The sequence below is a fragment of the Rhineura floridana genome, chromosome 2 (assembly GCF_030035675.1).
Source record: "Rhineura floridana isolate rRhiFlo1 chromosome 2, rRhiFlo1.hap2, whole genome shotgun sequence".
Taxonomy (NCBI): domain Eukaryota; kingdom Metazoa; phylum Chordata; class Lepidosauria; order Squamata; family Rhineuridae; genus Rhineura; species Rhineura floridana.
The window spans coordinates 17,430,223-17,574,401 of NC_084481.1; the positions used below are offsets into that span (position 1 = coordinate 17,430,223).

Genomic DNA, 144,179 nt, shown 5'->3' on the forward strand with positions numbered 1-144,179 from the left:
ATACCGAAACTGTTTAAAAAGGTGTGTGTGTCACGTGTCTTACCATCATTGCTTCTACACAGATTGTATCTAAATTATTCTGTCAGCACAAAGAATGATAAGCTAGCAACTTTTCTCTAGTAACTGCAGGGTATGGAGGCCAAACCTTGAAAAGACTTGTAACCTGCTGCTGCTCACCGAAATCAGTTTTAAAATTGGCCCCAACAATGAACTGTGGTATCCTATACTTTAATTAGTCCATCGTACATGGGGAACCTGAGGCCCTCAGATGTTGCTGCAAGGATGGCCAAGTTCCCATCAGTTGCAGCAAGGATGGCCAATGGTCAGGGATGATGGGAGCTGTAGTTCAGAAAACATCTGATCAAAGGCTCTCCACACTAGGGATGGGGAGAGAAATTTGATTCAATTCTCATTTAAAGCCCAAACTATCAAATCTGCACTTTCTGAAAAAATATGGGAACTGAAACACAGCCATCCTTTGAAATTCAAACATCCAAATTTTATGATGCAGTTCTCCAACCAAGCAATGTTTCCAAAAAATGCATATGTTAAGGGAAATGTGTATAGAAATGAATGTGTCAGTGAAAATTACATACAAAAATGCATTATGTTCGGGGAAATTGCTTGCAAATGTGTACATTAGTCAACACTGCAGGGGAAATGTGTTTATTAGGAGAACTTAGCACTAAAATGCTGAAGAATTTTCATGAAGATTTTTTTAAAAAACCAATTTGCAAGTTGCTGCAGAAATGTGGGACAGAATTTAAGACTGATAAAAGGAGAAACAGAGAGAATTGAAATTGACAGATCTTTCCACCCCTAACATATACCTGCTATACACTAATGGCAAATGTAGTTTTCCCAGTGTGGCACCATCTGAAAACAAGAGAGAGGTAACTCACAGTATGGGGAAGCCCAAGGCTTGTGGAAGTACAAAAAATCTTTAGAAAAGAACCGCAAAGTGGGAGGAGGGAGGCAAAAACAGCAATGCTCAGTGGCCACAGAATGGGAGGGGCAGGCAAGAGAACAGAATGAAATATCCTGGAAGAGGCCAAGCCTAGCTGTCTGGATCCTTGAACTCTAGGCTGCAATGTTTTGCTGGAGGTCCCACTTGTCTTCTCTGATGTCAAAAGCAAGGCCCCTATATTAGTGTAATGTCCTTTCTGAAAACATTGGTGGAGATTCAGTAGCAAGGCTTCAAGCAGCATTTGGGAGATTTTGACTCCCAATGTGAATTAGGATGCCCTGCCAAATTTGGGCCAGGATTTGATACTCATTTTATCACACGGAGATGTGCTGGAGGAAACCTTTAGTGACATAGCGACTTGCCTAAAACCTTGCCCATGTTAAAATAATTATGTTAATGAATGGGCTTCTGCTGACACCTGTAAGATGTAGAGCAGGGTGGAGAACTTGATATCCTGCCGATGTTGTTGGATTCTACCTCCCATGCAGCTCCAGCCAGCATGACCAATGGTTAGGGATAATGGGAGCTGTAGTCCAACACCACATGTCGAGCCTTATAAAAGGGCTGAAAGTGGCTTAGTGGGGAGGACCACAAATATTTTGTCTTTTCTAGTAGTTTGTCTTTGAACTTTTCTTAATAAAACAGCTACAAGAGATGCTGGCGTGATGTCTTCTGGCTTAGTTATCTTACACCTTCTCTCTTCTTCATTATGATCCAGGGCAGAACCCAAGAAAATATGTGAACTAATAGCAAAAGAAATTAGTTGCTGAACCCTACAAAGCACATGGAAACCATGCATGGACCACTGTCCTTCGTAATGGAGATGGTATCTGGTAAAACAAAATAATCCATATTTAATGCAGAAAATATACTACGTTTAGCCACATGCCAGATTTTTTTGTGTGGGAGCTTTTGAAGGGACGAATCCCCCTTTTCATACTTAGAATGGGAGAAAAAAGAAGTCCCAAATAGTCCCATCAGGATGACCATTATGAAGGCAAGCACAAACAAGGCCTGTTATTACACGTAACATGATAGATTAGCCCAACTATTTACTGATAGCTGGTACAGGCACAAGGAGGCTTCAGAATGGGGGGGGGCTCATTCACAGGCTACTGTGTGATCCAGACTTTAGTTCTGGAATCGGGTATCTTGCACAATGCTAGATCAAGGTCAATGCTACAGTAACAGTAATGGGGGAGTTGATTCCATTGCTCCTGTGAAACAACATATACAGTGTGAAAATAAAACTTCCAATATGATAATACTGTTATACAAATCTATCTTAGGGCCACACTTGGAATACCATATACAGTTCCGAAAGGACATGGTAGAGCTCAAAAAAGTAAGGAAGGGTACCCAAAATTATTAAGGGATTGAAGAATCTCCCCTGTGAGGCAAGGTTACAACATTTGGGGCTTTTTTTAGTTTCAAAAAAAGAAAAAGGTGAGTAAGGGGGGGAACATGATAGAGGTGTGTAAGATCATGTGTGGTGTGAAGAAAGTGGATGGCGAGATGTTTTTCATCCCTCATAATACTACAACTTGGGGGCCAATAGCAGTCAGGGGGAAGGCACAGGTAGGGCTTCCCCATGCTGATCATTGCTGCTGGTTACCAAGAGGGGGAGAGGGAGGCGACAGGGAGTTCGGTGCAGGTGCAGCAGCGGAACCAGTCTGACACTCCCAATACTGCACTCACACCAGACTTCCTGCCGCCTCACCCCATCTCAGTAGCCAGCAGCGATGCTCTGCGCAAGGAAGCCACGTGAGCAATGCCCCCCTCCCCATGCTGCCCCACCGGCTCCAATGAAGCTGAACGTTGGACGATTCAGGACAGACACAAAAAAGTACACAGCTCATAGTTAAACAATGGAATATGCCCCCACAAGATGTATTGATGGCCACTAACTTGGATGGCTTTGAAAGAGGATTAAGCACACTAATGGAGGATAAGGCTATCAGTGGCTAGCCACGATGTTTTGCCACCAGTTTCAGAGGCAGTATGATGAAACACCAGGTGCTAGGAACCACAGGCAGGGAGAGTGCTGTTGCGCTCAGGTCCTGTTTCCCACACACATCTGGTTGGCCACTGTGAGAACAGGATGCTGGACTAGATGGGCCATTGGCCTGACCCAGCAGGGCTCTTCTTATGTTCTTAACAGTCTGTACACAGAGACATAGTCTCATGTTTTACGCACAGAGGATTCCTTTGCATTGAACTGATCTTTCCGGGAACTGAGATTTATGGCTAAAACGTGCCACGTAGAAACACATCAGCTACACACCAGCAGATGACACAGTGCTGGCATCCAGTTTACTGTCAGCATAGTACTGATATCTTTCATAGAAAAATTACAACTCCGGAAGCTCAGGAAACCATTATCTTCGTACATCACATTAACATTATGACTTCATCATAATCTTTCATCTTGTTAAGCATCTGGTCTTTCCAGCACAGGTATAGAAGGGGGGGGGGGAACGGTTTGCACAAAGCTGAATTTTGTGGGCCTCCAAGACCAAAGCTGTGCTCTAAACATCCACAGGTTCTGTGGCATCTTAAAGACTAATAGTGCAAGCCCATGCATGTCTGCTCAGAAGAAAGCCTCATTGTCTTCAATGGGGTTTATTCCATGTAAGTGTGCATAGGATTGCAGCCTAACAAGTCTTTAAGTGCCGTTGGACTCTTGTTGATGGTTGTTTGAGCAGATTAAGTGCTCTTCTTTCTGGAATTCTGAAATACAAAGAAATCCATTTGTTGCTTGCAGTGCCCAGTCAGCCAGTTGCATAGCCCCATATTATTATTATTTTTTAATTAAAGTCCCGGATCAGCAATTCCCAAACTGTTTTCCCTGCGGATCACTTGAAAATTGTGGAAAGTCTTGATGGACCACTTCACTATTTCTCTGCCCGTTGTAGCAGTAGTAATGTGCTGTGCTAGGAGCTATATGATTTTGAATTATATTTAATTGTATTTTATTCCTTCTTTAATTTCTTATGTTGTATGTGCTTGTATTACAATTTGAATTCCATAGAATCCAAATTGCAATGCAAAAAATACCATGTAAAAATCGCTATGAATATTTAATATGGACCTGCTGCAAAATACCTGAATGAAGCTTGCAAGCCTCTGGTGGATCATGGACCACAGTCTGGGAACCCCTGAACTAGACAGTGCCAATCAGGAAAGTTTGTAGTGCTCTGTACACCACAGTGACTCCTTATCATCTATATTTTGTGTTCAGTCATTCTGAGCTTTGGTGCACTGTTGCCTGTGTATCCATTTGATTTATTGCGCCTGTAGTCTAAGACTAAAGATTTGATGGAGGAAGATGTTAACGGGGCAAACTGTGTTGGCTCCAGAGGTAAATCGATAGAATCAGAACTGAAATTTATTTCTGTATGATTTCATGGCTGGGCTGTTGAGTATTACTGGATTTTGACCTCCAGACCCAAAAGCAATTACGGCCACATTAAAGCATGGGGAGAATGCCACATTCATTCCCAGAGTGAAGCCATCAAGACAGGGCCAATTTGGTGAGGTAATACAGCAAATATTTGCTCAGTGTCTCTGAATTTGGAAACAATTTGCTGAAGCTGGTCAGTGACAGAAATAAGAACACAGAATATCATTCAGAGTGTTGTGTTTTGTTTTTTACAGACATCAGTTCAACAGCTGTTTTGCCATAAATTGTCACAAACTATTCTCCAAGATTCTGCTATGAAATGATGTTTAGTGGCAGGATCAGTAAGAATAGTTTGTGATTGTGCACACACAGACATTGTTGCATTTAAAGCAGATCTCTCCCAATTTTAAAGTACACACAATGACTCACCATTAGGATTAGTGATGTTGCTGTTCTAAGGACTTTTCTTTAAGGACTTTACCTTGCAAAATAGGGGATGTGTACTTTGACTACACTAAATTTTATGTATTTAGTAAGATGTGAAAGTTGACTATGAAAACATGCCAGATTTAAGCTGCGCAGTCTTACAGCCATTTACTGAGAGTAAGGCCTACTGAACTCAGTGGCATTTACTTCTGAGCAGACAAGCATAGGATTGCACTGTTAAGCACAGTTGGAATCAATGAGAGAAAAATCAAGACTACTGGCAACATCACAATAAGCATAACTATACAAAAAAAAGGCTTGGTTTGAACAGACTTGGTATCAGCATTTTCTCAGCCACAATGGCAGTCAAATGTCTTGTTAAGCTCACGGGCAGGGTATGATGAAGAATGTTATTTCCTGTTTGTTTGCCGAGTCTGCTATTCCAAGGTATACTGCCTCTGAAAAGAGGGGTGCTATTTTTTGCTATCTCAGCTAAGCTTTATTCAGTTAAAAAAAAGAAACAAGAGGGTTTGCATTTCCTCCCAGTAGTAGACGCTCGGATCCTTCCATTGACTGTCAGTTATGCCAATCTGATTGATGCGATTGGCTTAAGTGTTTGAGGCTGTGAGTGGGTACTATTGGGAGCTAATCAGCTTTATGCTTTCTACAATATGCCAGTGGATAAGTTTTCAAGAAATACCTTTTTTTCCCCTTCTGTACCACACCACTTCACATGATGGCACCAGTGTATTTCATAGTATGCTTTTATCTTCTGCTTTGCTTACATATTTGTGACTGGGGTTGTATGCTTGAGGCTATACATTTTAGGGATGTAAGGAGGCAGCAGTTTGCATCTTGTTCTGTGCTGATTACAATCAGCGCTGTTTCCATTCTGCTACAGTACAGCTTCCACTAAAAGCTACATCAGTGGTTCCCAACCTTTATTACAGGACCCCCTTTGTAAGCTCAAAAAATTTCATGACTCCTCCCCATGCTCCAAATCACATCTCCAAATATCCATTCCTATAAAAAGCTCCCCACAGACAGGGAGGTGTTGCTTTCTTTTCCTCATCCAATCAAATTGGTATCTCCCTCCCCCCCAGTCTGAAGATGTACATTCCTGTCTCCCAACACCAGTGGGTTACAGTGTTGGACTAAGATCCAGGTTCAAATTCCCACCCAGCCATGAAGCCCATTGGGTGACCTTGGATCAGACACAGTCTCTCAGCTTGACCTATCTCACAGGGTTGGTGTAAGGATATAATGGAAAGGGGGGGACTATGTGCACCACGTTGAGCAACTTGGAGGAAAGGTGGGATATAAATGCAATAATAATTAAATAAATACATTTCAGCTGTAGTATGTGGACCCCAGCCTCAGTCAGCCTGCTGAGATGATGATAGTAATAATAATAATAATAATAATAATAATAATAATAATAATAATAATAATAATAATAATAATAATAATAATAATAATAAAAAGAATCATCAATGTGGTAGTGGTGGGGATGCTAGACTGTGAAGACAAAAGGGTGGTTAGATTGAGGAGGGAGGTTAGTGTTTTTAGGCCTTGGGATGACCATCAGAACTGATGACTTGGTTAGCATGCACTTGGGGAATGAGAGTGGAGCAGAAGACAGATCAGCACATGCACACACACAAACACACCTGGGAGGGGGGGAAGCCCTCAATTGCCGCAGCATCTAGGAGACAGAGATTGGGGGGGCAGAGTGTAGGTGGAAGAAAGGGGAGATGCTGGTGCACACACTTAGCCTCAGAGATGGGGGGCAAGCAAGTCTTGAGCTTCCTCACTGCTCCTTGGCTCCTTTTGGGCTGAAGTCAAGATCTGGACGGCCTTGCAAATAAGAATAATTTTTAAAAGGAGATGGCAGTGAATCAGGAGCCAAGAAAGGCTGCCAGGAAGCAAGGTGGAAAATAGCCTTTCCTTGCAGCCTTCCTCTTTTTGCATCACGAAAAGCCATCTCCTGAGTAACGGTGTCGTCAGCAGCAGCAGTGCGAGGAGATGGGAGTTGGTGATAGTAATCCCCCCTTCTTCCTGGTAGCTCCACCCTCAGCCTCCTTTGGCGTCTACCATGTGTTTTATAGGCAGATACCTGCCTTCTGCATGCCTGAAAGATGCTCTGGCACTTCAGCAAAAGTCCTCTCCTCTCATTGACAGCAAGGGGGAGGTGTCGTCTGCAGCGGCAGTGGGGAGCAGACAGTGTTCATGGAATAAAGACTTTTTTAAAAATAATAGTAAATAATGCATTTCTTTACTGTTTGTGGCCCCCTCTGGATTACTTTGTGGCCCCCCGGGGGTCGTGGCCCCAGGCTGGGAACCACTGACCTACACTATTTGTCTCACTATCCACTATGGCCAAAACCAATGTAATTAATTAAAAAGCAATGCAGAAAATAATCTATTTATGTAATGTTTGTGGACTAAAAAGAATGTTAGCAAGTACCACTCCTATTTGCTTGCATAATTTCCATTCCAAATTGTGGCAATTTCCACTTGCATTTTCATTCCTGATGGAATTCTCCAACATCCTTTACTATGGTCAGTAACAATGGGCAATGTGGCGTGGAGGATGAATGCTGTTGATCCAACTAGATATTTCAGCATTGTTCCATAACATTCCTACTCACAGAACTTTGAATGACTTGGGATCTGACAGGTTGTTGTGAGATTGATCAGTACGTATACAGTGGGAAGAATGGTGAGAGGTATTTCATTGTCATTCCAAGGGGATATTTTGTATGAAATTGTGGAGTTCCATTTTGTTCCTCTACCTATTCAATCTCAACCAGATTGTTTAGTGATTTGGGGAATCACTCAACTCTTATCTTTCTTTTTAAATCAATCATTCTGAGAAGGTTGAGAGATATTCTATACATCTGATACATCCAATGCTCAACACACATGAGAGACTGCCTTCACCTGTGATGATCTCTAAGATCATACCTACGTCAGTTAACAACCAGTCTTCCAGTTGCAAGGGTGCATGGGGAAGTGTTCTTAATGGTTTTCCTTTAACTGTGAAATATCCTTTCTCTAGGACTCGGCAAAACCCAAGTCTGAACATGGTTTAATTTGAATCAAGTTTATTTAAATAAGATAGAAACAGACAGAGAGAATATCAGTTTAATTTATGGACTGAGATAAAAATGCCCACTTTGAAATTAATATCTTTCCTAAACAAGCTTGCATAATTGCCATAACAATTAAAACAGATTGATCGGCAACTAAATTAAGCCTAAATATATCCCAGGAGCATAGCCCAGAATCGGTTGGCCATTCAGCCCTTATTCTTTTCGCATTGCAGAAGGATTTCTGCTTAGGAACAATATACCAACTTCTGTTTTGTTCTTTTCTATTGTGCAAGGATACAGAGCAAGATCACTTAGCTGAGGCTACAATACTGCAATCCTATGCAGAGTTTTTGGAAGTAAGTCCCATTTAATAAAGTGGGGCATTCCGCCCCCCACCTGGGTAATCATGCTTAGGATGTACAGAACTTGCTAGAACAATTTATTTATTTATTTTATTTTATTTGTATCCCGCCCTTCCTCCCAGCAGGAGCCCAGGGCAGCAAACAAAGCACTAAAACACTTTAAAACATCATAAAAACAGATCTTAAAATACATTAAAACAAAACAGCATTAAAAACATTTTAAAAAACAACCTTAAAAAGAGTTTAAAACATTATTAAAAAACATATTAAACAATTCTGACACAGATGCAGACTGGGATAGGTCTCAACTTAAAAGGCTTGTTGAAAGAGGAAAGTCTTCAAAAGGCGCCGAAAAGATAGCAGAGATGTCTGATATCTGATACTTACTGGGCAAATTAATGTTTCTCCACAAACTGGAAAATAACTGTCCATGTTCTGTTTGTAGAATCATAAATATTCGTAATGTGAGACCTGAAAAACATGCCGAGGTCAGGCAAGTGCAGACATAAAAGGGATACAAGATAATCCATATGATTATTTGGCTCATGCTGGTGGCATGCAGATGGCATCTCATGGATCCTAGTGCCTATGATTATTTGCTAATCTCTGGGTTCATAGGAAACCCACAGTAATAATTATAATAAATGACTTATAACACTTAAATTTACAAGTCAAATACTTTCCCCCATGATATTCAGGGGCCACAACATTATTTGTTGCTTTTGCTGCAACACTCCCACATGACTTTAAACCTTTAAAACAATGTATTTGACAGATGGTCAGGATTTTAAGAGGTCGTGTGTAGGCTTTAACATGTAAGCTTGTGTTAAATTTAGATTTCACTTTAAACCAGGTTATTTATTCATTTTTAAGATCACTTATTTATCGCAATCATGGAAGGGTTTTGTTCCAGCAGATTCCTTTGTTAGTAGAAAAAGGGAGACTATTTTTTAAGCTTTCCCTCCAAGTGCCCCCAAAATCACTCCAAGGAGCTGGAGGACCCTGAAGAACAAGGTGGAACAAGAACAAGGTGGAAGAGGTGGGCTTCAGGGAAAAGGACGAATAGATGAAATTGCCCTTCTTGCACTTCTGTTAGCAAGGCAGCCATTGAAACAGAACACCTTCCATAAATGAAAGGGCAACATTTGGTTCTACCCATTGTTTCAAAAGACACACAACAAAAATAAATGAAACAAGAGTACAATCTTAACTCCCTGGTCTTTGATGCTGGGGGGAAGTTAGGAATTAGAATATAGAGGAGGTAACCCTTCATCAGCCTCCACCACTCCGGAAGTCCCCACTGGACCTAACTGTGAGAAGCTAATGCTGGTGATTCTCCCACTGGCAGAACCCTGCTGAAAGCCTGGAAATGGGTTTTTCCAGAGTGGGGCACTGGTGGGTTTGGATCCATGGCTCCCCTGAGAGGCCCAGTCCTCAGGTCTCTCAGCTGCACCATCCTGGAACTGATGCAGCAGAAAATAAAAGCACCCTCCCACTTTTCAATCTGGCCAGCATGAGGCAGCAGGGCTTCAGATGCATCAGTCACTCTGCCAATCTGCTCCACTCCCTGGCCAGGGGCTATGATTGCTCTCTCCATTAATTTTTTAACAGTATCATTCTTATTAATGCAAAATGTTTTTATTTAAGTGGACTATTGAACTCTGTGCACAAGGTGAAATAGTTTTTAATGTTTTCAAATTATATTATTTCCCACGCCTAATCTCTGCCATGGGATAGGCTACAACTTGAACCAAATAATTAAGGCTGCAATCCTATGCACATTTACCTCAGGGTGAGTTCCACTGAATTCAGTGGGACTTACTTCTGCATAGATCTGTAGAGTGTTGCCCTGTAAAAGTCTTAGGCTGGAGATCATCTCCTTCTCTCTAGCCCCCGCAATCACTATAGTATGCCAAAGATGCCCTCTTGATAGCATTATCCATATATTAAATATGGCAAAAGAGGCACACGGAAAAGCATTCTTTACAGTTTCTTTCCAGCTCTGAATCTTCTTCTGAGCCAAAATCCAAGTCTGTATATTTTGGTCAGCAATATAAGGCAGAAGCTTAAAGATAAACTGTAGATGAAGATGACATCAGTGGCTGGCAGGATAGCTATTCTTTGAGCACTGAAAGGTCAAAACCCTGTTGGGTGTGTGGAATGAATTGCATGGTTCTTTGGATCCCTGCCCGATTTCCCATCCAGAGTTTGGCCACCACAGTGTTTACCATAAAATGACTACAGCAATCAACATAGCAGATCACCCAGGGCCAGCCCTACCATTAGGCAGAGGTAGGGATGGGGGAGAAATTTGATTCAGTTTGTATTTAAAGCCAAAACTATCAATTTTGCACTTTCCAGAACAATATGAGACCTGAAACACAAATATCCTTTGAAATTCGCACGTGTACACATTTTCCAATACAGTTCTCCCATCAAAGTTTACAAAAATGCATATATTATGCCATGTATACATATAGGGAAAGTGTGCATAAAATGAATATATAAGCGACCATAACAAATGCATTATACTGGGGTAACTGCTTGCAGAAATGTGTACATTAGTTTAAACGGCATAAAAAGGGGTTTATTAGGAGACCTTCACACTAAAATGCTGAAGATGTTTCATGAGAAACTAACAAATTCGTCTATCCCTGGCAGAGGGAAGAAGCTGCCTCAGGCAGTAGAAGCTGAAGGAAAGCAGAAAGCAGCAGCAATGTGTTGGAGGTAGGGATGGACAAATCAGTCACTTTTGGTTTCCCTTACTTACTCATGTTTCCAATCTGAAGTTCAGTTCACCACATTTCCACCTGGCCATTGTTTAAAGTCCTTACAAAAATTCATCAGCATTTTAGTTCAGTTCTCCTAATATACACGTTTGCATGTAATTTTGCCTAATGTATCCATTTTGCAACCAATGTTCCCTCATATATTTTTGTATGTTGCTTTTACTAATATATGCAGTGTTATGCACAATTTCCCCTAATATATCAATTTTTATAAACAACACAAAATTTAGAGAACTGTAAATTCCAAAGTATAGCTGCGTTTGGGTTCACGTATTGTTTCAGGAAGTGTGAGTTAGGTAGATTGATTTACATAAAAATGAGAACCAAACCAAATTTATCCCCCATCCCTTGTTGGAGGACACAGCTGTATGTGCCCTGTAGCCTGCCCTGTGCCCCCAAGCTAGCCTACTACCCTAAGGTATAGTGGAGGGTGCTGTTCGGTTGCCTGTGTTGAAGAAAGAATCAACTGTCCATCCAGTCAGTTTCTGTATATAGAAAGCCAGGATAACAATAAAAATAACATTTTTGTTTTTAAGTCAGGATAGCAAAATCCAGGATGTTAAGATTTATGGCTCTTACATCAAATGTGTTGAGAATGCCTGCTGTATGAGGAGGGGGCAATCTCAAGGGCATTATAAAATTTATTTATTTATTATTTAATTTGTATCCCGCCCTTCCTCCCAGGAGGAGCCCAGGGCAGCAAACAAAGCGCTAAAAACACTTTAAAAATCATAAAAACAGACCTTAAAATACATTAAAACAAAACAGCGTTAAAAACATTTTTTAAAAAAAAAACAACTTTAAAAAAGGGTTTAAAACATTATTAAAAAAACATAAGCAATTCTAACACAGACTCAGACTGACAGGTCTCAACCTAAAAGGCTTGTAGAAATGTGATGATAAAAGCAGTGACTGTACAGTGTTATATGCAAAAGAGTATTTGGGCAATTAGTTGAAACATTCATTAATCAATGTAGGCAACAACATTCATAAATCTTTATTATGAGAAAAAAGCAATTAAAATACTCATGTTTTTAGAAAAAGTACCTATCAAGCCACTAAACACCTGCCCAAGTAACTCCACAAGAAAAATAGACTCTTGCTTTGACAGTCTTCTCCAAAGAGAGGGTGCAAATACCAAGAAAACAATGTACTGCTTACACAATTCCCGTCTTAGTTGATCTAACTTACTAACATGAATTGCATAAAATGCAGTGCACAGCTGTCGCCAACAGATGGTGTACACTGGCTACACAATAAATGTGCTCATCAGCACTCGAATATTATAACAATAAAGACTTGCATAAAACAGACCATGTTATTTGGAGATATCAGGAAACTATAGCTATAATTTATTAATATGAATTGTTGCACTTATGTGTTTCACAGCTCAGGTTCCCTATATGGCATCAGGAATGTTGATGCAATATAACCGATGCAATAGAAGAGCTTTTCACCTACAAATCTTAGAGAATTGTAAAATAATAATGAATTAAAATATTTAGCTCCTCTTGGGTTGAGCTTTAGCCTTATTTTGACAGCAGCATGATGGGTTGATTGCTATGATTTGTATAAACAAGTTTAAGGGACTTGCCCAGATCACTGGAATTGTCAATGGCAAATACAGCCCCACCACCATCTCAAGGAATTTCAGAATTTACCTGCAGGTAAGGATGGGAGACTGTGATGTTCCTGATTTGTAATGTAAATATGGTAAGTGCTGGTATAATATAAGACATATGGTAAGTGGAGTGAGTGAGGAGGGGGAGTACATGGGCTGTAGAATGCTGGGTGATTGGCTGAGCGTTTGAATGGCTGGAAGTATAACTGAGAGGATGACAGTTGAATAGGGGTGGTGGTGTTTTGGTGGTGTGTTGGAGAGGTTGGTGTGGAGAGTATAAGGTGGCTGTTGAGAGAGTGAAATAGGAGTTCTGAGGCAATTATTAAGAAGTAAAGTACATAAGAGAACATATATGAAACCATACGCTTGTCAACAAAGTCTTAAGTAATCTTGTTATTTCTAATGCTTAATAAATATTTCTTGGTTTACAAAAAGCCTGATTCTTCTGCTGGGATACACAATCCGGGGGGGATGGCAGAGTAACCAAGGCTGAACAGTAATTGTATCGAATGGTGGCAGCAGCGGAGGAAAAGATATTGTATCCAGTACCACAGAGAAACCCAGAGCTGTAAGCTTCAGAGGCAAGAGGCTGCAGGGGGGGTTGGGAATTACCTATACCCATAGACACAAGGTATCGAGATAGCCAGGCAGAGACTAAGGCACAGTCTATAGGCTATAAGGGATACAGAGTGTTGGGTAGTGTGGCCTAGCAGGGGGATCTTTTGAGATCGGTGCTAGTGCGGTGAAAGGTAAAAATAAACCTGATGTTCCTGACTGGGGGTGGCCAGAGGTGGGCTGCACATCATAAGGTGGGCCTGACAGTGGTAAGACATCACTAGTGGTCACAGGCCGGGAAGGACATCACAGAGACAAATTCAGTTGAGTTTACATTTTAATGTGTATTTACCAATAAGCAAAGCAAAATGCAGCTGTCCTTTGAAATTCTCACTTCTCTGTATTTTGTGATGTAATTCTCCAACCAAAAATGTGTACAAAAATGATTATTGGTGAGTAAAGTGTACATAAACATATATACATTAATTAAAACATACCAAAAATACATTGTATGGGGAAGCTGCATGCAAAAAACTGTACATTAGGCAAAATTGCATACAAAATGTGTATATTATGAGAAATGCAACCCAAATGCTGATGAACATTTGTGTGGATTTGTGGAAATATTGTGAACTGAAAATGAGAAACTGAGAGAAACCAAAATTGATAAATTTGTTCATCCCTAGGTGCAAGGTCATTTGACGTCATCCCTGGTCGGTTTTCTATTGAACAGGATGCTGAGCTATTGTTCCTTGTTCTTCATTCAAAACACTGGGTGGCTTGGAACTGAGGACAGTTCCAGTCTATTGTACAATCTTCCCTTTTCTGTTCAATAGGCTTAGTTGTACAGTAACTTGTACAATAAGATGTTTCTTTTTCCTTTCTTCCATGGTTCCTCAATAACTGTTTGAAAACTATGGGATCTATGAGACAATTATCCCAGCATTAAAGATATGTGGCTTTTTGCTTCAAGGGAAAAAAATTGTTACGGATTGTCACTGAAATCCTAGAGAAACACAAATTGCAAGGCAAATGTGCTGTAAGAAATGCATACAGAAAAACTGGTAAATCCTCCAAAATCAGTGCCAACTACCAATAAGGAATCACTCCTAACTAAGGAAAAGTGAAGAGGAGCAGATCATTCAATGTCCTCACATATAGAATAAGACTGTCTGATTAGTGACAAATTTCAGTGTTGTCACCATGTGCTATTGCAGCCTTCCCCAACCTGGTGCCCTCCAGATTTTTTGCACTATAACTCCCATCAGGCTGAAATGGCTGGGGCTGATGGGAGTTGTAGTCCAAAACAACTAGAGGATGCCAGGTTACACTTCTCTATGCTGACAAATGTTTAGTTTATGATTGAACCGTGATCAGTCTGATACTTTCCTGAGAACAGGGGAAAATGCTACCACTCTTGAGTGCATGCCATAATTTTTCATTTGCAGTGTCTCCGTTCCTCAGTATTTTAATGCCCATTCTAATCCAGATAATTTAGTCTGCCTGCATTAGAACACAATGAAGGGATATGTACCTTCCAAAATTGTTTGGGAAATTGGAAGAAAATCTTCAGTCATTTTGATTCATTCTGTGCACAGTGACTTGCAATTATTGGAACAGCCGAGGATTCTGGGATGCAGCAAGTAATTTAAAATAATGATAGGTCTGGTTTAATCCCAGAGAGAAAGGCCATTAGGGAAGCACTGCGGTACAATCAATTTCTCTCCTCCTGCCCCAAAATATTGTTTTAATTGATGTTTACATTAATAACCTTACATTATATTTGTGCTGTCTGGGTGTGCAAATGCAGAAGTCCATTTCTTTCTTGAGGGGGGAGTCATGGGAATGAATTTATTTAATTTATTTAATTTAATTTATATACCGCCCTAAGCCCGAAGGCTCTCTGTGCGGTGTACAAAAAGATAAAAACAAGCACAGTGTATAAATACAATAAATACAATAAATACAATAAATCAAGAAACAAGACAAACAAACAAAAAGAACCAAACAACAAGAATAATGAATTGTATCTTGTAGCTGAAGAGTAGACTGAAACAAATACTTTCTTAATATTTGAAATTTGGCAAACATTTCCAATTTGCCACTCAAAAAGATCGAGTGCACCTTTTAACACTGAAAACTGTACTTTGAGTGACATTTCTCTTAAAACCGAGTTCTTTGGATCTGTTGACATTTCTTTATTGTTTTGGCCAGTATTATAAAAGATACTAGTCCCACTAGGACTAGGAAGCGCTTTTATTTCCAACTTGAGTGGAGAGAAAGTAAACCAGTGACAAGGGAACAAGATCAAGCTGCTCCAGCAGCGTTGTCAAAGATGCCCACATCTGGCTCAACCCCCCAAAAAGGAGTCAGAAAAGGAAGGGACGCCAGAGGAAGCAGAGGCAGCCACAGCAATGGCCTATGACCCCTTCCCATTCCCAAATGCTGGAAGATTACCACAGACAAAAGAAAGTATTTTACGCAGTTCATAGTTAAACTATGGAATACGTTCCCACAAGAGGCAGTGATTGGCCACCATCTTGGAAGGCTTTAAAGGAAGATTAGACAAATTCATTGGAGGATAGGGCTATCGATGGCTACTAGCCATGGTGGCTATGCTCTCCCTTCAGTCGAAGGCAATATGCCGCTGAATGCCAGGTGCTGAGAATCACAAGGGGGGGGAACACTGCTGTTGCACTCAGGTTCTACTGCATATGGCTTCCCATAGGTATCTGGCTGGCAACTGTGAGAACAGGATGCTGGACTAGATGGACCTTTGGCCTGATCCAGCAACCTTCTCTTTATGTTAATAACTTCAGGAGCAGCAATTCACCATCCCATCAAAGCCCTGAGAGGGGAAGAAGCCTCTGCAAAGAGGCCATTGGAGACAGTGACTTCCCATCCCACAAGACAAACCTGTGGGGAATTGATGTTTCTCAGGACAAGAGAGCAGGGGGAAAGGAGTAAGCCCCTCCCTGCATGCCACAGTCTCGATCCTGACCACTTCCCCCACCAAAAAAACCATCCCTCCTTGTGCCTACTATTTAAATAACTAAAACTATACAGATGCATTTAATGTATTATCTAGTCTGGGTTGCGATGCACAAGCTCTTACCTTTCCCTAGTGAGCTAGGATCTGGCTTTTAAGCATGTTGCATAGCCAGGCTTTATCATATTGTAGGGAATATGGATTTCTTTTAGGTTCACCGCCAGAGCTTAATCATTTTGGACTGTTTCCTCTTGTATCACCTAGTGGTGAGAAAGGGTTGACGGTGGTGTTGAGAGGAATTGCTTTTCTGATCTTCAGTAGGAAGTACCAGAATCTCAAGTGGATTTTTAGATCTGCCCAGTTACTTTGGCTCCAGCAGCTGTCAAAGGATTTAAACAGAACAAAGAGCTGTGCCTTTTAAAACAGTGTGTTGAAGATTGTTGTTTCAGGTGATCAGGTAGCAGCCGCTGAGGAATAATGCAGCTTCTTCGTTTCATTATTTTGTGTATGTGAATAATTCTGTGGTTGTGATTCACTGTTGAATACCCATAGTGCTGGCTGGCTGGCATAGTTTAGAACTGTATTGTGAATAGACACAGTATATTTTAACAGAGCAGATGTGCTGCTATGGTTACAAGACATCTGGGGTTTCTGTTCCAAAATATGCAGAGGACTGGCTAGTGGGACCTATTACAAAACATCTTTCGTTTTCCTTGTGGAAGTTACCCACTCCAGTACAATTTCTCTTCACATTCAACAGCAAATAATAATAATAATAAAATTTCTAAAAATCTTCATTATCTTATGCTATGATTTCAGAATCTACAGTCTGCTTGCAGGTGATGTCATATTATGGACGTAAAGGATCTGGGAATGACTGATATCGGAATGTAAGGTAAATTTTATCTATTGCGATGGGAAGATTAGGGCTGTGTACACACACCATATATTTAAAGCTCATGGTTTCCCCTAAACAATCCTGGGCATTGTAATTTACTCCTCAAAGAGCTACCCTTAACAAACTATAGCTCTCAGAAAACTTTGGGGGAAATCATGTGCTTTAAATGTATGGTGTGTATGCAACTTTGGTTAAACACTACAATGCACACATCCCTAGGATTAAAACAAGTCTTGGTTTCTTTTATATTCCTGTTATTTATAAAGTACTTTCAGGATCCAGAGGATGAAACTCAAATGGTTTAACACTGGGTCAGAAACCTTGCGGTCAACACAGTGTCAGGCTGCAGTCTTCAACATACTGGAAATAAATTCTGTTCAAATCAGTTGGACTTCCTTCTAAAATAAATCATTCCAATCTAGAGAGTACCTATTGCAGTTTCAAGAAGAAATGGCACGTGGACAACTGGGTTCTTCATTTACCTCTGGACTCCAACAGACAAGATCCCCCCCCCCAAGAACCCTGTCCAGACATTCACATCTACCTGTTCACAGAACTCCTGGACAGAGGAGCGGACATGTTTGCCCCACCCCCAACACCCTCATCCCCAATCAGAGCTTCAAGAGTTGAGCAAAAGGTCTGAAGGGGGGGATCTTTGCACACTTGGCTGAGCATCTGTGATCAGAAGCTTGCCAGCATGACCGAGGTTTCCATTTGCATGGAGAATTCTAAGCACATGCAGGTGAACATGAAAAGAGTATCCCTTCAGATCTTCCTGCTGAAGGTGCGAGGGTTGGCTGTGGAGCCAGCAGGGACAGCGATGCTGGGACAGGGCTGGTATGTGCAGCCCCACTCCTCCATCCAAGCATTCTGAGAATGGGTGAGGATGGGTATTTGAACAGGGCAAAGAAGCTGCGGAAATGGGAGTGTATACGACACACCAGCTTCATATAAAGATTGAATTTATTTATTTTTATTTTTTATTACTATATTTATATCCCACCTTTCCTCCAAGGAGCTCAAGGTTGCGAGCAAACATGGTTCTCTCCCTCCCAATTTTATCCTCACAACAACCCTGTGAGGTAGGTTAAGCTGAGAGACAGTGACTGACCAAGGTCACACAGTGAGCCTAATGGCCAAACAGGAACTTGAACCCTGGTCTCCCAGGTCCTCCCAGTCGAACACTCTAACCCCTACACCACACTGACTATCTTTCTATTTCCAGAATAGACATATGTAGAATTTTTAGAAAATGTAAGCTGCACCCATCATATGATGGGAGACACATACTGCATCTTTATTGTAAACAAGCATAAGAGGCATTGGCGTAAAAGGATCTGAATTGCAAGTTGGGTGGAGTTTTATTAAATACTTAACTGCGGAAGTTACAATATGTTAAGGAATGAATTGATGCTTGAGGGACTTGTTCCTTTCCCCCCACTACTCATAGGAAGAGAGTCTAGGTGCTGGGTCAAATACTATGACCAGCAGCTACAATGGGAGAACGGGGTGCAAATTTGGACTGCTATTATTGTATATGAGCTTAGTAAACAAAGAATTGGAGGGGGCTGTTAGATCTTATTCCAAAGTAATACAGGGCTTGTCTATACTGTTGGGATTGTTGGTTCTTGAAAAAGGGTTGGAGGATTGTTGTTGAATTCTGTTCTGCCATTTGTCTTGTCTGAAATCACAAACAAGTGTATCCTTGCTTACTGAAATCAATGCTGTCAAGGAAGGATTGTTGTTTTTAGCTTACAGCCTGTACAGGATTGCATCCTGTACTTTCCTGTTGGTTAGAGCTGCTTGCTGCAGCCTGCTAGATCTGCCTTCTTGCAGTGCTCTTGGCTTCTTTCATCTTGGTAGGGCAAGGAAAGGACACTGACCAACAGACTGCATCCTTGGATTGCCCGTGAGTAATGCTAAGGAACACAGACTTGCATTTGTACGTCAAGACTTGGGAAGACAGTTGGGAGCTTTTAAACTCATGGGATATCTTTAGTGCGGTGGTTCTTAACTTGGGGTGCACGCACCCCCAGGGGTGTGAGACACTTTTTCTAGGGGTGCGAGGCCCAACCAAAGATTTTGGAAAACTGTCATTTATCTTAGCTAAGTTAGGTTAATACACACATTAAAAAAAATATTTTAAAAATGAATGGTATTTTTTCAGGGGGTGCAAGAGCTTATTTTGGAAATCCAAGGGATGCTGGCAGTAGTGGCTTTTATGCTATTATCTTGTTTTTTAACATGAATAAATACTGATGTTTGGCTGCGTGCCAGATGTGTGTGTGTGTGCGTATGCTTGGAGAAGAAACCGCTACTCAGGCATCCAAATTGAGTCCCCAGGTTTAACTAGGTGGAGATAAGAGCCAGAATTGAAGAAAATAAAATAAATCCTGCACCCTTGTTTCTGACTCAAAGGTTATCTATAACCTAGGTGTTTAAAACTGAGGTACCATATGGATTTATGCAAATAGCTCACATTTAAAAAAACCCTCCTTACCATGCAGTTGAGCTAGTAAACTTTGAGAAGTTAAAAATGTAAAATCTGTGAAGAACTGTTATGATAAGACATCCTTATCCAAGAAGCATCCCTATTGTTATTAAGCATTGCTGAGCTATCATTGTTCAGCAATGCAGAGCCTTGTCATGAAATTGCAGGGGTGGCTAACATTTTTTTGGTCCTGAGGGCTGAAATGCTACCTTCCAGCTCCTCTAGGGAGTGCAAGCTAGAGGTGGACATGACCACAAAGTGGACATAGTCTCCCCATAGTTGGCATGCACACCAGGACACACACATTGGACACAAATCATCCCCTGCTCCCAGACTCATCAGCTGAAATGGATGGAGAGGTTGATTTATCAATCCCCAGCATCTTCAGGGAGGGCTGGGAGAGACTCCTGCCACATACTCTGGAGAGCTGCTGCCGGTCAGTGTAGACAATACTGAGCTAGATAGACCAGTGGTCTGATTCAGTAAAAGGCAGCTTCCTAGGTTCCAATATTAATATTTATATATTGCTTAATATAAATATTATTCATAAAATATTTATTATTATATCTCTGCCTACCCCAGTGCCACAGTTGGGATCAGCATTACACACACCCCTGCTCATCAGATGACTGATCTGATGAGCACTGGGAGGAGCCAATAATGATCCTCATCGTGGCGGTGAGGTAGGCAAAGAGATTGGAACCTCTCCGCCAAGCACCATGCTGAGGATGAAAATCTATCAATGCTCTGCATCCCTCCCCCCTAGTGGTGGTACCAAATTGGCTGGGGGAGGAGGGAGCTGCTGGGCCACTAGCCAAGGCTTGGTGGGCCGAAACAAGGTTTGCTGCCCCTGCTCTAAAATCTGCATTTTCTGCAGATGCATCCACAAAGAGGTCTTTTTAACTTTGTCTCATATGCAGAAATCAGGCAATGTTTTACAGTGGATAACTCCGTCCTCAAATGTTCTGATTAGAGGCTAGGAATGGGTGAATCTGTCAATTTTAGTTCCTCATTTTTCCGGACCAAAGTTCAGTCCTCCACATTTCCAGATCAGTTTGCATTTTCGTTTTAAGTCCACATGAAAATCCATCTGCATTTTAGTGCAAATGTCTCCTAATATATTTTTATGAATATATGCATGTGTATGCATGATTTACCCCAGTATATGCATTCTTGTACATATTACATGGCTTTTGTACACATTACTTGGCTGGTGAACTGCATTGCAAAATTCGGAGAAATGCAAATTTTGAAGCATGATGTGTTTCAGTTACGGATGGAAAGATCTCCCAGCTTCTATTCTCTCAGTTCCTCATTTTTCCCATCTTAAATTCAGTTCTCCACATTTCTGCAGAAATTAGTGATTTTTTTTAAATCCTCACAAAAATTCTGCAGCATTTTAGTGCAAATGTTTTTAATAAACAGTTTTTACTAATGTACACATTTTTGCAAGGTATTTGTCTTAATATAATGCATTTTTGTGTTATTTTTGCTCATATTTATTTTTATGCACACTTTCCCTTAACACAAAAATGTAAATGTACTGACTTCAAGTTGATTCCGACTTATGGCGACCCTATGAACAGGGTTTTCATGAGGCTCAGAGGCAGTGACTGGCCCAAGGTCACCCAGTGCACTTCATGGCTATGTGGGGATTCAAACCCTGGTCTCCCAGGTCGTAGTCCAACACCTTAACCACTACGCCACGCTGGCTCTCTCCCTCAACATAAGCATTCTCTAAACATTGGTTGATGAACTGCATTGCAAAATTCAAATAAGTGTGAATTTCAAAAGATGGCTGTTTCAGTTCTCATATTATTTCAGAAACTTCAAATTTGATAGGTTTGGCTTGAAATGCGAATTGAATTTTATTTATTTATTTATTTAATTTAATTTATATACCGCCCTAAGCCCGAAGGCTCTCTGGGCGGTGTACATAAAAGGTAAAAGCAAGCACAATATATAAATACAATAAATACAATAAATACAATAACTCAAAAAAACAAAAACATACAAACAATACGAGAACCAAACAACATCCAGAATACAACATAGTAATAAAATACTGTAAAAATACACTTTAAAATGCCTGGGAGTATAAAAAGGTTTTCACCTGGCGCCGAAAAGATAGCAGCGTCGGCGCCAGGCGCACCTCATCGCGGAGACCATTCCACAGTTCAGGAGCCACAACCGAAAAGGCCCTATTTCTAGTCACCATCCTCCGAGCTTCTTGATGGGATGGTACTTGGAGGAGGGCCTTAGATGTTGAGCGCAGTGTACGGGTAGTTTCATATTGGGAGAGGCGCTCCACCAGGTATTGCGGTCCCATGCCGTGTAAGGCTTTATAGGTCAAAACCAGCACTTTGAATTTAGCCCGGAAACAAATAGGAAGCCAGTGCAGACGGGCCAAAACAGGTGTTATATGAGCGGACCTTCTGGTCCGCGTCAACAATCTGGCCGCTGCATTCTGGACTAACTGTAGTTTCCGAACTATCTTCAAGGGCAGCCCAACGTAGAGCGCATTGCAGTAGTCCAATCTAGAAGTTACCAGAGCATGAACGACTGAGGCGAGGTCGTCACTGTCCAGATAGGGACGTAGCTGGGCTACCAATCGGAGATGGTAGAAAGCATTCCGTGCCACTGAGGCTACCTGAGCCTCAAGAGACAGGGAAGGGTCGAAAAGAACTCCCAAGCTACGAACCTGTTCTTTCAAGGGGAGTGTAACCCCATCCAGAATCAAATGTCTTGCCCATTCCTAGTTTCAGTTCACATTTTCTTTGGGAAAGTGTCAGTTAGGTTAGTTCACCTTTAAATGCAAGCTGAATTGAATTTATCCCCCATCCCTAGTGGAGACCCCTTATTTCATGAAGCCTTTAGCAGTACTCCCTAGTCCCCATGCCCTGTTGCAGCCAAGCCTACTTATGTGTGCAACAGCAAACATTGCATCTCCTTCTCCTGCTTATCCCTGCCTCCCTTTCTTCTGTTGCCTCCCCTACATCTGTCTCAAGATTGCAAGTCTCTTGAGGCAGGGGCCTGTCTTCTCATTCTTTGAAAAGCACCGTAGGCATGGAATGATGACAGTGGTGGTGAGAAATATGAATATATCCCTGATCAGCAACTAGTTTAACAGAAAGGACTCCTTAAGGAAAGTGTGGATCAAGTCTTCTGGCAGCCATCACAATCCCGCCGTATGCACCTCTTAGCTGTGGATTGGCAACTGGGGGGCCAACTGGTTCTCCAATTGACCTTCCTAGCACAAGCACACATGGCCCATAGGAGAGCCTCTATAAGATGTTCTCTCCCTCTCGCTTTGCCCACCTGATCTGACCAAACAGCATCCTTTCTTTCCTTCTCCCGTTTGCAGGGCTGTTCTCTGTGCCCTCCCCAGCTGCAGGCAGCACATCAGTTCAGTCCTAGCCTGCGATTTATGCTGAGCCAAAGCAACGAAAGGGCAGGCATGTTTTGGTTGCTAGGCAACTTTGGGGCAAACTCCGCATGACACCTCTGGATTTATCCAGACGACAGCAGGAGGAGAAATGAACACCAGACATTTGAGATGTTCCTGTGTTGCCACTTCTTGCGCCACATCCCCTATGTCCTGCTAGAATAGATGTGCCAGTGCCGCATGGGGAAATGCATTATTCATGTACATTTAAATTTGAACTCGGAAGGATTACAAGCGTGCAAAAAAATTGTAATCTCAGTCACATCTTCATGTAGATTTAAGACTCTTAGCTATTGGGCATTGTATTAATCATTAAGAGGACTGAATTAGGTTACACACACACACACACACACATACACAAGTAGTAGGAAATGCACACAGACAAAAAAAAACCTGCTTAAAAAAGATCAAATATTTCCACTTCTGCAGTGTGTTTATAACTGGAAAAAATGTGTTTGAGATTATTCAATAGATAGAAGTGTGATTTTGTTATTCACTGTAACCACAAGCCACAGCAGAATAAGCAGTATTATGTCAAACTCTTGTGTGTGTGTGTGTGTGTGTGTGTTTATTTTCCACACACACACAGAGTATATTAAGCAATAGCGCTAAGCAATTTGGAAACCACGTTTAGGGGGCAGTTCTCTCCTGATGATCCAATGGCTGAGAGGCTGTAAGACTTGGCAGATGCCCTCATGTACTGGCTGAACTCCAGCTGTGCTGCTGCCATGACAGATACCCCATCCAATGCCAGGAGAACCATTCTGCAAGTGAAAATGCATCAGCGGAATGCCCGAAATAGGACATGGGCAGCACAAAGGGAGGGGCACACTTACACCAAATCCCTACACCCCTCCAGTCCATGACCACACTCCCATCAATGGCAGAACTTTACAATAGCCCCAGACCTGGTGCAAGGAATTTCCCTCCCAATCACTTCAATGGGAGGGGAGATTTCAAAGTATGCCCACATCAACAATCTCCCTGCCCATTCCAGCATGGTAGAAGATAGGATATGTTATAATCCTGCACCCAATCACAGCACACTAAGCTACAGTATATAAACCCGACACCAGCCTTTCCCAACCAGTGTGCCTCCAGATGTTGTTGGTCCACAATTCCCATCTTTCCTGACCGTTGGCAATGCTGGCTGAGGCTGATGGGAGTTGTGGTCCAACAACATCTGGAGGCACACTGGTTGGGAAAGGCTGCCCTACACAGAGAGATCACTAGTGGTGCAGTGAGATAATTTTAGGCTCTGGATTTAATGGTTTTCTGGGGAGGGGATGCTTTTAAGCTTCTAATGTGTATTGTCTCACTTCAAATGCAAAAAATGCAAGGAACCCCACCGACAGATAAGCATACGTGGTGTATTTCAGAAGAAAAATCCCATTGCATTCAATAGAGCTTAGTCCAGAGTGTGTCCATGAAGATTACAGCAACAACAAAACCAACCTTCACAGATAAAATACTATGTGATGTGGGAGATGATATGGGAGCTGGGAAACTCGAGAGAAACACGCTTGAAGCCATGCAGGTGCATATTTCTCTCCTCACATCCTCCGTGCTTGACAACTGCTACATTCCAGATACCTTGATTAGACTTTGGTCATAGACACACCACACCCTTAAAGCACCATTAAAGCCCATGGCTTCCCACAAAGAATGCTGGAAACTGTCGTTTCTTAAGGGTGTGGGGAATACCTGGCATCTCCAGGTAGGGCTGGGAATGTTCCCTGTCTGAAATCCTGGAGAGCCGCTACAAATTAGCGTAGACAGTCCTGAGCTAGACAGACCAATGATCTGACTAGGTAGAAAGCAGCTTCCTCGCTTTGTGAGGGATCTCCTAACAACACTTAGCACCCTTTACAAACTACAGTTCCCAGGATTCTTTTGGGGGAAGCCATGGAAGTGGTATAAGAGTGCTGGAAATGGATGGGGTAGATGTGGGTACTGCTCTTATCACGGGAGGGCTGTGTGTGCTCTCTGGATGCCCCCTTCCCAAGGAGCTATGCAGCTGCTGTGTTGTGAGATCTCTCCTTCCTCCCATTAGCCTTGTAGGGGGCATAAAGGGATTTGGAGCCCTGCCTGTAGGGAAGCCTGGGGACTAGCAGTAGCAGAGTTGTTGCTGGATGTGCCATTGGGGCTGATGGAGTCGCAAGGTTCAGATAAGTGCACATTTTGAAGGATGACTGCGTTTTGGCTCTCAGATTGTTTTGGAAAGTGAGAAATGGAAAGATTTGGCTTTAAATGCGAACTGAATAGGATTTCTTCCCCATGCCTATGGTCCATCTAGCTCAGTACCATCCGCACTGACCGGCAGTGGCCCTCCAAGGTTTCCAACAGGGGACATTCCGACTCCTACCTGATGATGCTGAAACTGAGACCTTCTGCATGCAAAGCAGATGCTTTGCCACTGCACTGCAGCCCTTCCCCTAGGAATATTGTCGTTGGCTCTGTCTGTGGAGGGCTTTGATGGTGTTTCCAGGGACACTGAGGGTGTGCCTGTCCTTTTTCTACCATTTTGGTATTTTCTAAGTGTGTGTTCCCCCCCCCCCTCCCAGGCTGAGCACACCTTGGATATAGCTGCCAAGCTGCACCAGTGCCCTTCAGAAAAGATGTATAGCTCAGTACTATCACAAAACATGTATAGCTCTGTAACATGGGTAAAAATGAGCTAATTCTTCACAACTAACTTCTTTTGGTAACACATCGCATTCCAGTGTGTTATATTCATTTTGAGTCCAAGCACACGCAGATGGTCACATGTTGCCAATTTGCCTGGCAAAGAAATGTTCAGATGCTTCCAATGTCACATAAACCAGCTTTTTGGCAAACTGAAAATAAATATTCTAATGGTGTTAGACTGATTCATTTATTACACATCTACATTGTTAGTACAAAACATGAGCACTATGCTTGACAGATCTGCAATAACTAATAATTATAGTTAGAAGATTATATTTTTCTTCTGGCCATTTTTGCAGTCCAGCTTGCTTGCTTGCCTTCCTTCTTTTTAATGGGGGGGGGGGAGAATCAGAATATCCAACATTTGCTAATTTGATTTCACAAGCTCCAATTATACAGCCACGAGAGTGGCTGTATACTATAGTCAGCGGGGATTTTTCACATTCCGCAATGTTAAATGGAAAATATCCCCCCATGCCATTCTGAGGCTTCCCCATAAGCTCATTTCAAAACAAAACCTTACAAAACTTATAGTTCTGAACTCAGAAATGCTTGCTTAACAACCCTGTCAATTTTCATGGTGATACACAAAACAGTCAGAGAGAATCGAGAGTTCAAAGTCTAAAAAGAGAGAAAAAACCTCAGAGCCCTTTTGGACTTTTTTCTGTGAGCTCATAATCTGTTGAAATTAATTAAAAATCAGCCATGTTCACAGAGTACCTGTAATCCTAATACTGACCTTGCCCCATACTCTGACCTTCATCTACTGCAGTTTAAAAGTTAAAAAAATGTCTGGTTGATTTTTAATTAATTTAAGAAATTGTGGCTGGAAGCCTATTATAACACGGGGCATGCTCAGTAAGGACCAACTGTCAGTGTTCTAAAAGCCTCACAGCTGGTGGGATTGGCTAATCAGAGGGCCACACCCACACCAGACTTGATTTCACTTGAGACAGTCATGGCTTCCCTCAAAGAATCCTGGGAAGTGTAGTTTGTGAAGGGTGCTGAGAGGAGACTCCTATTCCCCTGAGAGAATGGTTTAACAGTCAGCCACTCTGATTAAAGGTCTGTGAGAGGAACAGGGCGTCTCCTAGCAACTCTCAGCACCCTTCACTAACTACACTTCCCAGGATTCTTTGAGAGAAGCCATGATTGGCTTTGAGCCATGGCTTTGAGAGAAGCCATGATAAATTCTTTTAAATTGTTTTTAAAAGATGTGTTTTTAAATTTGTATATTTGTTTTTAATGTTTTTAGTTATTGTAAACTGCCCAGAGAGCTTCGGCTATGGGGCGGTATATAAATACACTAAATTAATAGATAAATAAATAATGATTGTCCAAAGTGTAATAGAGGCCTGGTGTGGATGTGGCCAGGGACAGCTTTGTTTTAAATTTGGGTGGGAGGTAGGGTTGCCAGGTTCAGGGCCTGAGACTGATCCTGTATCTTTAGGAGAAGAGAAAGTCAGCCAAGTGCCGGTGTTCTTGCAACATTGTAATGGGAAAAACCACAAGGTAGAATTGTCCCTTCCCCCTGCCCAACTGTGAAAGATACAGAAGACGTCTTGGTTGGCAGGCCCAGCCTGGTCAGTTTTACCTATCCTAATCATGATTGCATAGGAGTATATCCGATTCAACTCAATAATCATACAAATGATCAGACCTGCCTTTTCCCTCCTTCCCCTTTCCTCTCCCCTCTCCCCTCCCCTCTTCCTTCTTCCGCCTTCCCTGCCCACTCCAGCCCTCCATCCCCCCCCAGTCAGTTTTACCTATCCTAAGCATGATTGCACGGGAGTAAATCCCACTGAACTCAATAAACATGCAAACGACCACATCTGTCCTTCTTCTCCCCTCCCCCTCCTGCCTGCTCCCATCCCAGTCCTCCCCTCTGCCTTTCCACCCCTCCCTCCTCCCCCTCCACCGTTCCCCATCCCCTGTGGTCAGTTTCACCTATCCTAAGCATGATTGCCTGGTGTATGTGTGTAAATCCCACTTAACTCAATAAGCATGCAAATGATCAATCCATTCTCAGCAAACTTGCACAGGATCCCATTTCTTACCTCCCGGATTAAAAAGCAGGGAAATTCACTAATAGGCAAAAAACCTTGCGGTTTAAGAATGTACCTATAGCCCACAGATATTTCTATCAAACTTTAAAAAGCAGGGAAATTGGGCAGCTATAGTGAATGCACCAGGGGAGCAGGAGACCTGAACTCCTCTCTCAGATATTGGACTGCCCTACAAAGTTGTCAAAATGCAAACACAATTTGGGTTGGTCTTTCACAGTCCAATCCACTTGCTGTGTAGCTTGGAAGAATTTGGTAACATGTGCCTCTGAGCATATGGTGAGTGGTGGCAACACCTGTAATCAGCCCAAAGAATAGAAAGAAGATATGTCCTGTGCTGATCTTGTTTTAGCCGGGAGGAAGCAACATTATTAAGACAGTTGATATAGTTCAGATGGTCACTTTAAATATGTCTGATTTACTTTGCAATTTTAGTGAAGTTTTCTATAGGAAATCATTTTCTTTTGCTTTTGTTTCTATGAATATGTGAAGTACAGCAACACTTTGCAAAATTTAGACTAAAAAAACTCCAAACGTAATTGTGGAATAATGGCACTGACTTCTGCAAAATAGTCTCCAGTGGACCTCAGAAGTGTCTCAATTTGCACAAGATAAAAAGTGGGAGGTGAAATATATTCTAGCAAAATTCTAGGTGTGCTCTATGTTTTTAATTGAACGTGAACACCTTGCCTTAAATAAAGTGGTTTAAACATAGCAGGCTGAAAACATGCATCCTCTTTTTTCCAACAGCTAGAGTCATTGTGGGCTGAAAAATTGAAGAAGAAAAAAACACTGGAAAAATGGGGAAAACATTTTTTCTGGGTGGTTTTTTCCAGGTCTTCACATCTCTAGATCTCACGGGATGTGAAAGAGCAGGAAAGATAAGGAGAAGACCCAGTATGTGTCTTTATGGAAGTCTAAGCTATATGCCCAGGGATCTCATCAAACCACACTAGAGCTAGGATGACCACAGCCTGCGATTTTCCCCTCCCAAAGTAGAAACTTCATATGTGGGTAAGTGTTCCAAACAGGGATCAAGTTTGTGAATATTATTGTGAGAATCACAAAACAAACAAACAGACAAAAACCCAAAGCGTGGCTTAGTTGTGCAAACATCGTGCAACTAAGCCAGCTGCAGAGATGGTAGGTGACATGACAGCGATTCAGAGTTCTAGTGCTGGTTTTTCAAATGAGGAATATATGATAGTGGATAATAGTATGCAGTGTGCTACAGTTATTCACATCTGCTTGCAAAATTCACGTATCCACTTTGGAGACGTTTTTCTCCCTAGCCCTAAATGAATGCACTCATAAACAAAATATAACACTGCATACACAACTTGAAATGACTGCTCTTGGGCCTGTTGTTATGCCTGAAAGGTTTGGTTGTGGGAAGTAATATCCACCAGCTTTCGGTGGCTTCGACTGGCGCAGCCATCATTCATGGCTTTTGCAAACTTGAGGCTTAATTAATGAACTCTACATCGGGCTGTTCTCCAAAAGACTTCTGCAAGGTCACAGCGTGTCCAGAATGCAGCAGTTTCACTATTGCATGGGATTATGTAATCAAGGGTTCATCACATGTGTTATCTTGGGCTGCATTGACTTTATTTACCTGGATCTGGTTGGCTTTGTTTAGCCTTTCAGACACAACTATAGATGCTGGCTGCAACCAAGGCTGACCTAATTGACTTGTGCGCAAGAGTTCATGGAAGCCACCTCCTTCCCTGTGTTCCCCCACATTCCCTGAAACTGTCCTCGGGTGTCTTAGCTTGTGTTTTTCTGTCTTTTCTTAGATAAGATGGATGGATAGATGTTTTGGGATGGCATAAGATCCCCCCCCTTAGTAACTGAGTTAAAATTATGGGGATATGCAGCAAAGAAAAACTATTTTCTGTTACCTGAAGGGAGGGGTGGAGAGGAAGAGAGAGAGATTCTGTCCAACGAGCCACTCTGAAACATTAGCAGGGAACGGAAACAATGGGCCAATGTACTATAATGCAAAGGTTTAATGAACTGATCTAATGTTTGTGCTCCCATATCCCCCAAAATCAGGGTCTTTAGAAGAGTGATGTACAATATAACTGGTTTTGTAGATATGGCAACTAACTCAATTGGATAGTTTTTTTGTCTGCTTTAGTTTCTGATTTTAAGCATTTTTATCTTTTTATCTTTAATATTTAATACCATGTTTTTGTATTTGTGGTCAGTCAGCTGTAAATAAAGATTGTTGTTGTTGTTGTTGAACTGATCTAATGTCTTCAACAACTTCTAGTTGACTTTAGGGTGAGACTGAACTATTTATCATAAACAAGGATGGTCAGAGGACTGGAAACAAAGCCCTATGAGGGTAGACTGAAAGAACTTGGCATGTTTAGCCTTGAGAAGAGAAGACTGAGGGGATATATGATAGCACTCTTCAATTACTTGAAAGGCTGCCACACAGAGGAGGGCCGGGATTTCTTCTTGATCATTCCAGGGTGCAGGACACAGAATAATGGGCTCAAGTTGCAGGAAGCCGGATTTCAACTGAACATCAGGAAAAACATAAAGCAGTACAACAATGGAACCAATTACCTAGGGAGGTGGTGGGCTCTCCAACACTGGAGGCATTCAAGAGGCAGCTGGACTGGCACCTGTCGGGTAGGGTTTAAGATGGATACCTGCATTGAGCAGGGGGTTGGACTTGACTCCAACTCTACTATTCTGTTATTCTAAGTTGGGACTACACTTTTGTTTATAATAACTACCCCTTAACTCTTCAACCTCAGCTTTTTTTAATCTGAATCTATATCTTTATGTTTATATGAGCCTACCCAGAGGTGAGGAACCTTTGGCCCTCCAGATGGTACTGAACTATGACTCCCATCAGCCCCAGCTAGGATGGCCAACAGTCAGGGATGGTGGAGGTTTTAGTCCAGCAACATCTGAAGACCCTCCCGTTTTAAACGAACAGCATCTCTGATTGAATCACCTACTTTATATTTCTATTCTGACTTTAAAACAGTACAACTCAGAAAGATAGCTTTGTGCTTTAAAGCTGTATACCATGAGACAAAACAGACAAAAGTAGACAAAAAAAATCCATGAGCTAGGTGCAGAGAGTCTGCAGGTTATGCAAACAGAAGTGTGTGAGATTGTCAGTTAGATATAAGCAGTGCAAGCAAGGTTTGTTTTCCTATTTGTTGTGGCTTTGTATAGTCCTGATGACATGTGGAGATTATATAAGCAGTGTTATCTCTCTGGACATCATCATCAGTCGTAGTGGAGGGAAACACGTGGGTGTAACCTACAAGAATGTAATGCTGATTTTAAAAACCCAAAACAAAACCCAAACAGTTGCATTGTAAAACAGGAAAAAGCTCAGGTGTTTTCATGACTATAAGCTGGTAGTCCTCATGTTCAGTGATCTGCAGCACAGAAGTGGTACAGCATGCTGTTTCCCATGCTTCTCCAGGTGCATAGCAAATGGGGAGACTTATGGGAGGAGGAGTGTGTGTCACCACAGTTTCCCACATCAGGAACGCTTAATTCTTCCTGCATTGTATTGGCACATCTTGAGGTAACAAATGGCCCCCACTAGATTTGGACTGGTTGAAGATGCACAACTACAGTATCTTAATGTCATGAATGAGAAGATCAAGTGTGGCGTAGTGGAGACCAGGGTTCGAATCCCCACACAGCCATGAAGCTCACTGGGTGACCTTGGGCCAGTCACTGCCTCTCACCCTGAGGAAGGCAATGCTAAACCACCTCTGAATATCGCTTACCATGAAAACCCTATTCGTAGGGTTGCCATAAGTCGGGGTCGACTTGAAGGCACTCCATTTCCATTTTCAATGTCATGAATAAAGATATTATTCATTGCCAGGTGGTAATCAAGGAGAAAAAGAGCAAAATAATTGCTCCAGATTTTTGCTCAATTGTTGTTTCCACTGGTGCGCTAAGATATAAGGCAGCAGCAATTTTCATCCCATCTTGTGTTCATCGCAATCAGCACTGTTTCCATTCCACTACAGTTCAGCTTCCACTGAAACATGCATTATTCATCTCACTATCCACTCTGGCTGATACTAAGTCAATTAATTATGTATTTAACTCCAGTACATTTCAATGGAAGGGCAATGTCAAAAACAATGCAGAAACAATGTAATTATTTATTTAACATTTGCATATTTAAAAAACCCATGACTTCCATCCCTAACCTTGGGCAAACATGTGAACTGTGGCAATTTCCACTCCCATATGCGTTTCTGATGAATTCTCCAACATCCCTAGCACTAACTGATCCCCATCTTATTGGACTGGTCAGGGATAAGAAGTCAGAGAGCTGGATAAGAACTTCAGCAAGAACAGAGCTTGTCCCAGAAATTCCTTGCTCCACCCTGCTAAGGTTTCAAATTGTAGAGCTCACATAAGAGGTTGTTCTCTTCCCAAACTGAGGCTCCAGTGTTAAATACACTTACCTGAAATTAAGTCCCACTGAGCTTGACGAGACTTTCCTCTGAGAAGACAAGCATAAGACTGCTGTAACTTCCTTATCCACAAGAAAAAGATGGATGCTCTACAATGGAGCTTGAGTTGTAAGGAGATACGGTTTTTAAAAATGCAAGAGTTTTCAAGCACCTCTCTGAACTCTTAATATTTCCTCTTTGGTGGGCTTCTTGTTTACCACTTTAAAGCCTCTGACCATAACTGCTTCAACCTCAACATTGTGTGCTTGTTTTTCAGACCATTTTTAAAAATTGCCTAAAGCAATTATGCAAGCAGCTTCTCTCACTCTTCACCCCAGAAACCACATGTGAATTTCTTCTCATTCAGCAGGGTTCTCAGTAGCCTGAGCAAGGTTTACAAGTAACCTTGCTTCTGTGTGTTGTAGGAGAATTACAGTCACGTTGGTCTCTGAGGCTCAGATCACATTAGCAGCATCATTTGGGGAAGCAAAATGGCCAGTTAAATGGCACTAATACCATTTAAACCTTTATTATCCATGCTTCTCGCATCTGATTCTTCTTTATTATGGGCATATTCTATTACTCTCTTATGCTTAATATAACACTATGCTTTGTATCTCTTTAGGCAACATTTAATTAAACAGTAGAGATGCAATGAAGCTATACAACAGAAATGGTCAATGGCCATTTGATAATGCCATGCGGGTACGGGTTTCAAGCCATTCATATAGGCTCCACCTGCACCATACATTTAAAGCAGTATCATACCAGTTTAAATTAGTTATGGCTTTCCCCAAAAAAACCCTGGTAACTGATGTTTATTTATGGTGCTGAGGGTAGGAGACCCTGTTCCCCTCGCAGAGCTACAATTCCCCAGAGTGGTTTAACAGTCAATCCATCTTCCCAGGGAACTCTGGGAATTGTAGGTTTGTGAGGGGCATAGGGGTTTCCTAACAATTCTCAGCACAGTTCCCAGGATTATTTTGGGGGAACCTATGACTTTTTAAAAAGTGGCATGGTACTGCTTTAAATGTCTAGTGCAGATGGGGCCATGGAGTGTACATCCCAAGATCATGGTGATTGCATGCTCTTTACCCCCACCATTTTGACATTTGCAAGAATTCAGCTCCAACTTAACGGCCAAGATGTGTGAATGCATTTCAAGTGTGTGTGAGGTCCCCCTTTTTTGGCTAAAAGCAGCTGGGGGGTGATTTGGATTGAGTCAGCAGCATGGGGAAGTGTCGAGCCCCAGCTCTCTCTGGAAGGGCAGGGAGGGGCAAGGCATGAGTTGCAGATGCCTCAACTGCCAGAAGGCGCGGAAGATCCAGCTGTTGTTGTGTCTATTCCAGACATTAGGGAAAGGAGTGTGTTAGATGCGCCGCCAATTCCCACGGGTGACCCAGCCCCCCCTGGGGACAGCGCTCAGCCTTCAACCATCCCAACGGATCAGTTAGGGGAGGATTCTGAAAGAGCAGTAACTCCTCCTTCACCAAGCCATGAATTAGCAGTAACCCCCCTTTCGTCCCGCAGTAACTTAGAGACGCCTGACGCTTCTCAGCTCTCTACTTCCTGGACTGTTGATAAGGACCCTGTTTCGTCTGATGAGCCCATGGAGGCTCGCCCCCCCTCACCTCGCTCTCGGCGGCGGGAAAAGTGTACCGGGCAGAGGGCGGGTGTGCGAAGGAGTGAGAGATTGCACTCAAAAACTTTCCCTATATAAGTCTGCTGAGTATTGAGGGGGGTGCATGTGGGGAGGGGAGATCATTCCATCGGGCAAGCAGAAATGCTTGCGCTGACAGAATGATCTCCTTAGCTCTACGTTAAATACAACCCATTATATTGTTGATATTCATCGGGGCTATCAGCAAGCTTTTGTATTCGGTATTGCTGTTTTCTTGTATTGCAACAGAGTTCTGAGAACTGATGAAGGTTTCTGGGTGCCGTCTGGCTCTGCTAATTTGGTGGATATGCAGAAGACACAAATACTCTGCTTTTAAAGTGGCTGTTGAGCTGGGCAATCAGTTTAGACAGAATAATTAACTAGAACACAACTTGTATCTTTGGTTTTTCAATTTTAGTAGCATCTCTAACAGCAGTGGTTTTCTCTTCCTACAAGCCAGCCACACCAACTACACTAAGGATACACTATAACCTTCAGTATGGCCACAATGGTAGGTTACTATTAATAAGTCTGTTCTTTGCATAATCCTACAAGAAACCATCCATCCCTTCTTTTACCAAAAAAAAGAAGCCATGCATGCATGTAAATAAAAACACATTCTATACAGAAAACCCCATGTCCACCTACTGTGTGAATGTTGTACTCACCAGCATTCAAAAAGGATGTCATCTTTCTCATAAACACTAATCTCTGAATGAAACAAACCACATGGCCCATACAGCACCCACATGGCTGCTGTTAATGCCTTTGAGAAAGCTGATAAGAGAGACTGAAATCGCACACACTACAGGAGTGGGGAGTCTTATTCACAATACAACCAGGGGAGGGGGGTGAGTTCTTCAGAAGATCAGTCATTCTAAAGTAATAAAGTGTGTATCCAACATACATCCCCTGACAAGGAGGGGCAAGCAAATGAAAGTGATTGAAGGAGCCAGGCTGTTCAGGGGCACCATACTGGGAGATAAAAGATCGCACAAAACCAAAGGTTAGGATATGCATATGCCATCTAAATAATGAATTAGCTGTTGGGATGTCATTGCCCTTAAAAGCTGATGCTTTCCCCAGTGTGCTCTGAAAAAGATACAGCCTGTTTGTGTTGGGGCCTAAACACTGTATCATCTTGTCTTTCCTCTACCAAGCAGACAGAACTCCCTTGCGATACAAGTACTGTATTAAACATGCTTGTGTTGAAAGCTGATCCAAGAAAATGACCTGAACCTGCTTTATTTTGGGTGGCCAGATGCAAAAGAGAACAGGGCACCTTTAATGGTTATGTAGAAGACAGAATTTCAGGAAGGTGTGGCTTGTCACGCAAATTGCACCTGCTGAAATTCCCTTTTCTGCCCCTTTAGTATTAATGTTGCAGGAGCCCGGTCCAAGGAAGTGACATTCTTCTGGAGCCTACAGTCTCTCCAGTAAGACCATCAGCAAGGATCAGGGGTGGCCAAATACATTTTCATGCTTGAGGCAAAGGACAAGATGGTCTTGCCCCACCCTTCATTTTATGGAATAGGGGCAGGGCAGGGCAGTGGCACATGCAGCTTTGCCATTACTTGCTTACCACTTTCATTGGCACAAGCTTACAATGATGTAATGCAGCATTGGTCAGATCAGCATGTCTGACAAGAGCAGAGCAATGCATGCTCATGGATGATGCCTGCTGGAGCATGGGGCTTGGGCTGGTCACCTCTCTGCCTTCTCACTCACTCGAGGGCACTGTCCGTGACAGCAACAAGGCAGGACAGCAGCCAGCCTAAGCCAGCATCAGGAAGATGGGAATAGCCAGAGAGTCTCAGGAGAAATGGGCAAAGGATGCTGCTCTAGCTCCCCCTGCCCGTCCCCCAGCACCTGACATAGCTATCTCACTTTGCCTAATGTCAGGGCCAGCCCCCAACGTTATCTGGAGAAAGGAAGAAGGGAAAACATTTCTAGCTTTAACCACTTGACACCCTTCTTGTGTTAACTCGGTCCCATTGTAATTAGCAGTTTTTAACCTTGAGTGGACTGCTCAGTGCAAATTGTGCCAATGTTTTTCAAGCTGTGGAAGTCTGTTCTGCGATACCACCTGTTGACTGCAATCTTTTTCTAACAGGTTACATCTCCATGTCAAGGGAGTAGGGTCGCAACAGTATACCTGGTTCTGCCATGGGGTTCTGAAAATCTTTCTGCAGGATCACATGCATAATGTCCCCCCACTCACATTTCAGATACATGTCGCAGTCCTCCTGCAAGTGATGTTTCAGCAAGAATAGTGTGACAGCGGTGCTCCAACTGCATGAACGTACAGTAGATGTACGATGAGGAGACTGGAGAGCTTTTCTTCACCACTCTCTTGTCCCGGCCTCCTTCTAAGTGTGCATTGTTCTGTGTGTGCACATGCACACCCACACCCACAGTGTGAAGGAACACACAAACTTGAAACAACTAAAAACAATGTTTAGGTTTTGGCAATTAATTGCATCTAATAGCCACTAAGTATAAGATATGGCATAGAATGCTAAACAAAATATGCCATAATGGAAATGCTGCCTAGCGGAAAAAGCATGGACTTTTTACGAATAATAATAATAATAATAATAATAATTACCCATCCTTCACCAGTAAGTCCCAGGGCCGGTCACAATATAAAATACATTGTTTTATATTGTTTAAAACAAATTATGCACCTTTAATGAAGAATAAGTGAATTGCTATCTAGTAATTTCAAGTATGGTGCATCTTCTCCTCCACCCACACCCTGCCCAGCTCTCCATTTCCGTGCTGCATAACTGCTTTGTTTGAGTGATACCACTCTGAAACATTATGTAGTAGCAGCTGAGTTTGCTGCAGTGATGCTAAGGGTGTGACATCCTCAGTTGGTTCCAGCTCAATAAGGTTAATAAAGTATATGCCATACATTGAATGTTGTACCCATTTAACTAATCAAGGAAATAAAAACAAACACAATTAGTTTTTTGCTATTTTGATTTTACTAGCAGAATATAACTGTATGTATCTAGATTTGCCATCACTGATCCAGATTTTGGGGTGGGGAGGAACCTTTTTCATTCTAGACTTTGCTTGGCTATGGTCATTGAACCATGTGTATATCATACTCTCAGTGTCCAGATGCCAAAAAATACAAATACTTCTTGTCCTTATCTCTCACGGATGTCATTGGGAGCCAATGAAACTTGGATCAGTGGATTAATTTCTCTGCTCCTTCATCTATGACTTTGTCCAAGCCTTGATGAAAGTCTGCAAACCTCAAGAGTGCTCTCATATGGCTGCACATTCCACCCGTCCTTCAAGGCTCTCCCAGAAACGGCATGGAGATTGTTTTAGCAGCATGAAGACTTTGTTCATGGGTGGAGTGGAAGGGGGAGTTCTGTACAGAATTACATGGCAAAGCTATCCAACTAATTACACATGTCTCTTACAATACTATGATGGTCTTTATAGTACTGGGGCAACTTATCTGGATGCTCCTGATCTATTAAGCATCTGTTTTAAACTCTCTATTCATTGCGTCCTCTTTGACATGAAAGGCCACGTAATTTTACCTTAGTAGATTTGCCAGAGCTTTGGTACAATTTATACACATTCTCTTAAGACAAAAGCCATCAACAGAGATCAGTAATGCAGATGGAACCAGTATTTGCTTAAAAAGGACAGTGACAGGTTTATGTGACTGTATCTACAATCCAATGTCAGTTTTTCTTCTTTTCTACCATCAGTTTGAAATATAACTTATAGTTTTTATCCTTCACTGTGCTAAGAACCTCTTTTCTTGTGGGTATTGGTGACTATCGGCAACAGCCACACTGAGCTAAGGATGAAATGTTTTTTTTCATATTCCCCACTTTAGAGAACGGACTGAATGTGCTACCAATGGTCAGGGCTCCCACGAGCGGTATGCAGTGTAGTTCCTTGCTGGGACGCCTGGTGGTTGATGCCTCTTCTTCGGACCATTAGATTGCCACGGAGTCATGTTGAAATAATCATTCCGAATAATCTTATTCTTCTTGGTTTTCAACTATATAGAAAATGATAAGGGGGGGATGTATCTGTTTAATGAATAATATCCACTTTGCACATTACAAGGAGTGACAAAACAATGATGAAACATATTTTCATATTTCTGGGTATTGTGCTAAGAACAGCTTTCCAAAAAATTCAGTTGTCATGTGTCCTCTTACCAGGGACATATGCAAGCTCCTCCTTTGTACAATACTGGCAGCATCTTCCCACAAGAGAGATACATGAGATTCCCCTTCACATAATACTCTGAAGCATGGAAAGCAGATTTACAAGTTACTTGCAGATCTTCTTATCATCACTTCCTTGGAAACATATGGAAGAGCTTCCAATAAACAATGCTTTTTGCAGAAAGGTTTGCACTTGTCTCTAGAGCTGAGCAATCAAACTCTTCCATACGTTTGACTTGATTCAGAAAAGCATCTTTGAAATCACTATTAGTTATTCCAAGAACAATTTTCCATTTGCGCAGTGTGCTGCCATGCTTATTTATCCATGCAATGATCCAGACAGTAAGAAAACATGGGTTTTTCTAAGTACAGTACCTAATAGCGAAAGTCTGCCCGTATAACAAAGGTGCTTTGAATACAGTGTTCAACCATTCTCCCTTTTACAATATTAAGGAAAATTGGGTTAAATATCTAACTAAGCCCATAGTTTGCACAACCAGGGCATGTGCACATTCACCGAGATGCAGGCTCCTAAAAAGGTAAGTCAGTGTAGAAGGTTGGAGCTGAGGGTGAATAGCATGAGCCTGTGGTGTAGTGGTTAGAGTCAGACTGGGACCTGGGAGACCAGAGTTCAAATCCCTCCTCAGCCATGAAATGAAGCTCATTAAGTGACCTTTGGCCAGTCACTGTTTCTCAGCCTAACCTACCTCATAGGGTTGTCCTGAGGATAAAATTGGGAGGGGGAGAACCATGTTCAGCTCAAGCAAGCAAGGGCAATGAAACCATGCCCCACAACAAGAAGAGAAGAGTACCAATAGTGGGAGACTCCCTACTGTGTGGGATCGAAACCCAAGTATGCAGAGAAGATCCGTGGACTCGCCAGATATGCTGTCTACCAGGAGGATGGATTAGAGATGTGACAGAAGGGTTGCCACCACTCATCAAGCTCACCAATGGGTATCCCTTTCTTCACATCCACGTGGGAACAAATGATACTGCCAAACGGAGCTATGAAGAAATCACATCAGACTTTGAAGCTCTGGGAAGGAAACTCAAGGACTTTGGGGCCCAGATAGTTTTTTCATCAATCCTTCCAGTACTTAGAAGAGGAGTAGAAAGGGAAAGAAAAATACTCCATGTGAATGAATGGCTACGAAGGTGGTGCCAACGTGAGAGATTTGGATTCTGGGACCACAGGCTATGCTTCCTGGAAGATGGATTGCTGGCAAGTGATGGGTTGCATCTCACAAGGACTGGGAAGAATGTGTTTGGCCACAGCATGGAGAAGTTCATCAGGAGGGCTTTAAACAGAATCCTAAGGGGGAGGAAGACGTAACCTTGGTGGTAACGACTGATGAAGGCTTGTGCACAGTAACAGGAACAGAGTTTGACTGTAATAGGGAGTCCTCAGAAAAATGTAGTAAGGAAGCCAAGCCATAAATCACATGGTCTTCAATGTCTGTATACTAATGCACAGAGCATGGGAAACAAGCAGGACAAACTTGAACTCTTAATACAGGAGGGTAATTACAACTTGATAGGTATAACTGAAACTTGGTGGGATGACTCCCATGACTGGAATACAGCAACTGAAGGATATAACTTGTTCAAAAAGAACAGAAGGAATAAAAAGGGAGGTGGAGTCGCACTATATGTTAAAAATATATATCTCTGCACAGAAATACAGGAAGATGAGCTTGGCAGCTTCACCGAGAGTATCTGGATTAAAATTAATGGGGCAAGTAATAAAAGGAATGTGGTGCTTTGAGTCTACTACCGACCACCCAATCAAGGAGAAGACGAGAATGTAACTTTTGAAAAGCAAATTGCCAATGTTTTGAGGAGGCATGATGTAGTAGCAATGGGGAACTTCAATTATCCCGATATCTGTTGGGAGACAAATTCTGCCAAACATGGCCCCTCCAAGAAATTTCTGACTTGTGTTGGAGATAAGTTTCTCCTACAGAAAGTGGAGGAAGCAACCAGAGGATCAGCTATCCTGGACTTGACTCTAACCAAGAGAGATGATTTGGTGGATGAAGTGGCAGTTACGGGAACTCTGGGGGAAAGTGACCACACCATACTTGAATTCTTGATTTTAACATAAGCAAAAGCTGAGAGTAGCCATACGTGTACCCTGGACTTCAGGAAGCTGATTTCAATAAACTCAGAACAACTGTAAGTACGGTTTCATGGCAAGCCACTCTAATGAGAAAAGGAGTTCAAGATGGGTGGGAGTTTCTAAAAAATGAAATTCTAAAAGCGCAATGGCAAGCAATTCCAACAAGGAAAAAAGGGGGGAAACAGCAGAAGAAGCCAATGTGGCTTCAAAAAAGCTTAGAGATGACCTGAAAATGAAAAAGGACACATACAGGAAGTGGAAAGAAGACCAGGCCACAAAGGAAGAGTACAGGCAGATATCACGGAATTGCAAGGATGGCGTCAGGAAGGCAAAAGCTGAGAATGACCTGAGGTTAGCAAGAGATATTAAAAGCAACAAAAAAGCTTTCTTCAGGTACGTCCATAGTAAAAGGCAGAGAAAAGGAATGGTGGCACAGCTACTCAATGAGATGGCAAAATGATAACAGACAGGGCCGGTTTTAAAGGCCAGCCAGGATGGGCACTGGCCTGAGGGCCCCGGAGCTACAGGAGCCCCTGAGGGGCACTCCGCTCCCCTTCTGCGATCCGTGCCCCCCCGCATGGCCCCCCTACCTCTCTACAGTAGTCTTTACCATTGCCCTTAAATAAGATGGTTGCCGCAGTTTCCCTAAGGTACTGAAGCCGCTGCCGCCATCTTAATTGATGGCAAAGATATGTGTGTGTGTGTGTGTGTGTAGCACGCATGTGTGCCATCAACAAAGATGGCGGCGGAGGCTTCATTCCCCTTAGGGAAACTGCGGCCGCCATCTTAATTAAGGGCAATAGTAAAGACTACTGTAGAGAGGAAGGGGGGCCGCACGAGCACGCACACACACACACACACACCGGGGGCCCAGGGCAAGCTGATGCCCAAAGGCCCCCGCATGCCTGGAGCCTGCCCTGATAACAGATGACAAAGAAAAGGCAAAAGTGCTCAATTCCTACTTTGGCTCAGTCTTCTCCCAAAAAAGGGTCTATGAACCTCCCGGGAAACATGAAGTGGAAGGGGCAGGATTGGAGCTTGAGATTGATAGACAAACGGTCAAGGAATACCTAATCACTTTGAACGAGTTCAAATCAACAGGGCCTGATAAACTGCATTCTAGAGTATTGTAGGAACTGGCTGAAGAACTCACAGAACCATTGTCTATTATCTTTGCGAAATCATGGAGGACTGGTGAAGTGCCGCAGGAATGGAGGAGAGCTAATGTTAGGGACAACATCTTCAAAAAGGGCAAAAAGGAGGAACCAGGGAACTACACACCAGTCAGTCTAACATCAATCCCTGGAAAAACTCTGGAGCAGATTATAAAGCAGTCAATCTGTAAGCACCTTGAAAACAATGCAGTGATTACTAGGAGCCAACATGGATTTATGAAGAACAAATCCTGCCAAACTAATCTTATCTCATTTTTTGATCGGGTAGCCTCCCTTGTAGACTGTGGGAATGCTGTGGACATAATATATCTCAACTTCAGCAAAGTTTTTGACAAAGTGCCCCATGATATTCTGATTAGCAAGCTAGCTAAATGTGGGCTAGATGGAACAACTATCAGGTGGATCCACAGTTGGCTACAGAATCATACTCAAAGAGTGCTTATCAATGGTTCCTTCTCATACTGGACGGAAGTAATGAGTGGGGCACCACAGGGCTCGGTCCTGGGCCCAGTGCTCTTCAACATTTTTATTAATGACTTGGAGGAGGAGATACAGAGCATGCTTATCAAATTTGCAGATGATACAAAATTGGGGGGCACAGCTAATACCGTGGAAGACAGAAACAAATTCAAAGAGATCTTGATAGGCTGGAGCATTGGACCGAAAGCAACAGAATGAAATTCAACAGGGATAAATGCAAAGTTCTACACCTAGGAAAAAGAAACCAAATGCAGTTATAAGATGGGGGATACTTGGCTCAGGAATACGACATGTGAGAAGGATCTTGGAATTGCTGTTGATCACAAGCTGAATATGAGCCAACAGTGCAATGTGGCTGCAAAAAAGGCAAATGCTATATTAGGCTGCATTAACAGAAGTATAGTTTCCAAATCGTGTGAAGTATTAGTTCCCTTCTATTCAGCACTGGTTAGGCCTCATCTTGAGTACTGTGTCCAGTTCTGGTCTCCGCACTTCAAGAAGGATGCAGACAAACTGGAACAGGTTCAGAGGAGGGCAACAAGGATGATCAGGGGACTGGAAACAAAGTCCTATGAGGAGAGACTGAAAGAAATGGGCATGTTTGGCCAGGAGAGGAGACGACTGAGGGGAGATATGATAGCACTCTTCAAGTAAATGAAAGGTTGTCACACAGAGGAGGGCCGGGATCTCTTCTCAATGGTCCCAGAGTGCAGGACACAGAATAATGGGCTCAAGTTGCAAGAAGCCAGATTTCGACTGAACATCAGGAAAAGCTTCCTAACTGTTAGAGCCATACGACAATGGAACCAATTACCTAGAGAGGTAGTGGGCTCTCCAACACTGGAGGCATTCAAGAGGCAGCTGGACAGCCATCTATCGGGAATGCTTTGATTTGGATTCCTGCATTGAGGAGGGGGTTGGACTTGATGGCCTTATACTACTATTGTATTCTATGATTCTATGTTTGTACACCACCTTGGGACCCTTGGAGGAAAGGTGGGATACAAATCTAATAATAAATAAATAAATATTATTTTTTAAAAGACCACTCAAGGAATACAATTACACACCAGAGGAATACCCAATTGAGTGTTGTACAGGGTCCGTTTCCTAGCAGGGAAAGAAACCGGGGGGGGGATTTCTGTAATATTTTTATTTGCATTTGTACAAGTCGAGGAGGGCGAGTGGAAAGTGCTCAGATCTGTCCTCCCTACCCCCTTGCAGCTCCTTGAGGCCGCTTCTTGCCAGCCGCCTCCAAAAGTCAACTTGCATTGGCTTATGATACACCAGCCTTCAAAGGTCATTGCACTAGCACCCACCATTACCAAGCTATACAAAGAGAATGAAAAGATGGTCCAACCTGTTGCACTCCAGATATTTTGCACTCTGGTTCCCATCAGCCCCAGCCAACATGGCTAATGGGAAGTATCTGGGCTGGGGAATCATGGTCTAAAGCAGCCTTTCCCAACCAGTGTTCCTCCAGATGTTGTTGGACCACAACCCCCATCTTTCCTGTCCATTGGCAATGCTGGCTGAGGCTGATGGGAGTTGTGGTCCAGCAGCATCTGGAGGCACACTGGTTGGGAAAGGCTGGTTTAGAGAGAAAGGCAACTCTTTGCTTGGCAGGACAGAGCAGGATGTCACATAAGAGGTGCTCAGAAAGTGGTATGGAGGGGGCAAGATGTTCCCTTCTCCCAGATTAGATTGTTGTTACTCTTGTGCATTTAAGTGTACCTGAACAGCATGAAAGAGTGGAAAACAGGGATCACTTACCCAACAGTGGCAAAAAGCTGCTGTCATTAGGATACTATAACAAACAAGGACTGCAATCGCTGCAGCAACACCCATGAATTCTGGTCCTGGGTGACACTGAGATTCTGGGGCTTGTATACGGGGAAAAAAAAGAGCTTCAAAACACATCTGCACAAACAAGAATTTTACATGTATATACATTTATTTATATACACCTGTATGACTGCTACAAGATAAATTGATCAGATACCACAGTGATTGAGGGCCAAACTACATGTTATGTAAGTCCCGTCTCAGTGAGTTTTTTTTAAAAAAACATGCTTAAGTTGGCCACATTTATTTTGAAGGAAAAGCTGTCCAGAACATTCTCTCAATCCAAACTGGGGGCCTATGCTGGTTTCTGGCCAAATATTGTGCCCCTGCTCCCCACTTACTTGCCCTTAAAGATGTTCTTTACTGCAGCAGCATCTTTGGGGGCAAATAGTAGTAGGGAGGTGCAGTTTTTGGTCAGAGACCAGCATGGGGCCACACTAAGCATGGTCCAGATTGGGTTCCACAGCTGCCTTTCTTTCAAAATAAAAGTTGCCAATTTTAGAATTTTTTTGAAGTGAATGTCATGCACAGTTTGGCCCTCACTGTCAAGGAGACTTGTGTTGCGTACAGGTGGCATTTTATTCTAGAATCAATGGAGACTGAGTTCTTGGTTTTTTCTACCTAGTCGACACAGTCTAGGCGTAGTGCATATTTTTGCCCCGAAAAGCGCTTCTTGACAAAATAAAATCTCATTGCAGATTGAGTCTGCATTACCCTGCAGTGCGACCACTGGAAAACAGACGTTGGTAGTCCTGGTAATGGGAGGGGGATGTATCTACACCTGCCCAATGACACTGTGGGTGGGCCTGTACTAAGATCACAAGGGGAAGGTTTTCAATCATATATCAAGTAACCACTTTTAGTCAATATAAGATTGAAAGCAGCATGTTGAGGATAAGGATGGAGGAGAAATTCAATTCAGTTCACATTTAAAGGTGAATCTATTGAATTCACACTTTCCAAAACAATACGAGAACTGAAACACAGCGATCCTTCAAAATTCACATGTATCCAAATTTTTCAATGCAGTTTTCCAACAAACCAATGTGTACGATGATACATAAATTAACTAAGTCTGTATAAAAATGAATATGCTAGTGAAAATAAGATACAAAAAGCACTATATTGGGAGAATTTGATTTCAAAAAAGTGTACATTAGTCAAAACTGCTTACAAAAGTGTGTATATTAGGAGAAATTTGCACTAAAATGCTGAGGAATTTTCATGAGGATTTTTTTTAAAGTACAAATTGCTGCAGAAATGTGGAGAACTGAATTTAAGATTGAAAGAATGAGAAACTGAGAACCAAAACTGACAGATCTATCGCTAGTTGAGGACAAATAAGAACAATTTTGTCCTGAGAAAAACCACCTTTTTTCTATAAACAGGTAAGTCTGTACGCAGCCTTGCTATTCTCAGATAAATTATTGGTTTGCGTTTGGCAGGCATAGACACTTCTATATGTGATAGTGCAGTTTAAATAATAGGGGTCCTAGCAGTGAGTGATTTGGGGATACACATGAATGGGACCAATCAGAAAGAACTTTCACATTTTTACCTATCACGTGAACCAAAGTTCCAAGGCTTTCACTCCATTCATAAGGCGCTGGGTTTAAGATCTCAATTTTGCAAGTGTAAATGTCTGTCTGATTGACATGTAGGTTCTGCAGGTTAAAGATTACTTCCTTTTCTTGTTTGTTGACTGTAACTTGGCAGCTGAATTCCATGCTTTTGTTATATTTGGTAATATTACGGGTGCTGTCCCAGTAAACTGAGCAAACTTCTGCCCTCTCTATTCCTTTACGCAGCAAGACTTTGAATGATGTTATTTCGTTACTCTTAGATGTGTAGTTGCAGAATATTGTGGCACTTTTGTTCCCTGCTGTGTGCAGGAGTCTCTGTTGTACTGAAATTTTCTTTTCTGAAGGTGGGGGAAAAGGAAAAATAAATGTTGATAAGCAGTGGTGGAAACAGAAAAAAAATATCAGGGTGGGAAAAGAAGGAGCAAATTAGGGTGTGTTTCATATAACAAACCAGGTGTGGGGAACCTTTGGCATGTTCGATGTTGCTGAATGACAATTCCTATCAGCTTCAGCAAGCATGGCCAGTGGCAAGGGATGATGGAAGTTAAAATTCAGCAATCTGGAGCTCCAAAGGTTTCCCACACCTATATTAAATCTTTCCAACAGAGACACATCTCTATATTTCATAACACTCCTAAAATATTTATTCAGAAGTAAATTATACAAATATCAGTCTTAAATAAAATGCTAATATAAGATTGTATTGTAATTAGGGATTTTTGAGAATTCCAATGAAAACAGAAAGAAGAGTAGAAATTGCCAAGGTTCACTTATTCGTCCCCTGTCTGGAACAAAAATCAATCCAGCAAATACAATTGGTATCCGCTGTTGTTGTTATAATAAGAATAATAAATTTTATTTGTTGGTCGCCTATCTGTCCAGGTTAGTGGACACTCTAGGCGACTTACAATAATAAAAAGCAATACATAATATACAATATATATAAAAAATGATACATAATTGATTACTCTCCATTTGCATTGTCCTTCCTTTGAAATGAATGGGTTGGAATAACATAATGATAATGTAACTTCCGTTATTTACATAATTTCCCCACAGCAGACAATGAGACAAATAACATACTATTTGGCTGAAAACAAACTACAGCAGAATGGAAACAATGTTGCATTCTATGATTTTGCAGGCTCTCCACCCATCAGATATGCTTTAAGCTGGATTCCTGCACTGAGCAGGGGGTTGGACTCAATGGCCTTAGATGCCCCTTCCAACTCTACAGTTCTATGATTCTATAAATACAGGGCAGAACAGAAAACAATGCCTTCTTACAAAATTATATATTTAGTTGTAGCATTGAGGTGCTGTCAGAAGCGCAACTATTTTTAATGAAGGGGATGGGTGGGGAGGGGATGGAAAGCCTTCCATTCAATGTTGTAGAAGTAGATACAGTATGTGGGAAAGTTTCCCTTGCACAAGTGTATGACAAACATTTGACTTTGATGAGTTTTACATCTGTTTTAAAGGTATTACGAAAGGCACATGATCCCTGGCAGATGAAAAGTAGCAACTGTAAATGTCAAGTTTGTATGCGAGGAGCTTTGAAAAATGATTCAGTAAAATTATCCCAAGGGATTCAAGTAAGACAATCAACTTACCCTTAACTAGGAATAGTGAGAAATTCGATTCAGTTTGCACATAAAGCCAAATTTACCAAATTTACACTTTCCAAAACAATACGAAAACCAAAGCACAGCCATCCTTTGAAATTCGCACTTATTTGAATTTTGTGATGCAATTCACCAACCAAACAATGTTTACAAAAATGCATATGTTAGGGAAAGTGTGCATAAAAATCAATCAGTGAAAATAACATGCAAAAATGCATTAAATGATGAGAAATAGCTTGCAAAAATGTGTACATTAGTCAAAACTGCCTACAAAAATGTGTTTATTAGAAGAAATTCACACTAAAATCTGGAGAATTTTCATGAGATGTTTTTTCAAAAAACATGCACAAATTGCTGCAGATATGTGGAGAACTGAAATTTAGACTAGAAAATGAAAATCTGAGAGAACCAAAATTGATAAATCTTTCCATTCCTAATTTTAAGGAAGATGAAGAATACCAGGGAAAGAATAGAGGAGAACAGAGGGCCTTAGGTTTGAAGATATGAGATTCCAAAGGTGGCTGGCTCCCTCACTTCCTTTCTGTTTCTGTGTTGCCTCTTTCTGCAGTCAAAAGGATTGCCTGGGGAAAAGGTATAGAGTGTTTTCACAGGTGGGATTTAAATCAGCTCCTAAAACAACTGTAATTACAATTGCAATCTCTTCTGCATTAATAACATTCCTACATGACACAAAAAATGTGAAAAATCAAATGCACTTCTTAAAGCCACATATGGAAGGTAGGGATGGGCAAATCATTTCAACCCCATGTCATTTTCTCATGTGAGGACCCCTAAGTATCTTCTGCCCTAGAAAGCTCATTTTAAAATGTGCTGTCTAAACATATTTTATTTCAAAATATGCATCTTTATACTTTTTTTTTAGCCAAGAACTGCATTTGGAACATTCTGGAAGTGTGACAGTCAGTTGATAACTAAATTCAACTTGACACATTAGTCTAGAAAGCAGAGAACCAGTTTTTTCATGTCAAAATTCACAGATTCCTCGAGAGTTCCTAATGAAAAGTATATGAGCAACTGAACAGAACAGAGGGAGATGTAGGGCCTGGAAGGGGAAGAGAAGCAAGCAGAGGAGAACTGCTCTGAATCTCATCTGTAGCACCATCTGGGAGGTGTGCAGCGGGGATCATCTGTGAGGGGAAATCTGTGTACACAGATTGTATTGTACACAGAAATGCAAATCTCCCAAGGAAACAGTGACATCACATTTGGCTTACACTACTAATTTTTCTGGCAGTAACACATCCTCACCTCTCTTCTCCCTAAAAAATTATCTGAAAGCCATCTAGAATGTGCTGGTGGGTGGGTGGAAGAAAGCCATTGCCATTACATAGTCCCCTTTTCAGGAAAGGAACAGAATGAAAGGAAACTATTCCAGTCTTTGCTGTGATGAAACAAATGCAGTGCTGGAAGGGAAACCACGTGTACTGTACAAAGCCACCTTTGCACCTACAAATCCTATGAAAGAGGGAGCTTTGCGGAGAGGTTGGAACTAACATTACTGCAGGCTCCCATTTTGCAAGGAAAATACCTGGATTCTGAGTGGGTGGCTATTTATTTATTTATTTACTTACTTACTTACTTAACTGTCAGTTTGGCTGCTTTGCACCTAAATGTATATTAAATTCCCTTGCCTAGCTTAAGGGGAAAAGAGAGATGTTTAACAGCAACAAATTCCAGAGAGGTAGCTGCATATATTTTTTGCAGCAAAAACACCAAGCACCTTCCAGCAGCTTAAAGATAAACAGATTTAAAATGGCAAAAGCTTTCATGGACTAGAGCTCTACTTCACCAGAGGCAGGAAGTACTATCCTCAATTGTCAGCTATATATTAGGCAGAGAGGAGAAGACATTGTGAATGATAAGACTGCTTTGTTACCCAGGATTTTGAAGGTGGGGGACAGACACACCACCCATGCTTTGAAATAATGTATAATGGTATACACATATATTCTCCACATAATGGGATACCCTGATTGGGTCAGGATTCCCCCTCACATGGAGGAGCTCTATGCACATGTATCAAATGCATAGATGCTGCGGAGGCATGGCTGCTGTGTGTGATGGTGGTGAGGACTGGAGTGGGGCTAGGTTTTATGGTCCGGCAACCCTCCTCATTCATCCTTTCACCACGGGGTGTGTAATCTACTGTGTCAGCTCTAGGCTGGATCGTGTGCATGCTATGCTTATGCCTGTCAGGGTGCAGAAACACTGTGTAATATATTTAGCACACAATTAGTTTTCAAGAGAATCATAGCTCTCTTTTTCTTTCTTTTTTAAACGGCAATTTTTCTAGCCCTCATGGTTGTGAATAAATGTTTTAAAAGTAAGTAGGCAACAACTGGTGAAATCACAGAAGCCAAAGCAAAAGTTTGACCTCAAGGACCATCTGATTCTTTATGTTCCACCTCGGTCACTTTTTGTGATTTCCCATGACCCTTGTCTTTCGATTTGCCCTCACCAAGAACAAAGCCTTTAGGATGGCAGGTCCTATCAGCAGAGGTTCTGCCTTGATGTATCTTTATGAAAATGCAGATTATAAATAAATAAGATTCCAGGAGTTAGGGGACAGGCTTATCCTTCTTTTGTGATTATAACATAATAGCCATTACAGAACAGTGGTGTGCACATTTGAAAGCTGCCTGATTTGGCTAGGGGTCCAAGCCCGAGGGCTTTGTTTTCCCTCCTCCCCTTCCTCTATTCACTACTGGGAAACTAAAAAAAGGGTTATAACATCTTTCCTTGTGACAGAAGTGGATGGAATTTGGAGACACAGCAGTCCTCCCCCAGTGGATTAATCTTACAAAATTACAGGCAAATTAGTCTACTAGTCTTTGTGCCAGGCACCTTTGAATTTTCATTTTTAAAAAAAGTCTATAGCTTAATTTGTTTTACAGATCTGTATGAAATTTGCCAACATGATTGCCCTTTCTGATGGAATCAATTCTGCCAAATTTCAGAAGGACAGCTGCAGTGGCTTTCCTGCAAGGGCAGACTTAACAGTTCTAGGGCAGGTCATTTTGTGGCCAATTTGTCTGAAAATAGCAGACATGAGAGAGAACTTCCTGGATAACAACCTACCAAATTTCAAACAAACAGTTCAGTGTTTTTGTGCTACGTATCTTTAAAGTTATTTGGGGGAAACCTAAAGGAATTCACTTCCCTCCCCCAAACCACTAGGATTGGAAGTCCAGGATAAATCATTCCCTGCAATTGCAAGTTTGACCTGTCAGTCACAATGGAGCCTTCTCCCATCTTTTTCCCCACCCTGGTGTTTGCTCTACCTCACCCCTCCCCACCCTGGCATTTTCCTTATATGGTAAGGTTAGATACATCAATTTTGCTTTCAGCAAACACTTGTTTGTAGCTTTTTTCTTTTTTTTTGCATCTGAGTTGCTAAGCTACTTCCTGAGTCCTGTTTTGACTCAAGGGCCATATTCATGCTATACATTTATTCACTATTATTCCACTTTAAACACTTATGGCTTCCCCCAAAGAATCCTGGGAAGTGTGGCTTGTGAAGAGTGCTGAGAGTGGGCAGGAGACTCCTATTCTCCTCACAATAATTCCCTGAGTGGTTTCTCACTCAGTCCCTCTTCTTAGATTACTCTGGGAATTATAATTCTATGAGGGAATGGGGGTGTCCTAACAACGCCCAGCACCCTTCACAAACTACACTTACCAGGATTCTTTGGGGGACGCTTTGACTGTTTAAAGTGGAATAATAGTGGAATAAATGTATGACGTGAATGTGGCCAAGGTGTCTTGTACAGATCCTGCTTTGTCTTGGACAAGCCCAGGATCTGTCTAAAACACTTCAGCTTGGGGTTTGAGATTTGCTCAGGAATGCTGCAAACCCTTGATAGCAGGTAGTAAATGTACTATGACACTCTATTTTGAGGTTGCAGAACCATTTATGCAAAAGAAAATCATGCACATTTGTGCAACTTGTTGAGGTCACATGCTATTGCAGTTTGTGTTACAGAATTGGGTAATCTTTTATGTGTTTATCTTAGCACAAAGTACATGCAGCCCTGGCTAGGGAGATAACTTGTCCTAATGGACCACTTCTCTATAATATATAATACAGAAGACCCGGTATTCCCATATCGAAGCTGCTTTAAATTTTGGGGCCATTCGTAGTTAATCAAAACAGAATAGAAAAACACTTTACTCAAAAACGTAACTCCAAATGATATTGAAAAACATCTAGCTGCAGATTTTTTTCTCCCATGTGGGAATGCAGCTCAGGGCCTTGGAAACAAAGGAAACCCCCCTTGATCTGAGCAAAATGTTGCCTCTGTTAAATACATGAAAATTAGATTGCTTTCACATTACATCCCTTGTGTGCTGCTGAGGCATTACTTTTTCCACACTCGGCTGGAAGTGTAATTAAAAATGTGGTTCTACACGGTTTGAATATATTGCTGTATTATCTGGCAATACCTCTTGCCATTGCCAGGATCTTTCTATTATGTCTACTCAGACAACCCGTTCGGGAAAGTTCATTCAGTGTTAATTTATAGCCTGCTTCTTGCAATTTCTGCTTCTATTATTGCTTCCTGTTCGGTGCGGCTGGACGATTAATGGAGAATTTCCCCTTAATTAGTCCATTCCTGTTCCCAGTGGGCCTGGGGGAGATTTATTACTGGTTTGCTTTCTTTTCATTTTTTTAAAGTGCAACGTAGAATTATTCTGCAGTAAAAAGGGAGGAAAAGAGGAAATCAGTAATTAATCCCAGTCCCACTCCACAGGGGAAAGCGCCCTTTTAAAGGGCAATTAAAAGGGCATTCTTCAGTAATGGTGCTGCACCACTTCAGAAGAAGTGATAAGAGGTGCAAAAACTGTAAGGAGGCAGCTAGTTCACGCACTGGGGAGATTGCCACAATTTTCTTTTTACCACAAATCAGGGTTAAAGATGGGAGAACAACACAGAAAATGCTGGCTGGCAATGACTGGAATCTTCTTTAAAAGTGAGCAAACAAAGGATGGCACATGGACTAAAAAGCCAGTGGGGAAGCAACCTCAGGTTTGAGCATCAGTTTACATTTACTGCCTGGTATCAAGTCTTTAGAGCTAAAGTTTTCTCCCAGATCTTATAACATACAGTGCTGGCTCATCTACTGCAAACTAAGATGAGAGCTAATAAACTGAGACTCAATCCAGACAAGACTGAGACACTGTTGGTGAACGCCTTCCCTGCTCAGATGGTGGATGTGCATCCTGTTCTGGATGGGGTTACACTCCCCCTGAAAGAACAGGTCCGTAGTCTGGGGGTTCTTTTTGACCCTTCCTTGTCTCTTGAGGCTCAAGTGGCCTCGGTGGCACGGAATGCGTTTTACCATCTCCGTTTGGTAGCCCAACTACGCCCCTATCTGGACGGCGACGACCTCGCCTCAGTTGTCCATGCTCTGGTAACTTCGAGATTAGATTACTGTAATGCACTCTACATTGGGCTGCCCTTGAAGACAGTTCGGAAGCTTCAGCTAGTGCAGAATGCGGCAGCTAGATTATTGACGAGGACCAGTCGGTCTTCGCATATAACTCCTGTTCTGGATCGCCTGCACTGGCTACCTATTTGCTTCCGGGTGAGATTCAAGGTGTTGGTTATGACCTATAAAGCCTTACATGGCGTGGGGCCGCAATACCTGGTGGAACGCCTCTCCCACTATGAACCTACCCGTTCGCTTCGTTCGTCATCGAAGGCCCTCCTCCGGGTACCAACTCATTGTGAAGCCCGGAGGGTGGTTACTAGATCTAGGGCCTTTTCCGTGGTGGCCCCCGAGTTGTGGAATAGCCTCCCCGAAGAGGTACACCTGGCGCCTACACTATTATCTTTTCGGCGCCAGGTAAAGACCTTTTTATGCTCCCAGGCATTTTAATCACTCTAATCTTTTTAGCTTTTTAATCTTGTATACTAAGTCTTTATTTTTATTTTCTGTTTAACTGTATTTGTTTTTATGTCATATATGTTTTTGTGATTTTATTATTGCCATGTATGTATTTTACCCTATGCTGTTTACCGCCCTGAGAGCTATTTGCTAAGGGCGGTATATAAATGTAACCAAATAAATAAATAAATAAATAATAAACATAGTATAAAGTATCATTCTGGAACAATTGTTTGCCTTTTCTCATCAGTCTGCAGCTAATTTTAGAGCATAACTTACATAGCAGCCAGAAGTTGAAATCTCCTAGTTAGTAGTATTGGCACAAATCACTACAGATGGAAATGCATCACTTCTAAGTGTGCCTGCAAGAATGAGGCTGCAGAATCTCATTCTCTTGAATTCTCTATTTGGTTTCTCACTGTCTTGCTCGTTCAAAATCCCATTCCGTGCCCGGGACTTACCGGGCAGAGGGGCGAGCTTGTGGCCGCAGCCGATGTCCAGGCCGCCATCTTGGGGGAGGCGTGCGCACATGGCGCGCTGGCAAGCCTTCGTGTGATGCGGCAGGGAGGCGGGGCGGCTGAAGGCTATTTAAGGCCGCCCCGCCTGCTTCCTGCCATCCATTTGAATTTCGGCGGCAGCAGCAGAGCTTCGGCTTCAGCGGCGCGGCATGGCTCCTTTGCCTTCGCACATTGGCCTCTGGAGGCTTTTCTGAGGCCAGGCCAGGTGCTCGGCGGCGAAACCCCCCCCCACGCCCCCTCGGGAGACAGGGAGGCAGCGGCGGCGAGGCTGGGCATAGCGGAGCTTGGCGGCGGCATCGAAGCCTACGCGGCCAGGCTCTGGGCCTCGGGAGGCCCTGCGGCGCCGGCGGCAGCAACAACTACAGCTGCAGACACTATGAGGCGGCGGCGGCAACCCTTCAGGCCTTGTGCCTCAGCGGCAGCGCAGGATCAATCCCAGCAGCAGTGAGGACCACAGGCTAGGCAGCCTTCAGGCGGCAAATTTTAATTGAAGCGTTCTTCAAAAGGGGGGCAGGGGGTGCGCGACCACAACCATCGACCCTTGGTGGGTGCAGGACAATTTGGCTCCCCCCCGGATAATTGGGGGCGAAGGGGTGCATAGAATAAGCAGGCGGGGCCTCTTCGCGACGTTTTAAAAGAACGTCATTTTGAAGCAAGGCCCTTATCTCCCCCCCAGACAGGGTTGGGCCAGGGCACTCAAAGCAGCTAGATATGCCACCCAAGAAGGGGCAAGGGGGGCCAAAAGGGAAAGGAAAGGCCCCCAGAGCGGGGCGGAGATGCCCACCCCCAGCGGCAGTGGGGGCAAGGAGTGGGGAGGGGCCACCATGGGTGGCCATATTGGCTAGGCTGGAGGCCCTAGAGCATGGCTCAGGCCATCCCAGTGCACCCCGGGACCAACCTGTGACAGGGAAGGCAAAGGACCCACCACCTAAGCGTTATCGGGGGAAAATGCAGTGGCTGGTGGACGGGGCTGATGCAAGAGCTGTTGCTTCCATCTTAGCGCAACTGGAGGCACTGGAGGCTGGCCCCAAGGCTGAGGCGAGGATGCCCAGCATAGAAACAGGTGCGGCTCCAACCTTGCAAGCAGCACCGGCAATGCAGCCCATGCACGGACCTTCAGCGGACAGCACACAAGGTGAGTCCTCTATTGCACCACACCAACAAGGGCAGTGGCAGTGGAGCTGGGCCCCCTGGGGGTATCCCTACTGGCCCTTTTCCCCACCAGCTGTAACCGAGGGATATGGGCAGGCGGGGGCTCCCGCCGGGGGGGGGAGATTATGCCACAGCAGCAGCATCCCCTAAGGGAGGCCTGCGAGCAAGTCTGGCACCTCGCCGCTGGGAAGGCGAGGGAAGGGGGGAATCAGCCCGCCCTGGCTGCCTACCCCCCGGTAGAGACATCCGACCCCCTGGGATCAGTCAGAGAGGGGGCCATACCTTTTGGGGAAACGTCTGCCCTGTTAGGTTTTCACCTGCTACGAAAGAGAGAATATGGAAAGGGGAGTATGTCGACCTATTCTCACTCCTGTACAGGGAGCCGGTTGGGAAGGATAAGGAAAAGAGGGAACAGGCAGAGCCCGATAGGCCCAAGCGGCGACATGTAGAGCGCTCTTGGTCTAACTGGCTGCCTGCATTCCTTACGTACATGGGGGTGGTAATACAGAGGCAGCCTCATAGGGCCTCGGTACTGATTAAATACCTCAACATCATATATCGGGGGTACTCGGAGTTCCAGGGGACGGCATGGCTGGACTACGACCAGGTGTTCCGTATGAGGGCGGCCTTTGATACCTCCCTCCCCTGGGACAAAAAGGAGGCTGACCTGAGGCTGCAATTTATGGCACATTCTAAGCCCATGGCAGGTGATAGGGCAGACAGTGGCCATCTCTTGGCGCATCAGGCGTCAGCAACTCCTTCCCGCGGGCTTGCGGGGCAGGGGGTTCAACCCCGCCTGCTTTGCTGGGAGTTCAGTTCGCGGGGCCACTGCGGTAGGAGCCCATGCAGGTTTAGACATGAATGTGCCATATGTGGGGGCCCCCACTCCTGCACTAGCTGCCCCAGAGGACGCCCCTTCAGGGGTGGAAACAGGGATTTGGCTGGCGCAAGAAAACCAGGAGCTGCAGGCGCAGCTCAGGGTAAAGGGCCCCAGCCCAATTAAACTTACTGAGCTCCAACTCTTACTCCACCTTTACCCACTAGTACAAGATGCCCAGTTTTTACTCGAAGGCTTCACAGTGGGTTTTCGGATCCCCTATTTGGGTCCCAGGCGACCTTTCATGTCCCACAACCTTAAGTCAGTCGAGGGCATGGAATCAGTTCTGAGAGAAAAAATTAAGAAGGAAGTAGTAGCCGGCCGGGTGTTGGGCCCCTTTGCGACACCACCCATCCCCTCACTCAGAATTTCCCCGCTGGGCCTCGTCCCCAAGAAGGCACCAGGTGAATTTCGCCTTATACACCACCTGTCCCTTCCGCAGGGTGAGTCAGTCAACGACTTCATCACAGTGGAGCTGTGCTCTGTCCGCTATACATCATTTGACTGTGCAGTACGAATGGTCAGGGACTGCGGGGTCGGGGCCTTTATGGGAAAGTGCGACATCAAGTCAGCCTTCCGTCTCCTCCCAGTCCACCCACAGGACTTCGAGCTGTTTGGCTTGGCTTTTGCGGGTGAATATTACGTGGACAGGGCACTGCCTATGGGCTGCTCTATATCATGCTCTGTTTTCGAGCGCTTCAGCTCCTTCTTGGAATGGGCGGTCAAGAGGCGTGCAGGCTTGCAATCAGTGGTACACTATTTGGATGACTACCTGTTTGCGGGCCCTGTGGACTCGGGCACCTGTAGGGCTTTTATGGCACATTTCGCCGGGCTGGCAGGGGAGCTGGGCGTCCCCCTCGCGGCCGAGAAAACTGAGGGCCCATCCACCGCTCTCACGTTTCTGGGCATCGAGATAGATATGGTGGCCCAATGCTGCAGGCTCCCTCATGACAAGTTGGTGGCCCTCAGGGGGAAGATCTCAGAGGTGGTCAGTTCTAATAAGGTGACATTAGCCACACTCCAACAGCTGGCAGGCCATCTGAACTTTGCCTGCAGGGTTGTAGTGCCCGGCCGCACTTTCCTGCGGCGCGTATATGATGCCATGGCTGGCCTATCACGCTCCTACCACCGCACACGGGTAACAGCTGTTCTTAGGGCTGACCTGACAGTGTGGTCCACCTTCTTGCGGGAATTTAATGGGGTCTCCCTATGGAGAAGGAATCGCCTGTTGGAGGCTGAGCTCCAGGTGCACTCTGATGCCTCAGGTTCCTTCAGTTTTGGGGTTATTCTCCATGACTCATGGTGCCACGGCAGCTGGCCGCAGCGCTGGGCACAGGCTGGCCTGACCAGAGACCTGACGTTCTTGGAGTTCTTCCCCATTGTCGTGGCCGTACACCTCTGGCCCAACAAGTTGGGTAATTCCACAGTCCACTTTTGGTGCGACAACCTCCCCACAGTGCATGTTATTAACACCCTGTCTTCTAGAAACCCTAATGTTATGCGTCTGGTGCGAGCATTCGTGCTCCAATGTCTTCGCTATAATATCCAGTTTTTGGCGCGCCATGTTCCGGGTATTGACAATAGTATTGCTGATGCTCTATCACGGAACCAGATGGAGAGGTTTCGCCAGCTGGCACCGTGGGCAAGGGCTCTGCCGGAGGTGTTGCCCCCAGCGCTATGGGAGATTGGAGGATTGAATCAGAAAGGGCCATAAGCCTTTCTGTGGCGCCCAGCACTTTGGCCGGCTACCAGGGGGCAGGTAGGGAGCTATCAAACTTCAGAGATTCCAGGGGTTACGCCCAGGAGTGGCCCATCCCTGTAGAGCAGCTTATGGAGTTCTGCGTGGAGGGGAAACGGAGAGGCCTTTCGGTCAGGACCATCAAAGGTAAGCTCTCAGGCCTCGCTTTCCTAGCGAAGGCGCGGGGCTTCCAGGACTACACGGGTGACTTTAGGGTCCGCCGGATGCTAGAGGGTTGGTCCCGCGAGCGCCCACGCCCCCCGGATGCCCGCCTCCCCTTTTCCCCAGAGCTATTGTTCAGCCTGCAGGGACAGTGGAAGCACTTGTGCTCTTTCCCTTTCGAGGCCCGGCTATATCACGCTGCGGCCCTCACTCTGTTTTTCGGGGCCTTCCGAATTGGGGAGGTGGTGGTGGCTTCTAAGACGGATGACTCCCTCCGGGCTCTTCTGGTGTCTGACCTCAGCTGGAGGGCGGAGCGGGCCCTCCTGCGACTCAGGCGGTCCAAGACGGACCAACACTGTAAGGGGCGCCTGGTGGTATTAGCCCCATGCCAGCAGCAAGAACTCTGCCCGGTAACAGCCCTGCGCGGTTTTGTGGCAGTGAGGGGGACACAGCCAGGGTACCTATTCATACACAGGAACTCCCAGCCCCTCACCAGGTACTAGTTTTGGTCTGTGGTGAAGGCCGCGCTGGGGAATTTAGGTGTGGACCCCAGTAAATTTGGGACACACTCCTCCGGATAGGCGCTGCCTCCACGGCAGCCCTCTTGGGCTTCTCTAAGGACAGGCTTCAGGCGGTGGGCGGGTGGTCCTCGGACACGTACAAGACCTACGTTAGACCACTTGCTGACACACACGACACCAGCCGCTAGAGGTTGCCCCCCCTTCTTTACCCTAATGTCGTTGTTGTTTCAACAGATGGCTGGACAAGATCGGAGCAGCCACGCATCCTCCTATGTGGCCACAGCATGGTTTTCTGGGCAGGCCGCAGGGCGGCGAAGTCTCGCTTTGGCACGCAGCTGGGGCTCAGCCAATGGGCCACAGTGCAGTGGCTGGGACGTCGGGGGATGCGTTGGGATGGGCTCCTGCCGGCCTTGTTTCAACCAGCTGTGGAACTGGCGGTGCCCCAGGTGCTGGTCATCCACCTCGGGGGCAACGGCTTGGGTCTGTTGAAGGGCAAGGCCCTAATCGAACAGGCGTGTGGTGACCTCCGGGCCATTGCACATCGCTGGCCGGGGGTGCACTTGGTCTGGTCGGACATCCTGCCGCGCAGGAAGTGGAATTGTGCCGGTGATCCACACGGGATGGACAGGGCCCGAAAAAAGGTGAACAGGCAAATTCAGAGGGCCCTCAGGGACTTGGGAGGTTATGTCATCCACCACCCAGAGGTTGGCCACAACAGGTTGGAGCTGTATCGGCCGGACGGCGTCCATTTGACTGACACGGGCAATGACATCTTTCTTGGGGACCTGCAGAAGGGCTTACACCGGATTCTTATCGGGTGTGGGGTAAAGGGAGACTAAGCAGAGGCTTGTCCCCCTTTTGTGGCGAAGAAGTGCAGAGGAAGGTTAAAGGGAAAGGGGCAGCTAGGTGACACCTTTAGGCACCTTTGGGGGTGACAGACGGTCCGGAGGCCTGACACTCAGGGCTACACGGCCCAAGGACAGGGTACAGACCACCTTTGCGGCCAACGTGCCTCATCCGCTCGGAGTTTCAGGGCTCCGAGGGGCGGTGATGCGGGTTGGACCCCCTACACATCTTCAGGGTGTGGCGGGAGCTGGGGGGCTGGCACAGGGCAGCCCCAGGCTCAGACAGGGTCTTGTCGCCCAACAGCTGCAATCAGGCTTGTCCTGGATCACCAGAATGCTTCCGCACTTAACCTCCCTTCTGCAGGTTTATTATTGAATTTATTCTGTTTAAATAAAGTGGCCCATTATTTAACCCAAGGAACGGTGTCTGTGTTTTATTTCGGCAATAGGCCACAATCCCGTTCCATGCCCGGGACTTACCGGGCAGAGGGGCGAGCTTGCGGCCGCAGCTGATGTCCGGGCCACCATCTTGGGGGAGGCGCGCACACATGGCGCGCTGGCGCGCCTTCGTGTGATGCGACAGGGAGGCGGGGCGGCTAAAGGCTATTTAAGGCCGCCCCGCCTGCTTCCCGCCATCCATTTGAATTTTGGTGGCACCTGCCCGACCCTCCCTCTGCTGCAGTGTGATCTATTGGTCACTACGGGGCCAACTAGGAATTTTTGGCCTGCCTGCCTCGCTTTGCTGGCAGGTTTCTTTTGCCTACTCCACACTGTGGTTAGGTGGAAGGGTCAAGGGTTAGCATGGGTGCCCCTGGGGTCAATAGGCTGATTGGGCTGTTTAGCTTTAATGTGTCAACGGTCATTTTTGGAGTACAGGAGAAGAAGTGCAGAGGAAGGTTAAAGGGAAAGGGCAGCTAGGTGACACCTTTAGAGGTGACAGGCGGTCCGGAGGCCTGACGCTCAGGGCTACACGGCCCGAGGACAGGGTACGGGCCGCCTTTGGGGCCAACGTGCCTCATCCGCTTGGAGTTTCAGGGCTCCGAGGGGCGGTGATGCGGGTTGGACCCCCTACACATCTTCAGGGTGTGGCGGGAGCTGGGGGGCTGGCACAGGGCAGCCCCAGGCTCAGGCAGGGTCTTGTCGCCCAATAGCTGCAATCAGGCTTGTCCTGGATCGCCAGAATGCTTCTGCACTTAACCTCCCTTCTGCAGATTTATTATTCAATTTATTCTGTTTAAATAAAGTGGCCCATTATTTAACCCAAGGAACGGTGTCTGTGTTTTATTTCGGCAATAGGCCGCAAACTGCAAAACATCTATTGTAGCTATGAGGCTGTGTGACACTTAAGTTCCTTAATTTGTATCAGATCAGGCTGTTGCTGGAAATGAAAGTTGAGGCTCATCCATGAACCCCTCCAAAGAGTTCTCAAACCATCTTGTTTTCCAAGCTGCTACAGCAGCTGGTGTGAAGGAAACAGCTTCATTCCGGTCATCTTGGCCCACAAGACCAGAGCTTGCTGCAAATACAAGGCCTTTTCATAAACTGTATGTTTACAGGCAGAAATCAAAAACATGTATGCAACCCACAGGGATCCATTCCCAGAGCTCACAATAGTCAATTGACTGATGTTTCCTTTTTAAAGAAAAAATACTTCATCAAAAGTTGTTTATGCAGGTGCAGAAACAATTTCACACACACACACAGGATTAGCATGCTATACAAAATGGCAGTAGGATGCTAGTGAGGAGATTGGGGGGGGAGAGAGAGATTAACAACAACAACAGAGTTTGTTGCTCAGCTGTGTGTTTGTATATGAGTGTCTTTCTTTGGCATTAACCTCCCACAAACTGAGTGGAGGGGATTGGGTCCAGGGAGTAACATACGTTGACATACAAAGCCCAAAATTAATTGGGCCCCAAATATTTGAAGGAGCAGCTCCTCCTATATTGACCTGCCCAGGTGTTAGGATCTGCATGGGAGGCCCTACTAGTAGTTCTGTCCATCAAGTAAAATTAATAGGGTGGCAATACTTGACAGGCTGTTTTCTGTGGTGGCTCCAAGATTGTGGAATGCCTTCCCAGATGAGTCTGGCTTGATCACTGTATACATTTCAATATCAGGTCAAGATGCACATTTCTGCACAGGCCTTTGTGGGAGGAATATGTAACATGGTTTAATTGTACTGAGCTGTATGTAACCTGCCCTGGGACCAGATATAGGCTATAAAGTCTTATAAATAAATAAATCTCCACCCTCTGCAATTGTTTTCCAGAGCTATACTGCCTCTGATCCTGGAAGTCTGATTTATTTATCTTGTCTAATAGCCATTGTTAGATCTATCCTCCAAGAAATTGGCTAATCTCCCTTTAAAGAAATCTAAGCAAGTGACCAGTGCCTCATCATTTTGCAGCAGCAAACATCTGAAGTTTGCTGTGGAACCTCTGCACATTTCAGGGAATGGTGGGCTGTGTTGGGCGGGCCACAGTGTCAGTTTGCACAGAGTGGCAGAAGGCCTGCCTAGCTCCCTTGTTTCGACTGAGATTACACTTTAGAACATGCCCAAGGGGTTCTTGGGCATCTTCTAGGGTACACAGTCAACTTTGTGTGGATATTCAGCCAAACAGTTTGGGCTTAGCTATTGTCCTCTGCAAGCATGACCTAGAATCAGACAGACACACACACACACAACACAGTAGGGATTGCTAGAATTCTGCTCAATTTGGATTTGGTACCAAATTTTCCATTAATTCACTTATTCCCTATAGTTGCAAATCAGGTTTTTATGTAATGATTTTCCGCAGCTCTGTTCTCAGAAATCGATTCTTTTAACAAACAGATCTAAAATATTGGTATCAGTATTGCTATTTTTACTACTATTTCCTTCACTTTATCAATATTTCAAGTCTCTTCTTCCCTTATCTGATAAACAGGACCAGAGTTGGCATCTGGCATCCTTGGGCACCTACCAGAGCCCAAAAGCCCTGACTTGGGCACACTGCTGATGTCTCCTCAGGTCCCCTTTTGATGTTTTTCCTGACATGCAGCTGAAATGTGGCAGTTTTAGGATAGTGGCAGCATGTACAAGAATCACAATACTGCTATCATTAGCTATGGCAACCTGCAAAACTGTTTTTCAAGACAGTAAGCTTACAGACTTTGATTTTAGTGCTTTGTGAATTAAACTGTTGTAGAAGGAAAAACTTTCCAGACAAATGGAGGTGCATCAAGGAACAGAATTTATTGCCCAAACTACATAGACCAATAGTGCTATTGGGAGAGCAGGCACAAGGCAAAAACCCACTCCCTCAAATCACAGCACAGCACAGCTTTTTATTATCAATCTTACATAGCTAGATTCATCTATATCCAACCCATTTCCCTTCTAGATTTGTCTATATCCAGCCCCATTCCCTTTTACCATGTACCAACATGTATTTTGGCCTAGCCCCTTTAGATGCATCTGGGCCTTGCCTCTTTATTTCATCATTTTTACTTGGAAAATAACACAAGATACTTAGACAGTCCAATAGCCTCATATACTCCTCGTTTCTTTCTGCTACATCACAATATTTGCAACTGCTGATCAACTGCTGATCAAGCTTAACTGCAAACTCAGCAGTTGTTATTTTCATTTCTAGTCATAGTTCCTTAATATATTTTCTACTTTCAAACCTCATATAACTAATTTCTTTTAAGCTAGCAATATTATATTGATTATAAAGCAAGAAATGACACCAAAAGCCAAGAATTAGAAATCTCCTTCCTCACTGTTAACATGTGGCTGATGGCCTTTTCTCAAGTGTCTGATATATATTATAGTGTGCATTTTATTCACATTACAAATGAAGCATAATGACTGACACGACCGAACATACGGAAAATGCTTAATTATTCCTTGGTTTGGCATAAACAAAAAGGTAAGGAGCCATGTTTGAACACCTCATTGATATTTAAAATTACTTTTAAGTGGAAAACAAGACCACAGATGTGTTCATTTTGCTTTTGTTTTTAAGGTTGCAAGACAGTGTTGCTTGAAAGAGATCTTTCACTCATGTTTTTAATTGTTAATTCTTCATCTAAGACAACCTACTGACTTTGTCAGCTTTAGTTAATTAGTTGTCAACTGACCTTTAGGTCTCTATATCTGCCATCTCTGAGACAATTATTTTAATAAACTAAAGCAACGCATGGAAGACACAATTGATTTACGTGTTGGCTGTAATCATGCACATTGCTAGGCTAAGTCCCACAAGTTACCCATGCTCACAAAGTAAGTATGAATTAAGAGGGAATAAGGACTGCATTATGAGTCCTGTTTTCACTGCTACATGCACCACTGGCTCTGCTCCCCTGACATTCACATCTTGAACACAGAGGTCCTAATTATGTGGAGTGCCTATATGCATTCAGCTAAACTCACCTAGGTGTCCCATGCCATTTTCCCAATCAAAATTGCTCCCCACAAGCTGCAGGAAAACTTACAGGTATTATATGGGTGTCTGGATGTTTTCTCCCTCAAAGGCAAATAATAGCTTCAGGAAGGGGGGATTTAGATTGGAAAAATAGTGCTGTTCTTCCCCTACACTAAGGCACTTATGGTTAGCAGAATTCGATTAAAATATAAATATTACACCATTACTTAAGGCAGTCAGAGGAAATGTGGAGATGTTTGCCTCCTTCACCAAAGTATTTCTTAGTATTGCTAATGAGGTTGACTGTAGATACTTCAGGACTGGCAATGCTTAATCAACTTATGGAATCCTCCTCCACAAGATGCGGTGGCGACCACTAGCTTAAACAGCATTAGAAACTATTTGAAATGTGTGTGGGGATGGGATGATCAATAGCTATTAGGCAGGATTGCTAATGGAACTTTTCTGTTCGGAAGCAGTGTGTCTCTGGGTAGCAAATGCTGAGGACAAACCCAGAGAGGAGAGTTATCTCCCTAATTCAGATCCTTCCAGAAACATCCAGATGCATCTGGCTGAAAATAGAGCACTCAGCTACATCAGGAGTGGGCAGAAGAAAGAACAGGATCTACTGACAGATCTCTTGGTGATTGGCAGTAGACCAGCAAGGATTTCTGACTCCCAATTGCTTAACAATAGCGACAAAAAGTTACTCTTCTCCCTCTAAGTCATCCTAAATTATACTGTTGAAATGAAGGAAGGTTATGGTAACCAAGAGTGAGTTTTTGTGTAGAAGGACTGTGAGCTCCAGCTCTGGTACTCAGCAAAATTATAGGCTAAAAAAATTAATGGACTCAGAATTCTATAATTCTAAGTGCATTTCTTTTGCCACAGGCTCTGGTTGGTGGATCACAGGTTCTAATAAAAAAACAGAATAGATCTTACAAGCTTGAAATCTACCCACACCTAACCTATATTGGCCTTGGTCGGACCAAGAACATCAATTCTTGAAGTTTCCCCACACCTAACCTATATGGACCTTGATATGACCCAGAATGTCAACTCTTAATATTCTTAACAGAATTTAAACATTCTAACTAACCACCATTTAATGGCAAGATACAGAGGTTGGTATGAACCAAATTAGGAATCTCACCTTTACAGTCAGGAAAGCTGACGTGAAATAGTTTCTTTGATCTGGACACTGTACACAACCAGAATGTATATTTGCTTTCCCCCAACTGGCATCGCTCTGCGATTTCTATATTGACTAACTTCAGGATGAACATTTAATATCCATATCCCCCATTTTGAAGTCACCTGCCTTGCATCATTGATTTGTCTACATTTGAAGAACGGATGGAAAGAACTGCCAATTTTGGTTTTCTCAGTTTCTCATTTTCTAATCTAAAATTCAGTTATCCACATTTCTGCAGCAATTTGCTAATTTTTATTTTAAAAAATCCTTATGAAAATTCTCCAGCATGTTAGTGCAAATTTTTCCTAAGAAACACACTTTTGCAGGCAATTTTGACTAATGTACACATTTTTTAAAGCCATTTCTCATCATATAATATACTTTGCATGTTATTTTCACTCATATATACATTTTATGCACATTTTCCCCTAATATATGCATTTTTGTAAGCATTGGTTGAACTGCACCGCAAAATTCAAATAAGTGCAAACTGAACAATGGCTGTGTTTCAGTTCTCATATTGTTTCAGAAAGTACAAATTTGATGGATTCGTCTTGAAATGCGAACTGAATTGAATTTCTTACCTATCCCTAATCTGAAGCAAAGCATCTTCACTTATTACACTTGCATAATGGTATTTTACAAATGAGGTCCCAAGGCTGAGGTTTGCAGGAGGACATCATGAAATAAGTACATTAATGTATTGGGACTTGAACTGGGAGCCAAGGATGAACTGGTGAATTCACTGCACCACAATGACTCTGGCATGCCCCACAGTGGTTATTAAATATGTACATTTTTATTTATAATCATTATTACTTTATGAAGACATTTACTTATTTATTTATTATTTGATTTATATCCTGCCCTTCCTCCTGGCAGGAGCCCAGGGCGGCAAACAAAAGCACTGAAAACTTTAAAACACATTAAAACAAAACATCTTTAAAAACATTTCTTAAAAAAATGCTTTCAAAACATCATCTAAGATTAAAAACATTTTTAAAAAGAAGGTTTAAGAACATATTAAAAAGCAATTCCAACACAGACACGGAAGTAGGTCTTTAATAGGCGCCGAAAAGATAACAGAGATGGTGCCTGTCTAATATTTAAAGGCTGCTACTGCTGCTTATTTATGATATCTCAGTTCTCTGTTGCTTAGTTTGATAGAGCAAGCTAAGTCTGGGTGAGGAGCGTAAGAAGCAAAAGTAGGTGCACTCTTTAGAAATGGGGGTGAACAACAATAAATGCTCACAGACCCTTTAACCAGGAGTAGAAATGCAAGAAATGAAAAAAGGTACTGATTGTCAAAAGTTCTCATAAATGTCAACCAGAAGAGAAGAGGGTAATGCAGGGGGTGCATTTGTTTTCATGTTTGCATTTTCTGCATGCAAGTATTTATATTATTCTGCCATTTAGGATAAAGCCTTAGAAGTTGCATTCACACACCAGAGACTTCAGAAATTTGAGGTTATCATAGCTAAATAAACATAAGTCCTTAATGTGTTCTCAAGAACAATATTGCAATTACAGCATTACAAAAGCAGCATTCAAGCAGTGATAAGGAAAAAGCTAGCTGAGTAAGAACAATTTAAAATCTGAAAGCTGTGCCAAAATCTTAACAAATTCCCCAACAGGCTGTTTCTGTTGCTTAGAATCTATGCAAATATGCTGTTTATTTGTTTGAGATATTAATTTATGCTCAGTAAATAACGGGCACTATTTTTTTAAAAACCTGGGTGTCTTCCAGATTGTTGCTACTTTGCGGGTGGAATTCAATCGCATCCTGGCAAATTGAGCCTTGTGCAATTAAAGAGGATTTGGTGGTCATGTGCAACAAACCAACTTGTAAATAAAAATTGACTTTTTGCGATAAGGAAAGTGACAGAAAAACCATTAGAAAGTGTGGGATATCGATTGCTTGATGTGACATCTTATAACCTCCCCACAAAAAAACCAGAATGAATGACTAATAAATAGTGGATTTCATATAACTTTGTGCTCACCAAACAGGTCATCTGAAAATGACCCTTGTGATTATATCTCACAAGGGCTGTGACCAAACTATTTGTTACTTTTTGGCCTATGAAAACATTTCATCCAATGGAAACAAAGATATCAACTAACCAAATATTGTTTTATGCAACCTCAATGATCGGTAGTCTATGTACAATATATAACCAGCATAGAGGAATGCAGTTTAAAACAAATGAAAGGACAACAACTAGGTACTCAAATATCCTCACATGCCAAGGGAGGAAATTCCCATTTGAATACGGAATAGTGCATAGCTGAAATCTGCAAATGAAACCAATTCAAGATCTTCATGCTACTAATTTATAAATGTATTTGCTGCACATATAACCTGCTTTTCCTCCAAGAAGCCCAAAGCGGCTTATTTGTGGTTCCCAGCTGGCTTCTCATCAGGTCGGTTTACAGGCCAAGATCTGCTTAGTTTCAGCAATAAAAAAAACCCAAAAGCTTAATCTGCCCACACACCAATCTCTAAAAACACAGAATGGTGATTAAAGATAGCCCAATTATTAAACTTTCATTAGTGTCCACTGTCCAGAAATAAGACAGCACAGCAGCCCAATCCTAATGATGCTTATTCAAAAACCTCACTGAATTAATGTACTTATTTACACCCAAGTAAGTATGTAACAATCTAGCCTTAATTTAACAAATATCTGGAACATTTCCCAGCCAGGAGCATCAGAGAGGGAAAGAGAAAATTATTTACCTGTTAGACTGGCAAGCTGAATCATGGCAAATGCAGTAAGGACCCATAAGATCATGATGTGAAAGGGTGGGCTGGAAATCCTGGCCCCACTGAGAAGAGCAGACTGCTGTAAGGTAAAAAAGTAAATCAACTTCTTGGGTCAAAAGGCAGACACCTTGTAGATTTCATTCTCATCCTTTCCTCTTAGTAGCATATAAAATGCAATAGTGTCAAACCACTCAGTGGCAAACAGGAAGCAGAACTCTTTGATGACTTTACCATTTTGTCTTTGTTTATTCATCTATTTTTTCTACACTTCTTTTCAGATCAAATTGCTCAGTCATAGGTAACCTACATCCTGGCCTGAAAGTCGCAGGAAGGAAATGTCAGACCCCAAAATGTATAGGAACTAGTGGGACAATGGCACTTGCTTGCACTGCTATGTACAAACTACAGTCATGTAGCAACCAGAAAAATACAGATGTAGACTTTGCAGTTGAACTTGAGGACTCAGAAGATGACCGCAATAGTGACAAACATTAAAATTAAAACTGATAAAAGAATAAATGTTAGCACTTGTGAAATGATAACAGTGCAACATTTAATTAAAACATATGCATATTGAACAGTTGCTGAACTCACACAACTACTGGATGTTTCTTAGCAATGACACCAAGTTATCCATACATTTGGTAAAATTACATAAAATGTGGATATGCTCAAATGTGTTTAACTATCAAAATTAATTTATTCGTGCTATAGCTTGTTGGAAAGATAAAAGAGTACTCTACAAATGTCCAATACACTTTATGTGCATAACTGGGTCAGGTAAAATGTCATATGCAGTAAAATGGATAAAAATGAGGAAAAAGTAATATTTTTCTTGATACATGGCTTGTACCATGAAAACAGTAATGGATAAGGTCATTATTACAGTCAAATTATTTATAAGATAATTTGTTAGCTTTCCAGTGCAATTTTAAAATTTCAAAATCAGACACGTCATTCACACATTATGGCTTAAATTAGAAAAGTTAGAAAAAGATGGCTTTGGCCATCTTGATGACATCATAAAAAGGATAAGCCACCAGTTAGAATGGGCTATTACATGCAAACGCAATCTGGAGACATGCGCCTTTCAAAAAAAATAATAATGAAACTTTGCCATCTTGATTGATACTGATATGTCAATTTTCAGCTCTTGCCCCATGGACTATGTCAGCTATAAACTGGCTACAGGGACGTCCTCTCATACATTCACAAAGCACTGTAATCTCAATTGTGTTTTCTTCCTATGACTCAGCGTTTAGCGTTTGGTAGAATGGTTCTGCAAAAGATTATCTGGGGTAGAGTAGAGGAAGCTGATCCAAGGACTTACTGTTGACACATCCCATATGTTAGGAATGCCCTCCAGTATCATGTGGCAAAAACAGAAATTTGTCTTGCTGTGAATTTCTGCTTGAAGATGATGACTATGGACATTCCACCCACATCTCCTTCCTCTGCTGCTAGCCAGAGGATGGTTTTTTAGGGCATCTGCCTGCACTCTACATATGGCTAGGGCCCCCTCACGTCAGGCTCCTGCTATGGCCTGTACACTGTACAGATAATACTTTGGTTTATGTCTGTGCATAGCTGTTGTGGTCTTTTTGAAATCTCTTGACCCTGTTCATCAAGTCTTTTTCAGTGTTCAAGCAGGGTGTGTTCTAGCTGCAGCTGTTTCAGAGGAGTGGAGATTATGTTTATCATGGGATAGAGTTGCCCTTGTTCTTCAAGCCGGTTTGGAAGGTGGAATGGCTCCTCCTCCAGAAGAGGAGGCAGAATACTGACAAGGACCCTATCTAATTCACCCACAGGGAGGTACCATTCCATGTCTTAGGAATGTCCTCCAATATCATCTTCAAACAGAAATTCACGACAAGACCCCACCATTTCATGCAAAACTGCATACATTAGGATGGGCGCATAAAATGCATATAGTTCTGAAAGTAGCTTTTTAAAAAATGCATTATACTACGGAAAATGGCTTCCAAAATGTGTATATTAAGTAACATTGTATATAAAAATGTGTATATAAGGAGAAATTTGAACAAAATTGCTGATGAATGTTCATAAGGACTTTTTTTAAAAAATTGCAAAGTGATGCAGAAATATGGAGGACTGAATTTAAGACTGGAAAAATGAAAAACAGAAAAATGTGAGAATTTGTGCAGGCACATTGGGGCACTTTTTGCCAGTGGAGCTCTGCCATTGGCAGAGGCCAGTGAAGCTGAGCAGGGCTGGCAGAGGGACACTTTCCTTTTATCCAGCCTTAAACACTTGCAACAAACATACCAAGAGTGCCAACCAAACAATTACAAATAATGAAAAGAATATTTTCCTGTTACCAGTGGAGTAAAGTAGATTTTATCACACCCTGCTATCTGAAGGTTTAAGATTATGCACCTAAACATCCTGAGGTATCTATAAAAGTACAATAATAGGTAACTTGGACTATTAAGGAAAAGAGGACCAAAATGTGTGGAAGAGTGATTGTTAAATTACAATAACAAAAGTTGTGATGCTGCCATTATTTTCCTCTTTCTCAATGCATCCGTAGATTGATGAATGAATTCATTGATTACTTAATTTTGAATTATTCCCAATTAACATAAAGGCCATTGATTTTGATGACCTATCCTTACCAGAGATATTGCTGACAATTTGATGATTCTGAATATAGCTGATCTTGACAAATTAACGATGATTTTTTAATTTTTTTTGTAAATGAAATATATCTGACTTTGTTAGTAAATTAAGAACTACTAAATATCTGGCACCTTATAAATCCCCCCCAGATTATGGAAATTAACTACAGGTGTGCACTGAACATAAGATTCAGTTCAGACCCCAATCTAATAGTTTGGAAAAGAGCAAGATGTGGTCTGAAATGCTTCACAATCTGTCTGATTTTGGTCAAGGTTTGAATCCATATCCCAGTTCAAAAACACATTACTCACTCACTCACTATTATGGAGAACCTCTCTCGATACGAACCTACCCGTTCACTTCGTTCAGAATCTAAGGCCCTCCTCCGGGTACCAACCCATCGGGAAGCCCGGAGGGTGGTTACTAGATCTAGGGCCTTTTCTGTGGTGGCCCCTGAGTTGTGGAACAGCCTCCCCGAAGAGGTACGCCTGGCGCCTACATTTTTATCTTTTCGGCGCCAGGTAAAGACCTTTTTATGCTCCCAGGCATTTTAATTTTCTTAACCATTTTAATCTTTTAATCCGTATTTTTAATTTTTGTCGTATTGTGTTTTTATAGTGTTTTTTGTTGTTTGTTTGTATATGTTTTTATGATTTTTATTATGCTATATTGTATTTTATCTTGTTTGTTCACCGCCCTGAGAGCTATTCTGCTAAGGGCGGTATATAAATTGAAATAATAAATAAATAATAAATAAAAATATCTGTAAATTGAGTCTGTTCCTCAAAGCATATACTTGCTTACTGCTCAGTGTACAGTATTACCTAGGGACACCTATGTAATCCTATTTGTGACCCTGAGTGTAAAGAGAGCTTCTGTTTTGTGAAGAGACAGATCCCGGCACAGCTATTGATAACAAATAACCTAGACCAGGAGTGGCCTATGTGGTGCCCTCCAGATGTTGTTGGAATACAGTTCCCATCAGTCCCAGCCAATATGGCCCAAGGTAAGAGATTATGGAAGTTTTAGTCCAACAATATCTGGAGATCACCATGTTGGCGACCCCCAATCTAGACATTCAAGCACTCCCTTCATAATATACCCATTATTATTTCCCTGTGACAATGAATTCACATCCAAACTCAGTCTGGCATGCAGAACAAGAGGGCTCAGCAAGCCCCATGGCTCATTTTTTCTCCATTCTGTTCTACATTGTCCAAACTGCAGAACATATTTAGAGGAGGAACACCAAATGTGACTCAGGAAAAGGAGGCAGCAGTAACCAAGGCAGAGGGGCTGCAGGTACTTCCAAAGCCCAACCTTGGAATTGTGTTTTTTTCGCACATATCCATCCAACTACCCACCCACCCCAAAAAACCTTTCCAGAGCCAGAAAGCGACAGAGAAATTCTTACTACTTCTGGAAAATATGCCGTATGTTCTCTGCATACAGAAGTCTATTCTTGTAGCTACTGTTCAACGGGCGGGGATTTGAAAAGAACAGTGGTAGTGTTGTGAAAACCTGAATGTACTCATGTGAGGGATTACTGTGTTAGTGTTTGCTGATCAAAGTTATAGGCAATGTTTGCTTGCCGAACCAAGGGTTGCTGAGTTAAAGTCATTACACAGGCCCCATGGACTGACAGGGAGGAGGGGGTCTACAGAGGAAACGTGAAGGATGTCTCCATGCTTATCTGGCGTAGGAATGTGCTGATGGGAGGAGGGGATGTACTGAAGCCGCCAGACTTATCTTGCTTATGTCTTACCAATGACAAATGGCCAAACGGTGAAGGTCTAGTGATAAGCTCTGTTTCCTGTGTGCATGTTTCCCTAACTCTGTAACTTTCCATGAGTTTGTGACCCTCCAGAAGAACAAAGAAAGATAAGGTATAAAAAGAGACCTGACTTGGAGAAAGGCAGGCAGTTCACTTTTGGCGCTGGGCGTGTGAGTGTGTCTCAGCTTTGCAAAGCTTAATAAATCTGTGTTGAACCCTCGTGCGTTCCTCCATCTCGTCTTGTTGGGAAAATTGGCAGTCCCACCAGGTACACAAACTAGCAAGAGTTTTTGCAACAAAAACTGGTGAGCCAGGCAGCAGTCTCCTGGTGACCCGACGGCCGGCCAAGCCGTGACAACTGCAGAGCGAAGGACATCCTGGGCTGTGTTTGGCCCGTCGCGCCGGGCTTGGCGGGAGGCGACTGGTACGCCAGCATCCAACGGGGACTCCACTGAAATCGAGACGGGCCAACGAGGGTTTTGAAGGTCGGGACGCCATCAGGGAAGGGGACCTGCATGACCCAGGGGTAAGCGTACCTTTTTTGTATCTCTGAGGAACGGGACAGTAAAGGGAGGGGAGAGAACCTCACGGCTTTACCGATCTCTCAGGAGACATGGGAGCGGGTAAATCCCAGGAGGAAAGAGGGAATGGATCCCTTGGCATGCATGCTTCAGACTTTTAAAGTGTTTAAAAGAGATCATGGGGTAGAAATGATCCAAGATAAGCTTATCTCATTCGTAACAGGGAATGGGTAACATTTGGAGTCGGCTGGCCGACTGGGGATACTTGGGATTGGGAAGTAATTTCCGTTGTGCATCAGAAGTTGGTCCAAGGCGGCCACTGGGCTCAGTTTCCATACATTGATCCATGGCAGTTCTGGGAAAATAAAAGCCCACCGTGGGTAAAGAAGTGTAATAGGGAAACAGGTAGCCAAGTTCTGAATGTGTCTGGAATGTGTGTGATTTCCTTTTCCTTTGTTACTATGTTTTGATGTCTCTTGTTTTAAAGTGAGTGGGGAAATGTCCTTTCAATGCTGTGGTAAAATCCAGAGGTTAAGGTATAGAAATTCCCTGGCACATTGTTATCCCCTTCTCCTTCTGTCCCTGGCAACAAAGCTTTGGCAAACAGTGGTTGTGATTGTGGCACAGCAATTAGCCAAAGTTGATACTGGAGAGGTTAACCCTTTAGTGGCCAGAAGCTACTAAGTGGGTTCCCTAAATTGGGTCCCATCCATTTGAAAGTCCTTGATAACACTTGTGTCTCTCTCCCCTTCTGCAATGTCCTGGAGAACGAAGCCTTAAAAGTATTTTGAGCCGATGGGGCTAGGTACTTGGAAAAGGTGGAAACAGGATTTGCACTGGGAAGGTTCAGTGCTCTGGCTGGCAGAGACTCCTAACTGGTTCCTGTCCCTTTAAATACCCCCTCTGGTTTTTCCTTTTGAGAGTCAATCTGGGAGAAAACCCTGGTGCCAACAGCTTTACTCATGGGTGACTTGATTTGGGAATGTGGCATTTGAGGGTGGCTCATACCTGAACTTATTTTGAAACTAAGTTTGGTTGTTTTGTGTATGCACTGTTGTACTCTTTGCATTTGGCTTTTGGTGTTAGAGACTTCTAAGCTATGGCTAAAGAGGCAGCCATGGATGAAACAAAACGCTTTATGCATCAGGATGTGATAGAGCACCTCCATTTGAATGAGGCACTGGTAAAAGAAAAACTTGTAAAGCCATCATGGTGAAAACTGAAAGGGAAGCGCCCTCCCATCTTACCCGATTCTGGACCACCCGAAGGCCAGTGGGGGTGTGGGGACCCTGGGAGAGCTGCTCAAGGAATATCGGGTGTAATTCAACCGGCAGTAGGGAGGCTCGGGACGAGCGAAGGTGTTAATGCCGCTGCATTACGGAGAGTTGTTAAAAGAAGTGGAAAATGCTGCATGGAGGGTGGAACCAGTTATGAACAAGGCTTTGGACGGACGGAAAGATGCATATTCGCCCCCCCCATACCCAGGCAAAGATGAATAAAGGCTCCTTTGAATGTCTGAGCGGACTGCCCCAAGGACACTTTCCCTTATGAGAGGCAGCTGGACCCCAAGGGGGCAGGGTCTTTGTATACGTGCCTTTCACAACTTCTGATTTGTTTAATTGGAGAAACCAAAACCCCTCTTTCAGAGAGGATCCGAATAAAATGCATAGACTATTTACTTCCATTTTTCGGAACCACAATCCCACATGGGGAGATGTACAGACCATGCTAAATGAGCTATTGAGTCTGGAGGAAAGACAACTGAAGGAGGCCCAGGCGAAGAGAAGGGCCGATGTGGAACAGGCAGAGGGAGGACTGGCGGTTGCCGCTGCATTGCCATTTGAGAGACTGACTACTGCTTTTCGACGGTTCAGTGATGTTTATTGCCCAATCTGCCCCTGATATTCGGAGGAAGCTCCAGAAAACGGACGGAGCCGCAGAAATGTTGTTGTCGCAGTTGGTGGACATTGCTTTTAAAGTGTATGTGAATAGGGATGCGGGAAAAGAAGGAAAAGAAGAAGAAAACTAAACAAGTAGCGGTTTATTGGCAGCAGCCATTACTAGCCGGCCGGGAGACCGGGAGGTACAGACGAAGAAAAGAAAAGCAGGTCGCAGAAGGCTAGACACAGCTACTGGTGCCAAGACTGACAAAAGTTAAAGGGGGAGAAGAGGGGGGCGGATTTGATCATGTTACAGGGCAAAGATTCAGATTGACGGGGACTGTGGATCCCAGACTATGGGGGGAAAGCCGAACCCCTTAACGAAGGATATTCCCAAATAGAAGTGGACCAGGGAAATGGAAAAGGCTTTTCTCAGTCTAAAACAGGCATTGCTGTCTGCTCCAGCGTTAGCCATCCTGGATGGAAGAAAAACCCTATCGCCTTTAAGTTGAGAAAATGAATAGACCTTTGAAGGGGGCCCTAACCAAATTGTGTATTGAAGCAAAGCTTAAGTAGCCAGAGGCTCTCCCTATTGCCCTTATGAGATTAAGGGGCCAGCCAAGGGGAAGTTTGAAATTGACACCATTTGACCTGTTATATGGCCAACCCCCCCCCCCAGTTCTCACCATTGGCTAGGAAAGGAAGTGTAAATTTAGAAATAGCGATGTTCAGTTGAAAGAATACGTTAGTGCCTTGCAGTTTGTCTTGTTTTCTCTCCACAGATTTGCAGCCTCGGCTCAGAAACTACCGCTTGACGGACCATTTCATTCACTAAAACCAGGTGACTGGGTATTCCTAAAGATGTGGAAAGATGACCTGCTGAAAGAAAAGTGGACTGGACTGAAGCAAGTGCTATTAAGCACCCACACAGCTGCAAAGCTCGAGGGGACGGAGAAGTGGATACACCATTCCAGGCTGAAAGAGGTGTCGGAGCCAGATGAGACAACCAAGGTCTCACAGCTGGAGGGGAGAAAAAACAAGCACCCAAAGAAAAGTGGTTATCAGAGACAATACTGGGTCTCAACCTGAAGTTAAAGCTGAAAAGAATTAGAGACTGAGAGAGGTTTTACATGGGAGGAGGAATCAAGCCAGTATTAAGCACTGAATACCATTTGTTCCCCTCCATAAGGGAACACAACGAAAGAGTCAGGTTAGATCTTTCTCCACATGAACAGGTGCCAAGGCCTGAACCAGTAATAGTGGGAATTGCTTATTGCAGGACCAATTGGGCTGTTTGCATCTGTCAAAAAGCTCTGGTAATAGGAGCAAGGGTTGGCCACAGACAGGACAATCTGAATAGTTATTCCTATCACAGGTGGGCAAACAAGAGAAAATATCTGGGAGTAGAAAGATGACGGGCCTTCAGATATGGACAGTCATCCTTAGCTACGTGGCTGGTACAACACATGGAATATCCACACAGAAATGTGATGGCCAGACAAAGGTTTGGATTTACATAGCCAGCCAAATTGTAAACACAAGCTCCTTTTGCCTGGCAGGGGGAGTCTCTGTTAATGAAGTGTTTACATCGTGTCTGGTAGGGATCTCAACCCCACAAGAAGTCCTCACAAATGCATCCTTTTTAGGGAATTTTGAAAATGTCACTGCTGATTATAACAACTATCATGCTTGAGGCCAAATCGTCACCCATAAGGATAGGAGGTGTTTTGCCCTCAAGGTTCAGATGGTAGCCTCTCCAAATGACACCTAATGTGTGAATTTCATAAATTGTTCTCAAGAATGCGTGGATGTAAGTCCTATGAATGCCTTTAACTGTAATGTAATAGTTAATGCCTTGAATACCTTGCATGCCACCTGTGAATGATAATGTGAAATTATTAAGTAAAAGTGAAGTAATAGCATTGGCTGTATCTCTGATTGGGATACCAGCCCTAACAATAGTGAATCATGGTCAACTTACAAAGGTAGCGTGTGCCTTGGCTAAAAGTATAAACTTCACATCACAAGCAATGACAGCCCTTAATATGGATGTGATAAGCCTAAGGGAGGCAACCCTCCAAAACAGGGCTGCCATTGCTTACTTATTGTTGAGACATAACCATGGGTGTGAAGAATTCAAAGGGCTCTGTTACTTTAACCTCTCAGATCATTCAAGACTCATTGAGTCCAAAGTAGGAGGTCTCAAGGAGCTGCAAGCCCATATAAAACAGAGTGATGGATTGGATTTGTCCTCGCTTCTTTCTTGGTTGCCTCCTGGGTGGGCTTGGCTCAAACAACTCATCCTGGGACTTATAATTCTCATAATTGTGCTTTTACTTATAACTTATATGTTTAAATGCTTCATTTCATGCTGGGCCAAGACAAATTATGGGTTATAAGAGAAAAGCCTTTTGAGGGGGGGAGTGTTGTGAAATCCTGAATGTGAGGGATTACTGTGTTAGTGTTTGCTGATCAAAGTTATAGGCAATGTTTGCTTGCCAAACCAAGGATGTTTGCTGAGTTAAAGTCTTTACACAGGCCCCATGGACTGACAGGGAGCAGGGGGTCTACAGAGGAAATGTGAAGGATGTCTCCATGCTTATCTGGCGTAGGAATGTGCTGATGGGAGGAGGGGATGTACTGAAGCCGCCAGACTTATCTTGCTTATGTCTTACTGATGATGAATGGCCAAACGGTGAAGGTCTAGTGATAAGCTCTGTTTCCTGTGTGCATGTTTCCCTAACTCTGTAACTTTCCATGAGTTTGTGACCCTCCAGAAGAACAAAGAAAGATAAGGTATAAAAAGAGACCTGACTTAGAGAAAGGCAGACAGCTCACTTTTGGCGCTGGGCGTGTGAGTGTGTCTCAGCTTTGCAAAGCTTAATAAATCTGTGTTGAACTCTCGTGCATTCCTCCGTCTAGTCTTGTTGGGAAAATTGGCAGTCCCACCAGGTACACGAACGAGCAAGAGTTTTTGCAACAGTAGTACTGTAGAACACCTAAAATCTGGTCTGCAGAAGAAAAAACCAAGGAACAGAGCCAAGAAATGGCCTCACTCTAAAAGTCTCTCAAAAAGACCATGCATTGCCATTTGCAGGTGATCTGTGCTGGCAAAGCTGCAGAGCCTGTTTTTGAAAAAGAAATATGAAAGTGACCCAGGAGACCACCAGGGCAGAGGTGAGTTTTCCCGTGTTCATCCCAGTAGATGGAAGTTTGGACCATTCAGCAGAAAAAATAAAGTATTCCCCAAGTCAGTAGATAAAAAGAAACACTCTCGCCTCTTCTCAAAAGTGGTATATATACTGCCAGAATACAGACATATATAAAGACACAATGTGTACAGAATATATGCAGAGAGAATACATTCACTGTGGAGAAAAGGGAAAATGTCACATAATCGTGGCCCTGCTGTAGAACCCAAAAAAATGTAGCCTGAGAAATGTCAAGGAGCACATCTCTCTAGCAGCTATTTTCAACCACTGTGCGAATGGTCCGCAGGTGTGCCGCAGGAGTTTGGGGGAGGGTCATTTATTAGTAGGGCCATTGGGGGAGTTTGAGGGAGGGCAGAACCAGTGTCATTCTTCAGTCAGCTGTTGTTCAGATTGGATGTGTTATTCCATGTAAGCTTGTAAGTTCCACGTTATTCCATGTGTTATTCCGTGTAGCTGCTACAGGGTTAGAACTGAAATACACTGAACACTGCTTAGTTGAGCACTAATGACGCACCTGCAAACGCACACCAAGATACTCAGGGAAACACTTCCAATGTATTTAAATGCTAATGGGGCACCACTGCAACACAATCACTGCAGGGTCAAGCTACAGAGGGCGAGGAAGCGGCGCAAACATGAGTGACACTCGGCGTGTCCAATAGGCAACAGTTTCTCTGCCTACTTTGGGTGATTCCAATCTTAATAGACGACAAGCGTGGGTCAGAAGCGAAAGTGGCTTTTGGGGAGCGTGCTGCCTATGGGGGCTGGTGGCAGACCAGAAGTAGAAAGGGTGATGCTGCTCCAGATGCTGCACCCAATTTGATCTTGTGGTGCCCTGGCTTTCGAAGCAAAGTGCAAGAGCTCCGCTGAAAGACTCCAACGATGGTGAGCATTGTTGTTATTGTTTGGTAGAGTTATGTATGGCTCAAAAAACTCATCCCCAGTCACCTCCCAAAGTGCTCTTGCCCCAGGGACAAAACTGTCAAGGTAAATAGTTTGTTATTTCTATTTTGTTTATGTTTATTTTGTTATTTCTGAATTTAGTTCCTAATTATGTTTATTTTTTCAGGGCTTATTAGACATGGATAGATTTTTAATTAAAAAACGTATGTTAGATGATGACAATGAATCAGGTGTGGCTGGCACTAGTTCAGGTAGTAGCACACATAGTACCGTCAGTGTTAGTTCTAAAACCATCGTGCACCAGTATAATGAAGACTATTTGTCCTTCGGATTCATTTCATCTGGAGAAGAAGTGCCACGTCCTAAGTGTGTTGTTTGCAGTGAGAAACTGACAAACCAAGCTATGGTTCCAAGTACGCTGAAAAGACACCTTTACACAAAGCACTCACATTTATGCGAGAAACCAATTGATTATTTTAAAAGGGTTATAGCTGATCAAACACGTCAGGCTAAACAATTTACCAAAATCACAACTATTTCTGACAAAGTTCAAGAATTGTAAATATTATGTTTGGCGAAACATATGAAAAAGAGATCTTGAAAATCCCTGTGTCAGATAACACTGTTAGTCGGCGTATACAGGATATGTCTCAAGGCATTGAGTCACAAGTGATAGCTAACATTAAAGAAGCCAATTTCTTCACTATCCAGTTGGACGAGTCAACTGACATCACTTGAAAAGCTCAACTCCTAGCATTCGGCAGGTTTGTTTTTAATGGAGACATCATTGAACAATTGTTACTTTGTAAATCACTTCCAGAAACAAGAGGCCAAGACATTTTTGATGTTGTCAACATCTATTTCAATTCTCACGATTTGTCATGGAAATAATGCATCAGCATCTGCATGGACGGTGTTCCCTTTATGTCGGGAAGCCTAAGAGGATTCGTCACACTGGCCAAACAAAAGAACCCTGGCATTGTTTTTACACAGTTTCCTGCACAGAGAGGCCCTCATTTCAAAATCAGTACTACCTGAACTCCAAAAAGTACTGGCTGAGACGATCAAAATGGTTAACTACATCAAGAGTAGGCCATTAAAATCGAGGTTGTTTTCAGCACTGTGTTCTGCCATGGAAGCTGCTCACACACAATTTCTACTGCACACGGAAGTGAGATGGCTATCTCGAGGGCGGGTGCTTTCAAGGTTGTATGAACTGAGGGAAGAGCTTCTAATTTTTTTACATCAGAAGAGTCTGAGCTGGCTGACCTGCTTAGTGATGAGACCTGGTGCAATAAAGTTGCATTCCTAAGCTGACATTTTCCAAGCCTTGAACACTCTTAACAAGAGTATGCAGGGAAAGAATGAAATTATTCTTACTTGTACTGACAAAGTTATCTCCTTTAAGGAAAAACTAACACTGTGGGGAGCCAGAATCAAAAAAGAGAACAAAGTTGCAGACTGGACAAAAATCTTGTCGATTTAATTCTACAAAGTTTGTCACTGCTGAGTAAAAACATTGAAAAGTATTTCCCGTCACTTGATGTATCTTCCTTGGACTGGGTGGGAGATCCGTTTGTGTTAAGTGCATGCGAGTCAGCAGAATTGTTGCAGAAGAAGATGAGCTGATGGAAATCAGAAATAATACAGGACTGAAACTGAAACACTCATCAACAGATATGGCCTCATTCTGGTTGTCTCTCCGAGAGGAATATCCCATCATCACAAAGATGGCGATTAAAGCACTTCTTCCTTTCTCAACATCTTATCTGTGTGAGGCTGGTTTCTCTGCTAGGAACACAATGAAGAGCAAGAACAGGTTGCAGCTTCAAACACTGGAGGAGGACTTGAGGGTATACTTGTCAACCATGCACCCTCAGACAAGGGACATCATGAAACATCACCAAGCTCAGATTTCCCACTGATTTTTTTTTAAATAACACAATGATTAAAATTTTAGTTATTGAACTTTGAACACAATCTTAATACTCTTTTTTTAAATGATAAAATATATCCTTAAAAAACTGATGGTGTCTTTGACAATTTTAGCACCTTGTCATTGTGCCGTGAGATGAAAAAGGTTGAAAATCACTGCTCTAGAGGCAACTAGATAGGAACATGGTCTAAGCATGTAGATCAGGAGGGTAGTGCAAATCCCATTTCTCATCTTCTCCCTACTCTGTTCTAGGCTGTCAAAATTATGGAGCCTGTTTTCTAAACATATACGCTATTATATATGCAGATAAAAGAAATGTAAAAAAATGTAAAAACAAAAAACAATCTTGTAGCTACTGTTGAACCTCCCCCCCATATCTGGCCCCTGGAGTCTAATTTACCTTCTAGAGACTAAGAGAAAGCCAAAGTAAATGAATATGTCCATCTTTGCAAAAAAAGGTTTCCAGATGGGAACACAGATGGTAGCATACAAGTGAGCAGATGACCAGGGCTTTGGGTGACTTGTTAATGAAATGGATGGAGAATCATCATAATATATACTAATTCTTTTTATTTGGCAAATGAAGGATGATATTCCTAAGGTTTTACATTACCTAGATTACGCAACTAAAGGGGGGCAGGAAGCTTATTTAAGTTTTGGATGCCAAAAAGGCTTTTGATAACATTGAGTGGCTCTTTGTTTGCAACATTAAAACATGATTCAGTAAAGCTTTCTCTTTTTATTAAAGTCAGATCAACCTTAAAAGCCTTTCGACTCATTCATCTAACTATGCTTTCTAGCAACTATTTCCCTGACTGACACTGACTACTCTACTCTCCAGTTACAGACGTTGACTCAGCACCCCCTCCTTGTCTCCACCCACTTAAATAGGTTTCCCTTTCCCTGGAGAACAGCCCATCAGATGGGAAACAGCACCACCTAGTGTCAGCAGGCAGGAATCGTATGCTTTTTGAGGAAGTAGCAACCCTCGAGAGACCCCAGACCATTCCTGCCTCCTGCATCTAGGTGGATCGTTTTTGTTTGTCCACTTTTTCTAACCCTATCCTATCTTTTAATTTTCCTTTGTTTATCTGGTCCTCTCCCATTTACAAGCACATGTCACTGAGCCTCGCTGAGGGCTGTTTTTTCTGCTAGTTTTTTTCTCCCCCCCCCTTTTATTTTTCCCCTCAGGCCGTTTCCCGTTTTCCAGAGCGGCAGCGAGTGCCAGTGAGCCTCGCTGAGGGATAGGTTTTCTGTGGTTTGTTTGTTTTCTCCTCTTCAGGCCATTTTCCCCGCTGAGTGAAATGGCAGTGTGAGTGCTAGGTAGCCTCGGCGGCAGCTTCTTTCTCTCCTAAGGGCCTCACTGCCAGCTAGCCTGGTCTTTGGCTGTTTTCCCTCAGACTCTTTTTCCTCTCAACTACACGGCGCCCACCACTTTTGCTAGTAGCGGTTGTTGTTTTTTGTTTTTTCTTGATTTAAGCACAGGGCTTACTTGGGTTTTTTTCCTATTATCTCTTGAGGCAGCTTGTCCTGCTGCGTAAAGCTGCAGTATTATGGTCCCTTTGTCTACCACTCCAGTGGCTTTTTAAAGTGGCAATGAGGCTGGCGCCATTTTGAGAGACAGTGCGCCTTCTGCCACTTTTGCGCCTTCACCTTCTTTTCAACTTTTTCAGAGAGCTTCTTCTGTCTGCCTCTCACCCTCTCTATACCACTTGCTTTCCTCACTGGCTGGTGAGCTCCTAATTGTTTTTTTTAAAAAAAATGTTTTTCTTACTTTTCAATCTTTCCTAATCCACTGCAGGGAAAGTTTATTGTGGGACCAAATTAGTGTCCATATTCACACCAACATAGAGGCTGTTTGAAATACGCTACCTCCACGCCTCCAACCAGTGCATGTGAGTTGAGCAGTCTGTATCATACGCTTCCTCCGTGCCCCCACCCATGCGTGTGAGTTGAGCTGTGCCGTCATGGCAGATATATCTCTTGTTGCTGAGATGCAGGATCAGAAAAGTGGCACAGTCATGCCAGATGATGCCAATGACATATCCATTCTACATGCAGAGTCCTACCCCTCTGTGGTACATCCCTCTATAGTGCCTGCTTCAACTTCCATTGGAATTATGTTTAGATGCCAAACAACTCACTTGAGAAGGTCACACAATAAGAGAGACATCATATACACAGACCAGGGAGACAGAAGAACTCCCACACAGATTCCAGCAGTTTCACTGGGACTTTAAATCTGTCAGCAGCTGCAATGTAACTACAACAGTTTCTCCCCAGGTTATTGACTCACATGAGAGAACAGTCAGTAATGTTATCTGGAGAGGGTTTAGGAATTCCTCATATTATACAACCTCATGTTTGTCCTATGTAGAGGCCTGCTTTTATTTATTTATATTTATTTATTGCATTTGTGTACCGCCCCATAGCTGAAGCTCTCTGGGCAGTTTACAACAATTAAAAACATTTTGACAGCAAAAGGCTCTAGGCTTATTCCTCTGGAGACAAAATAGCCTCAATTAAACTATAATTAATAATTACATCTTAATTAATATTTGCACAGTGATCAAAAGCTGTTAGGCACATTATAGTAGCTCACAAGGTTCCTATGTCACTGGAAAAGATACAGTAGGGTGCAGAAGAGAAAGCTCCCCTCATGTGGTTTCCACCTAAAAAAAGCCACAACATACACAGAGCAAGCGTTATGGAAAAATATTCAGTATTCAGGAGGATACAGAGTGGGAATAGAGATATATTTATCTTTTCTATTCTGTTCAGAAAGTAATCAGAAGCAAATATTTGGCTGCTTACTAAAAATCAAAATGTGACATTTAATGCTCTTTGCTTTCTTGATCGTCCTGATCCTTCATCGTCTATTAGGGTTGCCGGGTCCATGGCCTGAGACTGATCCTGTATCTTTAGGAGAAGAGAAGGTCAGCCAAGTGCAGGTGTTCTTGCAACTCTGTAATGGGAAAAACCGCAAAGTGGAATTCTCCCTTCCCCCTGCCCAACTTTTAAAGATACAGAAGACCTGTTGGTTGCCAGGCCCAGCCTCCAAGAGGTCTTCTGTATCTTTAAAAGTTGTGCAGGGGGGAGGGAGAATTCCACCTTGTGGTTTTTCCTGTTACAGCGTTGCCAGAACACCTGCACTTGGCTGACCTTCTCTTCTCCTAAAGATACAGGATCAGTCTCAGGCCATGAACCTGGCAACCCTAGCCTCTATCTCTGTTCTAGCACACTTCTTACATGGTCATAGGCAAAGTGCAAGATTTCTCCAGAGGTTCCTCTTCACCTCCTTCAGCTCCCTTCTTCCCTCAACTTCCTGTTTCAGATGTTACAAAGAAATGCGTTTAAGGCTGCCTTGGTATCACCAGCCCACATATGTTCACTGTGCAAGTTCTACTTTGAACAGTTCAGTTTCAGTTTATTGTTTACTGCCTGGCCATAGGCCTTAGCAGGAGATGCCAGTACAGAAGGCAATTTAAATAAGCATAAAATGTATACAAATTTATAAATACAAAACGCGCTATCATTACCCACCAAAAGCAGGGATTAAAACATGTACATAACAGCAGCTGTTAGGCCGACTGCTTGTCGGCTAGATACTTTACCCGAAACTTCGAGGCTGCTAGGGCAAAGAGAGCCATGCGGTACGAAATCTCCGGGTCAGTATCTGACAGAAGAAACACAATAGAAGGAACTGCTCTGGGCCCCCACAAGGCAAAAGCCCATCCAGAAATTTGGCCTGAGGGTGTTTGTAAAGTGGACATTTTAACAAATAATGAGAAAGGTCTTCTACCTCGGGGGCTCCACAGATACATAACCGCTGGGTCCATGGAATGCTATTATATCAGCCAGACAAAGATGCAGTTGACATTGTCTGGAACCTGAGAGCTGTAAATGCCTGTCGTAATTTCAAAACTGAGATCTGGTCCAGATAGTTTGCTCTGCAATGATCATATTTGAAAAGGCCATACCACTTGGAGAACTTAGAATTCATTATTGTCAGTCTATCAAGCCAAGCACTATGATGAAAAATGGCCTCCTTGAGGCTTAACTTGCTGGTTTGGTCTAATAGAATCTGTTGAGGAATATGGTATAACTGACAGATCTTAGCCAGTTGAGAAGACCAAAACTTGTCCAGCAAAGCAGTTTCAACGCCTATTTTTAGGGTTGACTTGGAAGAGGGAGGATGTGAGCTGGCCCTCCAGTAGTTTAGTAGGGCCAGATGAATTCTGGCTCTAATGGAAGGAAAGCCTACCTCTGATCTTAAAAGGGCCGCCGGGGTGCTTGATGGTAAGAATAGGAGTTTTTTTAAAAAATTATTTTGAATTGACTCTAATATATCTAAATATGAGTCCTCCCATCCCCAAACCGGGGCCCCATACAATATCTGTGCAAGTACCTTACTCTGGTAGATTTTCAATGCCGGGGTGATCAAATTACCTCCCACTGAACGAGAAAAGGTGAGTATTGAACCACACATTCTCAAGGCGGCCGTTTTTGTAAATTCAATGTGCTTCTTCCAAGAGAGGGAGTCGGCAAAATGGACACCTAGATATTTGAAGGTCCTATATTGTTCAATTGACTGACCATTGAGTGACCATTTATGGATAGGAGACCTTTTGCCGAAAACCATAATCTTGGTTTTGGCACAATTTACTCGAAGATTTTCGGAATCACAATAGCTGGCCAGTCTTGTCAGGCCCCGTCTCAGTCCGACGCGGGTGAGAGATAATAAAATCATATCATCCGCATAGAGGAGTAGCGCTACTTTCCTAGCACCCAATGAGGGGGGAAAGAGATCTGGGCCCGAAATCGCTTTGAACACTACAAATGCATTCACCAGCAGAACACACACACACACGAGCTCCTAAAACACACACATCCACACCCAACACCCATACCCAGGGACTCCCACCCCCACACGCATGCAGGTGCGCATGCATACAGACTCACTCACCAGAACAGGTCCCTCCCCAAGTGAATCTGCTCAGATAATTACTTCTGAAACCCACATTCTGAAGAAGAGTGAAACCAGATCACATTCACACCATGCATTTATTCTGCTATTATTCCACTTTAAATACTCATGGCTTCCCCTCAAAAAGCCTGGGAAGTATAATTTATCAAGGGTGCTGAGAGTTGTTAGGAGGCTCCTGTTCTCCTCAGAGAGCTACAATTCCCTGAGTGGTTTAACATTCCAATGCTTTTCTCCCAGGAAACTCTGGGAATTGTGGATCTGTGAGGGGAACAAGGGCCTTGTAACAACTCTCAGCACCCTTAAGAAGCCATGACTGTTTCAAGTGGAATAATAGTGGAATAAATGTACAGTATGAATGCAGCCCAAGAGTGTCCAGGTGACCAAATGATTAAGTGTTGACAGGCTCTTAAATCCATGGTATAACTGAGTTAATGAGAAGGCTGGTGCTGTTTTGCAGCTGTCAGAGATTGGAAGTCTGGTTGAAGTGATGTAAGTTTCTTTTTTTTTACAATAATTTTTATTCAAATTTTCATAAAACATAGAAAACAAAATCATAAAACATTCAAAGACAAAAAACAAAACAAAACAAAAATGATTAAACAAAAAAAAAATAAAATGTTGACTTCCCATTTGTCACATATCAAATCAGTTATAGGTCTACAATATATAACAATCCTGTCTCTTAAATCATATTATAAAATCACTTTCCTCCAGTAGTTATCTTAATTAATCATCAAATCTCATAAACATTACTTTATTCTTTCCACAAAAAGTCAAAGAGAGGTTTCAATTCTTTAAGAAATATATCTATCAATTTTTCTCCAAATAAACATGTCAATTAATCCATCTCGTTAATAATTATAATAATCTTATTGTCATAACCATAGTCCAAATAAACATTTCGATTAATCCATCTCATCAGAATCTGTTAGGTCCAATAATTTCAATAGCCATTATTCCATTATCCCTATTAGTTCCATCTTCCATCTTCAATAGTCCTGTTAAGTCCAGTAATTTCAGTGTCCAATCTTCCATTATCAGTATTCCATAATAATCTTGCTGTTGTAGCCATAGTCATATAATAAGAGTCTGATGGGAATTTCCTCTATCCCAAATATTTTCTTGCCATCCATTCTGAATAAGTTGCTGAAATACTGTTGTAAAGTCATATCTGTGTTCTTCTTTTTTACAAAATGCACTGGCTCATCTCTTAAGAGTTTTTCCATTGTCACATGGCTGCAGTTAATTCCATAGATTTTCTCTATATCAAGCTCCATCACATCATTCCAGTCCAGAAGATTATCCAAGCCATTGATAACTTTATCTCTAATATCTTCATTAATTTATTCAGAGATAACGTTAAATTCCAAACAGTAGATTTTATTTCTAAAATCCATAAACTCCAGATCTTTTTCCAATTCCACATTTGTTCCAATCTCCAGGGCTTGTATCTTCCCTTTATTTTTTCTTTTCTCATCTCTGATCTCATTCTCCTCTCTCACAGGATCCCCTATTTCTTTAAACTCCTGCATCATTTTGCTCAGTTCAATTTTCAGCTCCTTACTACCCTGTCGCAGGGTTTGTTTCGTTATCTCAATCTCATCCATTATTTTCTGAAACATAATTACTTCCAGATTCTCAGCCACTTTCTTGATTGCCATTTTTAAAACCACAAAAACAAAGCAAAACAAAAATAAAGAAGAACCACTTCTTATTTCAGCAACAATTGGGTTAATATTCCAGGCTTGATGACATCACAGTATAAACAGAGCAACCTGCCTTATCTCTCTATGTTCAAGAATGCAAAACAAATTTAGTTCCCAGCATCAAAACAGTTAGTGGCGTCGTGAAGAAGCAGATTCGTCAAAATAAAATAGACCAAAAAGAGAATAGTCCCAGACAATATAATATTCCTCGGAATAGAAATCAGGAATAGAAATCCCCCTTCTGTTTATTATCTTTAGAATGCACTTCCAGGACAGCTTTTTGCGACAGAAACAGAGATAAGCTGTTAATTTCGTGAATAACAGAGAAGAGCTATATCTCACCCAGAAGTTGTCCAAAGCCGATCAATCTGACAAATCTCCTTTTGCTGCAACAATTTAAACCAAGTAAAAAAAAAATAGAAAGAAGGGTGCTTGCCTGTTAGTCCGTTCTCTCTTTAAAGAAAAGATAAACGTATCGCTTAAGCAGATAGAGCTTGTTAGGAAGTCCGTCCGGCATTGTTGGCTGGACCTTATCTCATAAATTAATGAAATCCAGTCCTCCCAACAAAAACAGGCTTTTGAGGTTGATCTCTACGTTTCTCCCTGCCCGGGAGAAATTTCATCAGTCAAAAAAAAAATGTTCTGACTGATTTATATCTGAATAAGCTTCTTTTGAGGCGGGAGCCCGTCCCAAAAGCAGGCACAAGCGAAGTCACCCTTCCCGGAAGTCCGAAGTGATGTAAGTTTCAACCTTAAATCTGGTTCCACATCTAACTTGTTTTGATATTTTGATTTCAATGCAACAAGTGCAGAAAATCCCCTTTCACAAACATAAGTTGTAGGAAAAGGCATCAGGTACTTATCAGAGAGTTCTGGGTACTCAGAAGTCAGACAGGTGCTTCTGTGTGAAGAGTAGCTTTAAAGATTTGTCACATGCAAGTTCTATTAAGCTGTTTTGTTCTTTTGGTGTCAGGTCTGAGAGTATAGCATTATCAGCACTCACAAAGGGGTTTCTAATCCAGTCGCATCTTGACTCAGGAACAGGAAAGTAGTCACGCAGCTGTACTTGGAGGCTTTGCAGGTGTTCACTTATGTCACATTCTATTTTATCAGATAATCGCATATGTGATGTGATTAAGAAATCTGAAAGACATGGAAATGATTCGTACTTGGATTGATTCAATTGACAAGACCACAGGCTTAATTTCTGGATCATAGCTTCTATTTTATCCTGGACTTTGAACATATTTACATCCTTTCCTTGAAGACTTAAGTTGAGTCCATTTAAATGGCTGAATATATCAGCTAAATATGCCCATTTTGCTAACCAAGAAAAGTCACTGAAGTGAAGCGAATACTGAGATTTTGATGCAAGCAGGAAAATTCTCACTTCATCTCACAACTCAAATAGGAGAGTCAGAACCTTCCCTCGAGAAAGCCAACGGATTTCTGTATGTAGAAGTAGTTGACGGTGATCACTGCCCATCTCCTCACACAGAGCTGACAAAAATTCTTGAATTTAGAGGGCGAGCCTTAATGAAATTAACAGTTTTCACGGAGTCATCTAAAGCAGTCTTGAGCTCAGAGGGCATTTTCTTTGTTGCTAGTGATTCCCTGTGAATGCAGCAGTGAATAAATTTTACATCTGGTGACACAGCTTTTACACGAGCAACAACACCATTATACTGGCCTGTCATAGCACAAGCCCCATCACTACTAATTCCAACACATTTTGACCAGTCAATATTGCTCTCCTTTATAAAGTCATTCAAAATTCTAAAAATGGCATCTGAGGTTGCCCGTGTTTGCAGTGATCTGCAAAAGAGAAGGTCCTCATTCATACTTCCATCGCATTTATATCTAACAAATGTCAGAATATTGGCTAGGTTTGAAATGTCTGTGGATTCATCAAGTTGAAGAGCATAGAAGCAACTATTACATATTTTTTTAATCAACTGTTCCTTGACGTTCTCAGCCATCTCCCCAATTCTGCGTTGAATTGTATTATTTGATAATGAAACAGCATCCAGTTCTTTGCAAGCCTTCTCTCCCAACATTGTACTCACTATTTTCTTCGCAGCTGGTAATATTAATTGTTCTCCAATTATATGTGGCTTTCCTGCCCTTGCTATCAGAAAAGCTACTTGATAACAAGCTTCCACTGCATTTGAATTATCAGAACTTGCCACTGTATGCTGCAGCAGTTTGCAACTTTTATTTAGATCTATGAGTTTCCTTTGAAAAAATTCCACTGGTTTTCCTGCACAATTACAGTGTTTGGTTTCTAAATGTCACCTACGTTTGTTGGGTTTTAAGCTTTCATTTGAGAGTATCTCAAAACAAATCACGCACAATGGTCTTTGGTCATTTTCAGAACCAGTCCATGTAAAACCCATATTTAGAAAATTATAGCAATATTTCCGCAGTTTTTGCTTGTTTTGTCTGTGCTGCAGGGTTTCACTACTTTCACTTTGTTCATTTTCTTCTTTCCTTTTCAGTCTACCTGTTTTCAGCCACCTATCCATTGTGTTTGACACCCAGCAGAGTTAGATACTGAAATTAGATAGTAAAAAATGATCTTCATTAATATTTATACACTGCTTTCTCACGCTTGTTAAACAATTTTGTGTGTGTGTGTGTGTGCACGCGCGCATATATATGTGTGTATTTGAAATGTGGTATTGGAAGAGAGATTTGCGCATACCATGGACTGCGAAATAGACAAATAATTGGGTGTTAGAACAAATTAAACCAGAACTATCACTAGAAGCTAGAACGATGAAACTTTGGTTATAATACTTTGGACACATCATGAGAAGACATGATTCACTAGAAAAGACAATAATACTAGGAAAAACAGAAGGGAATAGCACTTTATCCTTCAGTCCCTTCTCTATCTGCCTTGATTATTTAAAGTCCAATACTCAAAAGCAAAGGAAAGTTAGTCAAGACACTTTTTGGACATGAGTCTTTTACCTCTGTACCTGACTGACTTCCCTCTTTATGACTTCTTGGCACTTTTCTGCTTTCCAGTCGTACCTTTCCTGAAGTTGTCCTATATTCACCGAGCTTTTTTCTTTCTTATGTTTTCTATTTTCTATTCTTGCACACACAAAGACTTCACCTCTCTTCTCTCACTCCCTATCAGATTACTGGGACAAAGGGAAGACAGGAGGAGAAGAAAGAAAAATATTAAGGGCTGGTTTTTTTCTAAAAGGTTTTTCAAATAACAGGAAAGATCTCAAGTAATTATCTCTCCCACTCTTTATAAAGAATCCAAAGTCATTTCCCACATAGGTTACCAGCAACTTCCCCTCCCTCTTTGCTTCTCTCATAAACACAGAAGCAGCATTTAATCCTCTGTCTCTCATCTCTCTCACCCACCCACCAATACCCACCTGCCCTCCTCTATTTTGTTTTGGCTTCTTCTCTCCCCCCCTTTCTCCTCTCCCCCCCCAAAAAAGAAGGAATTCCTCTTACTTTTCAAGAAGCTACCTTACCAAGAGGGAAGAAGAAAACATCCCTTCTGACTTTTTGAGCCCAATGCTGCTCCCCCTTCATGAGAGAGAAGAAAAGAGTCTCTGTAAAAGCCGCTCCTGCCTCCACTCCCTTGCCCCTTTGATTTGGGCTGTTTTCCTCCTGCATGCCGTGTTTGGAAGGAATGTGTGCAATGTAGGCACTCTAGAATGGGAGTGATCCATATTGTATGTGTAGTGGCTGCCAGGCAGAAAATTACCAGATATAGAATGCATGTTGAGTAATTTTAAGCTGTGCAGCCACTATGCATGCAAGCTGAATCACTTTAATTCAAAACAGCTTGCAGTGCACACCTTCCCACTCAGCCCAAAGCATGAATGAAGAACCTACTCTCTACTTAGGCACCTTGTTCTGGTGCTGAATTGCTCAGAGGCCTTGCTGACAAAGGCAAGAATTGGGACCCTTGCTGAGGGCGGGCCAGGCTCCTGCTGCTGTTGTGCCTGCTTCCCTCCCACCCCAGCCGCGGTCGCCCTGGCCTTGCCTCCAACTAAGTGGCCGCTGCCGAGGCTCCTCCTGCTGTTGAGCCTGCTTCCTTCCCACTCCCTCCGAGGTCGCCCTGGCCTTCAACTAAGCAGCCACTGCCAATACTGCCAACGCAGTTCACGGACTGCCGAGTCACGTCTGCCCTCGGCACACAAGCAGGGACCACTGGCGTGCCACAGCCAAGCCCCACCTGGAGGGGAGTGAATAGACTCCTCCTCTGTTAAAGCTGGCCGGGAGGCCCACAGAGCAGAGCCCTACTCCTGGCGCACGCACACACAGCGGCTCCAATCCCCTCAAGGACTAAATTGGCGGAGGTGAGGGAGAAGCAGCTGAAGCAGCCCCAGCCTCCCGTCCCTGTTCCCTCCCCCTCTGCTCAGCACTCGACATTTCCTCTGCAGTCTGCTGTCTTGCCCGCGGCCCCCATTTTACTGGTTTGCGACCCCCTTGGGGGCCACGGCCCCCAGGTTCGGAATCACTGCTCTAGGAGGCCTCAGTGTGGTGAAGGAATATGCATTGCCTCATGGGCTTCAGTTCCAAAGCTCCAGTTGTCCTAAGAAATGAGTAGCAGCAGGCCAGCTCCAGAGGCAAAATATTCTGGTAGCTCCTCCAGAGGACCTCAGTGTGGGAGGGCATATGAATTGCCTCATGAGCCTCAGTTCAAAGCTCCACTTCTCCCAGGCCTGCACAGCAGCAGGACATTTACAGAGGCAACAGTAGAATAACCTGGTGGTTACTCTTGGGTCCTCAGTGTAGTGAAGGTATATGAATAGTTTCATGAGCTTCATCTCAAAGCTCCAGTCTGCCCCTCCAAACTGTTGCAGTTCTTCATAACTGTGTAAATTTTTACAGCCCATCATAGGGGGTCTCAGTGCAGAGATGGTATTTGAACTGTTCATAAGTCCTGCTCTGCCCGCCCGAGAGAAACGACTGGACAGGCAGTGTGTATTTGGGGCCTGGAGTTTGGAGCCCTGGCCGTCATTCAAGGAATGGGCAGCGGTCGCACGTTGCACTGGTTGCGCATCGCGGATCACGTTGCATCAAGGGGAGGGGCGGCCCTGAGGCTATTTAAGCCCGTGCTGCCCTCCTTACCTTCCTCATGGTGGAACAGTGAGGATTGGCGCAGCAAGGGACCATATTGCGGGGGCCATTTTGGAGTGCAGCACGTGGGCGGCGCCATCTTAAAGCAGCAGCCTGCAGCAGCGTGCAAATTGCGGCAGCGGCTGCACTTCGCTGAGGCCTGCATCTGCAGGCTTGGTTGGACGTCAGGGGCAGGCAGGAGCCTGCCCTTGTTAATGGCGGTAGTGCGGCAGCGCCGTTTTGCGCAGTGCTGCCAGCTATAGCCAGGAGAGGTGGTGTTCTGGCCTCATAGCTTGGGCCTGACGCCATCTCCGCAAGTTAACACAAGCATTTCCCACACACACACAGGGCTCTGCCAAAGGGGATATAAGAGAAGTGAGGTCGATCACCCCCCCTTCACACAGGATGACAAAAAGGGGGTATAAGGTGAGACCCCCCCCATGCTCCGTATAACAGTAAGAGGGATATAAGGGAGGGGTGACCCCCCCACACACACACTACACATAAGGTTGCCATAAGGGGGAATATAAGGAAAGGAAGCCCTCCCCCATGCGTTGGGTTTTAAAGGGGTTTATATTTAAGGGGGGGATTTGAGTCATAAAGGGGGGACTGTACCCCCCTGGAGGAATTATTTCCCCCCCCCACAGCCGCTAAGGTGCGTTTAGGGTGAAATTTGGGATTCTTTTGTGGTTGGGCATAGAATGAGTGAATTATTTGATTGATTGATTGCTAGATTGATCGAGTTAATCACCTGGATTGATTGATTGCTCTGATTGACTGATAAGTGATTGATTGATTGATTGATATGTGATTGATTGACATAAGATTTATAGTTAATCAGCAGTGATTTATTGATAAGATTAATTATTGATTGCTCTGATTGATTGATTGATAAGTGATTGATTGATTGATATTGTGTTTGATTTACATAAGGGTAATTATGCCACCCAAAAAGGGCAGGGGACCCCCAAAAGGCAAGGGAAGGGCCCCTAAGGCACCTCCCCAGCTATTGCCACCCTATCTTTCCACCCTATCTATTTCTAGAGTGTCAGGCAAAGCTCTGTCATGCCAGAAGCTGCCAATGGCATTGTTGCAGAGTCCTCTAATTCTGAGGCATATTCTTCTAAAGTGCCTGTCATATCACAGCACAAAAAGGCCATTAAAAAGAAGCACTGTAAAGCTGCCTCTCACGTTCATGCTATATTTATTTATATATTTATTGTATTTGTATACCGCCCCATAGCCGAAGCTCTCTGGGCAGTTTACAGTAACTATACAGAGTGTACAGCATAAGGCCAGCGAGAAAATTGAAAATGTAAAGCAAAAAACAAGCCTCTTCAGGCGCAGGTGCAAACACAAACCATAAAAGGCCATTAAAAAGAAGAAGCACTGTAAAGCTGCCTCTCACGTTCATGCTATAGAGAGTGTACAGCATAAGGCCAGCGAGGAAATTGAAAATGTAAGGCAAAAAATAAGTGATAAACCTCTGCAAGTGCAAACACAAACCGTTACCAGGGCCTCTAAGAGAGCACTGTACATCAGCGCTCCAGAGCATACTATGGCTGGCAAGCAATGTGCTGAATCCCATCTGCCTGCACCTGTGCCTCAGTTATCTGTTGGTGGCTCTAACCCGCCTCCACATCATTCAGGCCCTCAAATTTTGCAGTTAACCCCTGAGGCTCTAACCCAACTCAAAGATGCCTTGCTGAACGTTTTCTCCAATGAATTCTTACAAAGGCCTCCACAGGGTCCTCTATCTGTGCACACGCAGGCACGCACTACTGACAAACGTTATGCTACTAACCCATTATCTCAAAGCACATGTATGGACAATGGTCGTTCCTCAGAGGAGCAAGACCATGGAGAGCCTGACCCATTCATGAACTCTGTACCCTTGGGTCCTCTCGCTATTCAATCCAAACGTGCTGGGGCTGCCATGGACTGTCCTGACCCATTACAGGAGTCCTGCAGCGATGAAGGAGAGTGGAGTGATGGGCCTATAGTGGAGGAACATTCGTCTCATAGACTCTTCCAACCAGTACATTTTGTGCCTCTACTATGTAAGACCTTAGAGGCCTTGAAATGACGCTACTGGAGATCCAGCTGCAGTCCCAGGGCCCTCCAAAAGTGCATCTGTTTTAAAAGAACCCATCTCCTCAGTTTGTCATATACCAGTTGTGGGACCACTGGGGATTCTGAGAATGTTGTTGTTGTTTTAAGGGATGCAATGGCCACCATCTTGGTGTATGTGGTCCCATCTTAACATGCCTGACATACCTCAGCAATCTACTTAGCACAATTTGGTTATTATTATTATTTATTACATTTGTATACCGCCCCATAGCCGAAGCTCTCTGGGCGGTTTACAATTAAAAACATTAAAAACAAACACACAGATATACAAATATTTGAATGTGGTATTTGGGCACATAATTCAGCTTCCTGCAAAGGCTAGCTTCCCTTCCTAGCCCTCATGGCTTGACAGGGTACCATCAACACTTGCTGGAATCTTGGTGGTGTCTTTATAAGGTCTCCAGTAGCTACAGTCAGGGCTTCAATAGCTCCTTGGCTCTAACTAGAAGAAATTATATCAAATTGCTCTAACATACATACTTTATTTTCAGTCTGTTTTTTACTTGGCTCATTCCCCATGGGGGGTACTCTGCTGACAAGTCTTCATCCAGTCATCTAGCCCCAGGGACAGGCGTTCCTACGATTTTCAATGGCTTAGCAGGAAACTTAGCATTGTTCCAGCTTAGCAGGCAACAAGTGGGGCTATGGGGATGCAGGCTGCATTACGAGCTCTTCCTCCAGTTGCTTGTGAGTGCAGGGATCTGTTCAACTTGATTCACAATACTCACTCTTTCCCTGCTTCTTCACTAGCTGTCTCAAGATGGAAGCAGAGGTGATTAACACTTCTGGCAGTCTACTCTATGACTGGCCTTCTTTACTCCTGGTGGGACGAGCTTACCTCCCATCTTGTGGGAAACTGGCCATGGTGTTCAGTTCTCCTGAGTCTGTCCAACATAGCTTTAAGAGGGTTGCCAACAAGGCCAGGACTTCTGTCCCAGGCAACCTTCTGGAGTTTGGTCTTTTCAGCAATGGCAGTCAGATCATTGGGGGGTTTCTGGTCTCAGGAGCTACTCAGATGGGCTTCTGAAGGCAATTGCTGCTCAGGCTTTTCCTTCATTAAAGGATTCAGAGTTTTCTGCCAACTCTCTTCTTTTTAAGTCACACCTCCATATGTAGGCAGTGCACTCTCATCTCAAGCTGTCTCATCAGTGGAACTGCTTATGCTTTCAATAGGAACGTGTCTGTTTCCAGTGCCTGTGGGCTCTTAGCAAAGTGCTCTGGTATTTGTCAGTTTCCATGTCCCTGGTTAGGGAAGGGAGGTCTTGACTGATTGCAAAGGGTTGGCTCTTATACAGTTACTCTGTCCTTCTAGGCAGGTACCTAGATTTCTATGCAGTTTTTCAACATAACTGTCAGGTCTCCTGTTCACCTTTCCTCCAATATATATACTGTCATGGGTGCTGGAAAGATGCAGTATGAACAAATTATAGTGGTGTTACCATCCCATTTTGGCCAGGTCAGCCATGTTTGTTGGAAATAAGTATCTTGGCAGTTATTCCACCATGGCATCTTCCAGCGCATCTAACCATTCTGTTTCAAGGCCCCCTTCAGCAACCTAGCCTGGCTTGGCTGAATGTCCCAGGAGACGGTGAACCATCCAGACCTAGTCTGGATGAGGTTGACAGCCTGGCAATTAAGCAATGATATCTGAAGAAGGATGGTCTCTCACAGCATGTGACTGACACCATCTCAAGGTGATTGGCACCATCTTAGCATGTTGGCGTTCTCCAAGCACTACATGGCAGACACCTCTGCACTAAGATTTTTGGTCTTAAATGCCAAACATCTTTGCTTGTTCTATGCGGACAGAGTGTTTCTTCATACAGATCCAGTCTTCCTTCCTGTCTCAACATGAGCTGATTCTACCTACCTTTGGATTCTGAGACCGGGGGGGAAATGGCGGCGGCGCAGCTGGCTGTATTTGAAATGGCCTCCAAGTGCTGTTGAGCTTCTCTCTTTAATTAAGGTGAGCCATAGCCTTGATACACCTCTATAAATTATCTGAAACAGCCTCAACTGCTTGTTCACTTACTGGAAAAACAAACGTTGTCAGTGAACCAACTTGCAAAGAGATAATTAGAAAAATGCAAGACAGCTGCTGAGAAATTCCTTTCCTCCCCTTATCGGAGAGATAGCCTCCTCAGAAGCAGAGGCATAAATCGCTCACCCGGGTGTAACAGCAATCCCGGCTTACATCTCAGTCTTAACCAGGAGGTTTCTCACTATATGCAGCTGTTGTAGTACATGAGACCAAATTTTTTCTCTAATCCAACCTCTGGATACAATATGGTCCTCACTTGTCTCGCATGCAAGACGCTGGGGGTAGCTATTCCCTTCCCCACTGCTCCCCCTAAGAAAAATAAGGGAAAACAAATGAAAATCCATTCTTACTTCTCACCGAAAGAGACATTTTGGGGAAGTGGTGGCCAACCTCCTCTCCATACTCTGAACGTTGAAGGCAAGGCTGTTGGCGTGGAATCTGACTCCCGCCCCAACCTTGACTGGTCCATGGATTACACCAGGTGCAGCCTTGCCTTTCACCCAGAAGAAAGGCCCCCGCTTGGGTTAGACCTCGCTACAGAACTTGCTCAAGCAGCTTCCCTGATGCTTAACTCCCCTCAAGAACTAGAGTAGCCCAGACATTTCTCCACAAAAAGCTGCTCTAAATCAAACTACAAATATCCACGCTATCCGTCTAGAGCCATGAGAAATCCCTGCAGCGCTCCAGGAATGCCCCATGGGTCCAACATCACCTGGATACATTAAGAACAACAAGGCTCTTAATTCCCTCTCTTCTTCTTCCCATGACAAACATCCCTGGCCACCACTCCAGGACAAACCACCACCTTCCAAATCAGAGAACGTGCCGGTGCTGCTAGCAACAGAACTTGCTTCAATAAAAAAATTTCTCTCGGAATGCTATGACCTGCTGGTGGTCATAGGTGAATTCCACAAACAAGGAGAGAGTCCTAGCAATGGGGACCACTCCTCTACCCAGCCCCTCCAAGCACCACTCATTACATCCACGATAGAAAGATTGCCAAAAAATCCAGCAAAGCCACACTGTGGAAAAGAAAAATGTAAAGCCGGCATCCAGAAAAAGAGTAAAAATATCAAATCAAAGGGGAAAAGACCAAAATCAGCCTCCAAAACTAAGGGACTGAATTTCAAAAGGCTCTTTGACCTGTTAGAAAAACCAAAACAGGATTCACCTAAAACTTCCCTGAAAGGACAGGCCATCCAACATCCTAACGTGGAAAATGCTAATAAAAATACAGGAGGATCGGATTTTTCCTCATTCTACCCCCCAGTTGATAAACCAAGCGATGGCCAGCCTTCTTCGGTTTTCCCCGAATATAAAACAGCTCCTATGCACACTTCCATCAGAATTCAAGACCCTTGGCAATATGCCATTGAATCGGGCTCTGTTTCACTGCCTCAGGACCAAACTAAACGCGGATTTACCCCAAACCCTATAATTAACCAGCCTTGGAAACTGATTCTCAACCGCCAAAGCCTAATCCTTTCCAACTTTCCAAAACCTTCAGGAGCCCTGCCCTTTGATCAACGCAAAGCTCATTTCTTGCATCTGGCAAAAAAGATTGCCCCCAGTGTGGCACAATTGCCGACATTATTGATATCCAATACTTGTTTTATAATTACCGGCACGCCCGAGCCGTGATAACCTTTCAGACCTGGGCGTTCATACAACTCCTCTATAAAGAGAAAGAAAAATTCCATCACGCTGGAATTTTAATAACCCTATTATTTGAGAATCAAAACCGCTTTGACCTGTTCCACAACAACCCGTGCTGCACTGAAATAATAACTTGAGTAACCCCCTTATCTGTTTAGATAACTACCACGCTATCCAAAGCCCTCCAAGCCTCAGACACAGCCCAAAATGTGAACCTCCGCAATCTCCCCATGACTTTAAATCAGCCCAGTTTCCAGAAGAAAAAGACCTCCTAGACTCATTTTCATCTCTACCTCTACAGTCTCAGGAACAGATAACCTCCTAAGAGACACACTCCATGTGGCAGGACAATGCCAGGAGGCCACTGGAGTGAGACTTGAAACTACCACGCCCCTTAACGACACCAGCACCCTGGAAAATGGAGCTGCCGACTGGACAGTCTAAGCGGCACTTGGTGACTTTCATCTCCGCCAAGGTCCCTACTACCCCTGGACCACCAACAAATCCAATCAATACAGCGGTAGGGTGTCCTGGGCCCTTAAGGGAATACCCTCTGAATCACCTGACCAGACCTCTACAGTCCGGAGCAGATTGGCTACAATCTAGATTTTTGGGCCCTGAGGAACTGGGCCTTACACCAGTGATGCCCCACCTGAGCATCCTGGATAACAACAAAACAAAGCCTATCATCCCCCCAGTGCAAACTGGAGCTGTCTACGTGGATTTGACTGGAGAGCTCAACCAGATCTCTGAATTAAATTGACAAGGCAGCCCCTCATTCAGCTTAACGCCAGGTCCCCCACTCTCTCACCCTTGTGAGTATGGGAAACCTAGCACTATTGCCAGAGCCCAGCTTAACTTACTTTCCTGGAATATAGCAGGATGGGCAACCAAGCAAAATAACGCAGAGATTCTTGCCTTTTTAAATGACTTCAAGGTAATCTTTGTTCAGGAAACATGGTCCACTAAAAATCTGTATTTGGATGGCTTCTCAACAATCAATTTACCGGCCGAGACCCCTAATGGGAAAGGCAGACCTAAAGCAGGTCTGGCCATATTGTTATCTACCATTCTGCTCGCAAATACCAAAAAACTCCCTCCATGCGGGAATCTTGCAATAGCTGCCCTAATGGACTATACAACTACATCTCTCTTGCTGATCAATGTCTACATTCCCCCCCTTCCCTCCAGGAAAGATACAACCTTAGCCTGGGAGGCTCTGGAACAATATATAATGGGCTTAGAATCCCTCTACCCCAAAGCCCACCCCATAATAATGGGGGATTTCAACGCAAGGATAGGCCCCAATAACACCTCACTTTTCTCGTCTAGCCTTTGGGAGGCAGTCAACACCAAAAATTTCATATTTAAACATGACTGGTCTTCCAAAGACCAAAAGGTGAATTATGGGGGAATCTGTCTGACCCGTATGGTAGGCTGTTTTAACTTACTAATTCTGAATGGTCTTACCTTGGTGGACAACAGTGCGGAGTTTACCTATGTATCGGGTCAAGGAAGCAATGTTGTCGACTATGTCTTGATCCCCCATCCTTTGCTTAACTTGATCTCCAACTTTACTGTGGGAGACAGACTAGACAGCAACCATCTCCCCCTCAATTTTTCCATTCTGCTCCCTGAGAAAGGTTACTTGGTAGCCAAATGTAACTCTGGGGACAAAATACCTTCCCTTAAACACTGGAGAACTAAATGGTAAACAGGAGCTTTGTATAAGACCGCCTCTTATCTCGACTCCCCCCAGGGGCTGGGTCTCAAAAACCGTATAATGGATGCTTTCGATCCTCTCTCCACTCTAAATGATTACTCTCTACTGACTTCCGCTTTGAGCACAATTCTAAAACCTAAACCTCCAGCCTCCAAGCTACAGACTAAACAGGGTATCCCCAGGTGGTTCGACAAAGCCTGCCTTGAAGCCAAGCAAAATCTAAGAAAGATATACCATCAATACAGGAAGGGAAATTCTAACTCGCTCCCTCCAGAATACTGCACCATCAAAAACCAATATAAACATCTGATAGCCACCAAAAAGAGACAGACAACCCACAACGGGTGGAAGGCCTTGATAAATGCCTCTCAAATCAAAAATTCTAAAATCTTTTGGTCCCTTGTTACTGATTCTTTAACATTCTCCAATCCTACCCCCTGCAACATTCCCGCTAGCATCTGGGAACAGCATTTTGTCGTGCTGTTTAAAGCCCCAAATAACCAGCTTCCGACCCATCCACCATCCTTCCACCCTGGCTGCCTGTCACACAGAGTGAGATAAAGTCCCTGATTAGCACCCTGAAACCCGGCAAGGCCCCAGGCCCCGATGCTATCCCTCCCAAATTGCTGAAGTCCCACCAAGCCTGGTGGACCCCCCATTGGCTAGCCTATTTACCCAGATTAATAACTCCGGCCACCTCCCAGCGGCCTGGCTCGAGGCCATCATTATTCCAATTTTCAAGAAAGGAGCCAGAGACGACCCCTCAAACTACAGACCCATCAGCCTCTTATCAGTCGTGGGCAAGCTGTACGCCAGCTATCTAAATTCCAAACAGATCTGCTGGCTTGAGGAGAACGTTCTGGGTTGGGAACAGGCAGGTTTCAGGAAAGGCAGATCCACCCTCGACCATTGTATCCTACTAAATCACATGTACACCGCCCTGATAGCTCGTTGCTATAGGGCGGTTTAAAAGCGTAATTAAATAAAATAAATAAATAAATAATGGCAGAAAAATATATGAGCCCCCAGGGAAATGACCTGTTTGTCGCTTTTGTCGACCTCAAATCCACTTTTGACGCTATTCCAAGAGATAAACTCTGGGCCAAACTTTTTCGAACCAACATGGACCGGAGACTCCTCTACCTCATTTATCACCTTCATCAAACTACATCCCTCCAAGTTCGTTGTGGTGCCGATAGGACTTTAACAAACCCTATCTTTGCCTCCAAAGGGGTCAGACAGGGCTGTATCCTAGCCCCCATACTCTTTAACCTTTTCTTAAATGACTTCGGTACACGTTGCCATTCCCCCACCTTCCATCCCCCCAAGGTGGCCAACCAAAATTGCCCACTACAGTTATATGCAGACGATGCCGCCCTCTTGTCTTTGTCCAAAATAGGTCTCAAATGGCTTTTCCGTGCCTTTATAGCCATATAGCTATAAAGGCTATAAAGCCATACTGTGCCACAAACTCTTTAACTATAAATTTTAATAAGACCAAAATCCTGGTTTTCTCCTGACGCTTGCCAGTGTCTGAGTGGACAATCAACGGTCAGAAAATAGCCCAAGTCAGGCAATACAGATAACTTGGGGTCATGTTTCATTTCTCTCTTTCCTGGTCACCACATATATGCTCTGCAGTTCAAACTGCTCAGAATACATTAAAAGCCATTCTCCATTTCTTTTATACTAGGGGTGGGCAGTACATACCTGCTGACACCCAGGTTCTTAAGTTTAAAATCTTCCCTCAACTCCTTTATGGTGCCCCACTCTGGGCCCCGAGTTTCAATCCCAAAGTTGAATCAATTTTATCAACCTTTTTAAGAACAATCTTTGGAGTGCCCCGATGTGTCCCAGCCGCTGCCCTTCGCTTAGAGTCTGGCCTACCATCACTTGAATCCCTGGCTTGGTCCTTAACTTTCAGATACTGGGTCAAATTAGCCTATACAAGTCCCCCTTCAGGATATCTACATTTCCTCTGGCAAGACGTCTTTTCCAGCTCATGATCCAAAACACTTCTCGCTAAACTGGCCATGCTAGGCTTCTCAGTAGACTTTCTATCCTCATTAAAGCCTGAAGCAGCCAAACGGGCCATTGAGACCAGGATTAAAGACGTCTACCTCCAAAGATCAATGTCAAATGCTCTAAAACTTGCTCCCCAACCCATTCCGATTTAAGCTTCACATTCCCTAACCCCGCCCCCTATCTGGAAAATTTGATTATACCCAAATACCACCAAGCCTTTTCTAGGACCCGATTCAACTGCCTCACTTCTAGCAGGCCGCTACCAGGGCACACACCCCGAACTTCGTTTATGTCCCTGCACGAATCCAGACGTCGAGTCACTGCTCCATGTTTTTTTCCACTTGTTCTTTTTACAACGCTGAATGCTCTAGGTATTTAAACCCCATTTAAAAAAATTTCCCTGGTAGACCCACAGACCTTTTACTGCAACATCTTCTGGCCGTTACCAACAAGTCAACAACCCTATCTGCTGCTAAGTTCATTTCCGCCGCCCAAACCATTCGTAAGAAGATCTTCCCTAGTTAACAATGCCTTGTTTTAACTTCCATGAAGCTCTGTCAGCTCTTTATAACTCATGGTTTTTACTATCTGTATAATCAATTGTATATTGGGTCTATGACCGCATAATAAAATTTGATTTGACCTTTGTCCCAACCCAGTCCATCCACAAGAAAGGTCATGACTTTTGCTGGACATTCGTTGAGCATTGGAGGTTTATATTCAATGAACAACTTTTGACAGGCTGTATCACTCTTAGTGTTTTTTCATCAAATATCTATGGGTAAACAAGTGTCCTCTGCCACCCTAGCTGGTTGGCTTAAGGCTTGCATTAGTTGGCCTATGAGTGTTTGCACCTCCCTGCACTATCACATCATATATGCATCTGCAGAAGCCACCTTTGGCAGCCGTGTGCTACAACATGTCACCATTCATATATAAAGCATATCTGATGGCCTTCTTTCTATGTGATTTCCTGATAGGACTCAGGCAGCTCCCTGCCCTTTGTATTCAGATGCTTTGGTACATCCCATTTGATGGGCTGTTCTCCAGGGAGAAGGGGCCGTTGGCCTTACCTGAACATAATTTCTCCTGGAGAACAGACCATCAGGGCCCACCCACTGGGGGAAGTATGTAATCACAGACTGGCTGCCCAAGGTTGTGAGTAACATAATGTTTTCTTGTCCACATTAAGGTTATATGAGATGTTTTCAGAAGTGCTTTATTCTCATTATTCATGGGGGGGTTGTTTCATGGGATAAACGATGATTTCTCTTTTTGGAGGGGTTACTTTTTGTTTTTAAGAGGAAGTAGTATTAATTAATGTATTGGGTTTTGCCTTCTTTCTTGTCTCTGATTTTCATTCTCTTTTAAGTATGTTTTAAGTTATCATCATTGGAGTATCCTTTCAGCTGTTCGTCAGTGAATGGTCTGGGGTCTCTCGAGGGTTGCTACTTCCTCAAAACACATACGATTCCTGCCTGCTGACGCTAGGTGGCACTGTTTCCCATCTGATAGCCTGTTCATCAGGAGAAATTATGTTCAGGTAAGGCCAATGGCCCCTTTCACATGCAAATGATTGCTCCTTTGAAGTGCTGGCCATTGCTCTTCGCGCCTCTGGATTCTGCGACCGCGGGGGGAGAGGGCCTGGACCTTGACTTCCCCCTCCGACTGAGGGGGGCTGGCTGTCTGGGCAGGCATGGGAAATGGCTGGACGCCTGGCTGGGGATCTGCCAGTTGGTCAGGTGGCTCCTCTGTCACTGGAGCAGGGGGTGTGCTCTCAGCAGCGACTTCTGACAGCTCTCCCTGCATTTCCACAGGGAAGTGGGAAGGTGGGGGGGCTGCAAGCCCTCCTCCCTCAATCAATTTCTCAAAGTCAGAGTCCTCCTCCTGCCAGCCCTCCCCCCTAACCTGGGTCACAACAAAAACATGGATACAAGCCATTTATTCAAATCTGAAAGCACATGCCTGTATAAACAGGATTACTTCACCAGTGTCTAATTTAACTAAAGGAATTATCATCATTCTTGTTTCTTTTATCATCATTTTTGTTTCTTTTAGCAATACAGCCGTTACCTAAAGATAAGGGAGAGTGATAACATGGGGGAGATTAATAGACATTTAAAAAGTTAAAACTTTACACTGATAATAAAGTTTGTGCACTCATTAGTAAAATTATAAAAACTGATAGAACATGGCCCATTAGCATGATATAAATTAAATAAACAAAAGAAAAGAAATAATAGGCACTGCTTTTTAATAATCATATGGAAAGAAGTTAAAACTTTACTCCTCTCATTGCCGCCATATGTTGTACATGTTGAATTTCGGTAAAAGCATCATTTTGACTTTGGATAACTTACTGGAAAAGGTAAATTCAGCTTTTACCATTGTGAAACTAGATAGGCATTCTTTATATACCTTATAATTTATTGGACGTAGCTCTCTTATTCTGTTTCTTATTCCCATAGCCAAATATCTTACACTGATAATTAAATATTTGTTTTATTTGCTTTCTAGGATCTGCTAATACATGTGTGTCTATCATTTCTGCTTTTTCTTTATCTAATTTGTATCATGCCAGCGGTCCATACCCTATATGTTTTTTCTAATTTTACTAATGAGTGCACAGACTTTATCATCAGTCCAGAACAGAGGGTCAAGGCAGCACGATGCTGATGAACGGAAAAAAAAATAGAATAGGCCACTAGGCCAAGCAACAGAATACTCACAAAATGCTGATAATGGAAAAATCAGGGCTTATGAATAGGAGACCAAGTGCATCTTAGTTCGCCTACCTCTCTGATCAGTTTTTGACCACCTCAGAGTAATCTGAATCTCCATTTCACCAAGGTGGACATTTTATGGGACCTTGCATGAATCACCATGACTAGACCCAACCAGGAGCTCACTAGTCTGAAATGCCCCATAAAAAGCCCAAAACTGCAGAAAATATGTTAGACAGAGGAACATAATTTTCAAAAAAAAGACACACATCTTTTTCTCCTTCAACTCCTTCAGTAACTCCATGCATGTACAAATTTGGCCCCTGCTTTCTCCAATTTATGTTTAATTTCTATATTATTCCTTTGAGACTTTTTAAAGGAATCATCCTTTACCAAACTTAAAATCTATTGCTTCAGAGGCAGTTTTTGCTATTTCATTTAAACAAGCTTCCAGCCCAATATTGTATCTTCCAAACATTATATTGATATTTCCAACTTCAATTCTGCTTTAAATTGTACAGCAAACTCTTCAGCTATACTGTATTCTTTGTCAGTCGGAGAGCTTTGCAGTATCTTTTGTGGTGTGGGCACCATTTTTTTCTACCAAAAAAAATCTCATATAGGCCTACCGAACCGGCCCGTACTCTACGTTCTACTACGAAGGCCCTCCTCCAGGTTCTGACTCATAGGGAAGCCCGGAGGGTGGTGACAAGATCTAGGGCCTTCTCAGTGGTGGCCCCCAAACTGTGGAATAGTCTCCCCGAGGAGTTGCGCTTGGTGCCGACATTGTTATCCTTTCGGCGCCAAGTTAAAACCTTCCTCTTTTCCGAGGCATACTAATTTAAGTTAACTTAATTTTAAAATCTGCTGTGATTGATTTTAGATTATTTTATTTTTATATGTTTTTGTTGTATTATACTATGTGATTTTATTGTATTTCTTGTGTTCACCACCCAGAGAGCTATTGCTAGTCGGGCGGTATAAAAGTCTAATAAATAATAATAAATAAATAAATAATACCCTCCTCCCCAATCTATTGATTGAAAACTGCATTTTTCAAACTGTGTTCTACAGAACCCTGGGGTTCTGTGAATCAGTCCAAAGAGTTCAGCAAAGAAAAATGTAATGGTGGACAAGCGTACAGCAAACCCATCCCCTTTTCTATCAGTTGAGCACATTTGTCTAGTGTTGGAAAAGTTTACGTTGAGTTGATGCTTGCATCTAAAAATTCCTGACATCTCAGTCTGTGCCTGATGCGTTGTGCATAGAAACATCAGTTTTATTGAAGCCAATTATGCGACCAATATGTTGGGTTCTTATTAATCTAGAATTAACCTCTGAATATGCCCAATAAGGGCAGGATGCAAATCATTTGATTGTCTGTCTCAGAAGAGTGCATGTAAAATAATCTGTGTCCATTTATACTCTTAATTTTTTTAATAACACTTTTTGTACTGACACCCATTATGGATAATTGGAAAAAATCAGGACATATGAAGAGGCAAGAAGGTAAAAGTGTTAATAACGATGAAACAACCATTCGCAAACCTAGTTCAAGAACCAATGCCAAGTACAGAAGAAACACAAATATGATATGATAGCAATATTCTATTTGGATTTATTTCTAGTAATCCTGATGCACAGTGTGCATTTTGTTACCAAATTTTAAAAAATAGTTCCATGGTTCTGGCAAAATTACAAAGACACAAACAAATCAGTGAATTTCTAAATAAAACTCTTTATTTTTTAAAGTGAAAATGTGATGCACTGAAACAATAAAAAAACTGACATGTAAGTAAAGGGGAAGATGGAAATTGTTGTGAAGTATCTTACTAGTTGAGCTATGGCATTGTTTGTAGTGACGAGAGACAGTCTTCTTAAGGTAAAAAGTATAAAGAAGGTTTACTCACGACCTTTCATATATTCAGGAAACATAGGCTCTAGCTTAGATTTTAAAAAGTAGAAGTCTTAGTCAATGGTAAGGATCATCTTGGAAGAGAAACAAGTGAATGCCTCTCACTCCTGAAGCTTAATGGAGAATTATGCTAAAGAGATCAATATCCCCTTAACAAAGAAAGAGGAACAAGCAAATAACCCCGCCATTAGGAAGTTACATCTTGGTAAACAAGCATAGGGATGTCCCCCAATTCTAGCTAAAAGGGACATCTCCCTATAAAAGGGGATGCATGTAAACTTGTTTATCCCAACACCGAAGACTATAAGATCGGTTAACATTTGATTAAACTGAGTAGAAGATTTTGTTTCATGCACATTTGGCAATAAATGGTTGAAAACTGTCAAGACAGTTCCACTTTCCAATTCTGCATTTTCGAGGAGAATCATGGATATGAGTTGTGACTTAGAATGTGAGTTAATATGCCGCATCAAAATGTGTGATTTTGCTATGCAACTTAATGAGTTGATGTCACCAGTCTATCATTATTGCATTTGTGAGGTATATATATCAATGTAATTGAAGAGGAAATGCTTACATGTAAACCTCTGCCTACTTTTACAACAGGTAAAGAAATGTTCGATCTCATTAATTAATACATTGTTTTAAAAGGGCTTACTTAGGAACAATGTGTTGATGTTTGCACAGATGGTACACATGCAATGTTAGGAAACACGTGTGGCTTTATCACACGTTAAAGCCATTGCACCAAGATGTGCAAGCTGTCACTGCATTATTCACTGTCAAGCTCTTGTGGTGAAAAAGATTCCCCCAACACTGAAAGCAGTGTTAGATGAAGCTGTAAAGGTAGTCAGTTATAACAAATCAAGACCGTAAAACCAAGATTTTTCAGTGCTCTTTGCGATGTAATGGGAACCAATACTTTACAGTTGCATACAGAAGTGGGATGGCTTTCCCGAGGTAAAGTGCTGCTTCATGTATTTAAGCTGCACTCAGAAATTTTGTTATTTAGCATTGATCACCCATTTGAATTTTCTTCATGTTTTTCTGACAGAGTGTGGCTGCAGTGACTAGCATACCTTGCTGATATTGTTGCAAGAATAAATAAGCTGACTTTATAACTTCAAGGTCATTCATTCATTCATGACAATCACTCATGGCCAAGTAAGATTGTCTTCCAAGATAAGGTCTTTGCTTGGAAGACGCCTGTGCATGAATTTCTTTTATGTGGGGAGATCGGCGCACCACGATCAACACACAATCTTGACAGAAAAAGGCTTTGATCCAATGGCATGGATACCATGACGACTGGAAGTCTTTTATCTGCTGCAGCCTTCATCCGCCTTCACAGCTGTTGTAACGTACACATTGTTATCCTCTGCTATTGAGGACTTTCTTGGATTGTTCTTTGTTTGGTACCTCTCCCTTGATGTTACCACCATGGGTGACCCTGCTAGGAGTACATGACTCCTGACGGCATCGCTCACAGGGTTCACTGGAACACGCAAGCCCACTCACCACTACAAGGTGAGAAAAAAAGATTCACTCTTATGCAAGCTTGAATACTGAAGAACCTATGTTGGAAAAAGAAAGAACATAGAAATGTTCCTATGTTGCACAATGTTTTGATTGAACTTAAGATTCAAATTAATGAAGACATTTGCTTTGACATATTGGAACATTTACATGACCTGTAATTAATAATCAAGGAATATTTTCCACCCAAAGTAGAAAACCTCCAAAAGCTGCATGATCCATCCACAACCTCTGTATCAGAACAAGTTTTAACGATAAAACAAAGCGGATAGTTAAAATAAATATCTGCTGACAACTTCTGAAACGCTGACCTGTCATTTACAAGTCCTTAGGGGCAAGGAAAAACCAGAAAAATTCTACAGTATATGGTTTGTGGTATATGCTATTTGGACCAGAATCATGCCCTTTCTGCAATGCAACAAATTTGGTTGACAGCTTGACTGGTGTTCCTTGATGGCAACTCATGGATGGATGGGATGGCAGGGTCCTGCTTTGGTTTGTGGAACTTTTGATCTCTGGCCTGCAAGGAAGTGGAGGGACAAAAACATACTGTGACACTCTGGCACTTGAGATCCATTTTATTGTATTTTATTGTAATACTACCATTTTATTGTACTTTATTGTAATACTATAGAATATGTTTATGAATATGTAAAAGCTTTGTTTTCTGTTTTCTTTTACTTTGTTTCTAAATAAAGTTCAAAATTCAACAGAAAAGGACAATTTTACAAATGTTCCTCTCATTAATGTTTGGGTGGCTAAAGGAATTCCTGACATTTTCCTGACATTTCACAAATTGCAGTAAAGAAGTCATGTTCCTTTGAAACCCCATCTTTGTGTGAATCAGCATTTTCAAGATATGCTGCAACAAAAACACAATATTGTTGTAGGCTAAATGCAGAACATAAAGTTATCCAATAGTTCCTAATTCTAGAATACTTATCAGTAGCAAACAATCACATCCTTCCCACTAAATAACTTGTGTGTAATATTAATATCAAAGTAAAATTGATCTGCAAAGACAATTTTTTAAATCAGCCCTATGTTATTTGGTACCATTCATAGGCATTTTTTTAAAAAAAATCATTTAAAAAGATTTTACAGCAAGGGTTCCACCAAAGTTTTGTTTAAAGTGAAGGATTCTGCCACTGCAAGTTTGAGAAGCACTGGTTTAAAATATGTGGCAATTACCGTATATTCCGGCGTATAAGATGACTTTTTAACCCAGGAAAATCTTCTCAAAAGTCGGGGGTCGTCTTATACGCCGGGTGCTGAAAAAGAGCAGGAAAATTGAGCCAATGAGAAAGGTTTGGGGTGAGGAAGGAGCAATGGCGGTCTAAAGAGAGCGCCAACTAGCTCAAGCTTCTCAAAATTTTTTTAAAACTCAACAGTCGTCGATGGCAGCTGGGGGACGAGCTATGTCTTAATAGCCGCGGAGACGAGCTCACGAAGCGCCAAATTTAAACGGAGCCGCAGCCGCAGGCTTCAATGGTCGTTGCGGCGTAATTAACTGCCGCGGAGAAAGCCGGAGGGAGGGGGGGCAGAGCAAGGGAAAGAGCCGCAGCCGCAGGCTCTGGGGCCGCTGAAATAGGCGGCAATAAAAGGGAGAGAGCGAGGCGGCACGAGGCAGAGAGCCGCAATCGGAAGTTCTCGATTAGACTTGCGGCCGCCTGCTGAGCGAGGGAGAGTCGCAGCCGCGGTCTCCTGGAATTGCTGTTAGGATCGGCAGAGAGCAGCGGCTCCTGCGGGCTAAACGAGGGCGGAGGAGTGCCGCTGGGCGAGAAGGAAAGCCGTAAGCTCCCTTAACAAAAGGAGACTAAGGCAGCCGCCTTAGAGAGAGAGAACCGCAGCCGCGGTATCTCTGGGAGCTGTAGGCTAAAGTTCTGGGGGAAAGGATCAGGGAAGGGAGGCCCCCCCCAAGGAATTCCCCAGGAACAACGAAACAAACGATGTCAAACACAAGACAGAGGGAAGGAAGAAACGTAGGATAGACAGATAACAAAACCTTCACACTCTGGGAAACGAATACACAAACAAAAAACAAGAAACTTAGCTACGCTATCTGGAATAACAAACTTCTTCGATAGGAAGGCAAGAATGAACTGGAGAGTGGGAGGGGCCTGACGCCCCTAGTCTTGACTTCAAAGACATTCTTGCCTTCGTACGATAGGCTTTGTATACAACAGCCAGCCAATCGCCGGTAAGGTACATCGCTTGCATGTCATAAGCAGGGGTAGTCTTATACGGCGAGTATATCCCAAACTCTATATTTTAACTGGAAAAGTTGGGGGTCGTCTTATACGCCCAGTCATCTTATACGCCGGAATATACGGTACTCATTGTACAATAAGGCAATAAAATTAAATACAGAAAAAGAAAATATTTGATCCTACACACATTTGTGTGGAATTTGCAATTTTTAATGAAAAACTATACCAGATTAAGCATATTGAAGAAAAAGATATACATCACTCCAGTAAAGGGAAAAGCAAGAGATCTTTTGAATACTCCAATAACAACAGAAGAAATAAACAAGATTATCGGTAAACTAAAGAATAGTAAGTCTCTGGGTCCAGACAGGAGAATTCTATAAATCCTATATTCCCACCTTTACCCATTTTTATTAAATTGAGAATGACCTCAACATACCTGGCGACAATCCAGAATTGTAGTGATTTTAACTGTTCAAAAATTTACTAAAAGTGGACTCTTCCCATCCAATTTCACTATTAAATGAAGACTGTAAATATTCACATTATTATTGTCCTCTCACCTAAAAAGGGTTATTCATAAAATTGTTTACCCCAGTCAATTTAATTTTGTTCTTAAACACCAAATTCATGATCCAATAAGAAGATTATTAAATACAATCGCTCACAGTACAACATATAATGGCTCCTACTTGGCTATAATTGCTGCAGACATGCTTGAGGGTTTGATTGTGTTGCTTAGAATTTTTTGTTACGTTTCATGCAACAATGACAATTTGGTTTAAGTTTTAGGAAAAACAGTAACATATAAGACCTCTGAAGAGCAAATATGTGTTAATAGTTTAGATTCCAAACAATTGTGGAACAAAACTCCTATCCCCAATTTTATTTATTTTTGTTATAGAACATTTGGCACAAAATATATGCAACAATCAGCAAATTAAAGGGTTACCTCTCCAAGATGCTAATTATATAATTAGCCTATATACCAAATATATGGTACTGATTATATCTAATTCATCTAACGTAGTAGCTGCAACTAAACAAGAGTTGAACTACTTTTTCATGGTGGCACTATTATAAGTAAATCAGAGAAGGTCAGAACTTTTACGCTGTCATATTTCACTAAAGCAACAGAAAGAAATATCCAGTGCTTTGCCACAATTTAAGTATCTGCAAATCCAGATTACAAAAAATTTAAACAGGCTGATGGTGGCAAATTATAGTCCGTTATGGAGGAAAATATTGAAAGAATTAAAAAGATGGAGGAGACAGAAGGTGTCGTTAATTTGTCATATAGCAGCAATTAAAATATTTGCTCCTAGATATGCTTTTCTCTTTCATGTCCTCCCAGTTTGATTATCAGGGAAACAGATGCATGACAAAAAAGCTAGGAATCTTCTTTTTAAAAAAGAAAAGGGAAAAAACTAGAACAAAAAAAGACCCTGTTATAAGCATCCAGCACAGGGAAGATTGTGGGGGAGACGGTGTTCTTTGTTTAAGGTATACTTTGACACTAATCAGCTTGGACACTGAGCCTCAATAATATCAAAGGATAAAGAAAAGCAATGGGTCAAAATGGAAAGTGGCAAGATTAAGAAAGTGCCAATATTATGCATTGCCATTCATGAAACTAAGGTGAAACAATCTTCCTGTAAATGATTAGTTTTCTATTCCCATGCTTAAAATATGGAAGAAAAGACATTCTGATGCCTCGAAATTGGAGTATTATCTTCAATCCCTCTGGCCTGTCATTCTGATTTTGTTAGAAAGACAGGTATTGTGAAAATAATTTATTGGAAAGGACTATTTCAACTGAAAGATTTTTATTTTGGTTCTCAGTCTTTGTTAGAACAAAACGAGCAATTGCCAAGCCAGCAGATATCAACAGGTGACCAATTAACTCTTTACATTTCAGACTCTTATTTCTACCAGCAAATAAATTTAAAGTAATGCTAACTGTGGTGCCATTTCAATTTGTTGATACGTTATTAGTTGAATTCTTTGAAGATATTCCTCTAAAAGTTGGTATCTGGTTGCTTGACAATTGCCAGATTCTGGAGGGATTTTTAAAGGAGGCAATATTGATTGCAGGTATTGTAAGGTATGCCAACTGGCTCTTTCAGAAAAATTAACTCAAAAAAACAAGAATGGCAAGAGGGCAAAATTAAACTGACAAATTTGTCTCTATTCGGTGTGGTTTATTAATAGTAAAGAAAATAAAAAAGAAGCCCCAGCACTGTATGTGAAGACCTGGAACTCATTAGTGTATAAAAAAGCTCTTGAAAAACAAATAAATAGCAGTATTTATGATTTTGGACATCTCTCTTCATTCACTGGAGAGTCCTGAAGTCCTGTTACAGTTTGTTTAAGTGAACTTTCAATCAGGCGCTTGGGGGCGGGGGGGAAAGGACAATGACATCAGAACAAAGAAATAGCATGTACTTTGTCAACCTCTGGTAATAAAGGTAAGGCTCTGTTTATTGGTTATACATGTAAAATAAATGAATAGGTTAATGAGGTTTGTTTTTTTCTATCTCCCAAAACGTTAAAGGAAAAGACCTTTCTAAATGTGGCATTGATAAATCCACTGCCAGAATGGAACACCTTCAAATAAGCTTAATTGTCCATACCATTTATGCACATGAGTACTCAACCTTCTTGCAAACTTGTTATTATATACAAAAATAGGTATCAAGCCATTCAAAAAGTAAAACAATTAAAAATATTCTGTGGCCTACATCATGCAGCATAGCCATGGCCTATGCTATCATTTTATCTTGTCATAAGGCTTCAAACTAAAAATAATGTTGGAGACTCAATCTCTTTTTGGCTGAGCAAGGGAGGTAAAATAAAGATGATCGAAAATCATTTATCAAACTCTAGAATAAACGTCTTCTCCAAAAATATCCTTCAGGTATGATTCTTCAGAATGTATAGCCTCACTCATAATAAAAAATAAAGATAGCAGAATACCAAATATGCCCCCCATACACACACACTTTTATGGTATAGAAAGGGCCTTTTAAAAAACCAAAAATAAAATAAACAAATAAGAAGACCTCCAGAGTGTGGCCTCTAAAGGCCACATATCAAATGTAGAGTAAAAGGCAATATTCAAAGAAAAGAGCATAGTAGCCGTTCTAACTAACACACACACACAAAGAAGTCCAGATAAAAGAGAGCTAAAAGGTGAATGTGTATCAAAACATTCCAAGTTAGGTAGAGAAATCAGTATAAAAAAATCCAACCCAACCTCCCAAAAAAAACAGGCAAAGATGAAAAATAGCATTGCTGAATACAGGCCATAAATATCAAATAGGTAAATAATACGGTGGTGAACGGGTTGCAAAAAATAAATAAAACAGCAAACAGTGTAAAAAGTCAAAAAACAAAACTCTGTCTACTGAACAGAGATATGAATGGTATCCAGGCTAAAAGAACAAAATGAACAGTCTGTATATCATGCCAATATTTGTATATTTTATATAATCAGTCCAAAACAAGAACTTCCTCACAAACACACACACGTTTCATCAGAACAAAAAAAGGAACAAATAAGTTAAAAAGGAGCCATGTTAAAGCATGTACTCTTCATGCTCATATTTTTTCATTTCTCCTGCACTTACACTGTGATAATCACCATTGAGGGAAGGCTTTAGATATAGAGATAGCAGTAAGGCTCTCCAAATAATTAATCAATTAGATCAAAACTCAACTATCAAAACTGAAAGTGGTATGTTCAAGATTTTTAAAAAAACCACGAAAAATCCAAAAAATAAAATATTGTACATTATCAATTAACAATTTTAAGGTGATTCTCACTAAGACAAACAAACAAGAAAAGATTGAATAAGGTGAGTTCAGTATGATGTCTTAATGGGCCTTGCAAAGAGAGGTAGGCCTCATATCCATGGTGTGGCATAGAAAAAATGTAGCTGATGAACTGTTTGAAGAGGCTGATAAGAACAAAAACCAATAAACATACTTAAGGAAAATGCTCACAAGCAATATTTAAAACTAGGGAGAGTTGCTAAATTGATTGCAAGGACTGACTAAACCCTTGACTGGGAGGATAGGCCCAATTCTAAACTTGCAGTATTTAGCCTTTTCTGTGTAACCACAGTGCTATGAAATAAGGCTAGGCCCTACATTCCTGTGCCTAGAAGGGCAAAGGCCACTTTATTCCTTGGGTTAGATCTGGTAAACCTAATCCGCTCATTTTTCTTAAAAGCCTATAAAGCCTGTAGTAAACCGATAATGACATGTTAGCATTACCCCAGATTAAGTGCAATGCTGCGATTGTGTCTCTCCGAATGCCATGAGTCACATGACATTAAGACCTGCCCCCTCTGAGCTAGGCCTTTCAGTGAAGAAGATTACAGACAAGAATGCCTGTCTTTTCATAATTCCTGTATAACCTTTTGCCTACCAAACAAGAAATTCAAACAAAATTTGGATTTCCTAATGTAAAGCAGGATTTGGTTACAAAGAGGAGATGCAGCAGTAATTAATACTGTTTTATTTATTGACCTACCAACAGTATTAGAATTTTATCCGGTCAAACAAACCTCCTAGAGTGGCTTCAAAACTCTTTAAAAAGAGAGAGAGAGAATGAGAAGCCTTGGTCTTTCAGATATAAGAAACCACTATTATGCAGTAAGACTCACTTCAATTTTTGATCAAACAATTCAGGCACAGCAAGAATATATCAATTACTTAAGGAACTTAAAACATGAATTTAATATATTAACAGATAAAGCAGTACGGTACATTTGGTGAAAATCAAATCATACTTCAGCCCATGTCTTTCACTATGAACCTCAGAGATTTTTAATGTACAAAACTTCAGTACAGAACCTGGGGAAATTTCTATTTAGAAACAAAATCTGTTAACTTACCTGCAGGAACTAGAGAGAGACGACCACATGTTTTATGAAGAAGTAAGGAATGGGTGGTTGCAACTCACTACTGTTCCAATACTTTCAGATAAAGCAAATTGTACATCAAATTATGTCTAAATAGATGGATTTAAGAACAAAATCTGAATTTGAATTACTAATTACACGTTCTTTAATCAATCTTTAATCAATAAGTAAACTACAGACAATGGTTCTAATCCATGGATGCATAAGCTTTTCTTTTAGAAAGCAAGATCTGAGTCAACAGATTGCTCAAGAACAGACACAGCTATTTCAAACGTTCCCACTACATTAATGTGGTAATCAGAAAGAAAACAAAAAACAATTTATCAGTTGTTTCCTAACTCCACACAGGTTAAACGAGATATATTCAAATAATGTTGGTAAATTTGGGGGATGTAACTCAATAAATGCAGATCTCACACACATCTTTTGGGCATGTCCACCCATACAATCTTTTTGAAAAGATTATATACATGAAATTTGAGAAATGACAGGATACGATGCCCCTTCAAGACACCCCCCCCCAAAAAAAAGAGTACTCTGGGGTATATAAAGTGTTTGGTAAAATGAATAGATTTAAAGATGAGCAATTTATTTGTAATTACACGTATTTATATTTCCACATACTGGAAAATCTCGCAAATCCCAAAACTCAGAATGTTTTTTAAAGGGATACTATGTTGGGGAAGGTGACGTGCTATTCAGAAAGTTATTTTAGAAATCAAGAGAACGGATTAAGTTCTTACCTAATTAGCATCGAGTCGATTTTGGCCTCAGCCTTCCATCCATCCGTGGTCGGTAAAATGAGTACCCGGCATATGCTGGGGGGTAAAGAAAGGCCGGGGAAGGAACTGGCAATCCCACCCCATATATACTGTCTGCCTAGTAAACGTCGCAAGATGTCACCCTAAGAGTCGGAAATGACTCGCACTACAAGTGCAGGGACACCTTTACCTTTTTTAAAATACCACATATGAATCAATTCCTATAACACAGTATTTTGTTTTTGCATGATAATAATAATAATAATAAAATAATAAAATTTAATTTATGTGTCGCCTATCTGGCCGATGGCCACTCTAGGCGACGTACATGTAAACAGTTAAAACACCATACAGTAAAATACAATAATACAATATATGAACAGTACAGCAATACAGGGGCAATAACAATACTAGTGCAGGGTAGGAGGCATTTCAATCATAAAAGTTAACCCTCCCCGGAAATCCCAAAGGCCTGTTGAAAGAGCCAGGTCTTTAAGGCTTTACGGAATACATTTAGGGAAGAGGCGTGCCGTAGATTTTGTGGGAGGGAGTTCCAAAGGGTGGGGGCCGCCACTGAGAAAGCCCTCTCTCTAGTTCCCGCCAATCTAGCTGTTTTTGTCAGCGGGATTGAGAGAAGGCCCTGTGTGGCTGATCTTGTCGGGCGGCATAATTGGTGGCGTTGAAGGCGCTCCTTTAGATAAACTGGGCCGAGACCGTATAGGGATTTAAAGGTTAATACCAACACCTTGAATTGGGCCCGGAAAACAACTGGAAGCCAGTGTAGATCGAATAACTTCTCATATGCTGCCCTTTCCCTGTATTTAATGTTGATGTGTACAAAAAACATGTACTGCCACTGCCCAGAGATGGCCTGGATAGGATTTTAGAGCTTTTTTAAATACATAAACTTTTCCCCAACTTTTGCAGAGCTCAGAATATGGGCTCCACAAAGAATTAGATTACAGGAGCAGCTTGATTAGCAAGCTTCCACTTCTCATTAGTACTCTCAGAAAAATAATGGCAATATTCCATGGAGGGTTGTTTGGACCCTTGTAGTGCCAAGTATTCTCATGTGCAGATATGGTACACAGAAGTTAAACACACACAAATGCAGACTAGAACATCAGTGGAGTTAATATATCATTTTCACATATATACCAGCAATTCAGAGTTGCTGATCATTACACAGTACTGAATTATATTATATACTTTGCCTGCTGTAGGCTGTGTTCATTTAGTCTGTAGTATCCAGCCCAATGCTGGTGAACCAGGCATGTTTGTATTATTATTATTTATTATTATTTATTGTACTTATATACCTCCCCATAGCCGAAGCTCTCTGGGAAGTTTACAGTAACTAAGTTTGTAAACTAAGCATAGCAGTTTTCATAAATTATATGTATATATTCATACATATGATTTTATGAAATGCTTAACCTTAAGAGCGAAAAGAGGGTAAGTAGCTCCCATTTATTTCATTATTTAATTGAATTAAAACAGCTCAGAGCAATAAGTAATAAGGGCAGCCTAAGGTCACCCTGAGCTAGGAGCCAAATCCTGAAAGAACCTATATCTTAGGAGACAGATCCTAGGAGAAGGAAGCCTATAGAAAGCTAGTTTTCAACACCACCCTAGCAGGAAAGTTTCAGGGAACACTGTAAACAAGGCTAAATTCCAGTCGGAGAGAAGGGGGAAAAGGAAACTCCACCAATACATACAAGGAGAGAGTCAGCTCAGTCTTGGCTAAAAAGGGCAGCTTTAGCCTTCCTTAAACACAACCACAAGCTCTGTTTCCCTAGGTTAAAGAAAGGTCAGGCTGTCCTAGGTGGGAAAACAACAAACAAAAAAAGACTCACCTGGAAGTCGCAACCCCTTGCTTAGATTAAAAGCAGCCAAATGCTAGTCTAGTTTGTCCAGGCCAGAGTGCAAGGCACCACTTAAAACTACAGGGGAATTTGCACTGATAAAAGTGGTTGTTGTCAGCAAATAAAATAAAAATAGAGTAAAAGCTAGTTAACCTTTCTTAGTACCACTAGTCAAAGTCCTTAAACAGCCCCGCCCCTCGCTAAGGAAGGAAGCCTGTCTTCCTGCCTTCAAAGGAAGGAAGCCTGAGATAATCCTAAAGAGTTAAGCCCCAGCTGATAGTTGAGCCATCAGCCTCAATTAACACTTCATTGGCTGGCAGCAGTAGCTTGGGAGGGACCAGCCACACATATACATTCAGAGCACCCTAGCGAGGGAGCCCCAGCTGACAAAGCGTCAAGGGCCCAGCTGACAAAGCGTCAAGGGCCCAGCTGACAAAGTGTCAAGGGCCCAGCTCACAAGGCAGCAGGGCGAGTTAGGCAGCAGGGCGAAGAGGCCAGGGCCCCCCCACTCTGCCCGTCTGTTCCCTGACCTCAACTAAACTGCAGTTTCCAACCCATTGACATAATAAACCTTAAACAAAACTATGCAGGTAAGAAGCCAGCGGGGGTGTGGGGGCTTTCCAGTGTTTTGCACTGCCTGCAGCATGTACAACTATCTGCCTGTTGGACAGATGTCGTGGGTGCGCTCTCAGTGCAATGAGCTCCTGGCTCTCCAGGAACGACTTCATTTCCTTGAGGCCAAGGTGGCTCACCTGGAAAAGCTGAGAGAGGCAGAGAGGTGTGTGGAGGAGGCTGTGATGTTCCTATATATTAGTGTATATATGGTAAGTGCTGGTTGTTTAGGGTATACATGGTAAGTAGTGAAAGAGGAGGGGGAGTGAATAGGCAATAGAATGCTTGATGATTGGCTGAATGTTTAAAATGGCTGACAGTATAAATGAAAAGATGACAGGTAAATCTGGGTGAATGTGAGGTGGTGAATTGTGGAATCTGGGGGGGAAGAAGAGAAAGAGTGGATTGCTTGGTGGGGTTTGAGAGAGTTGTTTGCCAGGAGAGAGTGGAGAAGGAGGGAGGGGGAGTTTGGATTAGTATTGAGTAAAACCATATGCTTATGTGCCTTAAGAAGAAATCTTGTTAATCTTGTTAGCTTTGTTATCTGTAATAAATACTTAATTTGGTTTACCAAAGGCCTGATCCTTGGCTGGGGTTTCACAGACCAGAAGGGAGGGTAAGGTAATGACCAAGGCTGAAGGGGAACTGTAACAAATGGTGGCAGCGGTGAAGAGAATAACAATACCAGTATTCAGAGTCTCTGGGAATACTAGTATTGGGACGTTACTGGTGGTTGCCTAGCAGGGGGATCTGTTGAGATCTGTGCTAGAGCGGGGAGAGAAACCATAAAAGAGTGCGGTCCGGACTGTTGGAGTCCCTGGTGGTGCCTAGAGACAGGCAGTAGCCACGCGCAGGTAGGAACCTGACAGGGAGAGCCAGGGAAGGATGCATCACATGTGGTGTCAGTAGCGGTGGGATACGAACAACAGAGAATCCAGATATGAACCAAAGAGAGTCCCAAAGACACGTGGTGACAAAGGAGACTACGTCACAGGTGTTGGCTGTAGCAGTGAGATACGAATACTAGACAATCCCTAATAGTTGTGTGGCAAACAGAAATAACAAAACAAGATTTCTTGTGAGAGTAACTGGCAAAGAGTGTGTGGCAAAGAGTGAGTGAACTCAAACACCATGGCTGAATACATAAAAATGAAAAGAGAGGAGCTGGTGGAGAAGTGCATAACATTCGATTTACCTCATGAGGGTAAAGGGGTAGATGAATTGAGGGTAGCACTTATAGGATTTGCAACTGCCCAGCAAAAACAACCTGTCAGAGAAGAGACCCAGAAGGATATTTAAGCAATCCCGCTTATATAGAGTACTTGAGAGAGAAGTTGAGGATGGAAGGTGCAGAGAAGGAAAAACAGAGAGAGTTGGAAGCTGAGAGATTGAGGATGGAGGCTGAGGAAAAAGATAAACAGCGAGAGTTGGAAGCTGAGAGATTGAGGATGGAATCTGAGAAAATGAGAATGGGGTTTGAGGAGAGGGAGAAACAACGAGCAGTGGACGCCGAATTACAAGTAGAAAAGTTAAAATTTGAAAGAGAGAAGTTTCATTTTGATGAAACAAGAAAGGACAGAGATGGAGCAAGAATAAAAATTACTCCAAAGGACTTTGCTGTCTATGAGCCTGATCAAGATCCTCAAATTTACCTCAGTACCTTTGAAAAAGCAGCTCAGTTGTGGGGGCTACCTGAAGATAAATACGTGCAGTATTTATCAAACCTGATTAAAGGGGAATTGGCTGAGGTATACCAATATTTCCCCTCAGACAAGCCCGTCACCTATGCTGAATTCAAAGAAGCAGTGTTTAAAAGATTCAGACTGGGGCCTGATTATTTTAGAAAGCTTTTCAGAAATTGCCAGATACAGACAGGGAGGTCTTTTGTGGAACTGGGAGCAAAGTTGATGGATATATTTGGAAAGTGGATGAGTAGTGCCAAAGCTCAGTCAGTGGAAGAGGTGAAAAGCCTCATGATACTGGATCAATTATACCATCAGTTACCACCAGAAATAAGGCTCCTGGTCAAAGACTGTTCCCCTACATCAGTGCAGGAGGCCGCAGAGCTGGCGGATCACTTCGCCTCCAATAGAACTGGCTGGGTGGGGAAAACATCAAGAGCGTTTAAACCCAGACCATATAGTGCTGGCAGAAGGGATGTAGTACCACAGCGAGTGAGTCCTCCATTAAAACCTGAAGGGCACAGGACACCCCAGAGTTGATCTGTGTACCCTAAAAGTGAGGAGAAATTATGCTACAAATGTGGTAGACCAGGGCACCTACATTCAGAGGCTAATCAATACTGTGTTGCGAGGCATGTCAGATTTTGCAGTGGCCTATATCGATGACGTGGCCATTTTTAGCAAGTCGGTGCCTGAGCATGTCCAACACCTGACAACAGTATTGGAGGCCTTAAGAAAAGCAGGCCTCACAATAAAAGCTAAGAAATGCCAGTTTGGACTAAAGGAAGTAATCTATTTAGGACATAAGGTGGGGAGTGGGAAAATCACCCCCTTATGGAGCAAGGTGGAGGCAATACAAGTGTGGCCGATCCCCTTAACCAAAAAACAAGTAAGGGCATTTCTGGGTGTGGCTGGATTTTATAGGAAGTTTGTGAGAAATTTTGGGGAAATAGCAACCCCCTTGCATGAATTAACAAAGAAGAAGTGTTCTGAGCGTGTGGTATGGACGGATGAATGTCAGAAGGCTTTTGATCTACTGAAGCAAGCCTTGTGCCAAGGACCCATATTAATAGCACCAGACTATGAGAAACCATTCATCGTGGCTACAGATGCGTCGGACCTAGCGCTGGGAGTCGTCTTGCTACAGGAGAGAGAAGGCACCAGACATCCAGTGGCGTACCTGAGTCGCAAGCTGACGCCGAGGGAGAAAAACTATTTGTCGGTCCAGAAGGAGTGCCTAGCGGTCGTGTGGGGACTGAACAAGTTGCGCCCATACGTGTGGGGACAAAGATTCACAGTGACTACGGATCATCGGGCCTTGTTATGGTTGCAGACTATGAAAAACCATAACACTATGCTGCAGAGGTGGTCCTGGGCCCTACAGGACTATCAAGTGGACTTCCAGTTCATCAAAGGCAAGGACAATGTACTGGCCGATGGACTTTCCAGGCAAGTGGCTGGGACTGCAGTGACGTGACCAGACAGAGGAACAAAGAAAGACATTTTCCCCATAGAGACTTTTATTTGTTAACGCAACGTATAAATCCTGGAACAAGAATAATACTCTGCCGTTGTTTAAGGGGGGGAAATGTGATGTTCCTATATATTAGTGTATATATGGTAAGTGCTGGTTGTTTAGAGTATACATGGTAAGTAGTGAAAGAGGAGGGGGAGTGAATAGGCAATAGAATGCTTGATGATTGGCTGAATGTTTAAAATGGCTGACAGTATAAATGAAAGGATGACAGGTAAATCTGGGTGAATGTGAGGTGGTGAATTGTGGAATCTGGGGGGGAAGAAGAGAAAGAGTGGATTGCTTGGTGGGGTTTGAGAGAGTTGTTTGCCAGGAGAGAGTGGAGAAGGAGGGAGGTGGAGTTCGGATTAGTATTGAGTAAAACCATATGCTTATGTGCCTTAAGAAGAAATCTTGTTAATCTTGTTAGCTTTGTTATCTGTAATAAATACTTTTGTGATTATTGATTTCCACACTCACCTATGCCTTTTCAGGGGTTCCTCCAGATATAACCATACCAATATAAGCCACTCCATTAGGGAAATTGGCAGCCAGTGATGATCTTGTCCCAGAGGGCAGGACTAGAACTAATGGATGGTAGAACAAACCAACATGCATGTTGGTTGTTCTGAACAAAGTCCAGAGGGTCACATCACTCGAAAATGCTTGGAAGTTGTTTAAAAACACTATATTAGAAGCTCAACTGGAGTGCATACCGCAGATCAGAAAAGGTACCACCAGGGCCAAGAAGATGCCAGCATGGTTAACGAGCAAAGTCAAGGAAGCTTTTAGAGGCAAAAAGTCTTCCCTCAGAAAATGGAAGTCTTGTCCGAATGAAGAAAATAAAAAAGAACACAAACTCTGGCAAAAGAAATGCAAGAAGACAATAAGGGATGCTAAAAAAGAATTTGAGGAGCACATTGCTAAGAACATAAAAACCAACAACAAAAAATTCTATACATTCAAAGCAGGAGACCATCTAGGGAGGCGATTGGACCCTTGGATGATAAGGGAGTCAAAGGTGTACTAAAGAACGATAAGGAGATTGCAGAGAAGCTAAATGAATTCTTTGCATCTGTCTTCACAGTGGAAGATATAGGGCAGATCCCTGAACCTGAACTAACATTTGCAGGAAGGGATTCTGAGGAACTGAGACAAACAGTGGTAACGAGAGAGGAAGTTCTAAGCTTAATAGACAATATAAAAACTGACAAATCACCAGGCCCGGATGGCATCCACCCGAGAGTTCTCAAAGAACTTAAATGTGAAATTGCTGATCTGCTAACTAAAACATGTAACTTGTCCCTTGAGTCCTCCTCTATGCCTGAAGACTGGAAAGTGGCAAATGTAACGCCAATCTTCAAAAAGGGATCCAGAGGGGATCCCGGAAATTACAGGCCAGTTAGCTTAACTTCTGTCCCTGGAAAACTGGTAGAAAGTATTATTAAAGCTAGATTAAGTAAGCACATAGAAGAAAAAGCCTTGCTGAAGCAGAGCATGGCTTCTGCAAGGGAAAGTCCTGTCTCAGTAACCTGTTAGAATTCTTTGAGAGTGTCAACAAGCATATAGATAGAGGTGATCCAGTGGACATAGTGTACTTAGACTTTCAAAAAGCGTTTGACAAGGTACCTCACCAAAGACTTCTGAGGAAGCTTAGCAGTCATGGAATAAGTGGAGAGGTCCTCTTGTGGATAAGGAATTGGTTAAGAAGCAGAAAGCAGAGAGTAGGAATAAACGGACAGTTCTCCCAATGGAGGGCTGTAGAAAGTGGAGTCCCTCAAGGATCAGTATTGGGACCTGTACTTTTCAACTTGTTCATTAATGACCTAGAATTAGGAGTGAGCAGTGAAGTGACCAAGTTTGCTGATGACACTAAATTGTTCAGGGTTGTTAAAACAAAAAGGGATTGCGAAGAGCTTCAAAAAGACCTCTCCAAACTGAGTGAATGGGCGGAAAAATGGCAAATGCAATTCAATATAAACAAGTGTAAAATTATGCATATTGGAGCAAAAAATCTGAATTTCACATATATGCTCATGGGGTCTGAACTGGCGGTGACCGACCAGGAGAGAGACCTCGGGGTTGTAGTGGACAGCACGATGAAAATGTCGACCCAGTGTGCGGCAGCTGTGAAAAAGGCAAATTCCATGCTAGGGATAATTAGGAAAGGTATTGAAAATAAAACAGCTGATATCATAATGCCGTTGTATAAATCTATGGTGCGGCCGCATTTGGAATACTGTGTACAGTTCTGGTCGCCTCATCTCAAAAAGGATATTATAGAGTTGGAAAAGGTTCAGAAGAGGGCAACCAGAATGATCAAGGAGATGGAGTGACTCCCTTACGAGGAAAGGTTGCAGCATTTGGGGCTTTTTAGTTTAGAGAAATGGCGGATCAGAGGAGACATGATAGAAGTGTATAAAATTATGCATGGCATTGAGAAAGTGGATAGAGAAAAGTTCTTCTCCCTCTCTCATAATACTAGAACTCGTGGACGTTCAAAGAAGCTGAATGTTGGAAGATTCAGGACAGACAAAAGGAAGTACTTCTTTACTCAGCGCATAGTTAAACTATGGAATTTGCTCCCACAAGATGCAGTAATGGCCACCAGCTTGGATGGCTTTAAAAGAAGATTAGACAAATTCATGGAGGACAGGTCTATCAATGGCTACTAGCCATGATGGCTGTGCTGTGCCACCCTAGTCAGAGGCAGCATGCTGAAAGAGGCAGCATGCTGAAAACCAGTTGCCGGAAGCCTCAGGAGGGGAGAGTGTTCTTGCACTAGGGTCCTGCTTGTGAGCTTCCCCCAGTTGGCCACTGTGAGAACAGGATGCTGGACTAGATGGGCCACTGGCCTGATCCAGCAGGCTCTTCTTATGTTCTTATGTTGGGTCTAGCTGTGCATATTAGATATCAACAACTCAAGCAACTGTCAACCTTTGCTATTAGGAATTAGTCCCTGACCAATATGTTCAATCCAATCATTTTTATGTGTTGGAGGGGTGGAAATTATATGAGTGTGGGGGTATGTTGCCTTTTTGAGGCGGTTAAGCATTTGAGCAGTCATCTTGTTCCTAAGAACGCCCCTGGGAAATGAATCATCCCCAGGGACATTTAGTTCTAGGAATGTAGTTGGGCTGCTTAGAGCAGCCAAACCACTGCTTGAGGTGGCAGCATGATTTGGAGAGGTTTAAATGGAAGGAAGACCTTCAAGCACCTCAAAAAACTAAGACCATACCTGAAAATTTATAGAATTTGTGCTGTCCCCCCAGGTCACCAAAGTTCCGCCTTAATTTAGATGAAAGGGAAGTAGCACACTGACATCCAAGGCTGGCTCAATGACAAACCACAATAAGCCAGTTGATCTAGGGATTCGAGGATTGTGCACAGGCAGTCTCCATGACCATCACAACCACAATGCCTTGCCCTGAAGAAAGACCTAATCAGCATAGATGCAAGTGTTGCTTGCATTGGCTGCCTGTATGTTTCCAAGCTCGATTCAAGGTGCTGGTTTTAACCTATAAAGCCTTACACGGCTTGGGACCACAATACCTGATGGAACGTCTCTCCCGATATGAACCCACCCGTGCACTACGCTCAACATCTAAGGCCCTCCTCCCGGTGCCTACTCCGAGGGAAGCTCGGAGGGTGGCAACAAGGGAGAGGGCCTTCTCAGTGGTGGCCCCCAAATTATGGAATGACTTCTCTGACGAGGTGCACCTGGCGCCATCACTGTTATCTTTTTGGCGCCAGGTCAAGACTTTCCTCTTCTCCCAGGCATTTTAGCACGTGTTTTTAAATTGTTTTTTAAAAAAATTTAAATTGTGTTTTAAATTGTTTTTAGAAGATATGTTTTTAAATTTGTATATTTGTTTTTAATGTTTTTAGTTACTGTAAACCCCCCAGAGAGCTTTGGCTATGGGGCGGTATATAAATACAATAAATAAATAAAATAAGTGTGACAGTGTAACTCAGCTGTATATGTTGACATAAACTCAAAATTTGATGAGGAGCATCCTCAAGAGTTTGTCAACTATACAGCAAATTCAGGCAGCTGAGGGGCAAACAGAGGTGTTTTCTGTTGCAGCTCCTTCATTAACATACCTGAATTTCAAACCCAGAGCAGAGGCTAGAAACCAAACATTCAAAAGCCTGGGAGAACAAAGATTTTCTATTGCTGTTGAAGTCCAGTGATGAATATTCTTTAGAACTACCTCATTCAGAGCAATACAAAAATTATTTTTGTAGATGTTAATAAACATTGGAATACTAAAGGAGAATGTACAACTTTCATATTATTTATATAACATATGACCATTCAGCTTCCATAATCCTAGCCAAAATCAGTTCAGCTCCAAGTTCAACAGGCTTTGTGAAGAGTACCCATTTTCTCAAATTTCCAAACCAGACAGAGTGATTATTGCCAAATACTATGGGAACAGATGTTTTGTTGTATTTTGGTGGGGGGAAAGTACTGAGTCATAGCAAACTGGAACTTTTTTTCTGGGCTGGGATATGAAAACACTGAAAATATACTAGAAATAGTTTTATGTATTTCCACAAAGTAATCAGGGACTTCAGTTACAAACCCCAGTGATGAAATGGGCAGGATAGCTACTTCTTGTAGTTGAAAAAATGAACTGGTGCTCATTTAAATGTATTTATTTAATTTATTTACATAAGGAAAAATGCTTAATCCTCTGTCTAAGAAAAACAAGATGCTAATGTGTTATTGTTTATTGCAATTATTTAAATTGAAAAGAGAACTGGTTGGTTTTACCTTTAACCAAAAATGGTCTAAGTGTATTAGCTTAATCCACTGAGGATCCAGCACGAGTCCCAATTTGGCCAACAAGGTCGTTTCCCCAAAAAGTTCTGTGAGTTGTCAGCTGGGCAGGTAGAGATTCTGTGGGATCAGCTGTGTGAACTTGATTGTGCAGCTAGTCTCTGCAGAATGTCACTGCCCATCAGCTGATGGCTGGTGAGTTCAACTCTGCTGGATCGGCTGTGTGACTGAGTTCTCTGCAGGAAGCAGCTTTGCCAAGGCTGTGATTCCCAAGCACCCGGCAACCAGCAGGCTGTCAAGTGCTAGGTAAGCACTGTGCAATGGACTTTGGCAAGTGGGCAGGATAACCACCTTTCAATCATCTGATGTCACAATGATATCAGGTGATTGGCTTATGGGCTGTCCTGTCTGTGAAAAACTGGCAACAGTGCATAGTTCAGGAAGGCAGGTGAGTTGTGGAAGAAAACATATTCAGCAAGGCCCCAAATGTGAGTGCAATTGTATAAGAAAGATGGGTTACTCTCAGATAAAAGAAGAGTACTTAAGTGTTGAAGAGAGGTATTTTTAACATGGTAATGTTTAGTCAACAACAACAAAGGCTCTTACCATATGTGAAGTGAGAAATGCCAGACATCCTAGCTGGATTCAGAAAGGGAAGAGGCACCAGAGATCAAATTGCAAACATATGTTGGATAATGGAACAGACCAAGGAATATCAGAAGGAAATCACCCTTATAGATTACAGCAAAGCCTTTGATTGTGTAGATCATGAAAAAACTATGGAATGCTTTAAAAGAAATGGGGGTGCCACAGCATCCGATTGTCCTGATGCGCAACCTATACTCTGCACAAGAGGCTACTATAAGGACAGAATATGGAGAAACCGACTGGTTCCCAATCAGAAAGGGTGTGAGACAGGGGTGTATTTTATCACCCTATTTGTTTAATCTATACACAGAACATATCATACGGAAAGCAGGATTGGACCAAGATGAAGGAGGTGTGAAAATTGGAGGGACAAATATCAATAATTTAAGATATGCAGACGATACCATACTATTAGCAGAAACCATTAATGATTGGAAACAAATGCTAATGAAAGCTAATGAAAGAAACTCTTCAAATGGTTAAAGAGAGAAGGAAAGCAAAAGCAAAGAGATAGAAACACAGTCAGAACCCTACATGCAACAATACAGCGACTAGTACGTAGGGACAAAAACTATTACAATAGTTACTGTATAGAAATAGAAGAGGACAACAAAAAGAGAACAAGACACCTATTCCAAAAGATTAAAGAAATGAACAGGAAATTTAAACCAAGAGTAGGGATGTTGAATAATCAACAGGGGAACAAATACACTGACTGACCGAGATGAAATAAAAGAAAGATGGAAACAATACACTGAAGAAATCTATAAAAGAGATGCCAGGATGACAGATTCATTCACGGAGGAACCGTATGATGAAGAACCAGAAATTTTAGAATGCGAGGTGAAAGCTGTTCTTAAAATACTTGGAAGAAATAAATCACCAGGGATAGATGGCATACCAATCGAGTTGCTACAAGCTACTGAGACTGAATCAATCCAAATTTTGACTAAAATCTGTCAAGAAATATGGAAAACTAAACAATGGCCCACAGACTGGAAGCATTCCATATAAATCCCAATTCCAAATAAAGGGGATCCCAGGGAATGCAGTAATTATCGAACTATTGCCTTAATATCCCATGCAAGTAAAGTAATGCTCAAGATTCTACAACAAAGGCTCTTGCCATATATGGAGCGAGAAATGCCAGACGTCCAAGCTGGATTTAGAAAGGGAAGAGGTACCAGAGATCATTGGATAATGGAACGGACCAAGGAATTTCAGAAGAAAATCACCCTGTGCTTTATAGATTACAGCAAAGCCTTTGACTGTGTAGATCATGAAAAAATATGGAATGCTTTAAAAGAAATGGGGGGCCACAGCATCTGATTGTCCTGATGCTCAACCTATACTCTGCACAAGAGGCTACTGTAAGGACAGAATATGGAGAAACCGATTGGTTCGACCAAGAAGAAGGAGGAGTGAAAATTGGAGGGGGAAATATCAATAATTTAAGATACGCAGACGATACCAGACTACCAGCAAAAACCAGTAATGATTTGAAACAAATGCTGATGAAAGTTAAAGAGGAAAGCACAAAAGCAGGACTACAGCTGAATGTCAAAAAGACTAAAGTAATGACAACAGAAGATTTATGCAACTTTACAGTTGACAATGAGGACATTGAACTTGTCAAGGATTATCAATATCTTGGCACAATCATTAACCAAAATGGAGACAATAGTCAACAAATCAGAAGAAGGCTAGGACTGGAGAGGGCAACTGTGAGAGAACTAGAAAAGGTCCTCAAATGTAAAGATATATCACTGAACACCAAAGTCAGGATCATTCAGACCATGGTATTTCCGATTTCTATGTATGGATGTGAAAGTTGGACAGTGAAAAAACAGATAAGAGAAAAATCAACGCATTTGAAATGTGGTGTTGGAGAAGAGCTTTGCGGATACCATGGATTGCAAAAAAGACAAATAATTGGGTGTTAGAACAAATTAAACCAAAACTATCACTAGAAGCTAAAATGATGAAACTGAGGTTATCATACTTTGGACACATAATGAGAAGACATGATTCATTAGAAAAGATAATAATGCTTGGAAAAACAGAAGGAAGTAGAAAAAGAGGAAGGCCGAACAAGAGATGGATTGATTTCATAAAGGAAGCCACAGACCTGAATTTACAAGTTCTGAACAGGGTGGTTCATGACAGATGCTCTTGGAGGTCACTGATTCATAGGGTCGCCATAAGTCATAGTCGACTTGGAGGCACATAACAACAACAAAGTTGACAACGAGGCCATTGAACTTGTGAAGGATTATCAATACCTCGGCATAGTCATAAACCAAAATGGAGACAATAGTCAAGAAATTAGAAGGCTAAGACTGGGAAGGGCAGCTGTGAAGGAACTAGAAAAGGTCCTCAAATGCAAAGATGTATCACTGAACACCAAAGTCAGGATCATTCAGACCATGGTATTCCCGATTTCCATGTATGGATGTGAAAGTTGGACAGTGAAAAAGCAGATAAGAGAAAAATCAGTTCATTCAAAATGTGGTGTTGGAGAAGAGCTTTGCGCATACCATGGACTGCAAAAAGGACAAATAATTGGGTGTTAGAACAAATTAAACCAGATCTATCCCTAGAAGCTAACTTTGGATGCATCATGAGAAGGCATGATTCACTAGAAAAGATAATAATGCTGGGAAAAACAGAAGGGAGTAGAAAAAGAGGAAGGCCAAACAAGAGATGGATTGATTCCATAAAGGAAGCCACAGACCTGAACTTATAAGATCTGAACAGGGTGGTTCATAACAAATGCTACTGAAGGTCGCTAATTCATAGGGTCACCATAAGTCGTAATCAACTTGAAGGCACATAACAACAACAACAACAATGCTTAATCGTTTTTTAAAAAAACAAAATAAAAGAAGTTATCCAGCTATTATTATTATTATTATTATTATTTAAAAGGTGGCTGGATGGTTTACAAACAGAAGCTAAAACAGCATTTGGGAAAGCAGCATGCTTCAGAATTATTATACAGCCATGAGAGTGACTGTATACTAAGGCCCGCATGGATTTTTTGCATTCCGTAATGTTAAATTCAAATTACCCCTCATGTCATTCTGCTGCTTCCCATAAGCACATTTCAAAATAAAACCTTACAAAATTTATAGTCCTGAACTCAGAAACACCTGCTTAACAACCCTCTACGTTTTCATGGTGATACACGCAACAGTCAGAGAGAATAGAGAGTTCAAAATGTAAAAAAAGAAAAAAAATCCACACTCTTGTTGGACTTTTTTCTGTTAGTGGTCTCATAATTTGTTGAAATTAACTAAAGATCAGCTATGTTCACAGAATACCTGTAATCCTATTACTGACCTTGCCCCATACTTTGACCTTCATCTTCTGCAGTTTTAAAGTTTAAAAAATGCCTGGCAGATTTTTAATTAATTTAAGAAATTTTTGCTTGAACTCAATGATAATGTCAGGCATGCTCAGTAAGAACCAACTATCAGTGTTCTAAAAGCCAGACTCACAGCTGTTTGTCTTGGATATCAGGGGCCACACCCAGGTCAGACATTTATTCCACTTTATATACTCCTGGCTTCCTCCAAAGAACCCTGGGAAATGTAGTTTGTGATGGGTGGTGAGAGTTGCTAGGAGACTCCTAGTCCCCTGACAGAGCTCCAGTGGCCAGAGAGGTTTAACAGGTAGTCCATCTTCTGGGGACTGTAGCTCTGTGAGGGGAATAGGGCCTTTCCTAGCAACTCTGCATCCTTCACAAATTACACTTCCCAGGATTCTTTGGGGGAAGAAATAAAGGTCTGGTGTGTATGTGGCCAGTGACAGCTTTGGTTTAAATTTGATTGGGAGACTGCATGTGCCTGCTATAGAATAAAAAGATGAGGGGAAATCCTGAAAAACAGTGATACTGTTCACAATATTTTCCTTCTGGAAAGGAAAGGGGCTTTCCCTCTGCCCAGTGCCTACCCACCCAATCTCCTCCCCTCTCCCTTCCTCACCCATCTCCCTTCTGCCCCTCCCCCAAGTCAGTTTCACCTATCCAAAGCATGATTGTACAGGAGTAAATCCCATTAAACTCAAAAAGTATGTAAATGATCAGACCTACCTCCTACCTCCCCCTGTCTCCTCCCCCCTCTCCTTCCCCTCTCTTCTCCCTCCTTCCTCCCCTCTTCCTTCTTCCACCTCCCCTGCCCACTCCCTCCCTCCTCCCCCATGGTCAGTTTCACCTATCCTAAGCATGATTGCATGGGAGTAAATCCCACTGAATAAATCTGCAAATGATTAACCCTGCCCTCCTCCTCCCCCTCCTGCCTGCTGCCCTTCTTCCTTTCCTCCCTCTGCACTTCCTCCTCCTCCCTTCCCCATTCTCCCATAGTCAGTTTCACCTATCCTAAGCATGATTGCAGGGGAGTAAATACCATTGAATTCAATAAGCATGCAAATGATCGATCCATTCTCAACAAACTTGCACAGGATCCCATTTCTTACCTCCCAGATTAAAAAGCAGAGAAATGCACTAATAGGCAAAAAACCCTTACGGTTTAAGAACTACCTATAGCCACAGATAATCTCTATCAAACTTTAAAAAGCAGGGAAATTGGGTAGCTATGGTGAATGCACTAGGGGTGCAGGAGACCTGATCTCCTCTCTGAGATATTGTACTGCCCTACAAATTGGTAAAAATGCAAACACCATTTGGGTTGGTCTTTCACAGTCCAATCCACTTGCTGTGTAGCTTGGAAGAATTTGGTAACATGTGCCTCTGAGCTTATGGTGAGTGATGGCAACACTTGCAAGAAATAAGATGTGTGCTGGGCTGATCTTGTTTTAGCAGGGAGGAAGCAACATTATTAAGACAGTTGATATAGTTCAGATAGTGACTTTAAATACGTTTAATTACTTTGCAATTTTAGTGAAGTTTCCTATAGTAAATCATTTTGTTTTCCTTCTGTGTCTGTGAATATGTGAAATACAGCAACACTTTGCAACACAAGATAAAACAGTGGGAGGTGAAATATATTCTAGCAAATTTCTAAGTGTGCTCTATGTTTTTAATTGACCATGCCCACCTTTCTTTAAGTGGAGTGGTTTAAGCATAGCAGGGTGAAAACATGCATCTTAGGCAGGCCAAGTTTGTTTTTTCCCACAACTAGAGTTATTGCTTAAGTAGCAACATATTGTAATCAGTCTGATTTTACTTCAAACTGCAGGTTCAGATTCAACTGTTAATGCACCCAAAATAGAAATAGAAATAACCTCCAATTTGAAACACAACCGGCTGTCTTCACCATCATATGACATTGACCAATAAAAAGGCTTTGAAATGAATAAAAATAAAGTTGACACAGATTTCTAGAATGAATAATGAGATAAATATAATTTTCTAGGTTAGGTTCTCTGTAGAAACAGTAGTAACACAGGAAAGAAGCAAAGTAAGAACACCAACAAACATACAAAAATGTAATTCTCCATCTTTGGAGATGGCAGGTGTTGCCACCACTCACCATATGAGCCCATCCTTAATTTTTTACCATTTTACCATATGCTCAGAGGCACGTTACCAAATTCTTCCAAGCTACACAGGAAGTGGATTGAACTGTGAAAGACCAACCCAAATGGTGTTTGCATTTTGACAACTTTGTAGGGCAGTCCAATATCTCAGAGAGGAGTTCAGGTCTCCTGCTCCCCTGGTACATTCACTATAGCTGCATAATTTCCCTGCTTTTAAAAATTTGATAGAAATATCTGTTGGCTATAGGTACATTCTTAAACCACAAGGGTTTTTTTGCCTAATACTGAATAATTATAAGGAGCTGATAGGGTTCATACTGTAAAATTAAATCTTTGTCCAAAATGTAATGACGGTAGCTCCATGTTAACTCAGGGACAAATCCTTCAGTCCTTACTAAAGTTATGCTTGTGATTAACTCATTACTTTATTTATAATATTTTTATTTTGCCCTTCCTCAAAGGAGCTCAGAATAGTGCTTTAGCCTCACAGCAGTGCTGTGAGACAGGTTAAGCTAAGGCACAATGGCTGGAACACGGTTTTAAGTATTTTGAAAGTGATATAAGAGACTTGCACTGTTGCCCTTGGTGTAAGCAGCACACATACACATTTGGTTTCTCTGATTGTTCAAACAGGTATTGCAGGTTTTTTGAACTTGTTTGAAAGAATCTAAAGTTTTAGCCATCTGCTGTCAATATGCAGTAGTTTCTGCCAATACATCGTTTATACTGGAAGTTTTTGTCCCTGCTATTCTGCAGTGAGTTAAGTACTGAAGGAACACCTAGTTTATAACAATTGTGGAACTCGGTTAACTCTTCTACTAAAGATACTCAGAGTGGCATACAGCATAATCATAAAATGATATATTGTAATACTGGCTTAGAATAAAATACTTCAGTAGAGATCTGGCAGTTAAACTGATAGCACCGGCCTCTAACACAGATCAAGGCTTTGTACACACCGCACATTCAAAGCACATCCCCTCACAAGTATTCTGGGAACTGTAGTTTACCCCTCACACAGCTACAATTCCCAGCACTACAGGACTCGGGGGGGCGTGCTTTGAATGTATGCTTTAAAGGTATGGTGTGTACTCAGACATACTCTTTACAGAAAAAGCTTCTAAGACAATACAACCCACAAGACAGATCAACAAGACAAGGCGTAGACCCTTAGCTAAGCACATGAAACAGCACCACCTAGTGGTTGGCAGTGTTGCTTATACAATCATTACAACTTTCCTCTAAATTAAGCAAATAACCAAATTTTTAGTATGGCATGTGATCTGCCAACCAGAAATGTTTTTGTGTCCATCTGCCCACTCGAGTTCTGTATTCAGAGGGTGAGCATGTGTCACTGATAGTAGCTAAGACTGGGTTATCAGAGTATGCTAGAACAGCACTGTCTGTTGTGGGCAGTAGTGTAGTGGCAAATTCAGAAGCCCCTTCATGATAGTCACAGCCACAGACACCCTTTTTTGTTCCTGGGTTAATAATGAGATCCTTGCTAATGCCTTCAACACAACAACAGACATCTCTAGGAGCCAATCAGCATGAAAGGGGGGAGTGTTAGCTACTGAAAAGAGTCTTCTCAGTGGCTGGCTCACTTCCTTTCAGTCTTATCAGCTCCAATCAGCAGGAAAGGACAAGGAAGCATATTAGAAGACTCTTCTCAGTGACTAACACACTCCCTTTTCATGTTGATTGGTTGGTAGGATGCTGGAGACATAGCGACCCTTCTGGAACCCTGCTCCCCAAAAGGTAGGGGGACTAAGACCCTCCGAGACCATGGACGACTGCACCCTTGGTTGTAGGAATGTCATTTTCCAGTGGCATCATTTCAGAGTCATTAGAATGTCCTGGCAATTCCTCCCTCAAAGATAGGACCCCCCTTGAGAAAGTACATAATGTCTGCTGCTTCTCCACCTCTTTCTATGTACAGTAGGGCCCCGCTTTACAGCTCTTCACTTTACAGCGCTTCGCTAATGCGGCGGTCTCAATTAGACGCAATTAGACTAAAGCCCCACTCATACGGCGCTTGTTCCACTTTTCCGGCGGTTTTCGAGTATTGCGCTCCATTCTATTCAATGAGTTCTGCTTTTCGCCGATTTTCGCTTTTCAGCAGAGGTCCGGAACGTAACCCGCTGTATGAGTGGGGCCCTACTTTAGTATCCTCTTAAGAATGTTGCTGACTCTTTTTTTACTTGAACTAATTTTCTGCTTAGATTTTCCTAGATCCTGGACACCAGGCTGATCTCTACTAATCTGCATCTAAAACCACAGGAGCCAGTTTCTCTGGGTTCCACTCTGGATTGATAGCTACGTTATTTTCGTAAGCTTAAATGCTATACAGTTTAGGACAGCTGAGAATGTACTAAGCTTTAACTAGAGGGCTGGTGCAGTTTAAAGTCAGCCAATGTAGGCTTTCACAATGGTTTAAGTTATAGTTTATTTTTATCTTGCATGCTGTAATTCTTACATGTAATAGCCAGTTTACCTGCTACTTCATTACAGGTTGTTTCTCACCTTATTTTCCCATGTAATCATTATATTCTAATTTTCTTCCTTGTACACTGTTCTTTACATTTTCCCTTCCTTAAAATTAATTCATGTATATCATTCTTAGTTTTCATTTGATATTCTTTGTGATTTATGCTTAAAACTTTCATAAACTGAAAAACATTCACTAATCTTCGGCTGATTATTTTAAATCAATTTTCCAAAGTTATTTCAGCCTGTGGTCATATTCGGTAACACAACCCTGTAGCCCACTCAGGGCCGGCCCCAGGCATGCCCGGGGCCCTTGGGCTCCACCCGGGCTCGGCACTCCCCTTCCGCAACTCATGGCAGGATCGCTGCCGCGGATGGCACAAATGGGTGCCATCAACCAAGATGGTGGCAGAGGCTTCAGCCCCTTAGAGAAACCTCAGCAGCCATCTTGGTTAAGGGCAGCCCTGCGCGCACAGCCACAAAACACAGCTGAGAAATGTAGGTTGAACGAGGGAATAGCGGGGGCTCCAAAGCTCCCGCTCTGTGATCCACGGCAGAGATCCTGCCGCGAATCACGGAAGGAGAGCAGAGGGGCCCCTTTCGCCCCAGGAGCCCTCAGCCAGGGCCCCATCTGGCCACCCTTTGGAGCCGGCCTGGAGCCCACTAGAGCAAATTAAGGACTTCACTTTCACTTTCCAGCTTCATTGCAGTTTGGGATGCTTTTAAAGGCATTAGAAGGAAGCATATGTAATGTTATAGTTCCTAGTAGGGAACAGGGAGAAATTTGATTCAGTACCCATTTCAACCTGAATCTATCAAATTTGCACTTTTCAAAACAATATAAGAACCCGAAACACAGCCATCCTTCAAAATTCACTCTTGTCTAAATTTTCCAGTGCAGTTATCTGCATATATTAAAGTGTGCATATAAATGCATATGTTAGTGAACATACAAAAATACATTTTGCTTGCAAAAATGTGTACATTAGGAAAAACTGCACACGAAGATTTAGGAGAAATTTGCACTAAAATGCTGAAGAATTTTCATGAGGATTTTTTAAAAAAAATACAAAGCTGCAGAAATGTGGAGAACTGAATTTAAGACTAGGGAAATGAGAAATTGAAAGAACAGAAAGTGACATCCTTGTATTCCTAGTTCATAGGGGAAAATATTTTTTATAAAACCTTGTTGCATTCACATCATACGTTTAGAGCACATTCCCCCCACCAAAGAATTCTGGAAACTGTAGTGTATTAAGGGCAGTGGGAATTGTACCTCTGTTGGGAGTTACTACAGTTCTCAAGACTCTTTGGGGGGGGTGTGCTTTAAATGTGTGGTGCATATGCAGCCATTAATTCTGTTAGTTGTTTGCAACAGGAATACAAACTAGAAGAAAGGAATCAAGAATACATAGGAAGATTATTCAAGCAAGGAGAAGCAAAGGAGGATTTAACATTCCACATATAGCATGGGGTTATAAAGCTGTATTGTTAGTCGCCTAAATCAGGTTAATGGGTAATTCAAATAACAAACAATGGATTACCACAGAACACTTAGTGCTGCCCTCAGAGCATGATGTTGCGACTGTAATATAGTGAACAGTACCTTGTAAAGAACCTGTAATAGAACAGTACAGTTTCCCCACTGATACTTTTCTAGAGTGGTTTAATCCCAATAGTTCCAACTTTGTGTGTATATTTTGGAGTGAGTGGAAAGCTGCATCAGCTGCTCCACAAGAAAGTATGTCTTTGAGTTTATTTTGTTTGTAGGTTCAAGTTTAAGCTTAATATTAAGTTTAATATTTTCCTACCTTGTCCCTGGTGAGTGCAGTCCTGAGAGCAGATCCTAAAAAAGTACACTCTTGGGATCCACAGATGCAGAGAGAATATAGGGAGGGGAAACAGGAGGGACCACAAAGGCAGCAGGAGTGCATTACCACATTTTGAAGTAATACACGTTGGCAGCGACTAACCAGTAATTTTTACCTGGTAATGGGAAACTCTCCTTCTCCAGTGAGGAGGTCTTCCCTGAGGCTCCACCTCTATCTGACTACTGTGAAAATGGGGGCCCATCTCCTATGAATGTTCTTGGTAGATCTGTTCTCACATGATGGTGCACCTCTTCTCTTGGCTACTAGAGCTACCGGAAGGGAAACCACGCCCCCTGACACTCTGAAGAAAAGCTGAAAGTGTCTACTGTGGGGAGGCTCTATACTGAGCTGCGGGTCCCATCAGATCCTTGTGTTCTGTGAAGCACACTATGACCCAAAAGATCCCCTGGATTTGCTGCCAAGCTCATACTCCTTTGTTCTGCATTGGGTCCTACTGGAGGAGCTCTGCCCTGAATCAGAAGATGACACTTGTATCCTGGACATCCAATGGTCGGGTGGGAGGGATGGAGGGGGGAGAGAGAGAAGAATCTATGGTTGAATACCTGTCACATCTAAAGCCCTGCCAGCTAGCTACACCCACACTGGGAGGGATGGGTGCTTTTGGTCGTTTCCACCTCTACAAGAGTCTAGATATGCTCCCACTTCTGGGGAAATAGTTGGTGATTTCAACTGTGAGGTGATTTTGATTATCAATTGAACACTCAAAATAAATTCTATGTCCACTTCTAAAATCACATCTTTCAAATGACCTAGCAAGAACACTAAGGCATTCATAGGTAAGCTTTAAGAAGTGTAAAGCTGAGGTCCATTGTCACTTGTACAGATGGCCCATGTGGATTTGGCAAAGTGCAGCCTTTGTGCTTGCTGTTGAAATCATGGAGGTGATGGTGAGTCCTTTAGGCAGAAAGGGGACATTCTGAAGAGAGCTGGGGTGTTTTGAGGTTTCTTTTACAAAGTGAACCTGGACTAAGATGAAAAGTAGCTTTTACTCCACGGTTACGAATTCTGAGGTGGGAGGTGAGACGACTAGAACGCCGGTGGCGGAAGTCTCGCTCTGACGACGATCGAACACATGTTAGAGCTGCGGCGGCAACCTATCATGTGGCAATAAAGGCAGCAAAAAGAGACTTTTATGCTGCCTCTATTGCTTCTGCAGAGTGCTGTCCCAGGAGACTGTTCCAAGTGGTCCGGAGCCTGGTCGGTCCAGTTGCTCCAGAACCGATGGAACATGATAAGGTCTCCTGTGACGAATTTGCAAAACACTTTGCGGAGAAAATCGATCGTATTAAGAGTGCTATTCCGTACACTGGATACAGTGAGTGAGCCAGAGGTGACTAGTAAAGCTCCGGTGCTGTGGGATCGGTTCCAGCTTCTTCCATCCGATGAAGTGGACAAGGTGCTTTCAGCCTTAAAGCTGACCACCTGCTTACTCGACCCTTGCCCATCGTGGCTCGTTATGAGCTGCAAAGATAGACTCGGTGAGGAGATTAAACTGGTGGTAAATGCTTCACTAGAAGAGGGAGTAATGCCATCAGCGCTCAAGGAGGCAATAATAAAACCAGTCTTAAAGAAGCCCTCCTTGGACCCTCGAAATTTGAACAACTTCCGCCCGGTCTCAAATTTACCATTCTTAGGCAAGGCGATTGAGCGGGTGGTGGCAAAGCAATTGCAAGCGCACTTGGAGGAAGCAGATTATCTAGATCCATCTCAATCGGGCTTCAGGCCTGGACATGGGACTGAAACAGCCTTGGTCGCCTTGGTGGATGATATGAGGAGGGCGTGGGATAGAGGCGAATGCACCTTCCTTGTCCTCCTTGATCTCTCAGCGGCTTTTGATACCGTTGACCACGCTATCCTCTTGGACCGCCTGGAGAGGTTAGGCGTAGGGGCCACTGTATTGCAGTGGTTCCACTCCTTCCTCTCTGGTAGGTACCAAAGAGTTGCATTGGAGGAGGAGGTGTCAGATCCTTGGCCTCTCACTTGTGGGGTGCCACAGGGTTCCATCCTCTCTCCGATGCTGTTTAACAACTATATAAAGCCACTGGGGGCAATCATCAGGAGATTTGGGCTGCAGTGTCATCAGTATGCGGATGACACGCAGCTCTATCTCTCATTTAAATCTTCACCAAGGTTGGCTGTAGAAACCCTGTCCAAGTGCCTGAAGTCGGTGAGTGGCTGGATGGGAAGGAATAAGCTGAAGCTGAATCCAGACAAAACTGAGGTACTGTTTGTGGGAGACAAGGGAAGATTAGGGGATATTGACCTGGTGCTCAATGGGGTATGTTTGTCCCTGAAAGACCAGGTCCGCAGCCTGGGGGTCATTCTTGATTCCCAGCTGTCCATGGAGGCTCAGGTTTCGGCTGTGAGCCGGGTGGCGCTGTATCAACTCCATCTGATATGGAGGCTGCGCCCCTACCTTCCCAACCATCTGCTCCCACCAGTAGTGCATGCTCTGGTCACCTCTTGCCTAGACTACTGTAATGCTTTCTACGTGGGGTTACCCTTGAAAACGGTCCGGAAGTTGCAACTGGTACAGAATGCAGCGGCTCGTCTGATTAAAGGCAGCCGCCGGCAGGATCACATCACCCCAGTGCTAAAAGAGTTGCACTGGTTACCGGTTGTTTACCGAGCCCAATTCAAGGTGTTGGTTTTGACCTTTAAATCCCTATACGGTTTCGGACCAGTCTATCTAAAGGAGCGCCTCCAGCATCAGCAGGGATGCCGCTCAACAAGATCAGCCTCAGAAGACCTTCTCTCTGTCCCACCGGTTAAAACAGCTAGACTGGTGAGGACCAGAGGGAGGGCCTTTTCAATAGTGGCCCCCACCCTGTGGAATTCTCTCCCAAATCCTCTCCGCCATGCCCCTTCGATGATGAGCTTCTGCCGGACTTTAAAGACCTGGTTTTTCAGACAAGCCTTTGGGTTGGGTTAAGTTTTTATTGTTGGGTTTTTATATCTTAATATTGTAATGTTTAATGTATTTTACTTGTACGTCGCCCAGAGTGGCTGGATAACCAGCCAGATGGGCGACTAATAAATATAATATAATATAATATAATATAATATAATATAATAATAATAATAATAATAATAATAATAATAATAATAATAATAATAATAAGTGACAGAATGTTAAGAGGTATGGTGGGGAAGAGGAGAGTTCAGTTCCCCTGATATAACAATTAGACCTATCCATATAAATGGGGCAGGCACATAAGTAAACAAATATATCTAGCTTGCCTCTGAATATATCAAAGCAGCTTGCTGTAAAAATAAAACAAAATATACAAGATTTAAAACATTAAAACGTAAGAAACAGAAACATTAGAACATCATTCATAGTCCAAAGGTCTCCTGAAATAAAACCCTTTTAACTTGGTGTCTGAAAACTTAGCCAGAATGACGACGACTGCCTGATTTCTAATGGAAGGAGTTCCATCGAGTGGAGCTCACTACACTGAAGGCACAACTCCTTGTTGAAAGGAGCCTTGCTTCTGATCCAAGAGGGACCACTAAGAGTGCACTCTCAGATGATCACAGCGACTGGATTGGGACATATGGGGAAAGGTGGTCCTTAATGCATCCTGGACCTAAGTTGTTCACCGCTTTGTACACTAGTTCAAGAATCTTGAACCTGACCCAGTAGCAAATGGAAAGCCAGTCCAGGTCTTTTAACACTGATATCATCTGTTGGCAGTCGTCTGTTCCCATCAGCAGTCTAGCTGCAGCGTTCTCCACTAGCTGAAGCTTCTGGATCAGACTCAAAGGCAGCCCCCACATAGAGCAGAGAGAGAGAGAGAGAGACAGGCCAGCCCAGGGCAGAGCCTTCAAAGTTTCCCCTTCGTGGGTAGAAAGCTGCCCAGAGTGAATGGGACAGCAAGTGAGTGGGTGGGTACCTTTACAGCTATGTGTTTCCTACTCCATTTCCAGCCACTCCATTCCCTCTCCTACACTGGGGCTTCTAACTAATAACTAATGTGGGCAGGATGGAAGGCAAGTTGGAATGATTCCCCTGCCACAAATGAAACATGAATAAGAGCCCTGAGGAAGCATGATGTTGTGGCCCACATAAGAGCTCTGCCAGATAGAGACCAAAGAAGGGTCCATCTAGTCCCACCTCCTTTTCCCCACAGTGACCAGTCAGATGCCCCTAGGAAGCCTATAAGCAGCACACAATGGCAATACCCCCCACACTATTGTTCCCCAGTAACTGGTATTGAGAGGCATACTGCCTCTGACCCTAGGGTCAGCAGTATTTCTACAGGCCCTCTTCAGGGACTTTGCCTGAACAGGACATGCCAGTGTTCCAAGTGTAGAGGGCTTGGGAGCAGATGTGCCGGACCCGTCCCCAACACCTCTACCCGTCCACCCCTGCCCCTCCTGCACTGAGTGCAAAGATCTGAAGGGACTTCTAAACATATTCAGCTGAACACTCTTAGAAGCCTCCCCGCCATCAGGAACATGGCGTTAACAGGATTCCCATTTGTGAGGGGCTTTGAGGGGAGTTCAGCTGAATGTTCTTAAAAGCCCCCTTCAGACCATCATGCTGAATGAGTGGGTGGGGTCAACGCATGCAGGGACAGTGGGGGCAAGGCTGGCACCTGCAACATCACAGTCCTTACTCATCTTGACTACTGTTTTTCCCTGGAAGAAGAGAGCATTAGGCAGTCGGAGGGTTCTGTATTTAAAGTGGTCCCCTTGTTGCTGATTCTGACCCCAGGAGGGCAGCTGTCCTTCTGTGGCTAGTAATTATGCTCTGAAGGCAAACCTAAATTAAATGACTCCGCTGTATGCTCATGCGGAAGAGGTTGCCAATTTAAAAAGGAGGGTGGGGAACATACGTTAGCCTGAAGAACTCATTCCAAACTATATCAAAGTTAGAAAAATAACAAGGAGAAATGAAAGGGTTTTTAAAAAAACTTTTATAATATCCATACACTCACACCTTGGCAACTTGCTAGAGGCATGTGTTTTCTATCTGTCGTCCAACCCAAGACAACAGTGCCTTTGTCTCAAACGGTTACAGGCACTTTCCTGTGTGTAGGAATCTGTTCCTTCCAACATTGCACAGATGAAAAGCATTTTGTGGTAACTTCTGTTCTCACCCTGCCAAAGGGCTCCCTCACATCCCACTTCTCCACATATGACGTGTTGTAGTCATGCACTAAGCAACAGCCTCTTGCATTGGGTTCTGTAATAATAAGCTGACCAGTGTTGCTTCCAGGCAACCTCTTTGTTGAGAATTCATTCTGATTGGTTGACGGGGAAGTTATACAACTTCTTGTCAATCTGTTGTTACCCCACACTTTTTTGTGCATCCTCCTGTCACTTTCCTTACTGCAAAAAGTTAGAGGAGTTGTTGTTTTAAATGGACTTGTTGGGCCACAGCATTGGAATCCACCTAAATTGGCTGGAATGCAATTGAATCCCTCTGGCAAAACAGTTTAGAAGTTATCTTAAAGAGTTTCCTGTGTTTTTTTAAAAACAAAAGCATAAGAAAGACTGTTTTAATCTCACTGTGGATCTGATTGTACTAATGACATCATGAAATGTAGCTCAGATATGCCCAGCAGCATTTACTATCTATGCATCAGAATTTAGAAATAGTTGTAAAGCACGGAATGGCAGTGGGGGAGCGGGAGAAGAGAAATGTTAATTGTGTCCTTCACAAGTGAATTATACACAGGAGCATCTAAACAAGAGAGAGGCCCTTAGGCCCCATTTTGTTTGGAAAAATACACATTCACAATCAAGGTACAGCCCCTATACTTTGACCTAAATCAGCTCTTTATTATTCTGGTTCTATGTCTTTTGACAGAATAGTACAATAAATAAGAACAACTTTTGACTGAAGTAAAGTGGTGCAAGAAGCCCATTTTTTAAAAAAACCCTCTGACTTTTTGCAGTAAGGAAAGTGACAGGAAAGTGTGGGATAACAATAGATTGATAGGAATTTGTATAACCTCCATGCAAACCAATCAGCACTAGGGATGGGATCCAATGGCCGGTGCCAGTTCAAAAGCATTCCGTCGATTAGTGGTATCATTTTGAGTTCATTCTTTGTCTGCAAGCAGCTGCTTGTACTGATCTGTTTTTTCCCTTGGAAACAAAATATTGATATTAATATTGATATCTTTAAAGGAAATATATAGATTCAAAGGAAATATTGATATTTTTAAAGGAAATGTCAATACATTGAAAGAAATATTGATAGTAATATTAATATCAATATTTTAGACAGATTTTATTTTTTTTAAATCCATTTCCAAAAACAGTCATGGAAAATCACTACATAAAAATCTGATCTGCAATGATAGCGGTTAATGGAAAATTCGGTACCAAATCCAAATTGGGCAGAATTCTAGCACATCCCTAGATGTGCATGCATCTACAGGCATGCATTCATGATCATTTATATGCTAACAATCCTAGGATACCACATGGCTACAAAAGGAAACTCTTTACTCATTCTCATAGGAAAGTGTTCTTTCTCTACATTCTACTGCTCATCAAGTACCATGATGAGGCACTGTCACAGGGTTGCCCTATTTATCTAGATATAGGTACAGATATGAATAAGCAAAAGCTATAAATACTGTCATATATACACATCTCATCTCTATAAACAAGGGATGTTTTGGAGTGATTGTGTTCGGAAATATTTAAGGAAAGAAGGATGAGACTGTGGTTTAAGCAGAGCTGAAATTCAGGAGGTCAGGATTCTGTTTCCAGCTCTGCCACAGGCTTCCTGTGCACCCAGCATTAGTCAAGGGAGCTCTCTGGGTTTCCGTTCCCCATCTTGAAATGGGGAACACTGTCATCTATCATGTGAATGTGTCATTGCAAGCAATGCTCACAGTGAGTTGTTTTGTTTTGTTTTTAACTGCTGGGGTTAAGGCATTTCCTGTTGTTTTGCAGGCTTGTAAATAATGGAATGAAGAGGATTAAAACAAGGAAGCAACAGAAGATATGTTCATTTCAAGCCCAGGTTGTCTGCCTAGACTGAAATTATGAATGTTTGCAGGCTGGTTGAGATTTCAGATGAAGTCCCATTATAATATATATTGATTTTATTAATTTGGAACACAAATTGTGGACACATGAAGCTGGAAAGGAACCTATTCATGTGAACTGTATCTTTGGCTTAACGTTGCATAAAGTTGCTATTGTACTGTAATGTTTTCTCTTCTGTTAAAATAAATATATGACCTACCAGGGTCCCCACACAGCCATGAAGCTCACTGGGTGACCTTGGGCCAGTCACTGCCTCTCAGCCTCAGAGAAAGGCAATAGTAAACCACCTCTGAATACTGCTTACCATGAAAACTCTATTCATAGGGTCTCCATAAGTCGGAAACTACTTGAAGGCGGTCCATTTCCATTTTTTCCCCGAAAAAGAATGTAATATATATTAGAATGAGATAGAAAAATATCATTTTAATATTTTGAGCCCCAAAATACAGGATGGCTTGAAAGGATCGCATTCAGCCTATGCAAAAATGATAACACATTTCTGAAATGACATTTCAACAACAAACAAACATAACATTAAAAAAACCAAAATATTGTTAAGGGGCAATAGATTGTGTGAAGATATCCAACCAGCTGTTGAACTGAAGCTGAGTTCACTGCTGCTGTCAGTCATCTGAAGGCTACTCTGCAGAAAATAGGCATGTTTATGTCGCAGTACCAAGGGAACTGCATAGCTGCCTGGAGCTGCAGAGAGAAAGGAGGCCTATTCCCTGCTCAGTCTGACTTAGCGTGTATACTTCTGTTAGGAGCAGCAAGAGCAAAGGATGGTTGAAAAGCCTGGCTCTATAGCATAGGTTGGCAGCTGGCAGGCCCCAT

At 42.7% G+C, this 144,179-nt stretch overlaps 1 protein-coding gene across 5 annotated transcripts; it reads right to left on the minus strand.

Moving 5' to 3' along the window:
- Positions 1–36,927: 36,927 nt before the first annotated feature.
- Positions 36,928–117,421, minus strand: CD28 (CD28 molecule). 5 transcript variants are annotated; one of them, XM_061612874.1, is made up of 6 exons: positions 90,080–90,136; positions 89,576–89,751; positions 67,014–67,116; positions 45,295–45,657; positions 43,665–43,774; positions 36,928–37,942 (listed from the first exon to the last, which is right to left on the minus strand). In XM_061612874.1, exons 3-6 carry the CDS (start codon positions 67,066–67,068, stop codon positions 37,802–37,804), a joined length of 669 nt encoding a protein of 222 aa, XP_061468858.1. In that variant the 5' UTR covers positions 67,069–67,116; positions 89,576–89,751; positions 90,080–90,136; the 3' UTR covers positions 36,928–37,801. The 5 variants fall into 5 exon arrangements, with proteins under 5 accessions (XP_061468858.1, XP_061468856.1, XP_061468855.1 ...); XM_061612872.1 differs by having other exon boundaries at positions 67,014–67,119; XM_061612871.1 differs by lacking the exons at positions 89,576–89,751; positions 90,080–90,136 and adding an exon at positions 117,204–117,421 and having other exon boundaries at positions 67,014–67,119.
- Between the last annotated feature and the right edge of the window lie 26,758 nt (positions 117,422–144,179).

Coding starts and splice junctions, on each gene's coding strand:
- CD28 (XM_061612870.1), bottom strand. CDS start 90,120: ATGTTTTCTTCTTCCCTCTTG. Junction 43,775..45,294: donor AACTTTGGTTCACGTGATAG/GTAAAAATGTGA, acceptor CCCGTATACAAG/CCCCAGAATCTCAGTGTCAC. Junction 37,943..43,664: donor CAGCTTTTTGCCACTGTTGG/GTAAGTGATCCC, acceptor TTTTCTATATAG/TTGAAAACCAAGAAGAATAA.